The sequence below is a fragment of the Carcharodon carcharias genome, chromosome 2, assembly GCF_017639515.1.
Source record: "Carcharodon carcharias isolate sCarCar2 chromosome 2, sCarCar2.pri, whole genome shotgun sequence".
NCBI lineage: Eukaryota > Metazoa > Chordata > Chondrichthyes > Lamniformes > Lamnidae > Carcharodon > Carcharodon carcharias.
In genome coordinates, this window is record NC_054468.1 from 117,101,808 (window position 1) to 117,216,388 (window position 114,581).

The window sequence follows — 114,581 nt, forward strand, 5'->3', positions numbered from 1 at the left end:
CAGTGCATGCCATCTACAAGTTGCACTGCAGCAACTTGCCCAGTTTCCTTTGACAGCATCTTCCAAACCTGCTACCTCCACCACCTAGAAGGACAAGGGCAGCACCTGCAAGTTCCCTCCATGTCTCACACCATCTAGACTTGAAATTATATTGCCATTCATTCACTACCACTGGGTCAAAATCCTGGAACTCCCTCCCTAACAGCACTGTGGGTGTACCTACACCACACGGGCTGCAGCGGTTCAAGAAGGCAGTTCAACACCACTTTCTCGTGCATTTAGGGGTGGGCAATAAATGTCGGCCCTAGCCAGTGACACTCACATCCCATGAACAAATAAAAGAATAATCATGACAGGCCAAATGGTCTCGTCTTGTTCCCAGCTTTATGCTCTTAAGCAGCCACATCTGGAAGTATAATTCTGGTTCCCGAGAGTAACTGAGAAACACATACCAAATAAGGTAAATACAAGAACTGTTTTTTTTTGTTCTTCAACATGCGTACTTTCCAAATGCCTAATCTATTAGACACTGTAGAATGTTATTGAGGCACACCTGTAGTAGTGACTACTTACATAGTACTGGCGCCACTGAAAAAGTAGGAGAAAGGACATTTTATCTGGCATTTTATTTTAATTTCTTAACAGACATACAACTTCCCTTTGACTACAATTCTTTGCACGCCCAAATCTTTCCTGCATTGCTGAATTTACAAACAGACATATACACACAGGTGGTTACATTTTGAAAGAGGAAGGGAGAGAAAGGGAGAATCTTTTTTCCCAAAAAATTTATTAAAGGATATAAAACATCAGCATTATAATTTGTAATCATCAATTAAGAGCACCTTTGCAAGCTCTTCATTTAGCCCTGGCAGTTTACATATAGTGGAATTAATACAGTGCAACATCAATTCTCTTAAGATTAAAACTTGCTCAAGATCGAGTTACATATCCGAAACTATTTACCTTTTGTTGTAAACTCAATGTACAATAACACATCTAAACTCAACTGTAAAATATCCAAATTTACACACTAAAAACTTAACCCACAGTCAGTGAAGTCAGATTCCTTTCTCTCCTCATCACAATCTGGGTTTCCATGGCTGTAAGTCAAATTTCAGCACTATTAAACATTTCAATAAAGAAAAAATTGCAAAATCATTGGTTTTCTGATGGTATTAAAAACCTTTAGTCCTTTGTAGTTTTCTATCACATATTTAATATAGAACTGCATTTCAAAACAATCTTCAAGTTGCCAATCTGATGTTATAAGTTTGATACTGCTTCAAATGCAGCTTTGAGGCACATCTTTTAACTCAATCCTGAAATTTAGGGAGAAGGATGTCACCAGGTTTGGTGACAAGCCATGACATTACTTTTTTAAATCTGTATGAGGGAATGGAAAAAATAAGCCAACTGGAACAGTGCCACGTAATAGCAATAATTTGAGAAATGTTTCACTTTATGAATAGATATTGCAATTTAATTTCCTGAAAATGTATAATCTATTTTCAACATTATACTTTATCACTTACTCGCCATCACGATTGTCCCAAATCCACAAATAAAGACTACCCTGGGGTTAATACATCAGATACATTCAAACCTCAACAGTCCAACTCTTAGGGACTGATTCATTGGCTGAGGTTCTAATCTCTCCTACTGAATATTGTAGAATATTTCAGAACAACAGTAAAAGATTATAAATAGGAGATTCATTAATCACAATGTTATAAAGAAGCTCCACTGTAGAGCACAGCAACGTCTCATACAGCAAATAGGATGGATGCTGAAATATGAATTGGCATTGCAAGCTAGTCAGGTCCAGCACATCAGGTGCTCCTGTTCAAAAGAAGCTGCCCAAGTGCAAAAGCAGCAGAATCAAGTGTCTGCGCACACCAGTGTTTGGTGAAGATTATAATTAAAGAAAAATGTGAAAGAATGACTGTTTTACAAGATATCATGATGCAGTCAATTTGAACTTCAGTGTATACCTAATGACTGTTAATTGTATGCAATTTAAAAATAAAAACAAAAACATTGAGGACCTACACCCATTGCACAGTCCTGTTAAATGTGCAGTTTTACTATTTATGTCTTAAGTATATAATTTTCACCTACATTACACGCCACCATATTTTCAGCCAAAATTGCCAATAAATTCAGGAACATGTCCTGCGTGATAGTACTAATAGCACAAGGTTAACAGTTTCACTTTTAGATCACTGAATGCTAAGCTTAATGTGTTACAGCACACTGCTGTGCACATAATCACATCTATTATAGTTCCCCCTGCAAATGTAAAATGAACATATCTGATCAAACCTCAAATTGACTAGCAGCTCCAAAGTTGGTATTTGTGATGTTAACTAAATTATTAGTTACTTTATGAAGTGAAACCAGTAATATTGAAGTTAGACACCCAATGGCTACTAAATATAGTGCCTAATGTAGTATATAGATATATCTGAATCTTTCAGATGGCAAACGTGAAATGTTATGCATCGAATGAAACTCAAGTCAATTGAGAAGGGTTCTTTCACATTAAGTATTTTAGGGAAGCTTTTTTTTGTCTAACATACAATCGCGACAAACAGGATTAACACTCTAGAGAAGTCAACTGTAATCATCTTCATTTTAAGCAGAGATACTATGCTCAGAATAAAGCAGCACTTACCAGCATAATTAGGATACATAAAGTACAAAGTGCAATTATTATTGTATCAAAAAAGATAAAACTCTCAATATCCTTTACATAATTAAAATATATGAAATACATTATAGCTGGGTAGTCTGAGGCTGTGGTGTGGTGCCAGTTAAAGAAGTCAAGCGTATTCAGGTCACAGGGTTTCGAAGCCTGCAAACACCACCTTCTATTGCTAGCGACTGTCCAGCCACAGCTCCTGGTGGAAGCCTTGAAATGTGAGTCTGTAAATAAACATATTAATAATTTTAGTATTCCAGATGAACACTGCTGTACAATAGGTTGTTTGGCATGAAGTGGAATTAAACAATACCTCAATTGCACTCTCGGAATCTAAAAAATATTCAGTGCCATTGATAAATGCCATCGAAACCATTTGCGCTTGCAAAAAACTCTACATCTGCATCCAGTATGCACTTCCTCAGAATTCCAGCATCCCTCTATAGGCTGGAGGAAAAGTAACGAGAGATGTAAAGGAACACTTTTGAGTTATTAAAGGCTACAATAACATGAATTGGTTGGGTGGCCACACATGTTCCTGGCAGAAGTGTTGATAAACTACCAAATCTATCCTTCTCAGCCTCTCTTACCCAAAGAGGCGGGGGAAAATTCCGTTATCGCTGGTGCTAAAAACAGAAATATTATTAGTCTTACTATTGAATGGGACACAGCATAATGATACTTAATACAAGCTAAATCTGAAATCCTCCCAATGCCACAGAACAGGGCTAACTCATTGAATCTCAGCTTATAATATTCAAATGGATATTATATATATCCAGAAGTTTGGGTGTTGCTTTTCCTCCAGTGTTAGGTTCTTCTTGTTATAAAGTTTAAAGAAAAACTTGCATTTATATCGCACCTTTTAAGGCATCAGGACTTTTCCAAAGTGCATTTTAAGTGTAATCACTGTTGCAATGTAGTGGAACAAGGTAGCCAATTTATGCACAGTAAGGTCCCACAAACAATTGTAGTAATGACCGGATAATCTGTTTAATTATCTTGGTTGATGGATAAATATTGGCCAGAACGCCGCTGCTCTTCTTCAAATAGTGCCATGGATCTTTTACATCAGTCTGAGGGGCCTCGTTTTAATGTCTCATCCAAAAGACGTTTCTAAAACAGGGCAGCACTCCCTCCATACTGCACTAAAGCATCGGACCAGGTTGTGTGTTCAATTCCTGGAGTAGGATTGAACCAACAACCATCTGGCTTGGAAGACAGTCTGCTACAACTGAACCAAGGCTGAAACGTCAGTGCAGAGAGATGCACAGAACCAGCTTTTTCAAGGACCATGTGTTTTTGCCTAACATAGATCACAGTGTGGCAGGAAATGTTACTGGTAAAAATGACACCATATGAATATCAAAAAACCTGTGTTGGAGTCTTATACAATAAATCAGTGAAGATACGTAAGCAGCATGACAAGGGTATTGGAAAAGTTAATAAGATTTTAGGTTGTATGATTAGAAGAATACATTATAAAACTAATTATTATTAGGTTGTACAAAGCCTTGACACTGACATTGCATTAGGGAGTATTGTGGCTGTTGTTTTCACTACACACAGGAGGTACAAAGAACGGCAATTAAAATGATATCCAGTCTTAAGGCTCTCTTATCAAGATAAGTAAAGGTACTGGGTTACTCTTATTAGAGAAATACAACTATGAATTAGCCAAGACTAAGATTTTAAAATGAAAGTAGAATTAGATTCTGTCCCATTGAATTTCATAATTGAGATGGATAGAGTTAGGAAGACCTAGGGGGTTTGCATATAAAATACACAAACAAAGGAGTTAGGTTAGATTCTTGGAATGAAGCATTTTTCAGATTCATTGCACTTTGGAACTGTTTACTAAAGCATGTAGTGAGTACGGATTCCTCACAGTCCTGGAGAAGATGGCTAGACAAATTTTTGAGAGCGCACATTTCCTGTTAAAGCGGTTGTCACAGAGAAGCTGGAAATAAGAGGATTTCAGAGTTACCGCAGCCTGATGGGGTTCTGTTTGATTATTTTAGACAGTCAGAGAGGAACTGCCACGAGTTTTCCCTTCAGTTGGCTTCTGGTTTTTTTGCACTTTTCCCAGAAAATTGTGCAAGGCATGAGTAAATGGAGTTTGTGGCTGCACTGTGTGGATGGGCAGTGCTTAATGAACCATATGCTCCAATCTCACCCTTTTGTATATTAATAATCCCTTGCCACTGGAGGTTTCTACAGGAGGGTATTTAAAATGTTTTCTAGAATTCTGGGACATTTTGCGTTTGTGAGAGTGTACTGCAATTTTTCGGTGTACTTCAAAAGGCTCATAAATTGCCCAGTCATAAATATTAACAATCTTCAATTATGTCTCACAGTAATTATAGCAAAGGATTACTTACAGTAAACCTGATCAGTTTATTGCAATGGAAAAGTTTTGATCAGTTAAGAGTAGTGCTGAAAAGGCAAGCTTTGAAGATCAAAAAATGCTATTATGAAACAATGGCTTTACACTGTTGCACAAATCACAAAAATATAACAAAGTGGGTGACTTTGCAGTTCTAAAACAAACACAGGGGACAAATAACAACTTTTTATTTAAGGAATAGGAAATGACTAGCATGTGTGTGTGTGTGTGTGTGGAAAGAAGGGTTTGACCAAGTTAGTACTTGATCTGGCTTGAGGGAATGTCAAGAGCCAAATCACTGGCATGTGAAACCCTTATACACTTGGAGCTCATTCTTGCATTTGGTCAGCAGATTGCAAACAGAAGTGCATAAAATACTGACTTAGATTTGAAAGAACATTTGGATTGGCAGCACAGACAAAGGGAATAATAAAAATTGCAAATGGATATTTTGTAATGTACATTTACCAATTTTAGAATACTCTATCATCACAGTGGTGATATGATTTCGTTAGTGAACAAATCAGAGTAAAATATATCATTTTCATTGTACTACAAGAATTCCTACATAATGGCAAAGATTTCTCTTTAGCGGTTTACTTGAAGGATTTTTGTAGCTACAACCTCAACACAACAACAATGGTGGCAAGCTGAGAGCTGTAGACATTACAGCTGAAGAAACATGACCAAATAAGGATTAATGACATAACTGTAAGCAGATGCCTGACCTGATTTATTATTTCAAAATGCCCGCATCTGCAGATAGACCAAAACACCCAGTCCAGGAAACAACAGCGTCACTGTTAAGTTAAGATCTAATAAATATGACAATTGATCAGAAGAACAAGGGACTAACTGGAAGATCTTACAGATCTGTCACTTATTCATGAAAGGGGAGGGAACAAAATACACAACAATGTGCATTTATATATAATCTTTAACATAGAAAATGTTCCATGGTGACTTTACAGGGGAAGAAAGAAAATAAATAAAATAGACTAAAAAGGGATAATAGGTTGAACATTAAGTCAGGGTGCAAGAGTTAACTGAAAACATGCTCTGTAAAATGGGAACTTTCTTTTAAAAAAAGAGGGAGGGAGCATCAGAAAAATAACCAGAAGGACACCCTAAAGGATCAAGATAATATTTCATACGAAAGGGACTTGGAGTGAGAAATTAAAAAGTATGAAGCAAACTTAGATGGAACCTGATGACTATGTCCAGGTTTGAGGGCTGTCCTCTGGCGCAATACACAGAAAATTAGGCTCTTTTAAAGCAAGAGCAAAAGTACAAGATGGAAAAGCGGGTACTCATGAAATATCTCATTTCCAGAGAATTTATTCTATCTAAATAAGGAATATTACTGGAGGATGCAGTACTCTGCTCAAGCATGTACCGAAAATATTATATATGAACAACAAATTCAGCATGTAAATTAGATTATTGTACAGTGCCAAATGCACTGAGAAAATAAATATTGTGTGAAACACATCACCCTTCAAAGAGTTTATATTTTACTATAATTTCCAGTGTTTAACTAGTAAAAGAACAGAAGGGCAAAAATTGGAAGAACAGAATCTGCACCTGTAGAGATCAGGTCAACAGCTTTGCTTTGTTCCTACACCAGGTTGAAGTCTATTATTTTCCAATACTGGCAACAATATTTCCAGCCATTTCCACACGCCATAAAAAAGCCGCTTTCATCACCACTGATCAAGACAACAGATGTTGGCAAAAAAAACTTCCAAAAACCAACACAAAGACAGGTCAGAGTACGCAGAGCAGCTGACTGGAAAATAAAATATGGCAAAAGTGTAAAATAATTTTAAAATGAAGGGATGAACAAAATTCTGCTTTTAATCAGATCATATTCTTCTAATGACCTCTTTTGAACATGTAACAAGAGTTAGCTAAATTGGTTTCAAATTTCTTCATTGCGACTATTTTCAATTTGAGCTTTTACAAATATATTTAAGAATAAACACAACTTATTTCTCTCCTGTTAAGAAAAAACAACTGTACATCAAGGCAATAATTGATCAAATGTAGCAACAAGGAGTCCTAGCACAACTGGAGTCAATAGGAATCGGGGAAAACTCTCCACTGGTTGGGGTCAAACTAGCACAGGCTATGGAGGTTGGAGGCCAATAATCTCAGTCCTAGGACATTGTTGCAGATGTTTCTCAGGGTAGTGTCCGAGGCCTAACCTCAGATGCTACATTAATGACCTCCCTTTTATCAGAAGTGGGGATATTCGCTGATGACTGCGCAATGCTCAGCACCATTTGCAACTCCTCAGATATCGGTACAATCTGTGCTAATGTGCAGCAAGGCGTGGACAACATTCAGGCTTGGGCAGATAAATGGCACCATCTGTGCCACACAAGTGGCAGGCAATTCCATCTCCAACAAAAGAGAATATAACCATCTCCACTTGACACTCAATGGCATTACCATTTATGAATCCTCCATAATCAACATCCTGGAGGGTACCACTGACCAGAAACTGAACTGGACCAACCATGTAAATATTGGCTTAACATCTGCCATAGGGAAAATGTTAGAAGCTATTACCAAAGATGCTATAACAGGGCACTTACATGAATTCAAAGTGATCAGGCAGATTCAAAATGATTTTGAGAAAGGGGAATCATGTTTAACCAATTTATTGAAGAAGCAACAAGTGCTGTGGATAAAGGGGATCTGATCGATGTACTGTACTTAGGTTTTCAGAAGGCATTTGTTAAGGTGCTGCATCAAAGATTATTGCGGAAAATAAAAGTTCATGGTGTAGCAGGTAACATTTGGCACGGACAGAAGTGTGGCTAGCTAACAGGAACAGAGTAGGCATAAATGGGTCATTTTCTGCTGGTAGGATGTGACAAGTGTTGTGCCACAGGATCAGTGCTGGGGCCTCGACTCTACAATCTATATGAATGATTTGGATGAAGGAACCAATGGTATGATTGCTAAATTTGATGATGACACTTTGACAGGCAGGAAAGTAAGTTGTGAAGAGGACACAAGGAGGCTACGAAAGGATATAGATAGGTTAGGTGAGTGGACAAAGGTCAGGCAAATGGAGTATAATGTTGGAAAATGTGAGGTTTTCCATTTTGGAAAAAAAAAGCATATTATCTAAATGGTGAGAGATTGCAGAGCTCTGAGATGCAGGAAGATCTGGGTGCCCTAGTGTATGAATCGCAAAACATTAGTATGCAGGTGCAGCAAGTAATTAACAAAGCTAATAGAACATTATCATTTATTGCAAGGGTAATTGAATACAAGAGTATAGAGGTTATGCTTCAGTTATACAGGGCATTGGTGAAACCATATCTGGAGTACTGTGTACGGTTTTGGTCTCCTTATTTAAGGAAAGATATAAATGCTTTGGAAGCAGTTCAGAGAAGGTTTACTAGATTAATACCTATTATGGGCAGGTTGTCTTAGAGAAGGCTGGACAGGCTAGGTTGTGCCCGCTGGAGATTAGAAGAGTAAGAGGCGACTTGATTCAAACATATAAGGTCATGAAGGGACTTGACGGGGTGGATGTGGAAAGGATGTTTCCTCTTGTGGGAGAATCTAGAACTAGTGGCCAGTGTTTAAAAATAAGGAGTCACCCATTTAAGACAGATGAGGAAAATTTTCTCTCAGAGGATTGAGACACTTTGGAATTCTCTTCCTCAAAAGGTGGTTGAGGCAGAGTCTTTGAATATGTCTGAGGCAGAAGTAGGTGGATTCTTGATAAGCATGGGGCTGAAAGGGCAGGAATGTGAAATTGAGGTTAAAATTAGATCAGCCATGATCTTATTGAATGGCAGAGCAGGCTCAGGAGACCGAGTGGCATACCCTTGCTCTTAAACCGTATGTTTGTATTTACTTATGTACTGTGGTTATAAGTGCAGGTCAGAGGCTGGGAATTCTGAGGCAAGTAACTTATTGTCCAACTCCCCAAAGCCTGTCCACCATTTACAAGGCACAAGTCAGAGTGTGATGGAATACTCTCTACTTGCCTCAGTGAGTGAGGCTCCAACAACACTCAAGAAACTCAACACCATCAGGACAAAGCAGCCTGCTTGATCACAGCCCATCTGCCAACTTAAACATTCACTCCCTTCACCATTTCTGCACAATGGCAGCAGTGTGTATTATATACAAGCTGCCCCACACCCAAAGCTCCCTCGACAGCACCTTCCAAACCCACAACCTCTACCAACTTGAAGGACAAGTACAGCAGAAGCCTGGAACCTGCAAGTTCTCCTCCAAGCCACATATCCTGACTTGGAACTATATCGCCATTCCTTCACTGTCACAGGATCAAAATCCTGAAGCTCCCTTCCCAGCAGCACCGTGGGTATACCTGCACCAGGTGGAATGCAGTAGCTCAACAAGGTGGTTCACCACCATCTTCTCAACGGCAATAAATGCTGGCCTTGCTGGTGACGCCCGCATTCTATGAAAGAATAAAAACAAACAAATTGCAGTACCAACCTTTAGGATCATCCACAAGCCACTAATATTTGTAGATGAGTAGCTGCAACTCCTTTTTTATGTCAATGATTTTTAAAAATTCATTCATGGAATGTGCGTGTTGCTGGCTAAGCCAGCACTGATTGCCCATCCTTAACTGCCCTTGAGGTGATGGTGAGCTGCCTTAGGGAGGGAGTTCCAGGATTTTGACCCTGTGACAGTGAAGGAACTGTGATCCATTTCCAAGTCAGGATGGTGAGTGGCTTGGAGGGGAGCTCCTGGTGGTGGTGTTCCCATATGTCTGCTGCCCTTGTCCTTCAAGTTGGTAGAGGTCGTGGGTTTGGATGGTGCTGTCCAAGGAGCCTTGGTGAGTCCTGACTGTCCAAAAAATTTAATGATTTCAAAAATTACTTCAGAGCAAAAAGTTTTATATTAGACAAACAAAATGCTTCATAAATGTAGTGCATTCTAACAATAACAGAAATATAATGTACGGTAAGCTCATGTCATGAAGTAAATTTCTAATATTTGGCAGAACCCAGCAGAATGTATAGTACCTAACTCTTTGAAAACATTGGGCAGATTCTGGTGTTCATGGAGGATAATAAGCAAGGTAGAATCGATTTACTCTACTGATACACGATTCTTTGTTGTGTCAACTATTAGCATCCCAATCAGCTACAAGCTAGTCCGAAGTGGTCCAACAACTTTAATGTGAATCTCTCCAAAATGTTGAATGTTTAAAATGAACTCAGATCTGATCCCCCAACCTTGATCATGATAAATCCTTAAATTCCAATAGATAGGTAGGGGTCTGGAACTCACTGCCTGAAAGGGAGAGAGGCAGAAACCCACATTGTATTTAATGGACTTGGTCTGCAGCCTTACAGATTGCATGTATATCCTTGAGCTGAAGGTGGAATTAGGTTGGATAGCGCTTTTCTGGCCACCTTCTGTGCTATAAATTCTATGATATTTGCGAACTGGTATATCTCAGAAAGGAAAAACTGACACGGCATCATTCCAGGAAATGGGCTATAGAAAATCACCAGTTTGTAATACAAGTGGTTCTGGGCATCACACATTAGGAAGGATTTACTGTCGTTGGACGGAGTGCAGCATAGATTTATTAGAATACCTGGACTCCAATGATAAAATTATGGGGAGGGATTACACAAACAGTTAGGGTGGATAAAGAAATTATTTTTGCTGCTTAGGGAGTATAAGACTAGGAGGTAAAGTTTAAAAATTAGATCCAGACCATTGAGGAGTGAAATTAGGAAAACACCTCTAAACACAAAGGGTAGTAGAAATTTGGAACTCTCTTGCAAACAGCAATGGATGCTAGATCAATTGTTAATTTTAGATGAGATTGATAGATTTCTGTTAACCAAAGATATTAAGGGATAAGGGGCAAAGGCTGATATATAGAATTAGGTCACAGATCAGCCATGTTCTCATTGAAAGGAAGAACCAACTGGGAGGGACTAAATGGCCTCCTCCTGTCCCTAAGCATCATGAACACCATGACTACTACACAGGGTCATTTGAGATAATACAAAGCAAGCTGGCTCAACCAAAACTGAAATTCAAAAATTTTTTTTTATTCATTCATGGGATGTGGGCATCGCTGGTTAGGCCAGCATTTATTGCCCACCCATAATTGCCCTTGAGAAGAAGGTGGTGAGCTGCCTTCTTGAACTGATGCAGGCCTTGTGGTGTAGGTACACCCACAGTGTCATTAGGGAGGGAGTTCCAGGATTTTGACCCAGCGACAGTGAAGGGACAAGTCAAGTTGGTGAGTGGCTTAGAGGGGAACTTTCAGGTGGTGGTGCTCCCATTTGTCTGCTGACCTTGTCCCTCTAGATGGTAGCAGTCGTGGGTTTGGAAGGCGTGTCTAAGGAGGCTTAGTGACTTCCTGCAGTGCATCTTGATTGTACACACTGCTGCCACTGTGCATCGGTGGTGGAGGGAGTGAATATTGATGGATGGGGTGCCAATCAAGCGGGCTCCTTTGTCCTGGATGGTGTCAAGCCTTTGAGTGTTGTTGGAGCTGCACTCATCCAGGCAAGTAGAGAGTATTCCATCACACTCCTGACTTGTGCCTTGTAGACAAGTTCTGAGGAGTCAGGAGGTGAGTTACTCGCCACAGCATTCCTAGCCACTGAGCTCCTGTTGCAGCCATGGTATTTATATGGCTAGTCCAGTTCAGTTTCTGGTCAATGGTAACCCCCCAGGATGTTGATAGTGGGGGGGTTCAGTGACGATAATGCCATTGAACGTCAAGGGGTGATGGTTAGATTCTCTCTTGTTGCAGATAGTCATTGCTTGGCACTTGTGTGGCAAATGTTACTTGCCACGTCAGCCCAAGCCTGGATATTGCCCAAGTCTTGCCGCATTTGGACATGGCCCACTTTAGTCTCTGAGTCATCGCAAATGGTGCTGAACATTGCACAATCAGCAGCAAACATCCCCACTTCTGACCTTATGATGGAAGGAAAGTCATTGATGAAGCAGCTGAAGATGATTGAGCCTAGGACACTACCCTGAGGAGCTCTTGCAGTGATGTCCTGGAACTGAGATGACTGACCTCCAACAAACACAACCATCTTCCTTTGTGCTAGGTATGACTCCAACCGTCGGAGAGTTTTCCCCCGGGTTCCCACTGACTCCAGTTTTGCTGGGGCTTTCTGATGCCATACTCAGTCAAATGTTGCCTTGATGTCAAGGGAAGTTACTCTCACCTCACCTTTGGAGCTCAGTTATTTTGTCCATGTTTGAACCAAGGCTGTAATGAGGTCAGGGGCTGATTGGCCCTGGTGGAACCCAAATTGAGGATCAGTGAGCAGGTTATTGCTATGCACTATTGATGACCCCTTCCATCATTTTACTGATGATCGAGAGTAGACTGATGGGACAGTAACTGGCCAGGTTGCCAGTGTTGTAGCTGTACTGGAACAGCTTGGCTAGGGGTGCGGCAAAGTCTTCAGTCCTATTGCCGGAATATTGTCAGGGCCCATAGTCTTTACGGTATCCACTGCCTTCAGCCGTTTCTTGATATCACATGGAGTGAATCGAATTGGCTGAAAACTGGCATTTGCGATGCTGGGGACCTCCGGAGGACACCGAGATGGATCATTCATTTGGCACTTCTAGCTGAAGATTGTTGCAAATGCTTCAACCTTATCTTTTGCACTGATGGGCTGGGCTCCTCCATCATTGAGGATAGGGATATTTGTGGAGTCTCCTCCTCCAGTGAGTTGTTTAATTGTCCACCACCATTCACAACTGGGTGTGGCAGGAATGCAGAGCTTAGATCTGATTTGTTGGCTGTGGAATTGCTTAGCTCTGTCTATCACTTGCTGCTTATGCTGTTTGGCACGTAGCTTCAACTCACCAGGTTGAAATCTCATTTTTAGGTATACCTAGTGCTGCTCCTGGCATGCCCTCCTGCGCTCTTCATTGAACCTGGCTTAGTGCTAGATATGCTAGGCCATGAAGGTACATGTACATGAAGGAACTCCTTGTTGGTTCCCTCACCACCTGCTGCAGACCCAGTCTAGCAACTATGTCCTTTAGGACTAGGCCAGCTCGGTCTGTTGTGGTGCCACTGAGCCACTCTAGGTAATGGACATTGAAGTCCCCCACCCAGAGTACATCCTGTGCCCTTACTACCCTCACTGCTTCCTCCAAGTGGTGTTCAACATAGAGGAGTACTGACTTATCAGCTGGATGGTAATCCACAAGAAGTTTCCTTTCCATGTAGGCCAGACCAGGTAGGACAGCAGATTTTCCTCCCTAAATGGCATTAGTGAACCAGATGGGTCTTTATGGCAATCAACAATGGTTTCATGGCTATCATCAGACTTTTGATTCCAGATTTTTATTGAATATAAATTTCACCATCTGCCATGGTAGGATTCAAACCTGGGTCCCCAGAGCATTACCCTGGGTCTCTGGATTACTAGTCCAGTGACAATGCACTATGCCACCACCTCCCCATGGTTTTGCTCTGATAACCAACCAAAACTAATCATACAGCACAGCAAGGCTTGCTGGAGCAACAACATGCAGCATTGCAGAATGCCAGAAGGTATGTCTATCCCACAATTCCCAACATTACAAAATTTTTCATCTTCTCCACCCTACTTTGGGAAGTAGCAAACTAGATGCAAATCAACATTCATTTTCTAGATCCATACATGAAAAATAGTCAGTTGGGTAACGTACTGGCTACTAGCATACTTGAAACTGCGCAACACCAAAAAACAATGTTTTGCAATGATTCAAAGTCTGTAACAAAATGCAAGGGTCAAGTCTTATTATTTGGAAACCAGCTTTGGCATGCCTGCATGATGTCATACAAACTTCCATCCCTCTGATAAGGCTGGCAAGAAAATTTAAGTAACTCAGATTTCTTAAAGCTATTAAAACAGTATCAAGATTGCAGCAGCTGCCAAGGTAATACCTTTCTTATGCCAAACTCTGGTGTTGCAATCCAAAATCATCTGAATTGGCTACCCATGAACCAAGAGAATATCTACCAATTATAGGGTTGGGCACTTGCACTTACCTATGCTAACAGGATAAGCTTCATCTGTTCTTGGTGGAATGTTACAGTCCAAGAATAAAAATGCCGTTAATGCTAGGACTACTCTCCTGTTTCCTACCCAATGCTTTTCCTCCTACCAACCTGCACCACAATTTTGTTACCAGGGCAACAATGTTGGAATAAAGTGAACACCCAAAACACTGCTTTTTCTGTGCAATGTTTATGAATTTGCCTCATTTGGACAGCAGCAATGAAGGGTGTATGTAGAGACAGCCAAAATTTAGATGGCTATTTTATAGTACCACTGAAAACTTAAGCCTGGATTTAGCCCAGCAGTTGATAATGGTGATATTGCAGATGGTTCAAAATTGATCGAGTTCAAGTTCACTTTCACGTAGGTTAGATTAACATGACTCAGTGAGGGGGCATTTCAGTGTTGCTTACTTCAAAACTGAAATCAAGTTTACATAATCTACCAACAACCACAAAACTAAATTTAATTTAAAAAATTCTTCAATTACTTGAAATGCTTTAACAGTGCATGAAGTTGCAGCTTTTTGGCTGCCATTTTCATACCTCTGTGCTCTCACAGCAAGTTCTAAGTATTACCCCTAAATAGTTATCTGGTCCCCTGGGGTACTAATTGACACCTTTGTTGTTCAGGACGAGTTTATAATCTGCAATCACATGGTCTACCCAAAATGTTCTTCAAGGAAAATTACTTGTGAAATCTCCTGCCTTTCTAAACAACTCATCTATTGTATGTGAAGTACAAAGATTAAAAAAAAGGCAGGGGAATACACGATGAACGGTAGGACCCTGGGAAGTGCTGAGGGTCAGAGGGACCTTGGTGTGCATGTCCACCGATCCCTTAAGGTGGCGGGACAAGTAAATAAGGTGGTTAAGAAGGCATATGGGATACTTGCCTTTATTAGCTGAGGCATAGAATATAAGAGCAGGGAGGTTATGCTGGAACTGTATAAAATGCTGGTTAGGCCACAGCTAGGGTATTGCGTGCAGTTCTGGAATCTGCATTATAGGAAGGGTGTGATTGCACTAGAGAGAGTGCAGAGGAGATTTACCAGGATGTTGCCTGGGCTGGAGAGTTTTAGTTATGAGGAGAGATTGGGGTTATTTTCCCTGGAGCAGAGGAGATTGAGGGGAGACATGATTGAGGCATATAAAATTATGCGGGGCATAAATAGGGTAGACAGGAAGGAGCTTTTCCCTTTGATGGAGGGATCAATAACCAGGGGGCATAGATTTAAGGTGAGGGGCAGGAGGTTTAGAGAGGATGTGAGGAAGAACTTTTTCACCCAGAGGGTGGTGGGAATCTGGAAGTCACTGCCCGAAAGGGTGGTAGACGCAGAAACCCTCATAACATTTACAAAGTATTTGGGTGTGCACTTGTGATGCCGTGGCATACAAGGCTATGGGCCTAGTGCTGGAAAATGGGATTAAAATAGGTACTTGTTTGATTGGCGCAGACTCGATGGGCCGAAGGGCCTTTTTCTGTGCTGTAGACCTCTATGACTATAAGTAGAAATTCTAAGAATTTTAAGTGGAATGCTTAACTATATTTTGTTATTTTCATAGAATGAGTTTACAGATTGGTATTTCTATGTTAATATTGCAAATCGCATCGATTTTATAATTTTAAGTAAAGGATGAATGGTAGTGAAGTTGGTTTTTTTAAAGAATATGTGAAAAAAGTAAGAATAAATATGAAAAGAGATAAAAATGATGTTCAACTGGTAAGTATAACAGAGGTAATTTCAAAGTGAATGAATAAAGCAGCAACATTTCTATTTTGCAAACATAACTAGATGAAAGTCTAGTGAGAGTAAATATTTTCAGCATAGATAAATGAATTAGGTTTTAAACTCCATTTGAAGCAAACAGAGACAAAAACAAGGGAAAAGAAATCTATTTGAAAAGACAGCATGAAATCTTCGTTGCTCAGCCAAAATAAATACCCAATGATAAATGGTGGCAGACTACTTCCACCATTAAATAAGCTCTAAGTTATTGAACAGGAAGTCTGAATAAAAACATTCTAACATTTATTGACTGAACTGCTGTAGCTTTGGGTCAATTAGAGAAAGCAGATATTCTAGGAATAACTTGGATTAGGTCAGAATTTTACCAACAACAAAAACAGCCAATGAAAGGGCCAAAAATAAAACTAGAAACAATCTTCTCAAAACACCAACATGTCATACCATGGGTTAAGCTGGTTTACCCCCAATAAGCCAGTGGTTATTAAACCTAATTTAAAATGGCAAATACTAACATGCCAGCTTTGCTGACAGATTATTTTTTGATCAAACTTGTCAACTATTTCCCCCCCACCCTTCTCCATCCTGAGTATTTGTAGTTGCTCGCTGAAAAACATTTGTGGCCACTGACTCAAAGTGGGGGTGGTGAAGAGGGATTAGTCTCGTAAAGGAAGGTCAAAAGCGTAATTTAAAATTGAAGTGAGAAGAGCAGCTGCGTCTGTCAGGCCTTCAACAATACCAGCTGCAGAATTTGCGGGCAATATGGAAACAATGTACACCAGATGTCAAAGAATGGAAGAGAAGCTGCTCAGCAAGCAGCCAACTTACCATGCCTTTAATGTCCCAGTGTCACCTCTGTTACTGAGCCACATTTCACACAGAATAAAACTGTTAAGTTCTAATATAAATCAAGGCTCTAACGTTTTGAGAACCACCCTGCATGTTTAGAGACTCAACACAAAAAGTCTTCACTTTGCTGCTTTGAAGTGCTTAGAAGAAAGAAATGTGAAGGAGGTTAGAAATTTTTCTTGAAAGCCTCAAACGAGTACCGCCATCAAAAAGAGGTTTGGAGATCTGAACGATTTATGATTTAGCAATAGAAAATAATCTTATGGGGATGTTCTACACATCAAAGCTACTGCAAAATATACTTTTCTGTGAAACCCACATGGATTTTAAGTCAGCAAACAAATGATCTGCAATGACTGGAAAAAACATTCACCTCATAGCTGTGTGTAATCTTTTAAAAAAATATATTTTGCAATGGCATCTGTAAAATGCACAATTGTAAAAAAGGCAGACTGCCTCAATAAAATTAAAAATTAACATTAGAAAGAAGACATTTACTAAAAAGGGCTATAGCTTTAAATTACTAGGGTGGATTTAGGCTTACCTTAGCCTTGCCATCTTGAGTTGACATGTACCCAACACACATACTCTCAGTGGTATGACTCCATAAAAACTCAACTGCATAGGAGCAATTTTAAAACAAGGTCAGCAAAATTAATTGCACTTACAGGAACAGGTCACTCAGTAACAAAGGATAGCTACAAATATTAACACTTAATTAACATTGCAATAGTAATTTCATGTTTCAGTGACATGCAATTATAAAACAAATCCTTTCAATGTTTCTTCCAATCCAAATTTCACAAAGTATTCACTTTTTTTGATCATAAAAAAATCAAATCTCATGCAAAAGTTTTTATTGGCCTATATTTAATTAAAGCCAGATATTTTTGTAATCTTTCCAAACTTTGAATCTTCTAATGGTTTGTCGTATTCACTATTCAAACAAAAAAATAGCCCTTGCACAAATTTTCTGAAAATTTTTTTTTCATTTAAGAATGTTAGCCAATTCTGGTCTCTTGCACCTGTCCAAATTTAATTACTCCACCATTGGCAACCATGCCTTCAGCTACCTAGGCCCCAAGATCCGGAATTTCCTCCCTAAACCTCACCACCTGACTACTCTTTTCCTTCTTTAAGATGCTCCTTAAAACCTACATCTGTTTTTGATTTTGCTTTTGATCACTTGTCTTAAAATCTCCTTATGTGGCTCAGTGTCAAATTTTGTTTGATATCACTCCTGTGAGGTGCCTTACAATGTTTTACAATGTTAAAGGTGCTTTATCAATGCGGGTTGTATTAATGTATTTATTTTTGCATAGTACATTCTTTTGCATCCAAACGGATCGCATTAGTTTTCACATGTATGAGGATGGCACCCAGCTCTATCTCACCATCTTTCTCAATTCCTCCACTGTTGCTAAATTATCAGGCTGCTTTTCTGACATCCTGTGCTGGATGAACAGAAATTCCCTCTATGTAAGTATCGACAAGATTGAAGCCATTGTTTGTGATCCCCACTCTAAACTTTGTTTCCTAGGTCCCGACTCCATTCATCTCCCTAGCAACTGTCTGAGAGTAATGCAAACTTTTCAAAAGCTTGGTGTCATATCCGATCCTGAGATGAACTTCTGAACTTGCATTTGTGCCATCATTAAGGCCGCCGATTTCCGCCTCGTCAACTTTGCCCATCTAGGCTCATCTGCTGCTAAAATCCTCATTCATATCTTCATTATCTCTAGACTTGACTATTCCAATACATTCTTAGCTGGTCTCCTACATTCTATCCTCGAAACGTGAGGTCATCCAAAATTCTGCTGCTCACATCTTAACTAGCACCAAGTTCCATTCCCCAATCACCCCTGTGCTCACTGACCTACATTGGCTCTTGGATCAAGCAACATCTTGATTTTAAAATTCTCACCTGTGTTTTCAAATCCTGCCATGACCTCACCTCTCCCTACTTCTGCGATATTCTCCAGCCCCACAGCCTCAGATAGCTGCGCTCCTCTAATTCTGGCCTCTTGTGCACTCCCAATTATAATTGCTCCACCATTGGTGGCCATGCCTTCAGCTGCCTAAGCCCCAAAGCTCTGGAATTCCCTCCTTACACCTCTCTGGCTCTTTACCTGGCTTCCCTCCAAGACACTTCTTAAAACCTATCACTTTGATCAAGCTTTTGGTCACCTGACTAGAGATTTCATGTGGCTCAGTGTCATAATTTGTTTTATAATACTACTGTGAAATACCTTGGGATGTTTTATTCCATTAAAGGCGCTATATAAATAGGAGTTGTTATTATTATGCTAACTTTCTGGTGCCATATTTAAAAGGTTTTAAAAAATTAGGCTCAAGAATATCTGGAAAAAAATATAGAAGCCACTAATTAAAAATTAAGTCAAGGTAGCTCAGCAAACAAGGTTAGAAAACTTGCTGCAATTTTATTTTTATCCATTGGATGAAATCACCTGCAACAAGGTGATTGCCAACTTATGGTAAGACACTTCACCTGGCTAGCATTTCACTCGCCAGTAGCAGCATTGCCCTGCTGCCAGCCATCAACATGGCCTGGGAGTACCTTCTTCAATTCCATTTTCCACCCCTGCTGAGGGTCAGAGGCCACACCATCAGAGGGAGTGGGTGCCATAATGGTTATGGCACTGGCTAATGCTCTGGAGATAAGGGTTCAAATCCCACTGTGCAATTGATGGAATTTAAATTCAATTAAAATAATCTGGAATTCAAAGTTAGTCTAAGTAATGGCAACTATTGATTGTCATATCACAGAAACTTTACAGTGCAAAAGGTGGCCATTTAGCCCATCAAGTCAATGCTGACTCTCTGAAAGAGCATTCTACCTAGTCCCACCCCCGTGCCTTATCCCCATAACCTTGTACATTCTTTCTTTTCAGATAGTAATCTAATTCCCTTTTGAATACCTTAATCAAGCCTGCCTCCACCAGCCTCTCAGGAAGTTCGTTGCAGATTCCAACCACGCTCTGGGTGAAAAAATTTTTCCTCACCTCAGTTTTACTCCTTTTGCCAATTATTTTGAATTGGTGCCCTCTAGTTCTTGATGCTCTCGAGTGGGAACAGTTTCTCACTATTGGCCCTGTCCATACCCCTTAGGATCTTGAGTACCTCTATCAAGTCTCCTCTCAGCCTTCTTTTCTCCAAGAAACAGTTCCAACCTCTTCAATCCATCCACAGCTTCAGTTCTTTATCCTTGAAATCATTCTTGTGAATCTCCTCTATACTCTCTCCAATGCCTTCAAGTATGGTGCCCAGAACTGGAGCAGTACTCCAGATGAGGCCTAACTAGTATCTTATACAAATTCAACATGACCTCCTTACTCTTGTGCTCAATGACCCTATTAATAAAGCCTAAGATACTATATGCTTTCTTAACTGCTCTCTCAACATGCCCTGCCATCTTCAATGCCTTATGTACATAAACACTGAGGTCCCTCTGTTCTTGCACCTCCTTTAGAGTTTCTCCCTTTATTTTATAATGCCTCTCCATATTTTTCCTACCAAAACGAATCACTTCACACTTGTCTGCATTGAACTTCAACTGCCATTTTCCTGCCCAATCCACCAATAGGTCTATGTCCTTTTGACATTCAAGACTATCCTCATCACAGTTGACAATGTTTCCAATCTTCATATCATCTGCAAATTTTGGAATTATGCCCTGAACATCACAATCTAGGTCATTAATATGTATCAGGAAGAGAAAGGATCCCAACACTGACTCCTGGGCAGCTCCACTACAAACCTTCCTCCAATCTAAAAAAAAACAACCATTTATCACTGCTCTCTGCTTCCTGTCACAGCCAATTTCTTATCCAAGTGTTTATGTTCCCTTTTATTCCATGAGCTAGAATTTTGCTCACAAGTCTCTCATGTGGCACTGTATCAAATGCCTTTTGGAAATCCATATACAACATATTAACAGCATTGCCCTTATCAACCTTCTCTGTTACCTCCTCAAAAAACTCCAGCAAGTTAATTAAATCCATGCTGGCTTTCCTTAATTATCCTGCACTTGTCTAAGTGACTACTGATTTTGTCCCAAACAATAGTCTCTAGAAGTTTCCCTAGCACTAAAGTTAAACTGACTATTCTGTAGTAGCTGGCTTTATCCTTGCACACCTTTTTGAACAAGGGTGTAAACATTCGCAATTCTCCAGTCCTCTGGCACCATCCATGTCTAAGGCAGACTGGAAGACTATCACTAGTGCCTCTGCAATTACCACTCTCACTTCCCTCAGCATCTTTGGATGCATCTCATGCGGGCCTGGCACCTAATTTATTTTAAGTAAAGATGGCTTTTCAACACCGCCTCCTGCTGAATTATAATTTCTTCTAGTTACCAGTTACCTCCTCTCTCATCTTGGCCTGAATGCATCTGTCTTTACAAAGGAAGATGATGCTAAAGTACTCATTTAATACCTCTGCTATTTCTCCTGCCTCCATGTGCAAGTCCCCTTTTTTATCCCTAATTGGCCCTACTCTTTCTTACACCACCTCTTTATTATTTATATGCTTATTGAAGACCTCGGGACTCCCTTTCATGTCAGCTGACAGTCAATCCAATATAAACTCATCTGGCTCACTAATGCCCTTTAGGGAAGGAAATCTGCCATCCTTAACTGGTCTGGCCTACACATGTCTCCAGATCCACAGCAACGTGGTTGACTCTTAAATGCTCTCTGGCCAACAAATGCTGGGCTTGCCAGCAAAACCCACATCCCATGAACGAGTAATAAAAAAAAAATGTTCTTGCAGGGACAACCCCAGTAGCAGAACCTGCTGCCTTTTCCTCAGCTGTATGCAATCTCATAAGGCAGAAGGAATGGACCAAGGTCCAGCTAAAAGGAGGAAGGAGACTCAACACACCATGGATCAGTTCTCACAACATATGAGTCCTAATGCCACAGGAGGTTCAGGCTCTCATAGCAAGTCCCTTCTGCCATCCACAGTCTCCTGGAAGAAGATTCTTTTCCAGTGTAGCAGGTGGGCATGCATTGTCAATGGTGGACATGACCTGTCACCGGAAGGAATCACCCCGCTCCCTTGGTCTCTGCCTCTCACCAAGTTGTGCACTCTGTTCTGCAAGGAGACAAAGCAGAGAGGTGTGAGTGTTCATGATGGCTTGTGTGCAGGTGTGAGGGAGCAATAGGCAGAGGGAGAGTTTGAGCGTTGGCTGTTTGGATAGGGATGTGAGGTGCCTGCAGGGAGAAGAATAAGTGAAGCTGCAATGTGCTGTCCTAAAGAGTGCCTTGCAGCCGAATGCTGGGCAAATCAGTGCCTTAGCACATGAAAGTGTTGTACCTCTCACATGTCATGTCCTCCTGAGGTCAGGGATCCTCTTGATGCACTGACCCCAAGTTGGAGAGATCACACTCCTGCTGTTGACTTTCTTGGTCACTTCCATCCATGCCTACTTGGGTAGAGAGATTGTCATCGGGAGAGCTCACCTCACTGCAGCACCTCAAATCCTGCAGCAGTACCTCCAGGTAAGAGCGAGACACCCGGGTGAGGCGGGGGGTGATGGGGGTTGCAGTCTTCCCAGGTCGCCTTTCCATTCCTACGGTAAACTTTTCTGATCCATGGACCCTATAATTAGAAATCCTTCCTTTGACAGAATTGTTGTGCCATCCTGCCTTCCTCCCTAAGAAATTGGGGAGTCTAGAGGTGGGATGGCATTTGGTTTGCTCTGATAAAGAGCAACTGCCGGGTGTGCTGTGCAGGTTCCAAACTGAAAAATGGTCCCGCTGTTGCAGCAGGGACTAAGGTGGTAAGATTCCGATCATATTGCTTACCTAGGAGTGCTTGAGTATTCAATGATGACTCAGATTCTAATGAACATCTGCAACAACGGAGAACTATGACTCCCCCCAGGACAGAGTCTTCGCGAGCAAGGAATGGTGAGCCTATGAATAAGCCAGAAAGAAGTTACTGTACTTTTACTAACAGAAACCTGCAGATTATTCCAACTTTAAATTTTGACTGCTTCAAAACTTTGCCTTCAACCTTCAACTTAACCTTCAAGATAATTAACACATGAGCTATTTTGCACAACTAAAGGCTGATATCCTACACAAAGGCCAGGTTAGACTCAGGTAAAACCCAATTAAACTGCAGAATGTCAGCTTAGATATCATATTTTTGGTGGATAATGGGAAACTGTTCCCTTCTTTAAAAAAATCCAGGAAAGGTCAGTTTTAGAAATGCAATCTTAGCAACACAGCTATGTTCACAATCTCAGCTGTATCTGTTGAGCACTTGCACAACAAAAATAAGACAAAAAAAAATCAGAGGTACAGTAATCCTGCAGGAGTTCCTCAGGGTAGTGTCCTAGGCCCAACCATCAATGACCTTCCTTCCATCATAAGGTCAGAAGTAGGGATGTTCACTGATGACTGCACAATGTTCAGCACCATTCGCAACTTCTCAGATACTAAAGCAGTCCATGTCCAAATGCAGTAAGACTTGAACAATATCCAGGCTTGGGCTGACAAGTGGCAAGTAACATTCGCGCCACACAAGTGTCAGACAATGACCATCTCCAACAAAAGCGAATCCAACCATCGCCCCTTGATGTTCAATGGCATTACCATCACTGAATTCCCCACTATCAACATTCTGGGGATTACCATTGACCAGAAACTGAACTGGACTAGCCACATAAATACTGTAGCTACAAGAGCAGGTCAGAGACTAGGAATCATGCGATGGGTAACTCACCTCTTGATTCCCCAAAGCCTGTCCACCATCTACAAGGCACAAGTCAGGAGTGTAATGGAATACTCCCCATTTGCCTGGATGAGTGCAGCTCCCACAACACTCAAGAAACTGAACACCATCCAGGGCAAAGCAGTCTGTTTGACTGGCATCCCAGCCACAATCATTCACTCCCTCCAGCACTGACACACAGTAGCAGCAGTGTGAACCATCTACAAGATGCACTACAGGAATTCACCAAGGCTCCTCAGACAGCACCTTCCAAACCCACGACCACTACCACCTAGAAGGGCAAGGGCAGCAGATAATTGGGAACATCACCACCTAGAGGTTTCCCTCCAAGTCACTCACCATCTTGACTTGGAAAAATATCACTATTCCTTCACTGCCACTGGGTCAAAATCCTGGAACTCCCTTCCTAACAGCACTGTGGGTGTAACTACACCACATGGACTGCAGGGGTTCAAGAAGGCAGTTCACCACCATCTTCTCAAGGGCAACAAGGGATGGGCAATAATTGCTGGCCTAGCCAATGAAGCCCACAGCCCGGAACGAATAAAAAAAAAATCCATGGGCTGCTTTTGTGCACTTTCTTACCGTTATCTCGGTTACATTGATGAAGTAGATGGTTGGGGTCATGAGAACATAAGAAATAGCAGTAGGGGTATTGGGTGCAGCCTCTCAAATTGTTTGGCAACTAGTGTCTGAATTTACCTTCAAATTATTTAGTGGCAACAAAAACATTAATTTATCTAAAAAGGACTAGCAGGATACACAACCATGTACAACATGTGGCTAAATGATCGACAGTTCACCTCCTAAGACAACAAAGTCTTAGTAATATGTTCCAGTGCCATTGCAGATCTGCCTACATTGCTGGACTGTGCTGTGTGCCATCCTATCTCACAAACAATTGGGCATAGTGAAATCTAATTCCAAAAAGAAAAATTATATATATTTTATTTATATATTATATATATATTATGAAAATCAAAGTTATTTCTCAGAATAGTATTTTCAAAAAATACTAATTATGATTAATGATTATACTTTGCTTTTATTAATTAAGTTGATGTGTAAAAACATTTTTGTCATAAACTGAATGGGTGACTACAAGTAACTGGCTGAAAAGGGATTATGGAGATTGACATTGTGAATGAGCTGAATTAATAACAGTTATTAACCTAGGGTGCTTCAGCGCACTTGTCATTTCAACTCTGTGTTACTAGAAGAGCTGAATTATCAGAATAGTTACTTTTCCCAGCCAGTTCCCTTTACCTCATCAGTATTGGCCAATTAAATGTTTCCCACCCCCATAAACATTACAAATACCATTTATAAATTTACTTTTAAATTCAGTTTGTTAAAAGGGACGCTGTTGATGAAACTCTCTCTTGAAACTTTATCTCGTCTTTTTTACTTTTATTTATTTACATTTGTTTTTCTTTTATCCAGCCTTATTTATCATTTTCTTATGGAGCAACACCATCACAGCTACCAGTCTATAAACATCCGAGGCCATGGCAGGGTTACTCTCCACAGAATTTCTTAAATAACTTTAAAAATACATGGTAACCTACTGAAGATATTCAATTCATACCACTGTGGTTATAGATTCAAATCCAAGTACCAAGTACTAGGTAACATTTCATTCCACCACCCACAATATGCAACAATTTTAGTCATTTCTCAGCCAGGCAACTGGGTGGGAAACTTTGTGGAGATGTCATGTCCTATGTTAAGTGGATCGCCCAGTCCTGTCCAATTAGAAAATAGCATTGGAGTTCAAAGAGAAATCAACAGGCTATCTGTTGACTAAAAGGTTGGCTGAAAATATTTATCATAAAGTCATACAGCACAAAGGGGGCTATTTGGTCCATCATGCCTGTGCTAGCTCTTTGGTAGAACTATCCAAATCAATCCCATTCCCTTGCTCTTTCTCAGTAGCCCTGGAATTATTTTCCCCTTCCATGTGTTAAATGAAAATAAAAATGAAAAATCAAGACCAATAAAAGTAGAAGCGATTGCATTCTGAAATAGTATTTTACAGCAAATATAGACAAAAAATTCACATGGAAATCTAAATAACAATTTGTTTTTATATAGCATCTTTAACATATGTTCCAAGGATATTTCACAGGAGAGGGAAACAAATTTTGACACAGAGCTACAGAAGGGGATAGTAGGACAGTTGACCAAGAGCTTAGTCAAAGAGTTGAATTTTAAGGAGATTCTGGGAAGAGAGGTAAAGTGGGGAGATTTAAAGAGGGAATTCCAGGGCTTAGGGCCCTGACAGGTGAAGGCACAGCTACCAATCATGTAGTTATTAAAAATTGGAGATGTCCGAGAGCCCAGGATTGAAGCAGCACAGATATCTCAGAGGTCTGTACGAAATTATAGAGATAGGGATGGGAGAGGCCATGGACAGATATGAATCTTAAAATCCAGGCCCTGCTTAACTGGGCGTAAGTGTAGGTCAAGAACACAGGGGTGATGAGTGAAGGAGACTTGGTACAAGTATGAACATGGACAGCAGAGTTTTGAGTGACCGCATGTTTAAAGAAGGGTAGAAATTGGGAGGCTGGCAGCAGTCCATTACAACAGTCAAGTCTAGAGGTAGCAAAAGCATGGCTGAGGGTTTCAGTGGCAGAAGAGCTGAGGCAGGGGTGGAGTTGGGTAACGTAACAGAGGTGAAATTAGCTGGTCTGAAGAGGAAGACGTATGGCTGGAAGCTCATCTTGTAATGATAAAGGGATCAAGGGTTGGCTTTTGAGGAGAGGAATGATAATTGCAGATTTGGAGGAGTGGGGACAGTACCTGAGGAGTTAACAATATCAGTTAACATGAGGGCTAGGAAGGAAAGTTGGGTGATCAGCAGTTTATTGGAAATAGTATCTAGGGAGCAGGAAGCAGGTATAATGAGCAAGAGAGCATGAAGGGGAATAGCAGAGAAACTAGAGGAAGATACAAGTTAAGAGTTTGAGCAGGTAGGGCAAGTTGGGGAGGAATCCTTAGAGGAGTGAGTTAGTGGGGAGGCAAGTTATCCAGAACAGTGAAAAAGAAACCTAACAGTTTTCACAGTGATTTATACAAAGAATTCAATCAGGGTAGTAAAGTTAGAGACATCCCATTACTTTAAATCGGTCAACATCCAGGAAGACAAAGCTTCAGGAAAAGTGTATCTTCAAAGATTTTTTCCCACCTAATTGCATTCCCATATCCCTCAATGGGATTACATTCCCACATCCCTCAAGAGTCATATGGACTCAAAATGTTAACTTTGTTTATCTCTCCACAGATGCTGCCATACCTGCTGAGTTTTTCCAGCATTTTCTGTTTTTATTTCAGATTTCCAGCTCTGCAGTATTCTGTTTTTATTCAAGTATACACTTGTTGGTCAACTCCATGGTTTAAATTAACCAATTGCAAAACCAATATGGCAGCTGGAGGATTGGATAATGAAGTATTTTGGAATACTGTCCTTAATATCTCCAGGATCTCAGATGCTTCAAGTTCTAATTTGCATGCTATCTCCCCTTCATCTACTTTTTTAGTAATCATGCCACAAGTGAAGGCTTGGATTTTCCCGATATTGTTAATAAAATGGCTGGGCAGAACGGTCACCTCTCCATGATTCTGCTGGCCCCCAACTGAGGGCTCCCAGCACCTTCTGCCTTTTCTGTAATAGGAAGGCCCTATCTGTTTGTAATGGCCAAATTATAGAGTATCCAGAAAACTACTACAGCTCATGGAAGTTCTTCCTGGGCTATAGTGCAGGGCTCCCCTTGATCTGTCTAGGCACTGGAAATAAGACCCAGGAATTCAGATGGTCTATTGTACAATAATTCAGATAGCGTTTGAGGTCTCATTGAACAGGTTTTCAGCTATGCTTATATTCTGAAAATGGCAGCTAATTGGTCATGTTGTTGTGGCTGAACAGTGCAGTTATCCTGGAAGAAATGCATCAAAGCTGCTCCCTGGGTAGCATGTAAAATGAGGTGGCTAATGTCCCTCACTGTACATTCTGGCAATTAAATCCCTACCTGTTCCTAACTGACTTGAGCTTTTAGGTGGAGCTTTTAAAGTTACATGGGTGTCACCAATGGCACCGTGCACTTACAGGAATGCAACTGCTCAGACAAAGTTGATGGTTCTTTCTCTGTTTTGCTGGATCCACGTGAAAACGAAATAACCCAAGACATGCCTGAACAGAGCACGTAAATAATGTCATCTGGAAGTATCTAGAAGCATTAAAATTAAGGGCAACGGTCACCTACACTGCCAAAGTTGAAGGAAGCTCCATGTCAAGTTCAGCAGTTGGCATACCCATCACAATGATGATCAGCAATGCCGCCTTCTCATATATTGTGGCTGAACACGGAAGGTAGCTGTTCGCTCTAGACCTTGCCAATGACCAAGCGCATCGTCTCAATTCATACCAATGTTTGCCCTTTATGCTCATCTTTCAAGACTATCCCAAACACAAACATGATAGAGTTTCCAACTTTCACAGAAGTTAACATGGAAGAGTAAATGTTGGAAAGTGGTGCCTATGGAAATGAGAAACTGTTGAAAAAGGAAACATATTCCACACTGGATGTGATTTTTTGGGTCAAAATCAATGGAAGAGGGAAGAGTAGAGGACACTGCCAAGAGGATAACAGTTTGGTTAATCTGTAAAGCACTAGCCATTTTTGTTTTGCTACCCACTAGGGAAAGGATTCTTGTCCTGCAGAAATGCTTTTTGTTCTACTCACTATTTAAGTTTGTTCCTGCCGTTAATTCATTCCGAAGTTTGATTGTGAAGTATGAAATTGGACGGCAATCCTTTTCTTGATAATAGGTTTATTTACAGAATGCATCATTACATGTCTGCTTCCAATCTAACCCCAGTGATCCCAGAAGTCTCTCTTTATAAGTGCTCTAGGTACTTAATTAAACAATTCCCTTCACCTGTGCATCTTAAACAAAATGGTTAACATACTATTTACACTTGCAACACGATAAATCTTTTGACTCATCTGCCTCAAATCATGAAAACCTGTGTACAGTTCCATCTTTCCCAAAATACTTGGAATAGTTTGAGCAAAGAACTACTCTTTCCCCCCTTACTTGGCCCACCGCTTCCCCTTTAAGTGTTCGTGATGTCTTTAATTTTGTTTCAGGAACTTGAGTGTTGCCTAAACATCGGTCTGATTTTGCACAGCACTGATAATCAGCCCCAAGCAAATTCACAATGGCATTCATCCATCATACCCGTGAAACACAGCTGTCCACAGTCAAACACACAAACTAAAGCAGAACAGCATAGCAGACATAAATCTGTGATTAATTTCTGATCATTCCAGACCACCAGAAAAATAAAATTAATTTCCAAAAAATGTGCATTATATAAGTTAGCTTTCATATTTGTTCCAAAGCTTTGTCCTTTGATTTTGATCCTGAAATGGTCTTACATTCAATGCAGGACAAATGGTATATGCTACAAAAGTCTCTAGGTTTGGTATGGGAATTAGGTTTGGAAGAACACATAAAAAAGAAGGCAATAGAGAAGGCTAGGGAAGAAAGATAAAAGACAAATTTAGGAATCCACAGAAGGAGAACTACACCTCAAATAATAAACAAACAATTGTCTACTTGAGTGATTTTAATTCTAAATAAATTCAAGATTAGATTATTTAACCTATTGTTTAAAAAAAGTACAATTCTGTTCATTACCGTACTTATGCAATGCAAACCTCTAGTGTGCCTCTACTGCAGCAGTTTACTATTAGGAGGCCCATATCATATTTAATGAGGTAGATTTAGGAAATATATAAAGAAAAGAACTTTGAAAACAAAACACACTTATAACAAAGTATGCAATGAAACAGGGTTTTGAAAGTATTTTGCACCTGATTTTCAAAATATTTTCTCAAAACAACCAACCCTTAATTTTACTGAAATAAAAATATTTACTCCCAACACTGACCCCCCCCACCCAAATTTAGCAATCCCTCTGTTGCACGCTGCTTTTAAGCTACACAAGTGATAAACATCTGCCATCAGTTCGTCTGTCACCTGCTGCTTAAAGAGCTCCGAATGTCTATGCCAGGCATTCCCAATTTGGCCAGAGGCCCACAGCTCCCGCAGGGATTCAGATCTAAATTGTAAACAGGATGCTGGCTGCCGACGGCAAGAGCTACAATCAGTTGAGAGTAGGACAAATGTAACTAAGCTGCTTTCTCGCCTGCTGGCTACATCCACTGTCCTGCCAAGCTATTCTTTCAGGTCCGCTAACAGCCTGTTCAATTGCTGGATGGCATCCCTTTGCTGGAAGACAGAAAAAAGTGACTGTGCACACTGTGCAGCTTTGATCTCCCCAGCACTTATGAAGAGTGACAAGTAAAAATGCATCTGCATTTTATGAAATATTCCACTGGCATGTAAGCCTTCAGATCTTGACCATGAAACAAAGCCTGTACACAGAAAGGCAGTTATAAAATGTAGGACATTTGAACTATTTCTGTGGGGCAAATTTTATTGGGTTTGGCTTTTCAAAATAGGCAGCTGCAATAAGCACTGATGCTTTGCTGTTCTACCTCCATTATATCAAAATATATTCTTGTAAACACAACCTAAAATTTTATTATTTAGTACTATATCACAATAAATCCCCCTGCACAGTATAGGTATCGTATATTGTGAGAGCTAGAATTCTAAGCAATTTTTGAGCACCTAAAAGGTTATAGCTTAAGGATACCAGTTGCATTTGAAAAATTTAGCATCTAGAAGTCACTAAATTATGCTAATAAGTTACTATTTTAGTTTTGTCCACAAGAATTTTTCATCTTAATTAATAATCCCCTAATTCTGGTTGGAGGATTGGGGTATGACTTGGATGGTCTCTGGACTATAGCACACAATTTAATTAAAGCCATGCAAAGATGAAAAATTATCCATAATTTGTTCTGTTTGGCATCTAAGAATGCCTGATGAACTAAAATGAAAATAAAATATGATTGGTACAATAGGAGGCACTTTTCTGAACTTAATTTTAAATGGATTACTTTTGCGAAAAAGCAAAGTCATTTCAATGCAATAACATTTTGTTCAAATCAGTTCACTTGAACATATCAGAAGAAATTGAAATTGTAGATTATTTAGCCCACTTGCTTTTGTCTTATTGCCATGAATAAGTGACTTACTTTTGGGACAGGGATCAGTATTCTACCTGAGCTTGGATACCAATCTTAGCTACCTGAAGTGTTACAATAAACCATCACCATCACCATCCTTGGGTATGTCCTGTCCCACCGGCAGGACAAACGCAGAAGAGATAGTGACACAGTGCTATACAGTCAGGAGGGAGTTGCCCTGGGAGTCCTCAACATCGATTCCAGATTCCATGAAGTCTCATGGCACCAGGTCAAACGTGGGCAAGGAAACTTTCTGCTGATGACCATGTAGCATCCCCTCTCAGCTGCTGAATCAGTACTCCTCCATGTTGAACACTACTTGGAAGAAGCACTCAAGGGTGGCAAGGATGCAAAACGTACTCTGGGTGGGGGACCTCAAATGTCCAGCACCAAGAGTGGCTCGGTAGCATCACGACTGACCGAGCTGGCCGAGTCCTAAAGCTGCTGGACTGGGTCTGTGGCAGGTGGTGAGCGAACCAACAAGAGGAAAAAACATTCTTGAACTCATCCTCACCAAGCTGCCTGCTGCAGATGCATCTGTCTATGACAGTATCAGGAGAAGTAACAATTGCACAGTCCTGATGTAGACAAAGTCCCATCTTCACACAGAGGGTATCCTCCATCGTGTTGTGTGGCACTACCACCTTGCTAAATGGGGTAGATTTTGAACAGATCTAACAACTCAAGACTGGGCAACCATGAGGTGCTATGGACCATCTGCAGCAGCAGAATTACACTCAACCACAATCTGTAACCTCATGGCCTAGCATATCCTCCACTCTACTAGTACCACCAAGCCAGGGAATCAACACTGGTTCAATGAAGAGTGCATGTGGGCATGCCAGAAGCAGCACCAGGCATACCTAAAAACAAGGTGTCAACCTGCTGAAGCTACAACACAGGGCTACTTATGTGCCAAACAGCATAAACAGCAAGTGATAGACAGAGCTAAGCAATTCCATAACCAACAGATCAGATCCAAGCTCTGTACTCCTGCCATATCCAGTCATGAATGGCGGTGGACGATTAAACAACTCACTGGAGGAGGAGGACGCTCCACAATTATCCCCATCCTCAATGATGGGGGTGCCCAGCACACCGGTGCAAAAGATAGGGTTGAAGCATTTGCAACAATCTTCAGCCAGAGGTGCCAAGTGGATGATCCATCTCAGCCTCCTCCAGAGGTCCCCAGCATCACAGATGTCAGTCTTCAGCCAATTCGATTCACTCCACATGATATCAAGAAATTGCTGAAGGCACTGGATACTGCAAAGGCTATGGGCCCTGATGATATTCCAGCAACAATACTTCTGCTCTAGAACCTGCTGCGTCCCTAGCCTAGCTGGTCCAGTACAGCTACAACACTGGCATCTACCCATCAATGTGGAAAATTGCCCAGGTATGTCCTGCACACAAAAAGTAGGACAGAGTATTGGTATCATTCAACCAAGGAAAAACTTTGAGAATGCTGTGCCCAGAACTAAACATGTAGGTTAGAGGGTCCCAAGTTCCAATCTACACATCCAATGAGATAATTGAACTCAGAAAGGTAACATTTGGGTATGCTACAATTGCTCTGAGTGCTCTGGCAAAAGTGTGGGGTGGGGGGTTAGGGGTAAGGGCACCCAGGAGTTAAAACTCTAGATTTCTTTAAAATCTAGATAAAAAGTGAATTATCCTTCTGCTCACTCCTATAACCTATCAGTGGCATTACAGCCAACACCACAGCACGCTGCATATAAACTCTTCGATTTGAAAGTTTCTGATAACCTCCTGTTTCATACTTGTTATCTATTCAACACCAGACATTTTAAGGCACTTGGCTATCCAGTTATTCAGTGATTTCTTAGCTAAACCAATGTGGAACTTGTCAAAGTCCTCCAAAAAATCCATTGCACTGCATTACGCTGTAACACTGGGCGAGTTAAGTATGATCTTCCCTCCAGGATTAATGTAGGTTATACACTATCAAGATTTTACCCATTATAATCACTTGACATTCATTTCAAATATTTTCACTGCAATCACTAAACTCATCAGTCTATGATTTTCAAGCAAGTATCAACCCTTTCTAAAGTCAAGGAGATAGTTAGCTACTTTCTAATCTTAAGAAATTTGTCCCAAGTTTAAAATTAAATATCTTCGCCTTTAAAAGTCTTTCTCATTTTAAGAGCATCTAACCTTTCTATTATCATTACATTATTTGTGTGCTATCCAGCTTTTCTGCCATTCCTGGCAACAGGACGTCTAACCTACGACTTTGTCCTGGATTTCCAACTTCCCTTTATATTTATGAAATGGGCCAATAACTTCATAGTTTTCCAATCACTCTTCCAATGAATTAAATTGCTCATCTCTTTGAAATCTACTCTTTTAAAATCAAGTATTTCTGTTCCAGGTGGTTGTCCCCTACTCTGTTGGACATTCCCTCATTTTTATTTCTTGGCTTGGAGATGCTAACAGTCAAATCTAAGTAACCACAAGACAATAGAAATATAAATAACGCAGTAGCTTTAAACCTTGCCAGGTTAGAAATGGGAAAAATCCTAGGAGGGAACTTGTACACAAAACTGAACTTCTTTGAAAAAATAAGTAAAACAATATCTTTGCTACATAATTTCAAGTTCTTCATTGCTTCAACCTGTACATACAAACAGATATGCACAAAATTGTGTAAGAAGACAGCGTAAACCTCAAGGCCATCATGAGCAGCTGAAGAACCGAAGTAGCCATCATCCTGAATGTTTCAACGCAAGGCAGAAATAGTTAGCGAAAGCATGCATAATGCTTTAAATCACTTGCCTGGAGAAATCATTACACATTTACCCAAGAGCAGAGTTAGCATCAACTTTCCCTGCAGGTTTTACTATGAAATGCAAGGCCAATCTGTTCTTTACTGTGCTTTTCCATCAGGCTATTACTCAGCCAAATTCAAACAACTAACCTCAACATGCAACTGGTTTACTTAGTCTTGTTCCCAAAATAAAAGTGTCAGAGCCTTATGTCCAATCTGCATAAGAGGAAAATGTTTTTTGCAGACCAGCTAAGCAGTGATACTTCTTTCAGAGGCTTAGGGGTAAAAGCATCGTCAGATTACCCTCAAAGCATATCATCATGCAAACCTCAAGACTGATGAAGGGTCACTGACCTGTAACATTGACCTTGTTTCTCTCTCCACAGATACTGCCTGACCTGTTGAGTATTTCTAGCATTTTCAGTTTTTTTAATTTCAATTACACTAAGCTTCTGTGTACTGTGTACATCAATGTCCTGAATATAGGAATTGGTGTCCAAGATGCGAAGAGAATAGCACATAATCCTGAGGATTAAAGTAAATTCCAAGGGATATTGATGAGACAGTGAATTAGGCAAAAACGTGACAGACAGAATTCCAGGTCAATAAATAGGAGGTAGTATGTTTTGCATTATACTTCAAACAGGGGAAGGCTAGGAGATGCAAGGCAGAAGGAGTTGGGGCTTCAGATTCACAAGTCCTTAAAAGCAAAACCTTAAGGCCACAAAAATAAAAGTTAACGAAAAACAGTTTTATAGCAAGAGGTACAGAATATATAAGTCAAGCTTTAATGATGAATCTATATAAAACAGTTTTAACATCACAATTAGGAGTACTTTGTGCAACAGTGGGTGGAAGTGGGGTGGAGAGAAAGAGGAATGGAGAGAGGGGGAAGGGAATTGGAAAGAGGAAGAGGAGGAGAGGGAGATCTCTATTGGGCTAGAAGGAAGGAAAGAAACAGGAACTTACGAACAAACTTCTTTTGCATAGTCTCCAAAAGAGCCTGATGGGCATCTTCTGCCTGTAGGGCCACTGAACATTCCCTGGCCAACATAGTTCGTACAAGGTGTTCGCCACAACCTAGAAGAGAGAAATTTTTAAAAATACAATTTTGAAAAAAGATCACAAGTGGAAAGATAGCTATATGAATAGAAACAGATCGCAATGACAACATTCTTTCAATACTATTTAAGATTAACCAAAGAGTGCATAAGCAAACACTTCTTTTGCAAAAAAAAATTTGTTTGAAGTAAAGTAGGTTTTAGAAAGCCACTTTAGTGTTTTAGTTTTCTGTCAGAACTCTGTTCAAACCACAATGGAATTATTCGGCAAAAAAAATAAAGCCAATCTGACGGATGGTTCTTGAACCAGAACCACAACAAAGCTTAAGAGTATCACCACATATGCATTTGTCTTAAAACAATGAGATGATTTTGGGGTGCAAAACATGGACAAAAAACACAAAACGTAAGCTTAAGCATTTGTTGTGTCACAGGAAAATTTTTTTTTTATATAGATCTTTCGATGGGCATGTCTTTCATGTTGGAAAATTGGAAACAGGTGCATGTAAAAGAACACACATACATTTGTTGCATTAAGATACACACGTTTTCAATTTCTAAACATGAAAGAACCTCATGTTAGAGGGCAAAAAAAATCAATTTCTGTTCTGTCTGCCATATGAAGAAGACTTTACAGGCAATGACATTCACATTTTAAAAAAAACAAGCAGCTTTGGTCATCTTTCATAGCAATGTGACACAAAATATTTTCAATGGAAACAACTCTGTTCAACATACTATATAGCAGAAGGTCTTTTTGCACTAAATGTCATCCTGACAACAAGGGGTAAAACAATGCATTCTAGATTTCTAAGATCATTTGAGAATGTTGAAATATGTATTAATGGTAGTACGGTGGAACAGCACATGGTCTAACCATGTGCTCTGCTATTTAGCAGCCCAGCAACTGGCAAAAGAAACAAAAGCAAGTTGAGAATTTTTTTTAATACAGAAGTAGCAAATTATGATTTGGAAAGCACTGCCAAAATGATGGTGGAAGCAGATTCAGTAATAACTTTCAAAAGGGACTTCGAGAAAACTTTTGTAGGGCAATTATGGGAAAGGGCGAGGACTAATTGGATGGCTCTTCCAAATAACTTGCAAAGGAACAATGAGTCGAATGACCTCCTTCATTGCTGTATCATTCTAATGATTCTAGGCATGGTAATCTGGACATGGCATGCCCATGGTCTTTTTATTTTGCATTGGATTTGCTTAGCAATTATATTCTAATACTCCATTTATTTTTACTATGGGTTCACCACATTGATCACAATTGATCACAATAGAGATTCATCTTATAGCAGTTATGAGGGCAATTTTTACTTGCTAATGTACCAGGAGAGGTTAGGGGAGTGGGGTTACAGAAAACCCAGAAATTTGGTTTTCCCTACAAGCTGCGGAGTTTTAGCTCCACAGTGGATTACATTCAGCCCAAACAGGTTCTCAAGCAGGCTTGACTTCCAGTCAGGCACTGGAAGAGGCCACAGATCCAGGCAGTTCCAAATCCCAACCCTGGGTGGGTGGGGTAAAAGGTGTGTGATGTTGCAGAAGCTCGTGGGGCTGGAAGGAAGGTCTCCTGCTCATCCTGGCCCACAAGTGCTGCGAAAGCACTTGCCTGCACCCTCAGTAGTTTGTGTTTAATCAAGGCCCAGGAAACCTAGCCGGCCACAGTCAAACATACAAAGCACATTAAACAGAAGGATTCCGGCTTCATCAACAGATTTAGAATGTCAACCCATTTCTTGGGAGTAGCTTGGCTTTTCACCCTTAGTCCCACTTCAGTAAAACCCAGAAGCTGGCAGTTTGGAGCTGGCATCTCAATGAGCTTGGAATTGTTTTCCATTTAACCCTTTAACTGTACCTAATTCAACTGCTCACCCAAGTTAAAATTCTCCTCCCCTTGTCTTTCACCCAGTCAAAAGTTTAGGTGTGATACTTGACCCCAAGATGAGCATTAGATCACATACCCTACGCTATCACTAACATCATCCGTCTCTGCCCCTGCCTCAGGTCATCAGCTACCAAAGCCCTCATTCATACTTTGGTCACCACTGCACTTGACTAGTCCAACATACTCCTGGCTGATTTCTCACTTTCTACCCTCAGTAAATTTGAGGTCATCCAAAACTCTGCTCATGTCCTGACTTGCACCAAGTCCTGTTCACTCATCATCCTTGTGCCCTATATTGGCTCCTGCTCAAACAGCACCTTGGATGGAATTTTAAGCCAGCGGGATTTTACAGTCCCACCGAAGTCAATGGACTTGTGACTAGCTCGCTGCATTTCATAGCCCCGCTCCTGTTGCAACGGGGCTGTAAAATTCCACCCCTTGATTTTAAAATTCTCTTCCTCGAATTCAAAGCCATGGCTTTGCCATTCCCTATTTCTAATCTTGGTCAGGTCTACAAACCTCAGTTCTCTGCACTCCTCCAATTCTGGCCTTGAGCATTCCTGATTTTAGTTGTTTCACTATTCAGTTGTCAGACCTTCAGCTGCCATGGCCCTCAGCTCTGGAATTCCCTAATAAACTTCTTTGTCTCTCTTTTCTCCTGTAAGAACCTCCTTAAAATGTTGTTTGATTATTCTGCTGTTAAGAGCCTTGTGACATTTTAATATGCCAAAGTCGCTATATAACTACAAGTAGTTGTTGTTCATGCAAGCTCCAGGATAAGAGAACACTAATTCAAAATTACACTGAAAAGTGGAAGAATATGCAGTTAAGATATAGTCACTTTTGGTAGAGGATAGTGAGTACTCGGGACAGACTTCCCAGGTATTCAGTGCAATCAAAAATGTTACAATTTCAAACATAGCCCAGCTCAGTCACATCCTTACTCTCATTGGCTAAAAATCATACCCAAGCCTTTGTGATCTTCAGGCTTGTGCTTTTCACCAGCCACCTGAGTTCTACTTCATTCAGTACTCCACTGTCCACATCTGAACACATACTAAGTCTCATTCAATTATCACCCTTAACCATACCAACCTCCAATGTCAATTAGCAAAAGTTTTGCTCCCATTTATAAATTCATCTGTAACTTCTTTCAGCCGCATTCCTCCAGCTCACAGTCTACTTTTCTAATTCTAATCTATTGAACATTACTCTTTTCCACCCATTCCATCATTCGTAGAGCATTCAACCATCTCATGCTTATAAACTGAAATTTTCCTAAACACGTTCACTAGCTACTACTCTCTCTATCTTGAAAAACATGTTTAAAGTCTACTTTTCACTGCTTCTTTGGTTACCTCCTCTAACTACTCCAGCTTGGGTCCACGCAGCTTCCAATTTTGGAAGTATTTTCATGATAACAAAGACATCATCGAAGGACAAGTGTTGATTTAGATAATGGGTGGAAAGAGGTTTAAAAAAACTGATATTCTATTATTCATTATTTACTTGGAGGAGCATATATTAATAAAAATACTTAGAAAGAAAAAATGTCTGCACACATAGCGAATACCTGATGTACTCACAGCTGTAGAATACACATTAGGGCCACTTGTATTTTCTGCCCAGCAACCACAGCCATATACAGCCGCCTGTAAACAAACACAGGCAAGAGTGTTGAAAACGTATTTCAGTGAACTTCAACAGAAAGAGAAATTGTGCCTAAAATATTCATTTTCTTTATAGTTATTTTACAGTAAAATCTTTATTATCCAGCACGTGGGGAGAATGGGTGGTGCTGGTTAACAGAGAGTTCCATTTACCAACGGAATACAGTGCAATACCTGTAGCATGAACTAATACTCAGGAAGTATAAAGAACTGTATTCTCTTTACTTCTAATTTTCAATAGTACATTAAAACATAAATTAAAGTTATACAGTATATAGGTATAGGCTCTGGATAACTTCATAATTGCTTCTGGTTGGTAAAGTGATGATTCATATTAGAGGAACGTCAGAAATTCCAATTTCTAGAGAATTCCAGTGGGTAGAGTGCCGGAAAACAAAGTTTACTGTGCATGTTACCCATTCAATATATAATTAAGATCTACCTTTTAATTAATATTTTCACAATACACCTAAAGCTTTGGCAGTGATCAATGACTAGTTTTAGACCCTATGTTCGACTGTATTCTTATTCATTCTTCTAACTTTTGATCTTTTTGCTCTTTAGTGTATTGCCAGAAAACCCAACAGGTTGCCATTTCCTCCAAATGGAGGCAAGACTCTAGATGCTAGAATTTTTGCATTTCATTGGTCCGCATACAACACTGTTATAGTTTAGACTTTCTCCCAACATAGCAAGAAGTCAGTTTCCATAAGAAGATCAAGTCTTCCATGAACCAAGACCTGTGCTCTCATCCATGCCATGAATGAGACAGCGTGTTATCTGGGCATCGATAAACCTTAACTATCCACATCAGACTTGATGGAATACCCACTATTTTGTCCCATTTACTCCAAAAAGCAGTAAATACATAAAACTCTTAGCCTTTCCACCCAGGCTTATATGGGTAGCTTTATTTGCAACATAACAGATAGGAGACGTAAAGCACAGTCAGATAGTAAGTATAATTAGACCTGCACAATTACACAGTTTCAAAACCAGAAGAGAGCCTTGAATCCTTCAAATTATTTTCAGTTGCTTCTGACTGAAGTTCTGTGGAAGGTGAGCTTGCAAATACCTCAAGTCCTCTCAAGCAGTTGAAACTAGAGGCAATGGGAAACCTGTCTTTACATTAATTTTAAAAGATGTCCACTTAATGATCAATGTTCCTTTGCAATGGTCAAGCAATGATGTTAACCATTTTTAACACTTGTGTAGGTTAAGAGGTGAACTGCAGGCCCCTGCCATGTATCAGTTTGTTTTCTTTAAATATCTGACAGCAACTAAAATAGTGACTGCCTGTTTGGCATAGGCCCTGGCCATAAAGATGGCAACCCAAGTGTCCGCTTATGGTTTTTTAGAAAAGGCATAAACTGGAGCTTAGGCATAAAATAACCATTGTCCATTAAAGATACAATAATTGGATTAGCTTGAGATAAAAGGTTACCAAGAGCTAATTAGGAACATGATGTCTGCAGTATTTCTGGTATGGATAGAATGAGCTTCCTTTAAAGGCAGGTTGAACTCAATTTTTAAAACACATTTACTATCACATCAGAAATATATAGAAATCTCATTGTTACATGGTTGTATTTTCCCTGAATGCAACACATGCCAATTCAATGAAGTGTGAGTGAATAAGCGCCCAAGTAAGAATTAATAGCCTAAAATAATTATCAAAAAATTAGATTTTCAATGTACAATATTTCCACAAGACATGATAGATGTCTATGATGCACATTTGTTTATTGCTGTTGGCATTCAGCAGCAAGTGATTTTATTTCTTGACTGAGACCAGAGGAAAGACTATATTTAGGATGTTAATACAAATATCTTGCAAACGAAAGAAGCATATTTACTTGGCCAACTCTCCCAGGATGCTTCATTGCCAAGCCTCCACTGGAAACAGCAGCAGCAACATTTCCTTCATGGTCCACAACTACTGCCCCAACAGTATCAAGTGAAGCTGTGACGTTAGTCTAAAAAAAGAAACAAAGACCAGAATAAGTATATACTTAGAATCGCAAGAAGACAAAACAACATGCTATAAATCCCCCCAAAAAACTTAAATTTATCAAGTCATTCAGAAACATCCTTAAGCACCTCATAATGCCTTGCAGCCAACTGCTTTTGAACTTGCTGGTGCTGTAAAGTAGCCAAATGCAGAAGCCAATTTCTACACTCCCAGGCACAACAAACAGTAATGTGACGAATGGCCAGATAACCTATTTTAGTGCTGTTGAGTGAAGGATAGATGCTAGCCGGATCATCGTAACAACCTTGTTTTTCTTTGAATAGTACCAAAGGATATTTTGCATCCATCTGAGGTGGAAGATGAGATCTCGTTTTAGCTTCTCCCCTGAAAAATGGTGCCTTCCATCAGTGTGGCGCTCCCTTAGTATTGCACTGAAGTGCCGGCCTAAATTCTCTGGAGTGGGACTTGAACATGTCATTTTCTTTCATAAAGTGCAACCATTGAGCCAAGTGGTTACAGATGTAGTAGAAATTACTGAATACAGTTCAAGTACATTAGGCCAGTTTTTGAGGGAGGGGAATGATTTTTTTTTAATAATCAGTCAAGTGAAGGATATCACTGCTCAGAAATTGATACTTTTCCCATTGGAATTAGTAGGAATATTTTGATCTTGATTTCACAACCCAATATCGTTTTGTGTTCTAAAATATATAAATCTGTGGATATCCAGGGACATATCCAATTTTCTTTTCATTATTGTTTTAATGTCAAAGTTAGTTCTTGTTTATTTTTACAAGATGCTTTAAAATGATTATATAGGTAAGTCATCTGCAATTCTGTCATTAAATTCCTAAACTCTTTAATACCTCAGCTTTCCCTGTGCATTTCTAGTAAAATATTCGAATTCTACTACTATAGTAGTGATTAATTCAGCAATGGTCGTCTTTATGTACATGCATACAGTGTTACTCCATATGCTAACAGGACACTAAAAATAAGGCACAGTAGAATTTCTTGGCAAAAACAGTGAATGTATAGAGCTACAGTCATAAAACTAAATGGAGAGCAATGAAATAAATGAGAAATGAGACTAGCCTTACTGGACTTTACCTCAGGGAGACCAGCAAACAAAAGGGGAAATCATTTTACAGTTATACAAAGGTCTGATTACTATTTATGATACTGTATTTAGTTCTGTGTGCCACACCTCAAATGATATACTGGCCTTGGGGAGATTCAGTGCAGATTCATTATAGTGATACTGAAGCTAAAAGGGTTAAATTATGAGAAACAGGTTCCATAGACTAGGCTTGTATTCCCTCCAGTATGAAAGATTGGAGGGAGGGGGGGTCTAATTGAGGTATTTAAAGATGATTAAGAGGAGTTGATAGGGAAGATAGAGAAATTATTTCCTCTAGGGAGTCCTGAACAAGGGGGCATGAACTTAAAATTAGATCTAAGCTGTTTAAGGGTGATGTCAGGAAACACTTCTCCACATGAAGGGTAGTAGGAATCTGGAACTCACTTCCCTCAAAAGTAGTTGAGGCTGGGTCAATTGAAAAAAAAAACAACTAAGACTAATAGATTTTTGTTAGGCAAGGATATTTAGAGTTATGGAGTTCAAATGGGTGGATGGAACAAAGATACAGATCAGCCACAATCTAACTGAATGGCATAATAGGCTTGAGGGGTTGAATGACCTAGTCACATTTGCTATGTTCCTACAATAATGGCGTTAGCCTTTCTTATTTGATGTCCAAGAGTGATTTTACAAATTTTTAAAATACTTTGAGGACCTGACAGTTATATCTTTCTAAGTGAACTGCAAACGATTTTACTTTTCCGTCTTCATTCAGAAAAGGAGAAGCAATACAACTTCATTCTTGATTGGTTTACTCCCAAGTTTTTCTTTGTCCAAAGTGAAATGAATTTTTCCCAATTTTTAACTGGATAACCTATTTGCTAGAAAAGCTTTTCCACAAATTTGAAAACAGGATTCTGGGTGGCTTTGACCTACATAGCTATCTAAATGTCATCAGAATAATCATACAAAATGCTTACTGTACAAATAAGAGTTGGCCAATGAAAAGTAGAATACTCTGAATCCGGAAGATGTTAATTTACCAAATTAATAGTGAATAATATAAGAACATCTAATAAGTTGAGAAAGAACCTCAACAGAAGCTCAAATTCTTGTGTGCCACAGTAATTTGGTGAACTATATCACTGCAACACACAATATAGTAAATGTCAGGCTTTCCTAAAATAAAACTTCTTCTCTTTCTCCCTCCACCCAAAACCCAGCCATAATTAATTTTGAGCCCAAGTATGTAAAATTAGCACAAGGTATTTGAGGAAATTGCTGGAAGGGAAAAAAGATTGTAATTATTGTATCAACTGTGCCACTCAAATATCCCCACCTACTGGCTAGTAAAAGAATAACAATGGCAGCGACCAGTCCTGACTACTGGATATCATGAAGAGCACTGCATTCAAAGGTGGACCAATTACTTTAGGAAATGTTTTTATCAACTTGTTCCACATCTCGTGAACATGCCAAGCAGACTACAAATAGTCTGTTTACATCACCATTTCTTACTATGCTGATGATAAACTGCTACGAAAAGACAGACAGCTGTAAATCTGAGAAACCCGAGAGCACCTCAAATCATAAATGAAAGGAAGCATCTAGTTGTTAGTAGCTACTAAGCATTTATGAGAAATACCAGCCTCATGACTATAATAAAGGTGGTAGGGCCATAGTTTTAAATTGCATCTCTTGGATTCATACAGAAATTGGCTCCTGTTTTTATCAGACCGAATGATTTTGTTGCAGCAAACAGCACTCCCTGGTTCCTCAATGGAAAGAAAATTAGCAACAAAATAATGGAATTCAGAAGAAAAACTCACTACATCAACAAAGGCTCAACTTAAATAAATCTATTGTTCTTTATTACAAATGTACACGTATTCCTATTTTCAGCTACCTCTATGAGAGGAGGGACAACAAATATGTACTCAGGGTTCCAAGTAGGGAATGTTGCATTGGCAATTAGACCCAACCACTTCCTAAAAGCCACTAGCGTTCCTACATTTCCCCGACCAACCTCCTCCTCCTCTTAGTAGGGGATAGTATTTAAGGTAAGACAAGGAATAGCATCTGGTCATGTGCCCAAAAATACCATATCATCCATACACCAGAAAATATCCTCCACAGTACACTGGGAAGCAACATGTACAGTTTAAGTTCAACCAGATGAGGTTTTGAATCAATAACTCACAACTCTAGTACAGCCAGATAGTACTATAAGGATTCTGGGACAAATATCTTCTACTTTAGCTATATTTATTAAAAACGTGTAATTGCTAAAATTCCCCAAAAATTTATGTTTCAGTTCCCTACTTCAAGTAAGCTTCATTATAAGAAGTCTAGTGTCTGGCAATGAACAACCATTGACTAAAGATACATAGTAGTAACCTCTTTCACCTTTACTTCATGATGTAAATAAAGTCACAAGATGGAGCTAGATGTACTGGACAATGGTCAGCAATAAAGCTCAATTATGTAAAAACATCGCCCAATTTTCTCCTCCTATCATTCCATTATGCCTATGCAAGAACCTCAGACCAAATAGAGACCATGCTGCTTCTTCAAGAGGTTCATATTACTTCAAATACATGCCCTTTAGAGAGTTGAGCCAAAGCAAGCAAAAGCCAATGCCAGGATAAACCTCAACTCTGAAGGAGATTTATTTTATTGTTAAATCAAATCCAAAACATCAAATCCAACACTTCACAAGTTTCCCCTCATAAAAGTAGATTGACACAGGTCTGGTTACCAACTGTGCACCATGGCTATGGAAGACATTGTCACTTTAGAAATCATGCACCTTCAACCAGTTGCAGTCTCCTTGTATTTCCTTTGACATCTTTAGCCAAAATATTACATTGCAAAGCTATGACCCATTGGAAGCCTTTAGTTACTAGGAAAAAAAACACTCATTCCTGTAGTTAGTACAAATGCCTTCAACTCCACCAGCTGAATATTAAATTAACACTTCAGGATTTGAGCACAAACATCAAAGCTGACATTCCAGTGCAGTTCTAAGAGAGTGCTGTTCTGTTTTTTTTTTCCTTTATTCTTTCATGAACAAAGAAAAGTACAGCACAGGAACAGGCCCTTCGGCCCTCCAAGCCTGCGCCGATCATATTGCCTGCCGAACTAAAACATATTGCACTTCCGGGATCCGTATCCCTCTATTCCCATCCTATTCATGTATTTGTCTAGCTGCCTCTTAAACACCACTATCGTACCTGCTTCCATCACCTCCTCTGGCAGTGAATTCCAGACCTTCACTACCCTCTGTGTAAAAAACTTGCCCCACACATCTCCTCTAAAGTTTTCTCCTCTCACCTTAAATCTATGTCCCCTAGTAATTGACTCTTCCACCCTGGGAAAAAGCTTCTGACTATCTACTCCGTCCATGCCACTCATAATTTTGTAAACTTCTATCAAGTCGCCCCTCAATCTCCGTCCCTCTAGTGAGAACAATCCAAGTTTCTCCAATCTCTCCTCATAGCTAAAAGCCTCCAGACCAGGCAGCATCCTGGTAAACCTCCTCTGCACCCTCTCCAACGCCTCCATATCCTTCTGGTAATGTGGTGACCAGAATTGCACACAATATTCCAAGTGTGGCCTAACCAAGGTTCTATACAGCTGCAGCATGACTTCCCAGCTTTTATACTCAATATCACTGCCGATGAAGGCAAGCTTGCCATATGCCTTCCTGACTACCTTATCCACCTGCATTGCCACTTTCAGTGACCTGTGGATCTGTACACCCAGATCCCTCTGCCCATCGATGCACCTAAAGGTTCTGCTATTTACTGTATAATTCCTACATGTATTAGACCTTCCAAAATGCATTACCTCGCTTTTGTCCGGATTAAATTCCATCTGCCATTTCTCCGCCCAAGTCTCCAACCCATCTATATCCCGTTGTATGCTTTGACAATCCTCTTCACTATCTGCAACTCCTCCAACCTTAGTGTCATCTGCAAACTTACTAATCAGCCCAGTTACATCTTCCTTCAAATCATTTATGTATACTACAAACAGCAAAGGTCCCAGCACTGATCCCTGTGGAGCACCACTAGTCACACCTTTCCATTCAGAAAAGCACCCTTCCACTGCTACCGTCTGTCTTCTATGATCAAGCCAATTCCGTATCCATCTTGCCAGCTCACCTCTGATCCCGTGCGACTTTACCTTCTGTACCAGTCTGCCATGAGGGACCTTGTCATAGGCCTTACTGAAATCCATGTAGATAACATCCACTGCCCTTCCATCGTCAATCATCTTTGTCACTTCCTCGAAAAACTCGATCAAGTTAGTGAGACACGACCTCCCCTTCACAAAACCATGCTGCCTCTCACTAATACGCTCATTTGCTTCCAAATGGTAGTAAACTCTGTCACGAAGAATCTTCTCCAATAATTTCCCTACCACTGACGTAAGGCTCACCGGCCTGTAATTTCCTGGATTATCCCTGCTACCCTTCTTAAACAATGGAACAACATTGGCCATTCTCCAGTACTCAGTAGCCAGTGAGGATACAAAGATTTCTGTCAAAGCCCCAGCAATCTCCTCCCTTGCCTCCCTCAGTACTCTGGGGTAGATCCCATTTGGCCCTGGGGAGTTATCCACCTTAATATTCTTCAAGACATCTAACACCTCCTCTTTTTTGATCCCAACATGATCCAGGCTATCTACACTCTCTCTTCCCTAGTCAAATCGACCGCTAAGTCCTTCTCTTTGGTGAATACTGATGAGAAGTACTCATTTAGTATCTCTCCTATTTCTGCTGGCTCCACACACACATTCCCACCTCTGTCCCTGAGTGGGCCTACCCTTTCCCTGGCTACCTTCTTGCTTTTTACATATGAATAAAAGGCCTTGGGTGGCAAGGCTGGCATTTGTTGCCCATCCCTAATTATCCTTGAACTGAAATGATTAGGCCGGTGGGTCTGGAGTCACAGGTAGGCCAGACTGGGTTTTTACGACAATTGATGATAGTTTCACGGTCAATTCCAGATTTTTAAATTAATTAATTGAATTTAAACTCCACCAGCTGCCATGGTGGGATTTGAACACATGTCCTCAGAACATTAGTCTGGGCCTCTGGATTACCAATTCAGTGACATTACCACTATGTCACCACTTCCCCATGAAGATTGGACTATTGGACTGCTGAAGGTGTCACACGTTAAACCGAGGCCCCACCTGCCTGCTCAAGTGGATATAAAAGATCCCAAGGCACTATTTCAAAGAACAGCAGGGGAATTATCCCCGTTGTTCGGGCCAATATTCAATCCCTTAATCAACATCACAAAAACAGATTATCTGTTCATCATCACATGGCTTTTTGTGGGAGTTTGCTGTGCACAAATTGGCTGCTGTGTTTCCTACATTACAGCAGTGGCTACATTTCAAAAGTATTTCATTGGCTGTAAAGAATTTTGATACGTCCGATGATTATGAAAAGCGCTATTAAATTTACATAGAGTATTGTAATCATATTTCACCCTAAGTTCCTTCTTATTGTTTCCAAAGCACCCCATTTGGTCAGCACCCCACCAATAGCTGAAACATCTACTCCCTCCACCACTAGTATGCCACGGCTGCTGAGTGTACTACCTTCAGGATACACTACAATACCTCACAAGGCTTTTTTAGCGGCAGAATTTTACATTCCCCCACCAGTTGGTTTGTCGGCAGGGGGTGGCCATAAAATTTTGTGAATGGCCTTCCCACTGGGTTCCCACCCACCCCGATCTCTGCAATTTTACACTGGGTTAGATGATGCCTAAGCTGGCCAGCTGGCCCTTGTCCCAAATGAGGCCCTTAAGTGGTCAATTATTGACCACTTAAGGGCCGTTTCCTGCCCAGCCTCAGTTTTCAGGCTGGGAGGAGGAGTTCAGGGGCAGGGGGAAGCCTGAAAAGAAACCCTACTCGGGCCTCGGGCAGGAAGGACACCTCTACCAGCAGCCTCATTTTAGCATCGGGCCCTACACCCCTCAAGGGCTGGCCCCCTCCAGGGGCTTTCCCATTTCTTCTCCAACATCCCTAAACCCCTCTGCTCAGCTCAGCAGGTTTCACCTATCCTCCCCAACCTTAGGCCCCAAAACATAACTGGCCCTGGGCTGCCGGAACTCAGATACCGGCAACTGTTTGCAGTGGACTGCAGCGGTTCAAGGTGGCAGCTCACTACCACCTTCTCAAGGGCAATTAGGGATGAGCAGTAAATGCTGGCCTAGCCACCAACGCCCAAATCCCATAAATGAATATTTAAAAAGTCATGGCCACAGTCGCTTCTGGAGCTGCCAGGCAATCAGATTGGCCAGCAGCTCTGTGAGGCGGGATTTTCTCCTGACTGAAGGGCAGGAGTCCTGCCTTCAGCCAATTAACGCTTGTTGGAGAATTAAATGGCTGTGGAGCAGCCAGTATCGGCAACGAAGTGCTTGCCACTGATTCTTCAGATGGTGGGAAGAGAAATTTTGCCATCCGAAAAATCCAGGTCCCTGCATCTCCAAAAACAGTGACCTCCATCACACGGAAGGGCAAACACAGCAGGTGCATTCAATCACTAGTACCTCATGTCCCTGACTTGAACACATATTGCCATTCCTTCACTGGGACTGGGTCAAAATCCTAGAACTCACTAGCTAACAGTGATGTAGGAGTACCTTCACCACATAGACTGCAAAAAATTCAAGAAGTCAGCTCACCACCACCTTCCCAAGAACAATTAGAGATGGGCAATAAGTGCCAGCCTGCTGAGCGACAGACACATCCAGAATATGAAGGCAAGAATGAAACAATTTCAGAATTATTAACATAATGGTTAAGAAAAAGGTTGAAAGATCTTAGAACAACTGACATGGTTCAAGAATGGAAATTTCCTGTAAAGGACAGCCATCCTTAGATATTTTCTCTATATGGAATTAGTTTGAATTAATAATATGGCAAATTCTCAGTCCAGAATAAACCACTAATGCTCTGACAGGAATCAAAACATCTGGACAAAAGGGAGAAAAAGGCGAGCAATGTGATTTTTCATTCATCAGATTATCCTATGTGGTTGTAGTCAGGTGTCAGAATCTTTTGTACCCATTGGTTCTTGTGGGCTTAAGCATTATTCACTCAAAACAATTGCTGTGGTACCCCTAACCCTCAACACAGGTGGCCAGTCAGCGCATCTCTTCTTGCTCAACATTTAAATAAGACAGCACTAAGAAACTGAATAAACAGGTATTTCCTGCATAACATAGGACCTTTACAGGATTTTCTAAAAGCATTGCTTCTCTCTCTGGAAAGAGGACTTCTAAACACTTTGACCTCTAAACAGTCTTAGTTCATGCTGCCATGCTGACATTCCTAAGCTGGTAGGCTGACATCTTGTGCACCCCCTTATCTATGCAATTGATTAGAAAGGACCAGGATATGACCCTCAGTGTGGTGCAAACTAAAAAGCTGACCTTGAGCAGGGTAGTGTACTGGGTTGGTGGGGGGTTGTCACCACCCTGAAGTTTGAGTACCTGTCCTGTGTCCATTATTTGAATAGGCGATTGACATTGGGTAAACTACTAGCACCCCCAAAAAGGGTATATATATTGGTCGTATACTGGTGAGGTCTTGATGAGAGATCCTGGTGAGGTCCATGTGAGGTAATCCTGAGGTTGCAGTACTCGTCGGTAGCTGCCTGCTTCAGAATGGATGAAGAGGAGGAAGATGATATCAACACACTGTGCCAACCGTTTGTCCGCCCTCTGGGATCAGCAAATTGCTCTCAATTGTTACGGGTCGTATACTTTTTTCTGTCTAATTAGTTAATGTATCTTATCTAAACTGTTGTTTCTTAATACGCTCTTAAAATTACTTATGAGTAGTCGACTGCCTATTTAGGTATCTGTGGCCCCAAACCCTGAAATCTTACAGCACTCAAATCTCAAAGCTTTTCCATCAGAAAAAAAAGACGGTTCCACTTGCTCTATGAAATCATTGCTGAAAAATGCAAGCTAAAATTCAGATAAAATAACAAATCAGTTAATTGCCAGATGCTCAGATTATCCATCTTCATCTGTCCAGGCTCCAGCAAATTTAACATTATAGTCTAGTTCCTGGCCCAGGAGAAGCCTGCAAAGGAAATTAAGTTTTACTCTGCACAGAAAAAGCCAGCTGTTAGGCAAGAACATAGAAAGGGATCCATACAAAGATCAACTGTAATATAGCAATTAGGAGTCATATGCATGCTTTTGTTCCCTTGGCTTCATATCTCAGAATGTCAAGTACTTTGTTGCTACTATACTCCATGCTGGCCTAATTCCTGGTGTAACTTATTTTGTATAATGCTCTCCATAAAAGCTGAGATTGCATGTATGAATGAAGATCAACTGTGATTAGGAAAGATCTTATCAAAAGGAAATAACACTTCCCAACGTACAAAGCTGCTACCCAGCCTATTAATTTCTTTATCCAGCTTGGTTTGAGGTTGCTCTATTATTTTGTGTTTGCCATGTTTCAGTGCAAACACTTGACCTTGTAGAGCATTAATTTATTTGAGAAATTGTCTCTACCAAAATTTTCACATACATCTAGATATTGTAGTCATTAAGTATGTGGACAGTGGATAAATTAACAATCTCAGAAGTGTCATCTTTTACCTAGTTTAGAACATTTTGTTTTCCATTATATTTTCTGCTTTCAAACATACCACTCACCATATGCAGCCAAGAAAATAGACTGAAAGCAATTTCCCCCCAATTATCTACTTGTACTATTTGAAACAGTTGCTTAGTAGCCATTAACATTGCCTACCAAAACAAAAATAAAAATACCTGGAAAAACTCAGCAGGTCTGGCAGCATCTGCGGAGAGGAACACATTTAACGTTTCGAGTCTGTATGACTCTTCAACAGAACTAAGTAAAAATAGAAAAGAGGTGAAATATAAGCTGGTTTAAGGGAGGGGGGTAGAGCTGGATAGAGGGCCAATGATAGGTGGAGATAGCTAAAAGATGTCATAGACAAAAGGACAAAGAGGTGTTGAAGGTGGTGACATTATCTAAGGAACGTGCTAATTAAGGGTAGAAAGCAGGACAATCAAGGTACAGATAGCCCTAGTGGGGGTGGGGTGAAGGGAAGGGATTGAAATAGGCTAAAAGGTAGAGATAAAACAATGGATGGAAATACATTTAAAAATAATGGAAATAGGTGGGAAAAGAAAAATCTATGTAATTATTGGAAAAAAAAATGGAGATCGGAAAGGGGGGGGGGATGGAGGAGAGAGTTCATGATCTAAAATTGTTGAACTCAATATTCAGTCCAGAAGGCTGTAAAGTGCCTAGTCGGAAGATGAGGTGCTGTTCCTCATCTTCCGACTAGGCACTTTACAGCCTTCCAGACTGAATATTAGTTCAACAATTTTAGATCATGAACTCTCTCCTCCATCCCCATCCCCTTTCTGGTCACCCCCTTTTTTCCCAATAATTTATATAGATTTTTCTTTTCCCACTTATTTCCATTATTTTCAAATGTATTTCCATCCATTGTTTTATCTCTACTTTTTAGCCTATTTCGATCCCTTCCCTTCACCCCACCCCACCCCCACTAGGGCTATCTGTACCTTGCTTGTCCTGCTTTCTACCCTTAATTAGCACATTCCTTAGATAATATAACCACCTCTTTGTCCTTTTGTCTATGACATCTTTTGGCTATCTCCACCTATCACTGGCCCTCTATCCAGCTCTACCCACCACCCCCCACCAAACCAGCTTATATTTCACCTCTTTTCTATTTTTACTTAGTTCTGTTGAAGAGTCATATGGACTCGAAACGTTAAATGTGTTCCTCTCCGCAGATGCTGCCAGACCTGCTGAGTTTTTCCAGGTATTTTTATTTTTGTTTTGGATTTCCAATATCCGCAGTTTTTTGCTTATAATATTGCCTGCCAGTTTTCTTTCCCAGAATTTGCACACAGAAGTGCAGTTCAGATTGGCAACTCCTCAGTGCAGAATATGATGATGGTAAGCTCATGCCCCACCAGCTCGTGACATAAGTAAGTTAGCACTTTAGAACAGCGCAAACATGCCAAAGTAGTTTCTTCAAAGTAGAGCATCTGTTGTACAGATAAACATAGTTCAACTGCAATACACTGTGCCAAAAAAATTACAGGGCTATGGGGAAAGAACAGGGGAGAGAGTCTTTTGAACTGTCCTTTCAAAGAGCCAGTACAGTCAAGATGGGCTGAATGGCACCCTTTTGTACTGTATAATAAATTACCTAGATTCGGAGACATAATTATTAGCACAGATTTTTAAGTGAGTCAAACTTGAAATTTGAACATCTAGTCACATCTATTATATCTAGAAATTCTGGGTTTTATTTGCAGGTGATCTTGTATCAACAAAACAGCAGCAAGCCACAAATGTAACTGAAGGGCATGTGCCCATTATGAAGTTTAAAAAAACATCAAAAATGGGCAGGCAGCAACAGTGATCAACTAAAAAAGCCAATCAATCAATCAAAATCATTGCAAACATTTTTTGATGACATCTGTCCATTATTTTGCTTTCATTGTTAGGAGATGACATAAGGCATAACTACACTTACAAAAAGATGATTAGCATTATTTGTAACAGCACTGCTTCAACTGCCAGCAACAATGTTTTCTGTTACAGTGATCATGATGGGTCTGGGGAGCTGCCTCAAATTCATGCAAGTTTGTGCGGCCATCGTTATTAGCCAAAAAGACTCAAGCCAGCAGAAAAATGCCACTGCATGCATCAATCTCAACAACTTCTGGATTTTTTTAAAATTGAAAAACATTGCTCAATCACAATGCACTCTGGCAGAGTCTATTTACCAAATTCCACTCCCCCCTGCTTCAAGGAAACTATATAATAGATATCTTATACTTAAAAAAAATCAAATTCTAGATATATCATAAGTTCTCCAAAGTTATTGAGGGAACTTCAAAAGCAAATATGTTTATGCTATATAGTACTTATGTTCCAAAATTACCAACAGTAAATGTAGTAAAAGGGCTGTAGACAGACAGAGCTGAAGAGAAAGCCAGTGAATTGTAGATGATCAGAAGCAAGACTTGATATTTTGCAGTGCTTTTAACATTTTACAGTGGCTTAATTTTTAAACTTGCATTTGTGATTGTTGTTTCTGGTCATAGTTGTTTCTAAGATTACAGGATTGTATCATGATTCACATTTGGAAAGAGTTTCACAATAAAGTTTGGAAATGAAATGGTGATTTTGGTTAACATGAGGCATAAATGAAGAGAAGATCCAACTTAGTTTAAGTTTTATACAATTTTAATGTATTTTTGATCATCACTATAAAAATTCATGCCTAAAAGAGGTGAACAGTAAAGAGCTGAGAAAAAGAGCTGAGAATATTGCCAACACATATATAGGATGTGAAGGAATAAATCTATCTACCTGCAGACGGTATGGATGACATTATTTATTTTCATATTAAAAAAAAAAGTCCAAAACAATTAATTCACACTCTCTGGGAAGGTCTCATGGAATATTTCAACAGAGACACCCTCCCCATCCTCAATCCCACTCTGAGCAAACCAGTGATACAGAGCAGTGATTCACCCATCAATAAATGCCATGGGAAATAAACTGGTCTTGTAGCTATAAAAAAAGTTTTGAAAATTTCAAAAAGATCATAACCAGTAGTTCCATACACAAGGCTCACAAAAGAGATGGGAACAAGCTAAGTGTGAATTTTCAGGTGGTTTTAATTATTCCAACCCTCTTCTGATTCTGGAGGCACTGAGTCATGTTGCTGCATGGGTGAACTTGGATAACAAATGGAATTTGACTATACAACAGCTGAGACAACACAAGCAAGCCTGATCCAGTAACTGTACATACACAATTGCCAACAGAGGCCACTGGACATCAATTATAAGCAGCAATACTAGCTGATCTGTCCACTCCCTAGCTTCAGGATGGTAGAATTTATTTCAGTATTTTTACTACTGTTCTGTTATCAATCAACCCTTCATTGAACAAAAGGAATTTTCTGACTGCTATGGCTCAGTAGCACAGTGAAATTATCCATTGCTCATCAAGAAAATACTCAAGTGTTTTATATAAATAGCAAAAGCTTTTCAAAAGCAGCAAAATGTTCAAATCTTGGATTTCCCACTGGTAGTAATATATTCTTCAGGCACAGATACTGGAGTCTTATTGAGCAGGTGGTACATTTCAAAATTATTTCCAAAACACAGTTCTTCACATCAGCCACAAGTGATCCCTATTTGGCTACAAAATCAACACTGATAGATTACCACCAAAAGAACAGTGCACTGTAGTTATAATTCACACCTACTAGAATCATGTCAAAGTATGAACTAAACAGAATTGTAAACTTAGCGGAGCCAGACAAAAATGAGTCTCATTCCAGTACAATTCTGAAGTTTGGAAATGTAAACCAAATTAAGCTATAAGGTACCCGCATTTTAGAAATAACTAGGGTTAGGACAGAGTCTGCGTTTCCTTATTAAACTGTGAAATAGAAGCTGAAGCCTAGCTGTCTGCAAGTTCCAAGCAGGTGCTTTGATCTGTAGCTGGCCAGGGTATAGAGCTTGGTTCTAGCTCCTAATCAAATTATGGGTCCTTTGAAGGATAATGGGTAGATTCCAAACTATAACAATCAGACTGGAATAGCTTCAATTTCCAGCAAATATCAAAGTACAAGTTTGCAGATGCATGCAATATACCCTAAATGGCTGGATTATCAATGGCACTTTGTTCTGAGAGGTTCAAAATATGCATAGTTCAAACAATCAGCAAATTGTGGTTGACAGCTGACATGTTCATTAGCATGGAATCCAAACATCTATCAGTGCCTTTGAACTGGATAGACTGACATGTCTTGAGAGTTCTTCGGTCCAGAATATATACTCTAGAGGTTTTCCAAAATCTTTAGCTCACTTCCATTTCTGGAATTGGCATTCAGACTTGGCAAATCATTCACATTGACCATGTATAGCACTGCAATGCAGTTTTGCACAAGACTGTCACCCAAAAGGTTGATCATTTTAATGTCTTGTGGACTGTATCTATTTTGTTATTTTCAAAGTATTGCTACCATCAGTAATTTCCTACTTCCAACATGGCATAGCATGGTCAAGGTGCCACATGATCCTCCCCACATATAGTATACACAAAGGTGAAGGGTTCAGTACATAGGAAATGCAGTCAAACTATAAACAATTTTAAAAATTCATCTCTCCCATAAGCATTAAGCAAAAGCACAGGAACAAAGTCCAAACCCTAGCGGAACTTCACCCCATTGAAAGGATTAGGCCCAAGTGCATTAGAGATGTTAGAGATTTCTAAGTTAAAAATTGGAATTCACAGCTAGGTTTTCCTATACTTCTGAGAGCTTTTTGTGAATTGAGATCATAAATGTTATGTTTTAAAAACACAGTCAGTGGTTCTAAAAGCTATGGGGCTTAAATTAGTTCTTTTGTAGTATTTGCCAGTTCATGAATGGTAACTTTGGAAAGGAATTGAAAGTTTACTTTTTTTTTGCACTGGTTACTTGTTGCTGATTTGGGTAGCTGAATGATCCAACTGACTAAATTCATCAGCATTAACAAATTTACAAATAATGGATATTTGAACCATTACAACAATTTTCTGCCCTGCCATTCTCTACTCATTTCAAAGTGTAAAACTGTAGACTTATGCTAGAGGTAACCCTTTGAATTGCAAGCATAGAAATGAAAAATGTGGGGGGACAGTTGTACTATCTTAGACAAATATGAATCATCATCAGTAGTCAGTAAATGTGTTAAAATTACTTATTAACTATCATCATGAGGTTAATGCCATCCTGGATAAATATCTTCAAAAATAATTTCAAAATGATGCACAAAGGTGAATCAGTAAACTACTTACAATGCTACTTACAAATTATATCAGCACATTCTTTGCACTTTACCTGAGTCATGCAAAAGCATTGCACCCAAAGTGTGAAGAAAATTTATTGGTGGATTGTGAGTTTATATCCATTCTCCCCAGTGTTCCAGAGTTCCCAATCTCAGTTATATTACTATAGGGAATGCTAATCAGAGGCCAAGCAATACATGCCTCGAAAGAAAAAGAGGGAAAGCCACCTGGGCCAATTTTGCATCCCTAAAATAGCTAGTTCAAAACAATGGGCAGAATTTTATGTTCCCTATGTTTATAGGTTGGGGGCCTACAAAATTCTCTGGGTGGCCTTCCCCAGCCCTCACCCTGCCTGCAATTTTATGTGAGGTTGGCAAGGTTGAGGGTGCCTGCCCACCCTCACCCCAATTGAGGCCCTTAAGTGACTTAAGGGCAGGAATCCTCATCTTCCAAAAAATCCTGTCCAACATTTCAGAAGCTTGGGAGGGATCTCCATTTTTATATCTAACTGTGGTATTTTTTTGTCACTTATAAAGATCCACTATAGTTTTACATGATGTGTTTTAAGATTACTTTGAAAATTACACTTTTCTGTTCTTATTCTTAGGGTTAAAAAAAAGCACTAACGTTTTCAGACACTTCTCTTCTCTTCTTTGTCTGAATCATTTCTGTTTCCACCTTCTCTGCAAGCTCCAGCTTTCGTCTGTTTTTCCTAAATGCAGATAAGCTGAACTCTAAATAGGATTTAAAAAAAAACTATTGATGAAATATGCCAATAACTGTTACTCACAAAAGCCACTTTCATCTGATAAATGGAAGAGAAGTTTTGTACTTTTGGTTGAGGTATTAGTAATAATGAACCAGCCAAAGAAAAGCATAAAAGATTCAAAGTGGGTATGAAAGGAGTTCACAAAGATTTAGCAGTGTTTCTCTCTCACAACATTGTTTAGTCAGTAAACTCAGTATGTGATGTGAGACTGAGTAGTACATAGCAGAGAAAGATAGTAGTGCTTAAATAGACAAACTCAGCTAGGACAGTAGCGTAAGGAAAGGGAAGAAAGAGAAAATAAAATCTGATTCTCTTTCATATACATGGTTAGGGTTCCTGCTTCTGATAATTATCCAGCCTGTCCTGCACACAGCCAGGTTTTCTTTTAAAAACAAAACGAGCGGGGTGTAAAAAACTGTTGATTCATTATCACCCATTTTAAACTCCCCAAGTCCAAATTCACACCCTGAAGCTTTTTGCTCCACATTTTTTTTCTGTAGAGGCTATATTAGTGTTCTATACAAAACCCAAAAATAACAATTTCTAAACTTATTATTAAGCTATGTTTAAATCTAGGAATAGAGTTCTGCCCGACCCTGTTGTAAAGGAGGGTCACAATGCCATCACTTCCATTTGGCATTGCGCCGAATTTAAATTCAGTACAGTGTCAAACATAGCTCACAAAGCTCTTAAGGAATTTAAAGGACCCAAGCATTTCTTCAAACCTGCCTGATTAAAATATATAGAGAACGCAAAATCTGCAATTCACATTTCCAACATTTAAACTGTTGGAAACAGGCAGAGGAATGGAATCAACGTGCAAAGTTCTATCAGAATATTGGTGCAAGCACAATGCTTCAAATTACCTCCTTCCTGTGCTTTAAAATTCTACAATTCTATTCTAATCCATTACATAGTTGTTAAGTCTCTGAAAAATACATATGCAGTTTGTTTGCAAATTTTAAAAACATCTCCTTCTCACTATTTGGTGACTTATTGTATACACAAAGTAGTATAATAGTTTAATTGTAACCAAATGGACTCTTTCCTTAGGTTCTCAACAATGTTATTCCTCTCCAGTGCCATCATAGTTTCTTCAATCAATACTGCCATTCCCTTCCTTTTTAACCATCCCTATCTTTTCTCAATACATTGTAGCCATGAACAATAAGTTCCCAATCTTCCGCTTCTTTAAGGGAGGTCTCTGTTATTGCTGCTTTATTATAGTCCCATGTGACAACTTGTGCCTGAGGCTCACCAACTCTATTCACCTTTCTTGTGCATTTATGCACATCCACTCTAAACCCATCTTATAATGCTATTTCTGAACTATTCTTTACTCCAGTGTCAACTGTCTCTCCTAGTTCTCTGTGCACCATGTTTTCCTCTCTCAATCTTTCCATTCCCCTCCCAAATTAGCTTAAATCAGCCCCCCAGTGCCAGATAACCTTCCCACAAAGATACTGATCCCAGCTTTGTCGAGGTGCTATCTAACCACTTTGGACAGGTCTCTCCTGCTCTGGAGCTGGTCCGAGTGGCCCAGGAATCTGAAGCCCTCTCTCTTGCAAAATTTCTTAGCCATGCATTAACTTGTTTTATCCTACAAACCCGATGCACACTAATGTGTAGTAATGGGAATGATCTTGCAGGTCCTGTACTTTGGCTTCCTCCCTAGTTCCTGAAATTCTTACTGCAGGTCCTGAACCTTTTTCATGCCCATGTCACCGGTTCCCACATGGAGCACAACTATTGGCTGTCACCAACCGCTCTCAAAATGTTCTTCACTGCCCGAAGATCCTTTACCCAGGCATCAGGAAGGCAACACACCGTGAAGTCTTATTACAGAAATGCCCATCTCTCCCTGACTATCAAATCCCCCATGACCACTGCATTTCCACACTCTGCTGTGGCCTCCTGTGTAGTCATTAGTCCCACAAATTGCACTGTGTAGGCCAGGCATCATTTTGCTACCTTATACTGTACAAGCATGAAACAATCAAGATAGGTGTCACAACACTATTCCAGGTATTGCAGACCATTCAATCATTCAACAGCAATAAAAAGCAATGGATTCAATGTAGAAAGTTCTCATTGCACAGCTTCAATGCCCTAATATCTCCCAAAGCCAGGTTACCTTTAAGACCCTTAAAGCAAAACACTTTTCTTTCCAAGAAATAAACTTCTTGAAAAGCTTGTCATTAACTTTAGCGTGCAAAAATTGAACAGATCTCGATAGCAAGTATAAATGCCAGTTTCTTTGTAAGTACATAAGAATTCTACATTTTGAAAAATAATTCTGGCAATTTTCAAAAGGATAGAAAAGCAAAGCTGAAAACTCCTTACTTGTTGCCATTATGTCAGGAGGACATGGTACAATTCCATGGTCTACTGCCCATTTGTAAGCACCTTCTCCTACTAAAAAACTAAAACAAAGGAGAAAATAATTGCTTTCATTTCAATAAAACAACATTAATATAAAATACATATACAATATATGGATAATCAAAGAATAATGATGTTAATTGTATAAATTAAGTTTGTGTCTACAGGTGTTGGGCAATCATTGAGTAATAACTTGAGCACATATATATCAGTGAATAGGTCCAGGCAGCAGGCAGTTGAGAGGGGTGGGGGGGGGGGTCGCTCGACCCGACCGCCTGCCTCTCTTCTGTGGTTACGACCATGCCAGGGCGTCCCTGGAGAGGGAGCACGCTGCATCCACCAGTACGCTCAAGGCCTTCTATGATTGGCGAGCACCACAGGGGCTGGAGTGCATCATCGACAGCTGGAATATTATTTTAATTTGATAAATTTTCTTTCACAATTTTGGTTTTTGTTACAATAATATGGAAGTATCCCTTTAATGGGTTTGTCATTTGTTTATACTCTTGAAATGAACGATAAAGAGAGACATTATTGACACTGGTGGTGGGTTGTAGAATTAAGAGCATTTGTAATGTCTCACTTTGAGAAGAAATCTAAAACTGAGTAAAGATTGATTTCTGGTCTTCTCCTTCACCAACAGGTTGTAAGGAGTTTAACAAAGGGTTGGAGAAGGTATCACAAACAGATAAGGCATCCAGAGGTTCTTTACAAAACAATAATAGTGGGCATACATCAAATCATGGAAGAGATGATTAAGGTGGGTCTCAAGGAAGCTTAGTACAAACACAGGACAATTTAGGTAAGGAGTTCCAATGGTAAAGCAATGGGAAGTGGGAATACACAGGAGGCCAGGGACTGAAGCTTATGGGCAGAGATTTCTGGCTGGGAGTGTTTGCAGAGAAAGGGAGGTGCAAGATTTGAAAATATAAACAGGTCAACAAAGACAGAAGCTGTGGGTGAACTTAATCCAAAACACAATGCAAGCAACTGGATTTTAGACAAGTTGGAGGTTTGTGGAAAATAGAGCAAGGAGAGCATTGGAATAATTTTGTCTGGATGTGGCAAAAGCATGAATAAAGGTTTAGGCAATGCACGGATAGTTATGTTGCAGAGGTAGAATTAAACAGATTTGGTGATGGAGAAGTGGTTATGGGGTTAAGAGTTGGGAAGTTGGGAATCCTCAGCACACATGCACAAGAGGAATCTTTGCTAGTTCTTGAGCTAGGCAACAGTTTGCACAATAGCACCCGACATGGGGCAAGCCAAATCTGTGATTGATTTTTAGCAAGGTCAATTGTGTACCAGATATGCTCAAGTTTGCACGATTCTGACCTGAAAATGTGAAGATGGGGAATCACTGGAGTGAGGGGTTGTGATTGATTTGCTGGGAACAAAGGGCATCAAAACTGCATGCAAGCACAATGAGGGTCTACAACAGTTGAGATGTTGTGATGAATGAAAGGCTAGGGGAGGAAGTGGGGATTGGTGCAGGAGCTTGTGGAAAAATGAGTTTTTGCTGGAGAAAAATTGTGAGGATTGCGTGATTGAGAGTTTAGGAAAATGATCTTATTAAAAGGCAGCTTTTCTCCCTTCTAATCCATACTGATGTTCATCAAGCTATTACAATAAAGCTGCTGCTCTGGACTACTCATTGGGATAAATTTCATTATTTTACCTCCTACTGATATTAGGCTAATGGGTCTGTAATTATCTGTGCCATCCTAACAGAAGTAGACCACTTAGCCCCTCGAGCCTATTCTACCATTCAATTGAATTGTGGCAGATCTATATCTCAACTCCATTTACCAACCTTCGTGATATCTCTTAATAAATTTACCGAACAAAAATTTAGGTCTCAGTTTTGAAATTTTCAGTTGACCTAACCTCAATATCCTTTTGGGCAGGGCAAAGTAGAGTTTCACATTTCTACTACACATTGCATTTTCTTTCTGATTTCACCCCTTACAGCCAAGCTATAGTTTTAAGATTTTGTAGCCTTGCTGCAGCCTTTTGTCAGCCTTGCTAACAGTTCCACCAGAGGAAATGTATTTCTATTTATCCTATCAAATCCTTTAAATCATCTTACACCTCAATTAGATCATCCCTTATATTTCCTTGATTATAGGAGACTAAGTCTATTCTATGTAACCAGTTCTCAATTTAACTTTTAGCCCCAGTATCCTTCTGGTGACTATTCATGCATCCATCTGTCATATGTGTCTCCTTTCAAAAAGCAGGTACTATGTTCAAGACAGAGTTTTGTGATTCAAAGTTAAAGTTTGATGGCTTAAGCCCTCCCCTTTACTATCATCCTCTTCAGAGGAGAAAAGGTAAGTCGACAATGAAATCAGTAAACTATCCACTGATCTTGGAAAGTCAGTTGAATCAAAATTGCAAAAATGGATCAGATACCAAGATTGCCCTGGCTTCTCCTGCTGATGAGATCGAGACTGGCACTTCTAGGTCAGCTCCACTTAAGCCAAGGACATAGCCAGTAAGAGTGGCAACTTAACAAGCTGTAAAAACAAACAAAAAAAATTCTCAATAGCTGAAAATATAGCATTGAAGGGACTCTACAAGAAATTCTGAGAGGAAAGCAGTCTCTCAATTCCTCTTGCATAGAGAGTTCTGGTGTTGGAGAACATAGTAGTCAGAACACCTTTCATCTATTACATCTAGTTTCAAGTTGGGTTTGCACATAAAGTTCAGCCTAAGACTTGCAGCAGAGGTTTGAGCACTGCAGACTAAGCCCTCTCTGTCCCTTCTAGTCAAGTTAGTTTTACAGCAACAATCCAGGTAGTACAGATTAGTAACTGACATTAGAGGAAGTTTTTTCTGAATCTTGAGCAACTTTGACATCTTCTCTCCTGGCAAGTGAGCAGGTGCTCCCTTCCTGAACTGCTAATGGAAGCTTTTTTTTGCCTATACTTGAGTTCCCTCTTCCTTTTATATCGGAGGTGTCTCTCGAGATAGAAACAGAAACATTGGCCTCTCCTCAGCTGTAGAAATCATTGCAGCCAGAATCTTCCAACAAACAGGTCAGTCAAGGTCAATATGATGGAAGACAGGTAAATGCTTGGTGTGCCAGGCATAGAAAAATTTTGAAGAATATTGTGATACCCAGAGCTGATGTCAATCAGAAACAGAAAAGTTTTAATCAGAAATGAATCTAACAATGCATCAAATATTCACCATAGCACAATCCACTTTTCTTAAAAATGACTAATCTTCAGTGCTATTGTTCAATGTTTGAGATTAGCATAGATTTTATAAATCTATAAATAATCACACATATTGCTCCAGTGATATTACATATTTTAAACTGTCTTTTCTGTAAGCTTGTAACTGACATGAAGACGGCCAGTTTCTGGACCTATGTTGTTCTTTTAAGGTTCACTGTAATTTAGAAGTCCATCAGTTAAAATGGGTGCTTTATTCAATTAATACAAATTATATAGTTTTACCATTTTCAAACAAAGTCAAGATAATGCACCAAATATGTAATTTTTCAACACGGACAAATCAGCTAGCACTCAGAATGCCAACTTTCACCAACCTGTGAGTTTGCTCTCTCAGTTAAAATCTGCTCTTAATTTGAAAATGAAATCCTGCTACCATGTTTATTCATCAACAGCTAGTCTACAATAAAAACACAATATTTGCCTGCCAGGCAGTTCTTTGCAACAGAACAAAGCAGCTGAAATAAGATGTGGTTATTTGCGAGCGGTATGTAATACAAAAGCAGCCTCATGCAAGCAAAAATTGCCTTTTTTAACAAACTGAGCCTTAGGTCAGCTCACAGTATGCAGAATAAAAGGAAAATTTGCATTATACAGACACACATAATTTTGAACAGGAAGAACCTGGTGTTACAAAGTGTTAGAATGACAGTTGATTAAGTTGAATGCATTTTTCTTATCCCTGCATTCTTATGCTTCTATCAAAATCCTTCTCATCTGACAGACAAGCTTTGAATAAGAGGGACAATGTCCTTTTTGTCTACCAGCTGTTAATGGCCCTAGATATCAAGTGCACTTCAGTTGGTGAGGTGGGGTGGTTGGAGGGGGAAAGAAAGAAATGGGTAGAGCTTCCACTCTAGACACAAATAGAGAAAATGTACCCTAACTGTGCCGATTATATTACACTTCAAATTTCTGTTAAAATTAATTTGCATCATCACATAGGTAAAATGTTCCATGAACAGTGTACTTGTACGGAACAATGGTAAATAATTGTGCTTTCTACTCCATTAAAAAACATTCAATGATGTAATTAAGAATGGTAACATGGTTGAGCTTTAGTTATACAACTGAAAATCGGTTCATCACCAAAAATAACCATTTTTAATAAGGGTGTCCTGTCTGCTGGAATACTCAGCAGATCGGGGAGCATCTGGAGAGAGAGTTTTTCAGGTCAATGACCTTTATTTAGAAGGACTACCCTAGAATCTGAGCACAAAACTAATGAAATGTCCCCTCCAGCAGTCGTAGTTCCTACATGTGGCAAGAACTCTCACAATTCAGGACAAGTTCCCTATTACAGGAGGGAACACTTAACCAGAAACTGAAAACTTCTCCCTAATGAATCATTAAATGCTCTGAGATTGGGGATAAAGAAACACTCACTGCGACAGAAGTGGTAAAAGATGATTCAGTCCTTCAGTTCTAATCTGGAATTAAAATTCTAATGATGCCCACGAAACCATTGCCAATTGTTGTAAAAACCCATCTGGTTCACTAATGTCTTTAGGGAAGGAAACCTGCTGTCCTTACGTGGTCTGGCCTACGTGTGACTCCAGACCCACAGGAATGTGGTTGACTCTTGCATGCCCTCTGAACAAGGGCAATTAGGGGTTGGGCAATAAATGCTGGCCTAGCCAGCGATGCTCCCATCCCATGAATGAAAAAAAATCCCTACCCTAAACACCTCATCTGTTCTCACCACTAGATGCTGCCTGACCTGCTGAGAATTTTCAGCATCTACAGTATTTTGCTTTGCAATTTAGCCCATCCATGAGAAATCACATGTAACTATCACATAATAAAAACAAAGGATAATAGAAATAAAAGATTAGTCAACGACTGTGAAGAGAAAAAACAGATTAATGTGTCAGATATGACATCTGATTGAACTTGATGTCACACAACTCATTTAATTGAATAAGAAGGTTTTGTAAAGTTTCCCACTTCCTTCTAACAAAAAAGATAAATGAAGCAAATGCCCGACTACATCCTAGAACAAAGGGAACTTTGATCTATTACACAGAAATTATAACAGGGAAACAGGCCATTAAGCCCAGTCTGTGTTGATGCACATCTTGCAGTGCAATGTGCCCACTCTGCTCCCACATTCCTGTATATGCCATTTATCTAACCATTTTTTCAACATTGACCTAGGTTTTTTGAATCAAAAATCCCAGAAATGTATTTCACGGCCTCTTAACACTCTGCTTAAAAAGTTTCTCCTCTTTATGCAAATCTCTCGCATCTATGTCACCTCAATCAAGACTCCTCAATCACTGGAAAGTCAGATTCTTCTCTACTCTTCCATAATTTTAAACACATCTGTTAAATTAACATATTCTCTCCTCAGTTCTATTGAAACAGCCTCATTTTTAAATTCTGGCATATTTGCATTTCCTTGTAGCAAATAACATCTTAGTGAATCTGTATTATACTATCACTAATGCCTCAATATTTCTCCTGCAGTGTGCAGCCTGAAACTCCCAACTCTGGTCATATCGTGGTTTTTCTGGAGACGTACCATAACATCTCCATTTTTATATTCTCTACTACTTGCTATAAAATCCAATATTCCATTCGTTCTTTTTAAATGGCATTACCCACTTGAAGCTGCTTTTAATATTGTGAATTTGAACACTCAAATTCCCCACCTTCCAAATCAGTTTTTCCTCAAATGTATATTATTTGCGCAGAGCCCTTTCTTTGGAATTACCCTCCCCATAAGTAGTGTAAAGTCCCATAATCTGGATGGTCACAGGTCTGCGGCCTATCCTCTTTTATCCAGGGCTTAACCATGAGTTCTCAAAAATGAAAATTCTCAGCACTGACTTCATTTAATAGAGTAGGGGAAAAAATGTTTACCAATCTATGGCAATGCTCCAAAATGTGTTGTCTAGTGAAAACCACTACAAGCACAAAATTAACCAAACTGGAGTAAAACCACAATATAGAAATCAGCATAGTAAGCACTATAACAAAGGACAGAAAGTGAAGAGCAAGCTCAAGGTTGCAATGTAATCTTTGATGACACATTTTAACTGTAAAAGATTAAGCCTCACTGACTCAGTTTTCCACTGAAATATTTGATTAGATTATTACCTCATAACAAATCACTAATATTTGTTATTCTGCATATTCCTATTTCTCCCATGAGAAGTTATGGCCAACAGGGTTTTAGAATAAATGGGCAAGAGCACAGGACCTCAATATAAACTCAAGACAAGAATTAGCAGAGCATATTTATTGGCAGACATTTCTGAGCAATGCAAGCATTTCACTATATTCTGACTACAATTAAGTGCTCTCTGTATTAAGTTCAACTTAACACTTACAGTAAAAAGATGCCATCGTACCACGTCAGATGCCAGCACCAGCGGAGATGAAAACTAAACATCACTAGTACTGACTCCCAATATGTCACTGAAGTAGGCAGTGATAAAACAAAACCTTTCTTTCAGATGGGCTTACTTAGGTCCCATCTATAGATGGAAAACGTAACATGGGATTCTGGAATTTTAAGACATATCCCATTATTTAAAACAAGGGGACTGTGTAAACCAAAACTATGATCACTGAGTATTTGGTGACAACTCAAAAGAAGAGATAATTATTTTAGTTTGCCTTCAAATCTAAAGAAATTATTTTCCTTATAGGAAGCCTTGAAAACTGGAAGCAGAGGTTGCAGAAGTGGTCCTATGCTATAATAGCCTTATTTCCAACACTGCTCCATCAGGGAAGGCACTACTCGGAATTATCCCTATAAAAATTGTAAATACAGCAATCAGTTTTTTAATGTTTGGCACAACGACTAATTACTCACATAAGACATGTTTTACCACAAAACATGAATGGTGTACTACAGGAAGACAAACAAGCTTAACAATGCTTTTTACAGAAATCTGCTGACAATCAACAGGCATTTATTTAGCATCCTTAGCAAGGTTAAGCATCACATGCCATTTTAAAAAGGGATGAAACTCAATTGCGAGGTGGGTTAGGGAAAATGACAGAAGACAAGTAGATTCTACAAAGGCTTGTGAAAGCGGGAAGAGATGTGGCATGGCAGAATGGTTCCAGAAGTGAGTATTAGGAATCTACACAGATTCAATGATATTCGGAAAGGTAGCTACTGCTGTCAGCACCAAACCTTCACTAGATGGGTTCATAAAGAAGCTATTAACTGTCAATTGCGTTCAAAGGTATTTCTATTGCATAGTCGTAGCTTCTGTACTGCTTGTATTTATTCGGTATTTCTTGCCCAATTTCAATGATGCAACAAAAATGTTGGCATTACTTTAAAAAAAAAACACTAAACAAATATATGGATCAGGATGATACAAGTTAAAGATTAAATAAAGATTAAACAGTTGAATCCATGCAAGATTCCCAATTTGCAATATCTTATCGCATATCCACTCCTTTTGTCCAAATAGCTTAATTTTATTTCAGCTATACAAAAATTTGCATGCTGTCTTAAATTTAATAGAAATCATCATCCAGTTCATACAATTTTGTAGGTTGCACTGAAGAGTTATTCCCTCTTTGGAGGGCCATAGACTCATTTGCAGGGGATTGGGGCTGGGGGAAGATTGTGGGTACCAGGTTCACGGTATCGGGGGATCCAGTGGAATAGCATCAACTTCTGGATGTGGGGACTTCAGCATGCAGGAAACTGGTTCATTTCTTTCGTTGATACAACCTGAACAGTATGACAACTTCCACAGATTTTTTTTTTTTTGCCCAGGGATTGAAGAGAAAGAGGCATTAGGAAGTGCTAGACTTTTCTGCATCATATATTGCTTATGCCTTCAAGTAGCGGGGTTCCTTGCCCTTGGCAATAAGCAGAATAAACTTGGAGTTGACTCTAGCAGGACAGGAAGGCAGCTACAGCTTTGGTGGCCTAAAAGCACTGACCCAGAAGAACTGGAAGCTGAAGTATACTGAGAATGTGTGGAGTGTGACCATCTGGCTACAGGCCTGCAAGCACTTAGCTAACTAAAGTTGGTGGAAATTATGGCATGCATGAGGTGCAGAATTCAGTTAGCCCTCCCTTGGTCCTGTATTTTGTGATTTGCTGGGGTTGGTGACATACAAGCATATGAATTAGGAGGAATAGACCATTCAGCCCCTCGAACCTGCTCCACAATTTGATAAGATCATGGCTGATCTGATTGTGGCCTCAACTCTACTTTCCTGCCTACCCCCTATACCTTTTGACTCCCTTGTCAATCAAGAATCTATCTAACTCAGCCTTAAAAATATTCAATGTCGCTGCCTCCACTGCTCTCTGGGGAAGAGAATTCCAGAGACTGACGATCTTCACAAAAAATTTCTCCTAATTTCCATCCTAAATGGGAGACCCTTTGTTTTGAAACTGTGTCCCCTAGTTCCAGTCTCTCCACAAGGGGAAACATCCTCACAGCATCCACCCAGTCAGTTCCCCTCTCATTCTTCAAAACACTAAAGGATACAGGGCCTGACCAGTCCAACCTTTCCTCATAAGATAACCCCTTCATCCCAGGAATCAGTGAAATGAACCTTCTCTGAACTGTTTCTAATGCAATTATATCCTTTCTTAAGAATGAATGAATAATATGTTCCTAGGGTTTACACAATATTCTGCTCCCAGCAAGTTGTCAGAAATCCTAAGTAGACAATGACAACATGATTACAGGGAGTTCTCTAATGCAGATAGCCATTTCTAACAGGATGAATTGATGTTGGAGTTAGAATGAAGCAAAGGCAGTACTGGATTTAAGCACAGCAGCTAAGGAGGTGGCATATAGAGTCTGTTGAAAGGTCATTATTTGGCTCTCATGCAGCAGCTTACCAATATGAGAGATGTCTTTTCATGTCATGTCTTAGAGCCACTTGTATAAGGAGTCTCTACAAAGTCACAACAGCAAGAGGGTTGAAATGTCTTGGGATGCCTTCAAGTCTGGAAGCTGCCAGGGTAATAATGTACCTAAAAAGTTTTGAGTTCTAGCTGGTCTTTCCTGGGGTCCCAAAAAGGAGAACAGTATATTATATACTTGGTAAGGCAGCATATGACTCAATTCCCAGTCATAGGTTGAGGGGAAACTTCATTTCAAACTTAATTTTTCTGCAGCTTAAAAAGATAGTCATTGGACCTCAAATGAAAACAGGAGCTCACTTATCTATTCAATAATAACTGCCGTTGAGAATTTTATTGTTCCAGAATCCAACTACCAACAAGTAAACTCTATATTCTGTTTTAATCCAATCAGCATGGCAGTCATCTCAAGTGATACAGTTTTGCAATATTCTGTAAGTCTCGGAATGCTTTTCATTTTGCTGACCAATCTTGAGTAGCAACCTCCCACGGCCCTGACCACCCCACACACCACGCACCCCCCCACCATTTCCAAAAACCACACCCCCGCCCTCCCCATTTCCAAAAATCTACTTCTTCAACTCCACCTGCATCAACATTCCTAAATCTTAGTTTGTAGAAGTGTGTTTATCCTGTTCTGATAGTCCTAGGACTTAATTATTCACTAGTCCATCTGAAGTGACATAGTTCACTAGTAATCTGAAACACAGTTGAGATATTTATCATGATCTCAATGTGTGCTGGGCAGCAGTACATAAAGTAGGGAAAACAACATTAATATCAAATATTAAACATGAAGTGTAGAGTGAAATATTTGTTTATTTACCTGAGACTATTAAACAAAGAAAAAAAAAAGAGGGAGACAATGGATTGGGATAGGGTCTTCCTTGCCAGTTTTATTGGTGGCGGTTTGCTCATGCTTGCTACTTGCTGAATGATGTTCAATCACGTTTTGTTAGCGTTGCATGGCACAAATATCATCATTCAAGTAAAAATATGGCGGAAGCACTATAGGTGCAAGATGTTTATACTTGTGATTTGTTCACACAAAAAGACATAATGTGAATATCTTGCTGACCAACATTGTTCATGTTGAGGTGTTGCCTGACCAGGAGGCATTCTCATCCTTGTTTTCAAACCCCTCCATAGCCTCACCCTCCTATCTCTGTAACCTCCTTCAGCCCTACAAACTTCCAGGATCTCTAAACTTCAATTCTGACCTTTTGTGCATCCCCTGTTTTCATTCTTAAATTACCTGCAGCCATGTCTTCAGCAGTTAGCCCCCAGGTTCTGAAATGCTCACCCTAACCCTTTCTGCCTCTCTAACTCTCTCCTCCTTCAAGACACTCCTTAGAATCTCCCTCACTAACCAAGCTTTTGGTCAATTGTTCTAATATCTCCTTATGTGGCTCCGTGCCAAATTTTGTTCGATAACCCCCTACAATAAAGCTTCTTGGAATGTTTTACTAGAAAAAGATGCAATATCATTCTACATGTTTTGCGATGTCAGTTAAATAATAACTACTGATTTCTGATCTTAGAGCAACACTCATATAGATAGAAACAAGAGTAACTTCCATTTATATCATGCGTTATCATCTGCATTCACATCTGTTGTGAGAAAAGTCCATCACCCCAACTGATCTCCTATATACTTGGAGGATGGACTGGAATGGGAAGGAACACAGATCCAAAAAGTGGTTATTTCTTTATTAGCGGCAATATACTGCAATTAATTTCCTTCCTCATTACAGTTCTAGAAAATAATGTTTCTTAGCACAGGAAGCAAGAAAATATTAAGAGTTCTGTTCACACAGGTGTACATACATGAATTGCATAAACCATTGAGGAAAAATGCTTTTTTGGAAATATGCTAGTTATAAATACATGAAATGTTGTGGTTATGCACAACTTCAGAAACTATGATGCATTACAAACCCAAGGCACAATAACAGGAAAAAAAAATTACCAAGGAGGAATTCTGCCAGCAGAGAGCTTCCCCTTCTGTGCTTCACTTAACAGTTTATTTGCAACTAAGATTGGATTCTTGATCCCTAAAAGTAAAATTGGATAATGTTTAATACACACCACCTCACAAAATGTTGAACATAGTATTTAATAAGTCTCAGACAGATTAATACATTTTCTTTTTTTCTTGCTATACTTCATTGCACTACAAAAGCTTTAATTGGCTGCTAGGTGCTTTGTGACATACTGGGTTTGTGAAAGGCACTACATAAGTGCAAGTCTTCCTTCTTTCCACCTTCCTTCCTTGCTGTGTCCTTTGGTCTTCCCCACTTCACAAATCCCCTTTGAAATGCAATGAAATGATAGGATATTAACTACTAGTGTCATTAATTCTGTTGCGCAATAGTGCATGCTACTAGAAACCAACTTTCGCACTGAACGATCTTAAAAAAAAAAACTTCCTTAGGATTAACATTCATTTAATGGCTATCTCTGTTTTTGCACATATTCAACAAGCCTCAAAACAACAAGTGTTTTCTTGCTTACTGCAGGTATTTGCAAAAGGACAAACCAAGTTATGTACAGGATAATGTACAAAACACATCATGGTTCTTTGTACAGGAATACACAGCGCAATGGGACAGCAAAAGTCTTATACCCCAAAATTACTTAGGTTAAAAATCTAAGCTACACTTTAGGGGAGGTGGCAAATAGAACATATATACATACATATGAACATATGAATTAGAAGCAGGAGTAAGTCATTCAGCACCTCGAGCCTGCTCCGCCATTTGATAAGATCATATCTGATCTGATTGCAGCTTCAACACCACTTTCCTGCCTACCCTCAAATCCGTTAGCCAAGAATCAATCTAATTGAGCCTTAAAAATATTCAAAGGCCCTGTCTCCACTGGTCTCTGGGGAAGGAAGTCACTTGCCCACAATTCCAGAAAAAGAAATCTCAACTGCTTCTGTATCAAATGCCCAAGAGGCATAAAGGTGTTGGTCTCAAAGGGTTCTGCTGGTTTGGCCATGAGATTTACAATCTAAATGATCCTGCACACACTCCTAAAAGGGAAAATAACCTTTATTATAAAAATGCAAGACATGGCAATCTCATTGAAGGGTCAAGGTGTCAATGTTCAAAAAAGTGAAGACCGCAAGGTTTTTAAACCAGTTAACTGAATCTCAAAAATAACTTCCTCAAAGTGATGTCCATTCATCCTTTCAATATACACTGTGGAGCTTGTACAGATCTACTCCATCCCGAACATGTTCTTTCAATGGCTGTATCCTACACGTAGGTGACCAACAGCAAAGGTATAGATAGCATATTTAGAGTGTATCAGATAATTTATTAAAATCAGGTTTTTGTTCAAATTACGAGTACTAATTGAGAATGAGTATGGTGAACTTGGATCCCGAAAAGTTCCAATGTGCATACAGTTCAGTTATGGGGACATAGCTTTAAAGTTAAATTTGTCAAAAAGGGAAAATTAAAAATTAGGCAACTTTTAATTTGTTAATAGGACAATAGATCTGTGGGGCAAATAACCAGCGGCATGACAGTACAGAAAACAACTGCAGATTTAGAAAGACTGGGTGAATCTATTAGAAATGAGATTTTAGGGCTATGAAATCTGTAATCAGTAAGCAGCATGAGGGGATGTTTGGGAAAGAATTTTTGTACAGTCTCTTGCATAAAATATTATTCCATTTTTAATGTATAGATGTAATGGCATGAGTGCACTAGATTGAAGGAGTTAATGAGGTAGTTAACAGACGCTCAACTGGTATAAATGTGATCTTAAATTCAGCAGCACATAACTTCAATTTCATATTTATTAATTTCAAATTTGGTTCTTTGCTCCACAGACAATATAAAATGAAGCTTGGAGCAGGGTCTCACTCGGTGGTGTAAAGTTATAAAAATCATACTGCAAATTATACTTCCAACCCCAATAAAAAAAAAGCACAAATGGCTACCAGCTGTGACATCTTATATTTCTAACATTCACAAAATATGGCCAGCATGATTGACTCATAACTTAGTCAGTCAGTCATTTGTTATATGGTTCGGTTCACTTGTGGCAGAAAATCAAGATACAACTTGCAGCCATGTACTCTTGATTTAGATGCATACAAAAAAATCTGAACAGAGCGTCATCCAAGTTTAATACTATTCTTGTCATGTGCTATTGTAAGAAGTTTGTCACCATGTTTGAGCATGACAATCAACACCTTCTTTGGGAGTGGAGAAAATGTAAGAAGTTCATTCGCTATTTAATTTTTAACTCATAGGTGAAATCCTTCCGCACAATTTGTCTTAGTTTTTGTGAAGCTGTTTATTATTCATCTGGGCACAGCAGTTCCTCCTCACTTAAGCTGAATGGGTAACCAGGGTATCTTCTCTAGGAACCGTGGGTTACTTAAATCAATTTAGAACTCGGATTATCCATGAAAAGCCCAGTCTGAAAAACAACTTTACATCAGTAAGTGTAATGTTAGGAAGAGAAAAAGCCCACAGGGATACAAACATACGAAATAGGAGAAGTAGGCTATTTGGCCCCTCGAGCCTGCTCCGCCATTCAATAAGATCATGGCTAATCTTCTTGTGTTTTGAATTCCACATTCCCAGCTACCACAGACAACCTTAGATTCTTGTTAGGGAATCAATCTGCCACCACCTTAAAAATATTCAATGACCTCGTCTTCACCCCCTTGAGGCAAAGCTGCACAACTCTCAAAATTTCTCATCTGTGCTAAAAGGGCTACCCCTAATTTTAAAACAGTGGCCCCTAGTTCTGAACTCACCCACAAGAGAAAACTCCTTTCCATGTCCACCTTGTTGAGACTGCTTAGGATCTTATATACTTCAATCAAGTCACCCTTCACCCTAAACTCTTGTCATTGTCTGGACAGCTGGTTTGTGTTGCAGAGCGACACCAAGAGCACAGGTTCAATTCCCGTGCTGGCTAAGATCATCCATGAAGGCCCTGGCTGAGGTGTGGAGACCCTCAGGTTAAACTCGCCACCAGTTAGCTCTCTCTAATATGAGAGCAGCCTATGGTCCTCTGGCATTATAGCAGCTTTCATTGCATTCATCTCACCGGTGTTTACTCGAGGGCAAGGCATCACTGGTGTCAGCAATGAGCTGAGAGCAGGCAAAGTGTTCTGTGGAAGGCACCTCGTTCACATGCTTTGCTGGATCATATCACATTCATTCTTGGTTGTGTAAGATTGAGGTGGAGATGTTCACTTTATTCATCTGCATTCTTGAAAGCTGAAGGTGCAGCATTGGAGAGACGCCGAAATGCCTGGAGAGGGGGAATAGTTCCAGGAACTCCAAGTACCCGTGTTATTCGGCAAAATTTTCAATCTACAAGCCCATACTCAGCTCATGCATGCTCCTTTCTGCCTTGCGCATTGCCGATTGAGTGTACATCTGCTAAGCTCAGCAATAAGTGTGAGCACCTTCCCATCTCAATGTATTGGAGATCTGCCCATCGTAGCAACATTATTGTCCTGCTGCTTGAAGCTACATCAAGTGTTTGTTTCCCACCTTGCAGTTGTCCGCATTGTGCTCACAAGGTTCTCATTACGATGTAGGGATACAGCACTGGTCCATACTTTCTGCTTAGCGCCCTCTCACCTAAACACCCACCGAGGTTAGTGATGATAAATCCAAATGGCAATGTGTTGTGGTCAATGGAGCTTTGAGCATGCTCTCGAAGCGCTTATGTTAGCTTGATGGGAAGACAATATTGAGGACAGCAAAGGTCTAGGAGTGATGATTTAATAGAGCTGATATATGCTCTTTATTATCAACGAAGCATCACTTTGAGGGCTCCATGGTGAGTTTGCATTTGAGTTCACAAGGACCAGGGCTGGCCATTAGGGGAGACTTGTGTGTTCAAGAGAAGGCATTTTGATGTCTTGAGGGCAAGCATGGGAACATGGTCATCCTGAGGTCCTCAACCTCCATTGAAAGGTCTGGTTAAATACAGACTTGCATCCCTGAGGGTGCCAGATATCAATGTGATAGAGAAGGTGACAGAGGACTGAGTGATCTCAAAACGGATTAACATCTGCAGAACGTCCTTGGCTGTCTTGGCACAAGTGTCGCCCATCAGTATCACCATTGAGGTTGCACAATGCATTGAGCTTCTGCCGGAGGTGGATCTCCTTGAGGAGCTTTGTCAGACCAAAGGCACACTGCTACAAGCCCACCGAGTATGGTAGAACATCTCATGCATCATGTAGACTGCCATACAAACTGAGATCCTGGAGAGAGGCAGCACCTTCTGATGCCTGTAGGCCCTTGTCTAGTTGGCATCACATTTCAACAAGAACACACTCCCGAGGCTTCAACATCCTTCATAGGATCAGGGCAATGGTGAACCTAATGTGTAACTACTCACTCTCAGATTGACACGGATGGTTGAAATGAGAGGGATAGCAATGCTGGTGTTCATGTTGGCTCATGATGGGGAGCACTTGTCCAAAAAGAAACTCAGTACTACTCATCATCCTCCTCATGGAATCTAGTGGACTATGAAGGCATCACGTGCACGCCTGCCTCGTCTGGCCCATGCTATGGCCTCTTCCCCTGCAGCCTCATCTTCAATGACCTCATCCCTTTCAACATCCTCATCAGGAAGACATATAGCTCCTCCATGTCAGCATCTGGCAATTCCTCCCCATTTTGCAGTGCCAGGTTGTGCAGGGCGCAACAAGCCATGATGATCTGTGAGGTCCTCTGGGGAGTGTACTGAGTGCTCTGCCAGACTGTCAAGGCATCAGAATCGCATCTTCAAGATGCCAATGCGCTGCTCTACCGACGTTCGGTCTGAGCATTGTTGTACCTTCTCGCTGGTGGATTTTGTGGCTGCTGCACGGGCGTCATCAGCCACGTACTTTGCAGGTCCCCTTTGTCACAGATAAGCCAACCCTGGATCCTGCATGGTGTCTCAAAAATGTCTGGGATTTGCAATCTACTCAAGATGTAGGAGTCTTGGCAGCTTCCCAGGTGTCTTGTACAAACACACATGGTTTGTTTCTTGTGGTCGCAGACCAGCTGCACATTGAGCAAGTGGAACCCTCTCCTGTTGGCATATTGGACCTGTTGCCAGGGAGCTTTTATAGCCACAAGAGTGCAGTCAATGGCACCCTTCGCCTGTGGGAATCCAGAAATAGCAGCAAAGCCCAGTGCTCTGGCGTCCTGGCTAGCTTGATCTCTAGCAGTGCACGTATATTGTGGGCCTTGGCAAAAAGGGCACCTGTTACCTCCTGTATGCACTTGAGTGGAAGCTTGAGAAACGCTGCAGAGATCCCCAGTGGAGCCCTGGAAAGAGCCACTCGCATAGGTTAAGAATGGCAGTGACTTTCAGAGCTATTGGCAATGGATGTCCTCCCAGTCGCCATGGCATAAACAAAGACACGTGTGCTCTGTAGACCCTCGGTCTTGGGAGCCGCCTATGCGCAACGTTTCTGTGAGCCTCATCCTCTGTCTGGAGGGGGCTCTGCTGTCCCTTGCTCATCAGGGTGAAGCTCCTCCCTTTGGTGAGCCATCACAATCTTCTCTGCCTTCTCCCCTGCCAATTATACAGACAACAATAAATGCAGCTTCCATTATCTTGAAGGTTTCCTCTCTGAAGAATCAATGAGAAGACATGAATGAGCACCAGCCTCCAACGGTTCTATTTCTGTCAATCACTTATGAACAACTGCGGGTTTGAGGGCTTGGTGCCAATATCTGTACCTATTCTCCATCAAATCTTGGCCAGCATGTTGCTCATTTCAAGGATCGCACTATGCTTCCCCCTCCTTCACACGAGCGACTACAATGAAATTGCTCTGTCCGGACTCTAGGATGTGCTGCTTATAAGACTACACTCGTTGGAATACAGATGAGGGCAAATGTTTAGTGAGGAAGTGAGATTATTTTGGCACGGCGGAGGGTGGGGGGCTGAGGATTTCTCTATGTGAACCTGCCAGTGACTCCTGCTTTTAGCAGGCATCGCTCACTTGCTCTTGACTTCGTCATCGCTCTGGGGAATTTCTACACTTGGAACAAGGGGTTATTACAAGGAAATTGATTAGTGGCAGGATTCAGGAGTCCCAAATGAATGAGTTTTATTACTTAACTCTCCTGATTCCCTGCATTGTCATTGAAAGGCTCCTAACATTTCTCAGCTGTGCATCTCTCATTTGGTTATAAATGGTTCAGCTAGGGGTCTCTTTAAATCAGTCCCAGTGCAGTGCAGCACTCCTTCGAGGCTCCAAGAGCCCTCCCCACCAGAGTTATTTCTCTTCCACTATGCCATCGTTTCACATTTCAAGATAGTGGTGCTGAGGTTTTACCAACTTGGGCCCTCCCTGAGAGACTTTGGAAACCCTACCCATTGTCCTGATAGAATAATGTTCAGGTTTCCCTTTCTCCAAGAGCTCTTGGTTCTCTCCCTATAATCTTTAATCCCATTGTGATGGTGATAGATATCCACCATGACCCCCTGAATCATTTGAGATGGATGTGCCTATGGACCATGTGGACCTTACCACACAGAGAACCCCCACCACCCCCCAAGACCTTAAAGTGCCCCTACACTACCTTCCTCCCACCCATCTTGAAGCCTAATTGCACAGTGACATCTAGAGACCATGCCCCCACCCAGACCTTCAAATGCCTCTACACTCCCTTTTCCCCGTCCAAAGTCTGCCGCTGCCTCCCCTGATTGAGAGTGTGCCACCTGCAGCCCACTATAATGCCAGAGACTCCCTGGACTGCTGCATGTGATGTTACGACCACAACTTGTGCGCATGATGGGCATGACTGACATTGGGCTGACATGCCCTCCCCCTCCCTGGACTGAGACAAGGATAGTCTTTGCAAGCTCAGCAATGTAAAGTGAAGTGTTTCTTCACTCTGCGATCGTCCCATTCTGGCCACAATTCACTTACATCCTTCGGTAAGAGACTCTCTCTCAATGTGGCCCAGAGGACGCTTCTGAGCGGAACCTTCCTGTCTCCCCCGACACCCCAGTCGAGCCCTTGCCCTGCAGCCCCTTCCTTTGCCTCTGTCTGGTCTTCCCTCACACTCCCCCACTCAGTCAAGCCCTTACCCTGCAGCACATTACAACCTATCTTCACCTTACTGCTGATCTAGGTATGTACGGCCTTGCCTCTGAAAGCGACAAGGTGCTGCCTGTGAAGCCTTTTGCAGAGTCCAAGGTGCCACGCGCTGCAAGGTAGGCAAACAAACCTCGAAGTGAAGAGCGAAGTGCAGGTCACCAGGTGCACTTCACTTATATGCAGTTGTGAAACACATCGATCTAATTAGAAGCCGGTGTGGCCTATTGATCCACTGTGGGGAGGTGACTTTGGTGAGCATCTTTATAGTGAGTATTTATGACATTCAAATGTATTTAAAATGGCATGGTGTGGCAGGAAACACACGCCACCATGGAGGTCTGCAGTGGACAATCAACTTGATTTCACACCGATGGCAAACTGATCTTTTTGCTCCTGTGATATTTTCTGCTCCCGCCCATTGTTCTTTTAAAATGAAGAGGAAAAAGTAGAAGAGTCACCAAGTCGAAATGGGATGTATCCTAGGTTACCAAGGGAAGCAAGGACGGAAATTACACAGGCTCTGGCCACAATCTTCCAATCCTCTTCAGACATGTAGGTGAAATCAGAGGATTGTTCAAAATAAAAAAAGGCGGTGGGGGGGATAGAAATAGAGAGAAAGAGAGAAATAGAGAGAGAGAAATAGAGAACAACAAACCCAGCAATTATAAGCTAGTTGCCCAAAGTGGGCAGTGGAGAAACTTCTTTTTTTAAAAAAAGACAATAATATGGAACAAAATTAATTGGCAGTTGAAAATGGGGCTAATAAATGAAAGTCAGCACAGATTTAGAGGGCAAATTGTGTTTGATTAACTTTATTGAGTTCTTTAATGAACTAACATACAGTTGAGGGGGGGAGCAGTGGCACCATCGATACGAAATTGGCTCAGGGACAGAAAGCAGGGATTGTGGTGAGTGGTTGTTTTTCAGACTGGAGCGGAGTGTAGAATGGTGCTCCCCAGGATTTTGCATTAGGAACATTTCTCTTTTTGATGTATATTCATGACCTGGACTTTGGTTATAGAGGACATAATTTCAAAGTTTGCAGATTATACGAAACTTGGAAATATAGCAAGTTGTGAAGAGGACACAAACAGACATTTGGCATATGAAATTTAACTCAGAAGTGTGATATATTTTATTCTGAAGGCTGAGGAGGTGCAGTAAAACAACGGTACAATTTTAAGGGAATACAGGGACAGAGACATGGGGGCGTGTACACAAATTTTTGAAGGTGGCAGGACAAATGGAGAAGGCCATTAAAAAAGCATATGGGATCCTTTGCTTTATTAAAGGCATGGAGTACAAACACAAGGAAGTTATGCTAAACTTTTATAAGGTACTGGTTGGGTCACACCTAGAGCAGAGTTTAATTCTGGGCACCATGCTTTAAGAAGGATGTCAAGGCCTTAGAGAGGTACCAGGATTAAGGGACATCAGTTGTATGGAGAGACTAGAAAAGCTAGCATTGTTCTCCTTTGAACAGAGAGAAGGTTAAGAGATCTGAAAAGAGGTATTGAAAATCATGAAGGGTTTTGATAGAGTAGATAGAGAGAAACTGTTTCCAGTGGTAGATGGATTGGTAACCACTGGACTAAAGAGTTGTGATTGATAAAAGAACTACAGACAATATAAGGAAACAATTTTTTAACGCAGCAAGTTGTTGCGATTTGGAATACAGTACCTGAAAAGGATGGTGGAAGCAGGTTCAGTGGTGACTTTCAAAAGAGAATTGCTTGAATAAATGATGGTAAAAGATTTGCAGGGGCTACATGGAAACAGCAGTGGACTGTTACTCATCAGATAGCTCTACTAAATAGTCAGCACAAGCACTTTTAGTTCCTTTACCTACTTGACTAAAATTATTGAACCTCATTTATACTAAAAAAGTACATACCCCTGAGCGCTCCAACAGCTCCAAAGTTCAAGGACTTTCCATCCATTGTACTGGCATCACATTCTATATCCCCTGATAGATTAAGATTGGATCCCATTCCTGCATTAGTGAAAGGAGAGTCCTAAAATGGAAAATTGTTGGAAATTAAGTAATACATTCTTTGTATCTTACACAGAAATTATGCTCATTTTTTCCCTGTTCTACACACTTTGAGCCCTGAAATTCAGATGGTCTGAATCCAAATTTAAAGGAAAGGAGATAGCTGCAACCAACATTTTCCAAAGATATTATTACTGGCTATTTTCCATAAGACACCAACTTTGACAGATTAGCTAGCAATACAGTATATAAACAGAAGTTCTTTAATGAATACATGCTCATAATAAAGTATGCCAACACTGGGGAATGGAATATTTCTCCTGCTCTTTATCTAGTGCAGTTCTGTTAGTTCACTTCTGTCTCCTAACAGCTAGGTAAAGTCTGGATCTTCCTCACTGGAAGGGGCTTTAAAAAAAAAAATGAATAGTGACTTTCAAAATACCATATGTAAAGAACACTCTGAGCATCTTAGATTACCTGGCTTATAGTTTTTCTTCATTCTTAGAAGGAACTTACTTGTCTTATAAAATTAAATAGAAGACTATCCAAACAATGGAGGCCAGGCAATATTAGCCTTTCAAGACTTGTTGGGAGGCAGAGGTGTAGTGGTATTGTCACTGGACTAATAATCCAGAGATCCAGGGTAATGCTCTGGGGACCCAGGTTCGAATCCCACCACGGCAATAAAAAAAAAGTGGAATTATAAGTCTAATGATGAGCACGAAACCATTGTCAATTGTCATAAAAACCCGCATCATCCAGTCACTAGGTCGGGCCTGGTGTGGCCTTCAGACCAGGGTTGACTCTTAAATGCCCTCTGAAATGGGGCCATTCAGTTCTCAATTAGGGATGGGCAATAAATGCTGAAATAGCCAGTGACACCCCCATCCCATGAAAGAATATGAAAAAAAAAAATTCTTCTGCAAGCTCATAGATTTTTGTGCTCTTTAGTGCAGATATTTTGCTATTGGGGGATGGTTTGTGCATCCACTTAGACCGTGGAAGAGGCTGGAGAGTCAACCAGGTTCCAAAATACGTGGGCACTCCGCTCTCGATTTTTCAATGTTGTTGTCCAGCTGAGCAATTATCATCTTCCTTCCTTCTTTTAATGTTGGAGAGGGGAGGGAAAAAGGGAATGGAAAGGTTCAACAGTACTGAGGTGGTGCCAAGGAGAAGCAAAGTAAATTATCAAATGAGGGATGAAGCCTTTGTCAGACACATCATCCAGTCACTGTCAGATAATACCACATAGGACCAAGTTATTTGCAATGCCTGTCAAGTGTTTCCAGATTCAACATCCATCCTCTCCAACTTAAAGAGCAAAAATTATGTTTTTTTATAAAGGACTTCATCAAAAGCATCTTGGCTAAATAAAATATGCTTTTATTCTGAGGATTAGCAAGATACCCATATACATTTCTTTACATGTAAAAAAACGTAGTTTCAGTTCAGCAGAGATGCAGGCATGCCTGTGAAAGCTGCTGTTTGGGGAGAGGGTGGCAAGGTAGTAATGTCACTGTTCCAGTATTCCAGAGTTCCAAGTTTAGGAGTTCAAATCCCATCACAGCAGCTGATAGGATCTGAATTCAATTAATAAATCTGGAATTGAAAGCAAGTCTCAGTAATGGTGAACATGAACAGTCACTGATTGTTGTAAAAACCCTAAGATAAAAGCAAAATACTGCAGATGCTGGAAATCTGAAACAGAAACAAAAATAGCTGGAAGAACTCAGCAGGTCTGACAGCATCTGCCGAGGGGAATACAATTACAGAGTGGTTGTTAGACTGGGTGACCTCCCTGTCGCTTACCATTTCAACACACCACCCTGCTCTCATGCCCACATGTCCGTCCTTGGCCTGCTGCAATGTTCTAGTGAAGCTCAACACAAACTGGAGGAACAGCACCTCATCTTCCAACTAGGCACTCTACAGCCTTCTGGGCTTAACGTTGAGTTCAACAACTTCAGATTGTGAACTCTCTCCCCCATCCCCGCTCCCTTTCTGATCCCCCCTTTTCCAATAATTTTTAAAATATATTTTTCTTTTCCCACCTATTTTTAAATTTATTTCGATCTATCGTTTAGTCACCACCTTTTAGCCTATTTCGATCCCTTGCCCCCACCCCACCCCCACAAGGGCCATCTGTCACTTGCTTGTCCTTTCTACCCTTAATGTCACCATTAGCACATTCCTTAGATAATATCACCACTGTCAACACCCCTTTGTCCTTTTGTCTATGACATCTTTGGCAATCTCTTCTTTGCCTCCACCTATCACTGGCCCCCTATTGAGCTCTCCTGTCCCACCCCCTTCAACCAGCTTATATTTCACTACATTTCTATATTTCCTTAGTTCTGATGAAGAGTCATATGGACTTGAAACGTTAACTGTATTCCTCTCTGCAGATGTTGTCAGACCTGCTGAGTTTTACCAGCTATTTCTGTTTTTGTTGTAAAAACCCATCTGGTTCACTAATGTCCTTTAAAGGAAAGAAATCTGCCATCCTTACCTGGACTCCAAGCCCACAGCAACGTGGTGGACTCAACTGCTCTCAGAAATGGCTTAGCAAGCCACTGAGTTCAAGCACAATTAGGGATGGGCAAAAAATGCTGGCCTTGCTATTGACACCCACATCCCATGAAAGAATAAAAGGAAAAAAAAAGGTAAAGACTTTTGGGGTCAAGCAGAAAAAGATGACAGCACACTTTGTCATGTCATTTTCAGCAGAAGAAAATAAAGGAATCTCAGAAAATAAATTCAATGTGATGACAGTTAAGCAAGACAGTAAAGCAAAACATTAACGAATCGAAAAAGGAGCCAAAAGACAAACTTTGATTGCTCTTCATATTTTGTTAAACTACAGGCCAATAGATTTCAACTTGGCTACTTCAAATACCTTATTTTTCTCTTATTTGGTCTGGGTTTTTGTGCTCTTTAAAGGCAGGATATGAAGGATATAACACATTCCAGTTTAAAGGCCAAATGTCAGCATCAAGCATTCAGTTCGGGCATATAGTTAGATGCAGAAAATAGCTCTTTTGCACTTTTGCATTTGTGGTAGTACAACAGTCTCAATTTTTCCATTTCCTATAAGTCATTATGTGTGCTTTCCAAGTGAGGTTGCGAATTGGTGCTGAATTTGGGCAGTTTTGTGCTGTGGGCCATGACCATGAGAAACAAGACCAAACTCACAAAATCAAATTCCTGTGCCAGAGGATAGAGAAATTTCACTACATCAGTCACCGCATGATCTAATGTTAATTGATGTTGGATTCCAACTCACCATGCTACTTGATGTCCCCTCCTTATTACATTTTGAATCCCAATCCAAGAAACTAGGACTAATGAAATTACAAGAAAAAAACTGCAAACAATGACAATAAATACCTTAAAGATCTTAATTGTGTTTTAGATGAAAAAAAAGTATTGTTTTGGGTGCAGACAACTCCTCCGAACTATTAAAAGTAACTCCACCTGAAATTTTGAATTTTCTAACGTAAATACGCTTGGAATATTTTCAGCATTTTCTGTCTTGTTTTAAATTTAAACACTAATGGTATACAAGCTATGTCTAAACTATTTATAAGGATTATGATTGTATTTACTGAGCTAAATGGGACAGAAATATAGATAAGCTACAAAGTAAGCAATCATATAAAGGGTTCTAACCAACCTACTGTACCACCTTGAAATTTAAAATGCAGAGGATGCTAAGAACTTTGAACTTCTATTCATACAAGTTATGAAACAATTTGCTGCCCACATTCTTACCTCTAGCTCAATAAGGGCTGCTGTAACTACATCGACAGCTAACGCCCCAGCTTGCAGTTTCTCGATTGCCTGGAAGACAAACAGGTTTCTGATTGAAACGCCTTTACCATAAAATTAACTTGAACTGACAAAAATTATTTTTTAATACTTCGACTAAGTTTCAAGCCTTTCGTGAAAATGTTTTAATTGACCAATTCACAAACAAAATGTAAGCTAAAATATCAGCAAGAGCAGATTCTCAATATATCAAAAGATTGCAGCATTAGCCAACAAGTAGCAAATATTCCTACCTTTTGGCAAGCTTTCTTACAAACTTGTTTATACTCCTTGGCCTTGGATTCAGAATGATAGCCTGCCCCTAAAATAATCAAGTTTTAAATAATTAATTGAGAATATAGCACATTGCATTTTTGGGACTGCATAAAGCAATTTTAATTAATCACATCATCCTCTTTGTATAGTCATACATCAAATTGTAAATACAAACTTGTTGGGCATCTTTTCAAAGAAGAGGTGCTTCCTTAAAGTTCAGTGAACAAAGGCTTTGCTGAAGTACTAACCCCCACAGACCAAATAACCCCAAGCTTGAGACGCAGTCTGTCCTGCATTAGCTTTTGATTAAAAATTTATTCATGGGACGTGGGCTTTGCTGGCTGGGCCAGCATTTATTGCCCATCCCTAGTTGCCCTTGAGAAGGTGGTGGGTGAGCTGCCTTTTTGAACCGCTGTAGTCCACGTAGTGTCGGTACACTCTCAGTGTTGTTAGAAAGGGAGTTCCAGGATTTTGACCCAGTGAAGGAACAGTGATGTATTTCCAAGTCAGGATGGTGAGTGACTTGGAGGGGAACTTCCAGGTGGTGGTGTTACCATCTGTCTCTTGCCCTTGTCCTTCGAGATAGTAGTGGTCATGGGTTTGGAAGGTGCTGTCTAAGCAGCCTTGGTAAATTCCTGCAAGTGCATTATGTAGATGGTACATACTGCTGCTATTGTGCATTGGTAGTGGAGGGAATAGAGAGGAATGTAGAAGAAGTGGGGGAGTTGCACTGCTGGTTAAGGGGAATATCACAGCTGTACAACAGGAGGACATCTCATTGGGCTCATGCAGCGAGGCAATATGGGTACAGCTCCGGAATAGGAAGGGTGCAGTCACAACATCGGGGGTTTACTATAAGCCGCCCAACTGCCGGCAAGAGATTGAGGAACAGTTATGTAGGCAGATTTTGGAAAGATGTAAAAGAAATAGGGTTGTTATGGTGGGTGATTTTAACTTTCCCTATATTGACTGGGAATCACTTAGTGCTAGGGGTTTGGATGGTGCAGAATTTGTAAGGTGCATCCAGGAGGGCTTCCTGAGACAATATGTAGATAGTCCAACTAGGGAAGGGGCAATACTGGACCTGGTATTAGGGAATGAACCCGGCCAGGTGGTCGAAGTTTCAGTAGGAGTGCATTTCGGGAAAAATGACCATAATTTAGTAAGTTTCATGGTACTGATGGATAAGGATAACAGGAGTCCTTGGGTTAAGGTGCTTAATTGGGGGAAGGCTAATTATAACAATATTAGGCAGGAACCGAGGAATCTAGACTGGAGGCGAATGTTTGAGGGCAAATCAACAACTGACATGTCGGGGGCTTCAAACGTCAGTTGATAAGGATTCAGGATCAGCATGTTCCTGCTAGAATGATGGATAAGCATGGCAAGTTTCAGGAACCTTGGATAACGAAGGATATTGTGAGATTAGTCAAAAAGAAAAGGGAAGCGTTCATAGGGGCTAGAAGGCTGGGAACAGATGAAGCCTGTGGAGAATACAAAGAAAGTAGGAAGAAACTTAAGCAAGGAGTCTGGAGGGCTAAAAGGTGTCATGAAAAGTCATTGGAAACCAGGATTAAGGAAAATCCCAAGGCCTTTTATACATATGTAAAAAGCAAGCGGGTAGCCAGGGAAAGGGTAGGCCCACTCAGGGACAGAGGTGGGAATCTGTTTGTGGAGCCAGAAGAAATGGGTGAGATACTAAATGAATACTTCTCATCAGTATTCACCAAAGAGAGGGACTTAGCAGTCGATTTGACTAGGGAAGAGTGTGTGGATAGCCTGGATCATGTTGGGATCAAAAAAGAGGTGTTAGGCGTCTTGAAGAATATTAAGGTGGATAAGTCCCCAGGGCCAAATGGGATCTATCCCAGAGTACTGAGGGAGGCAAGGGAGGAGATTGCTGGGGCTTTGACAGAAATCTTTGTATCCTCACTGGCTACGGGTGAGGTCACAGAGGACTGGAGAATGGCCAATGTTGTTCCATTGTTTAAGAAGGGTAGCAGGGATAATCCAGGAAATTACAGGCTGGTGAGCCTTACGTCAATGGTAGGGAAATTATTGGAGAAGATTCTTCGTGACAGGATTTACTACCATTTGGAAGCAAATGAACATATTGGCGAGAGGCAGCATGGTTTTGTGAAGGGGAGGTCGTGTCTCACTAACTTGATCGAGTTTTTCGAGGAAGTGACAAAGATGATTGACGATGAAGGGCAGTGGATGTTATCTACATGGATTTCAGTAAGGCCTTTGACAAGGTCCCTCATGGCAAGCTGGTGCAGAAGGTAAAGTCGCACGGGATCAGAGGTGAGCTGGCAGGATGGATACAGAATTGACTTGGTCATAGAAGACAGAGGGTAGCAGTGGAAGGGTGCTTTTCTGAATGGAGAACTATGACTAGAGGAGTTCTGCAGGGATCAGTGCTGGGACATTTGCTGTTTTTGGTATACATAAATGATTTGGAGGAAAATGTAACTGGGCTAATTATAAAGTTTGCAGACGACACTAAGGTTGGAGGAGTTGCAGATGGTGAAGAGGATTGTCAAATGATACAAGATGGGTTGGAGACTTGGGCGGAGAAATGGCAGATGGAATTTAATCCGGACAAATGCGAGGTAATGCATTTTGGAAGGTCTAATACATGTAGGAATTATACAGTAAATAGCAGAACCCTTAAGTGCATCGATGGGCAGAAGGATCTGGGCATACAGGTCCACAGGTCACTGAAAGTGGCAACACAGGTGGATAAGGTAGTCAGGAAGGCATATGGCATGCTTGCCTTCATTGGCAAGGGTATTAAGTATAAAAGCTGGGGAGTCATGCTGCAGCTGTATAGAACCTTGGTTAGGCCACACTTGGAATATTGTGTGCAATTCTGGTCACATTACCAGAAAGATATGGAGGCGTTGGAGAGGGTGCAGAGGAGGTCTACCAGGATGCTGCCTGGTCTGGAGGTTAGTAGCTACGAGGAGAGGTTGGAGAAACTCGGATTGTTCTCACTAGAGGGGCGGAGATTGAGGGGCGACTTGATAGAAGTTTACAAAATTATGAGTGGCATGGACGAAGTAAATAGTCAGAAGCTTTTTCCCAGGGTGGAAGAGTCAATTACTAGGGGACATAGATTTAAGGTGAGAGAAGAAAATTATAAAGGAGATGTGCGGGCCAAGTTGTTGTTTTTTTTTTTACGCAAAGGGTAGTGAGTGTCTGGAATTCGCTACCAGAGGAGGTGGTGGAAGCAGGTACAATAGTGGTGTTTAAGAGGCAGCTTGACAAATACATGAATAGGATGGGAATAGAGGGATACGGACCCCAGAAGTGCAAAATGTTTTAGTTGACGGGCAATATGATTGGCGCAGGCTTGGAGGGCCGAAGGGACTGTTCCTGTGCTGTACTTTTCTTTGTTCTTTGTTTGTGGATGTGGTGTCAATCAAGTGGGTTGCTATGTCCTGGATGGTGTCAAGCTGCTTGAGTGTTGTGGGAGCTGCACTCATCCAGGCAAGTGGGGAGTATTCCATCACACTCCTATCTTATGCCTTGTAGATGGAGGACAGGCTTTGGAGAGTCAGGTGGTAAGTTATTTGTCACACGATTCCTAGCCTCCGACCCACTCTTACAGCCACAGTACTTATATGGCTAGTCCAGTTCAGTTTCTGGTCAATGGTAACCCCCAGGATGTTGATAGTGGGGGAGTCAGTGATGGTAATGAACATCAAGGAACGATGGTTAGATCCTCTGTTGTTGATGGTGGTCATTGCCTGGCACAAATGTTACTTGTGACTTGCAGCAAGACCTGGACAATATCCAGGCATGGGCTGACATTTGGACATGGACTGTTTCAGTGTCTGAGCAATCACGAATGGTGCAATCATCAGCAAACATCACCACTTCTGACCTTATGATGGAAGGAAGGTCATTGATGAAATAGCTAAAGATGGTTGGGCCTAGGACACTACCCTGAGGAACTCCTCCAGTAATGTAAAAAAAAATATAAAAACAAAAAAACTGCGGATGCTGGAAGTCCAAAACAAAAGCAGAATTACCTGGAAAAACTCAGCAGGTCTGGCAGCATCAGCGGAGAAGAGTTGACGTTGAGTCCTCATGACCCTTCAACAGAACTAGGTGAATCCAAGGAAGGGGTGAAATATAAGCTGGTTTAAGGTGGGAGGAGAGAAGTGGAGGGGGGTGCTGTGGTTGTAGGGACAAACAAGCAGTGATAGAAGCAGATAATCAAAAGATGTCACAGACAACAGAACAAAAGAACACAGAGGTGTTGAAGTTGGTGATATTATCTAAACGAATGTGCTAATTAAGAATGGACGGTAGGGCACTCAAGGTATAGCTCTAGTGGGGGTGGGGGGTGCATAAAAGATTTAAAAATGTTTAAAAATAATGGAAATAGGTGGGAAAAGAAAAATCTATATAATTTATTGGAAAAAAACAAAAGGAAGGGGGAAGAAACAGAAAGGGGGTGGGGATGGAGGAGGGAGCTCAAGACCTAAAATTGTTGAATTCGATATTCAGTCCAGAAGGCTGTAAAGTGCCTAGTCAGAAGATGAGGTGCTGTTCCTCCAGGTTGCGTTGGGCTTCACTGGAACAATGCGGCAAGCCAAGGCCAGACATGTGGGCAAGAGAGCAGGGTGGAGTGTTAAAATGGCAAGCAACAGGGAGGTTTGGGTCATTCTTGCGGACAGACCGCAGATGTTCTGCAAAGCAGTCACCCAGTTTACATTTGGTCTCTCCAATGTAGAGGAGACCACATTGGGAGCAACGAATGCAATAGACTAAGTTGGGGGAAATGCAAGTGAAAGGCTGCTTCACTTGAAAGGAGTGTTTAGGCCCTTGGACGGTGAGGAGAGAGGAAGTGAAGGGGCAGGTGTTACATCTTTCGCGTGGGCATGGGGTGGTGCCATAGAAGGGGGTTGAGGAGTAGGGGGTGATGGAGGAGTGGACGAGGGTGTCCCGGAGGGAACGATCCCTATGGAATGCTGCCAGGGTGGGGTGAAGGGAAGATGTGTTTGGTGGTGGCATCATGCTGGAGTTGGTGGAAATGGCGGAGGATGATCCTTTGAATGCGGAGCTGATGGGGTGAGAAGTGAGGACAAGGGGGACCCTATCACGTTTCTGGCAGGGAGGAGAAGGCGTGAGGGCGAATGCGCGGGAGATGGGCCAGACACGGTTGAGGGCCCTATCAACGACCGTGGGTGGAAAACCTTGGTTAAGGAAGAAGGAGGATATGTCAGTGGAACTGTTTTTGAAGGTAGCATCATCGGAACAGATGCGACAGAGGCGAAGGAACCGAGAGAATGGGATGGAGTCCTCACAGGAAGCGGGGTGTGAGGAGCTGTAGTCGAGGTAGCTGTGGGAGTCGGTAGGTTTGTAATGGATATTGGTGGACAGTCTATCACCAGAGATTGAGACAGAGAGGTCAAGGAAGGGAAGGGAAGTGTCAGAGATGGACCACGTGAAAATGATGAAGGGGTGGAGATTGGAAGCAAAATGAATAAATTTTTCCAAGTCCCATAGAGAGCATGAAGCGGCACCGAAGTAATCATCGATGTACCAGAGAAAGAGTTGTGGAAGGGGGCCGGAGTAGGACTGGAACAAGGAATGTTCCACATACCCCATAAAGAGACAGGCGTAGCTGGGGCCCATGCAGATACCCATAGCCACACCTTTTATTTGGAGGAAGTGAGAGGAGTTGAAGGAGAAATTGTTCAGTGTGAGAACAAGTTCAGCCAGACGGAGGAGACTAGTGGTGGATGGGAATTGTTTGGGCCTCTGTTCGAGGAAGAAGCTAAGGGCCCTCAGACCATCCTGGTGGGGGATGGAGGTGTAGAGGGATTGGACGTCCATAGTGAAGAGGAAACGGTTGGGGCTAGGGAACTGGAAATTGTTGATGTGACGTAAGGTGTCAGAGGAATCACGGATGTAGGTGGGAAGGGACTGGACAAGGGGAGAGAGAAGGGAGTCAAGATAACGAGAAATGAGTTCTGTGGGGCAGGAGCAAGCTGACCCGATTGGTCTACCAGGACAGCTCTGTTTGTGGATTTTGGGTAGGAGGTAGAAGCGGGCCGTCCGAGGTTGGGCGACTATCAGGTTGGAAGGTGTGGGAGGAAGATCTCCAGAGGAGATGAGGTCAGTGACAGTCCTGGAAACAATGGCTTGATGTTCAGTGGTGGGGTCATGGTCCAGGGAGAGGTAGGAGGAAGTGTCTGCGAGTTGACGCTCAGCCTCCGCAAGGTAGAGGTCAGTGCGCCAGACAACAACAGCACCACCCTTGTCAGCGGGTTTGATGACAATGTCAGGGTTGGACCTGAGAGAATGGAGTGCAGTAAGTTCAGAGAGAGATTAGAATGGGTGAGAGGAGCAGAGAAATTGAGACGACTAATGTCGCGCCAACAGTTCTCAATGAAAAGATCAAGAGAAGGTAAGAATCCAGAGGGAGGGGTCCAAGTGGAGGGAGAATATTGGAGGTGGGTGAAAGGATCCGTTGAACAGGGAGAGGACTCCTGCCCAAAGAAGTGAGCCCGGAGACGGACGACAGAAGAAGAGTTCAGCATCGTGCCGAGCCCGAAATTCATTGAGGTGAGGGCGTAAGGGTATGAAACTAAGTCCTTTGCTGAGCACTGAACATTCAGCATCGGAGAGGGGAAGGTCAGGGAGTATAGTGAATACACGGCTGGGGCTGGGATTGGAAGATGGGGTGGGGACGGAGGGACAGGCAGGGGTGGAGGGTCCTAGATGGGTGTTGGTGTCGATGAGTTGTTGGAGCTTGCGTTCCTTAGCACTTGAGAGAAAGAGAAAAAGTTTCTTGTTGAGGCGTTGGATGAGACGAAGAATAAAATGAAACTGGGGGCACGCGCAGCTTTGATAAAGGGTATGGCGGTGCTGCTGGAGGGAGAGGTCAAGTGTGCTCACATGGCGGTGCGTGGCACTGAGTGTGGATCTCAGAATGTGACGGGAACAGCAGTCCGAGAAACGTTTTATGTCCCGGAGATACCTGTAATCCTGGGCGGGTTTGAAACATGAGGGGTGGAATTTCAGTTGAAATCCACGTGGGGTAAGTCCGAGACGGAGACAGTCACTGAGAAAGGAGATATGGCTGTGAAAGCGGATTTTAGTAAACACCTTGTCAATCACCAGGAGAGAAATGGAAAGCAACAAAGGTGAGCAAGGCAAAAGAGAGATACGGAAATCTTGTTGCAGAGACGAACAAAACTTCTTCAAGGAAGGCATTTCTTGAAGAGCAGTGGCGGTCAATTAAACACGAGATAAAAACAAAAAAACTGCAGATGCTGGGAATCCAAAACAAAAACAGAGGAGAGGAGTTGACGTTTCGAGTCCTCATGACCCTTCAACAGAACTAGGTGAATCCAAGGAAGGGGTGAAATATAAGCTGGTTTAAGGTGTGTGTGTGTGTGGGGGGGGGGGGGGGGGGGGGGGGGGGGGGGGGGGGGGGGGGGGGGAGGGGGGGGGAGAGAGAGAGAGAGAGAGAGAGAGAAGTGGAGGGGGGTGGTGTGGTTGTAGGGACAATCAAGCAGTGATAGAAGCAGATAATCAAAAGATGTCACAGACAACAGAACAAAAGAACACATAGGTGTTGAAGTTGGTGATATTATCTAAACGAATGTGCTAATTAAGAATGGATGGTAGGGCACTCAAGGTACAGCTCTAGTGGGGGTGGGGGGAGCATAAAAGATTTAAAAATATTTTAAAATAATGGAAATAAGTGGGAAAAGAAAAACCTATATAATTTATTGGAAAAAACAAAAGGAAGGGGGAAGAAACAGAAAGGGGGTGGGGATGGAGGAGGGAGCTCAAGACCTAAAGTTGTTGAATTCAATATTCAGTCCAGAAGGCTGTAAAGTCCTCCAGTAATGTCCTGGAGCTGAGATGACTGACCTCCAACAACCACAACCATCTTACTTTCTGCTAGGTATGACTCCAACCTGTGGAGAATTCTCCCCGATTCCCATTGACTCCAGTTTTGCTACGGCTTCTTGATGCTACGCTCTGTCAAATGCGGCCTTGATGTCAAAGGCAGTCACTCACACCTCATCTCGGGAGTTCAGCTCTTTTGTCCATGTTTGAACCAAGGCTGCAGTGAGGTCAGGAGCTGAGTGGCCCTGGCGGAACCCAAACTGGGCGTCAGTGGGTAGGTTATTGCTACTCAAGTGCCATTTGATAGCACTATTGATGACCCCTTCCACTACTTAACTGATGGGGCAGTAATTGGCCGGGTTGGATTTGTCCTGCTTTGTGTACAGCACATACCAGGGCAATTTTCCACAAAGCCGGGCAGATGCCAGTGTTGTAGCTATACTGGACAGCTTGGCTAGGGGTGCGGCAAGTTCTGGAGCACAAGTCTTCAGTACTATTGCTGGAATGTTGTCAGGGCCCATAGTTTTTGCAGTATCCAGTTCCTTCAGCCATTTCTTGATATCACGTGGAGTGAATCGAATTGGTTGAAGACTGGCATCTGTGATGCTCAGGACTACTCAGCACTCGGGCTGAAGATTGTTGCAAATGCTTCAGCCTTATCTTTTGCACTAATGTGCTGGGCTCCTCCATCACTGGGGATGGGGATATTTGTGGAACCACCTACTCCTCCAGCGAATTGTTTAATTGTCCACCACGATTCATGACTGGATGTGGCAGGACCGCAGACCTTAGATCTGATCCGTTGGTTGTGGGATCGCTTAGCTCTTATCACTTGCATGCCAAATAGCATAAGCAGCAAGTCGTTCTGTGTTATAGCTTTACCAGGTTGACACCTCATTTTTAGGTATGCCTGGTGCTGCTCCTGGCATGCCCTCCTGCACTCTTCATTGAACCAGGGTTGAAGCCCTGGCTTGATGGTAACGGTAAAGTGGAGGATTTGCCAGGCCATGAGGTTACAGATTGTGTTAGAGTACAATTCTGCTGATGGCTCACAGCGCCTCATCGCTGCCCAGTCTTGAGCTGCTAAATCTGTTCAAATGAGTTGATTGGAACCAAGGGGGCAACTGGGGTGATACCATCCCGGGGTTACAAAGATTATAGAAACATCCAGAGTTCTTGCTCCCTGTTATTATCTTTTATCATAAAAAGTGTTCATGCATAGACATAGATGAGATCAGGAATAGTCTAGGCTGTAATGCTGCCTTCTCTCAGTATGTAGGTTCACTTATGCAAAGTGTGGAAGACAGCCAGTTCCCATGGAACCACACCTCAGTAGCATCTTCAGGATAGGTAGAGAGAAAGTTTTTGTTTAAAAGAAGTAACATTCATTCTATGTACAGCAGTGACATCTCGTGGCACAAAAGCACCTTGAAATAGCTAGCTTAGTCAATTCTATTGGTAGTTTTTCCCCCCCCATAAGAAAGCTTTCAGAACTTCATGTGAAAGCTGAAAGGTAGAGATTAATAAAATAGAATTTAAGACATATCAAATGAAGGATATCAAATGTATTTCAGCGTAAAGGCTACAGGCAAGTTACTCAAACACCAATATTTAGCAGTTGGATTTCCTTCACCCACTCCCCAAGACACAAACACACACCTTCCAGCAAGTTCCTCTGCAACAGCAGATACACAAGTCAACATTATGTCAAATTTCATTAATTGGCGGCAATCTAGTGGCAGTGTACCAACAGACTGCATTGTTTTTTAAAATGGTGAGACACAAGTTCACACTAACCCAGCAAGCTGTCAAAAATTAGGAAACAAAACAAAAATAGAAAATAAATGCATGTGAGCCAAGGTGAATTTTGTGTACCTTCCACATTGCAATCAGAAAGCAACATTAATAGCACACAGAAGCACTGAACTAGAACTGGTTCATGCTGCACCAAGATAGCAGAACAAACACTATGTGCAGGATTTTCATTCCCAGGTCCCAGTCACACTGTCCAGATTCTGGTGGCAAGACCAGAGGGAGATTTTGACGGGGTGGGGGAGGGACAATTAAATGAGGCTTTGCTGGCCCTCCAGTCTGTTACCAGGCGGTCACCTCCATCCATCAAATGGGCTTTGACCTCAGTGGAGGGCCTACCTTCCTTCTGGAAAATTCCAGATGGCATCTCATTAGTGCCCTCAATAGGCACTATAATTGACCTAATGGGCCACCCACTTTTGTAGTGTTTTTTTCAATCAATGATGATGCATGTTCATTTCACAAGATCAGTTTGATGCTATAATGCATAACTTAATTCAAGTCATGATCAGACAAGTGTGCTGAATTTAACAATACATCCATTCATCTAACAAACAGCTGGCATTCCAACCATAGACGAATCACAGTTGCTCAAATTAGAATTCTGTACATAAAGAGAATGTGCACAATATTGACATTATACCATTTGACATCAAAAGCTCACTTATTAAGTCTATAGGCTAAACTTACAAGTATAATTTAAATGCATTAAAGAATGCTAACTAGGAGAAGCAAGTATCTTCAGTGGAAGATCCTTTATTCACAGATCTGCACAACACCAGTCAAAACCTTCGGAGGGTGCTGAATGGTGCAGTGCCTACAAAACACCATTTTGGGCACAAATACCATAGGCTGTATACTCAGTCAGCTAAATGAGACGCTTCCTTATATGTATGTACAGGAGTAAAGGTTGCAGCCCCCTCCCTAAATTTGAAATGGTTGCTCAACATTTAGCTACATTTCAGCCAAACTCTACTCATCTGCAATCACCTGGTACAGAGGGACATGGGCAGATCAGTGCACTCCTAAGCAGGTCTGCTTCTGGGCATAGCCATTCAAAAAAACTCAAAAGCATAGGGTGAGTTGCTCCAACTGTTTCCCAATCCTTCACGGCTTTTAATGTGCACACCAGGATGATGTTAGAGAGACCATACAGTGTCAATTGATACACTGCTAACCTTCTGTGACTGGTGGGCACCACAAGATATTGCATGCATTATTAAACTGGAAAATCAGGTCATGATATAACTACACATATTTCAGCTTTGAATACACTCTATATTATTAGTGCCCTCCTCTTGGATACAGCACAGTTAGAATAACTACAAAGTCCATAAGACGTAGGAATAGAAGCAGGCCATTCGGCTCATCAAGTCTGCTCAGCCATTCAATGAGATCATGGCTGATCTGCTAATCCTCAACTCCACTTTCCTGCCTTTTCCCAAGTGTGAAATGCTCTGTATTAATGAGGTGTATATAGACTGTGTTTTTCTAGTCTCTGTGATATTGGGTACAACTCAATGCCATCCAACTGGTCTATTTGAAGACAGGAAAAAACACCAGAGGCACAAGGAATCTACTTTACCACAATGGTCTCAGCTTTGCTCTTTGAAATCAAGGACTTGACGCCAGAAAGCTAGATGTCAGAATTCTAACGGACTTCCAGTTTCAGAGTCATCACGGCCATAATGCTGGTGATGACAGACCTGGAATATATTTACTCAGCTGACCATGAAGTGAAATTATTCTACAATCCCATCACAAACTCGGGAATTTTAAAGAACCAGGATTCAGGATGCTTTAGTTACTTGTCTCACTTTTCACTACACACTTACATAATCCCACTGATGATTCAGTTTTACCCAGGGACAAAAATATCTGCTATCATAAATTGCTATTTAAACTATAAGTATGTATATACAAACCTGATGCATTTCTCCCCACCTCCTCTTTGAATTCCAGAAGGAACATCTACCAACAGGATAGCTCCTAAACCATTTTTCTGACCTAGGCTTTTTGCCCATAAATGCATGACTGTTAGCAACTGTAGGTTTCCACAATGATTCATCCCAATCTTCCTGACTAAATCTAGCATTAATCTTTTGAGGCAAGGTGAGCATAGAGAAGGAGAAAACTTGACATTGACAACAGACATACAGGAAATTACACAAAAAAGTCAGTCAGCATAAAGTATACTAAGTTTGGGAGGTAATCACCAATGAGAACATGAACATGGGCATGAACAGAATCAAATAGATCTCAAACCCTGACTGTGGTTATTTTGGAACAATTTTAAAAAGGAATTGTTGCTGACAATGTAAGCTAATGTAAAGTTAACCTAACTTGTGTCAGGTGGATAGGATGTATTTTATATCTCCTCCTCCTTCGAGCTCATTGCTCAAAGGCTGGTCCTTGACGATTATTCGCTGCTCCACGGCAGAGAACCATTTTTTTTAAAACTATGGATACAGTGAGGAGGCATGGGCCCCCAAGTCTACCTCAGCCAGAACATGGGTCAAATCCCATGCTGTTGACGTTAAGCTGATCCACACACTAGCCATCTTGCCACTGCACCGCCCCCCCAGCAAATATTTCATTTTAAAAAATTTACTTATGGGATGTGGGCATTGCTGGCTAGGCCAGCATTTATTGCCCATTCCTTATTGCCCTTGAGGAGGTGGTGTTGAGCTGCCTTCTTGAACAGCTGCAATCCATGTGGTGTAGGTACACCCACAAAGAAAACACAGGAGGAATTGAGTCTAGAGATGATCAAATTATAACTGAGGGCTGCACAGCAGTCAGGGCGAGGTAGGGTGGAGGGGAGAAATGCTGTAGATTTGAAAGTAAGGGTCCTTCACACTGATCAGAACAAGATGTTTCAAGGTCAGCTCTAAGACCTTAGAGCAGGCCAGCAAAGGTTTTGATCTAAATAAATGACTAGCAAAGTCAGTGGCAACAGAATACAGTTATCACAGAGGCAAATCATACAAATCTTACCGAGAATTTGGTGCACCTAGGCTCAAGTAGAACCTCAAGCTCTTATAGCAGCACAGACACAACAAATGCTCTTATAAGATTTGCCTGTTTAGTGGAGAGAGTGGGGTATAATAGTGAAAGGAGTTAAATATCGACACAAATTATACACTACCATGTGGGCCATGCATTTTGAAATCCCAGGCAATTTAACTGCACAACTTTTTCTACCCTGTCCTACTTACAGTTAAACCAGACAAGAAAAACATATCCTCAGCTGGAACTCCCGGGAGAGCAAAAAGGCACATTATCCTGCATTCGAACAGAGACTACACTTCAGAGTACGTCATTGGCTGTAATGCACTTTGAACTGTCCAGTAGTTGTGAAAAATGCTATTCAAATGCAAATCTTTCTTTTACTGTATGGATCACTCCTGCTTCCTCTTTAGAAATAGACCAGTAGGGTAGCACCAAGATATACCAAATGTGACCAAAATTATTAATAAATAATTTTATAAGAATAATTTAACATTTCTATGTACTATATAAATGCTTCACCCAGAGGGCAAAACAATAAATATGGTGTAAAATAAATATTTTTATACTCTAACCTCATTTATAAAATAATATCCTGTCCTGCCTGCTGGTTTGCAGAAATATTTTTATTCCCCCCGTCAAAGCTGACAAAATACTTTTTTCTATAATCAAATACTCAAATTTTAAAAAGTGAGTTTAATAGAATGGGACACATTATTCCTCTTTATGGTAACAGTTTAATATCAATCCACTGATTTTTAGGTAACTTGAGAGTTATTTAATGCCCATTTAAGGATAATGGGATTCTCAGTAAGGAATTTGCTGCACTAAGGCTATATTCACATTCTCAGCAAATGGTGATAACTTATGTTAAAATACAAGGCACATATTACTAGAATTTCTTTTTTTGAACCCTTTTAATATGATGTCAAATTCAACTTAAACCTTGTGATGTCATCATGTGAATGGAAATCTAGGCTTTTGAAAGGAAATTCTGCTAGAGATAAAACTGAAAGTTTCCAGAATATCTGAAATATACCACCATTGGCAATTAACACTACACAGATGTGCTGAGGAAACTAAAAAGACGTGTAGTAGAAGAACGATATAGATAGATACAACCAAGACAAACTAGAAGAACAAGTTGGGGGCGGGGGGGGGCGAAGGCTCGTAAAGAAGAAGAAAAATGAGAGAAAGGCTAACTAAAGAGAAAATGAAAGGTAGAGAATTAGTGTGTGTGGGGATGACAGTTACAGAAAGTAACCTCTTTATCCAAGAGCAACGCTGCGGGAGGTCGACTCATATTTACAAACAACAAGAAAACGCCGTCAATCAGGTTGACTTGCAATTTGCGCGATTTGCAGATTCGCCACAATTACAGGCTAGTCTTGCTAAATACGTTTAGGAACTACCTTTTCTCAAGCCACACTTGCCCAATTTGAGAGTCACCTTGCAGGCTTGACATTGGGTCCTGGGATCGGGGGCGGGGGGGGAGGGGTGGGGATTGCTGCTCACCTGCGTGCACCAACACAAACCCCACGCTCTTCTCCTCGGAGGTCGCTTCCCTTCCGCTCCTCTCCATCGGCGCAGTTCCTTCAGCGGTGCCGGGGGGCTGCGGGTCGCCGGGTCCGAGGCTCCCTGTGGCCTCCATGGTCACAGCCAGGCAGCATGGCAACCCTCCCCTGCCATCGGATCAGACAAACTGGGTGAAGGGGAAGGGAGAAACGGAACTACGTTAAAAGCAGCGCCGGCCGAGACGGACGCAAAGTCCGTCTGACGAGCGCCGAGATTTGAAGGCCCGGATTTGTAGTGGCGCGCGCACGCGTCACTCCCCCCACAGCAGTTTAACGGCCGCGCGTTCCACTCGCCCCGCCCGCCGCGCGCGGCCAGCGACAGTTGGCAGCGCCACTCCTCCCCTTGCCTCCACTACCTTCAACTTCCGGGTCAGCCCATTCCCGCCTCTTGAGTACAACGTGCCCTGGTGTGAAGAAGCTCCATTAGAAGATGGCGGCCAACCCAGGCCAGGCGGGTGACATTGAAGAGCCAGCAATGGATAATTAATGGTGAGCTGTTGGAAGGAGAGAATCGGCTTTAATGACTATGTTATTGTTCGTGGTTCATAATAACATTTTAGTGGAATTATCAGTTCTGGGAAGATTAAAGTGCAACTAGAAACTGATATAAATGCAACTAAAGCAGTTGGAAGACTATTACACTTAAAAGATTTGGGCCATTTTGACTTAAGGCGTTAACAGCTGGAAAGTTAAGATCATAAAACAGCAAGTGGGCTTACTTAGCTGGAGACTTGGAGACCCGCATGGACCCCAGCTATGCCTGTCTCTTTATGGGGTATGTGGAACATTCCTTGTTCCAGTCCTACTTTGGCCCCCTTCCACAACTCTTTCTCCAGTACATCGATGATTACTTCAGTGCTGCTTCATGCTCTCGTCAGGACTTGGAAAAATTTATTAACTTTGCTTCCAATCTCCACCCCTCCATTTTCACATGGTCCATCTCTGACAGTTCCCTTCCCTTCCTTGACCTCTCTGTCTCAATCTCTGGTGATAGACTGTCCACCAATATCCATTACAAGCCTACCGACTCCCACAGCTACCTCGACTACAGCTCCTCACACCCCACTTCCTGTAAGGACTCCATCCCATTCTCTCAGTTCCTTCACCTCCATCGCATCTGTTCTGATGATGCTATCTTCAAAAACAGTTCCTCAACATGTCCTCCTTCTTCCTTAACCGAGGTTTTCCACCCATGGTCGTTGTCAGGGCCCTCAACCGTTTCCAGCCCATCTCCCGCACATCTGCCCTCACGCCTTCTCTTCCCTCCCAGAAACATGATAGGATCCCCCTTGTCCTCACTTATCACCCCACCAGCCTCCGCCATTTCCGCCAACTCCAGCATGATGCCACCACCAAACACATCTTCTCTTCACCCTCCCTGGTGGCATTCCGTAGGGATCGTTCCCTCCGGGGCACCCTCGTCCACTCCTCCATTACCCCCTACTCCTCAACCCCCACCTATGGTACCTCCCCATGCCCACGCAAAAGATGTAACACCTGCCCCTTCACTTCCTCTCTCCTCACCGTCCAAGGGCCCAAACACTCCTTTCAAGTGAAGCATTTCACTTGCATTTCCCCCAACTTAGTCTACTGCATTAGTTGCTCCCAATGTGGTCTCCTCTACATTGGAGAGACCAAATGTAAACTGGGCGACCACTTTGCAGAACACCTGCGGTCTGTCCGCAAGAATGACCCAAAGCTCCCTGTCACTTGCCATTTTAACACTCCACCCTGCTCTCTTGCCCACAGGTCTGTCCTTGGCTTGCTGCATTGTTCCAGTGAAGCCCAACAGAAACTGGAGGAACAGCACCTCATCTTCCGACTAGGCACTTTACAGCCTTCCGGACTGAATATTGAATTCAACAACTTTAGGTCTTGAGCTCTCTCCTCTATCCCCACCCCCTTTCCATTTCTTCCCCCTTCCTTTTGTTTTTTCCAATAATTTATATAGATTTTTCTTTTCCCACCTATTTCCATTATTAAATCTTTTATGACCCCCCACCCCCACTAGAGCTATACCTTGAGTGCCCTACCATCCATTCTTAATTAGCACATTTGTTTAGATAATATCACCAACTTCAACACCTCTGTGTTCTTTTGTCTGTGACATCTTTTGATTATCTGCTCCTATCACTGCTTGCTTGTCCCTACAACCACCCCACCTCCCCTCCACTTCTCCCCCACCCCAGCACCTTAAACCAGCTTATATTTCACCCCCCTCCTTGTAAAAAAAAATCAGTTCTGTTGAAGGGTCATGAGGATTCGAAACGTCAACCCTTTTCTTCTCCACCGATGCTGACAGACCTGCTGACTTTTTCCAGGTAATTCTGTTTTTGACTTGAAGACAAGATGTCTACCCTGCTTGCAAAGAAACGCAGACCAGAGGGTACTTTTGGGAATAAAGCTACAATTAATTTGTAAGTGTTCAGTGAGCCCTGGAAGGTTATATTGTCATTGAGATGGGTGGAGCTTACGGAAGTTTTAGAGTTTCAATGTATCTCTGTGTTTGCTAGGGGAGTGAGTGTTCTGCAGCAGGGAAAAGGCCATACCAAAAAAGGTGCTGATGTTAGCAGGCTCTAGGCAGCCAAAGTGTTGCTGTTATTTGGCTCTGTGCAGTTGGGGCTTAGGAGAAGTCCAGTGGAGCTGTGAAGCTGGAAAAAAGTCACTGGCTCCATGCTGGAAAGGCTTAAGGCCCAGAAGAACACCTGGGAGCCATTTGTAGCTTGGTGTAACTGTGGAGATTGGAGCTTGATGAAACCCAGGGGCACTGTCAGCCCATATAAGCTAACCAGCTATTAAAGAGATGTAATGTGCCAATAAGTGGAGTGCAGACTTGGAAACCCAGGGGAATGCGGTCCTGGGAGACTGCACCCTTGGAGGTGTGCAATCATTGAAGCAGTCCGAGTTGGAGCAGCTTTGAGGGAATTCAGAGGCCTGATCTCTGAAAGTGAAAAGTTTGGGGTCTCTCATGAGGGAGGTGGTATTTCAATGAGATTGGTTGACTCTCAATGTTTACTGACATCTGGATGGGTTGCTGAGAAATCTGTGGGATGTGTCTTGGTCGCATTTGCTATTTATTGTACAGTGTGATGTGTTTGACCACAATTTACTTGTTAATTCACAGGTACTTCATATTAACCCTGTATGTTAGGCCAGGATTTTCCGGTCGTTGGGTGGGGCTCGGCAGGGGCAAGCAGGAGCAGCCGCGAATCAGGCCGCGACCGCCATTTCATTCTGGCTGGCCGTAAACAGCCAGCCAGCCAGTGTGAGTCACATGCTGCAGTGCTCAGTGCTGCCTGTGTGGGGGGTGGTGAGGAGGGCGGATGCAGAAGTTCGCGCATGCGCGTGGGTGTGTGCAGTAAAAGTTCCCTGAGGCACAAAGTTGAAGCTTTTTGAACATAAAAAAATAACAATTTCAAAAATGTTAATAACATGTCCCCTCATGTGACTCTGTCATATGAGCAGGGACATGTTACAAATTAGTTTGAAAATTTTTTTTTAAATCACTGAACGAAACCTCATCCTGCCCGTGGATGAGGTTTCACAAAAAATTCAAAGGCTGCTTGGCCTTTTCGCCTGCCCACCAAGTGTAAGGTTAGATGAGCAGCGAAAAGTTTCATTTATTCGAGCTTTAATGGTGTTAATAGGCCTGTTAATTGTTGGTGGGCCCACTGACTGAAATATTGCATGAGTGCGCGATGATATTGGGTCGCTAGCTCGATGTCATCGCACGTTATTTTACGCTTGTTCGGGTTGGGCCTCACCCACCCGACAAGCCCAATATTCTGCCCTTAGAATATAAGTTAGATTTTGTAAATTGTTTTATCTTTTTGACCTTGTATAGTGAAGTATATTTTTATTTGTTCAAAACCAATGGAATCTTGAGGCATTATTCTCTTAGCAAGTGTCTTGATCTTCAAATTTTGTCTACCTTAAACAAAACGTCATTGGTCTCTAACTGGATGTTACCAAAAACTTGGGGGTTTGGTGTAGGATCATAACAAAATTTTGATGTGAATCTTAAAGACTTAGATTGCAAACAACACCAATAACTTGCATTTATATGGCACCTATAACCTCATAAAACATCCCCGAAATACTTTTGTGAGGGCGTTATCAAACAAAAAACCCAGCCACCTAAGGAAATATTAGGGTAGATCACCAAAAGCATAGTCAAAAATGTAGGCTTTTAAGGAGCTGAGAAAGATTATTTTCTATTCATTCCTGGCACCCAAGTGTCACTGGCAAGGCCAGCATCCATTGCTCATCCTCATGATGAGGTAGTGGTGAGCCAATTTCTTGAACCATTGCAGTTCATGTGCTGTAGATATACCCACAATGCTATTAGGGAGGGAGTCCAGAGCTTAGGGCCAGAGAGCTGAAGGGACAGCCGCCAATGTTGGAGTGATTATAATTGGGGATACTCGAGAGGCCAGAATTAGAGCAGGGAAGCTATCTCGGAAGGTTATTGAGTTAGGGGAGATTACAGAGATGGAAAGGCATGGGGTGTGGATTTGTACTCTTTCAAAGTGATGTCACAGTTCTGTTTTTAACTAGAAGCATTAAAAAAAATCATGAAACATAAAAATTGCACTGCATTCTGATATGGGCACCACTCCTCAGGAAGGGCATATTGGCCTTGGAGGGAATGCAGCACAGATTCACAGATAGCAGGCTGAAATGGTTAAATTAGAGTATGTGTTGCATTGATTAGGCTTGAATTCCCCTGATTATAGAAGATTAGGGGGTGATCTAATTGCGATGTTTCAGAGGATCAAAGGAGTTGGCAGGGTAGATAGAGATAAATTATTTCCTCTAATGGCAGAAGGTTATGGAACCAAGGTTGGTAAAGATACAGATCAGCCACGATCTAATTGAATGGTGAAACAGGCTCAAGGGGCTGAAGGGACTACGCTTTTCCTCTGTATTTAATATGGACAAGCGCTTCTTCTCAAAAGCCTTTGGGAAGAGCAAGAGCTTAAGAAATGGTAGCAGGAGTAGTCCATACAGTCCCTCGAACCTGCTGCACTATTTAGTGAGATCATGGCTGATCATCTATCTCAACTCCATTTTCTCGCCCCATCTCTATATCCTTTAGATCCCTCAGTGACCAAAAATCTATCAATCTCCATTTTGAATATGCTCAGCAACTGAGCATCTACAACCCTCTGGGACAGAGACTTCCAAAGATTCACAACACTCTGAGTGAAGAAATTTCTCCTAAATGGCTGAACCCTTATCCTGATACTATGACCCCTAGTTCTAGATACTCCATCCAGGGAAAACAGCCTGTCAGCTTCTAAGCCGTCAAGCCTGCTAGGAAGTTTATATATCACAGTGTGATGACCTCTCAATCTTCTAATCTTCCACAGCAATGATGCTGAGAAAAATCTAAGACCTTCTTAATCTGTGAACCCTGATGAGTGGGTGTGGCCATCTCGGAAACAGATGGCTTCTGTGTTGCCACACGCCATAAATTTCCAATCTGACGTCTTTATTCTCTTATCTTCAACTGTGATGACTGACGCATGTGCTAGGAAAAGCCTGCATTTTATTTTGTGTAATGTCCCTTTAAGAATAAAATGTGCTCGGAAGTATTTTGAAAAAAGTGGTTAATTGATTTCCTGATTATGACATCATTAGGTTACAAGAAATGCCCATGTAATTGCCATGGGGATAAACAGCTAAGAAGCAATGGGTAAATAGAAAGCTAATTGCAGTGAGAATGTTCAGCCTGTTTTTCTGTTTGGCAGTTTGGAAGACTGGGAATTGGTGCAAAAAGGAGACAAGCTAGACTCTTTCTGATTGGAACATTTTTCTTTTTAGCAGTTTTAGAACAGAGCCTGGTGTTGAAGCAGGTCTCTAGGAATAGAGCAGAGACTGTGTTACTGTGTGTGTTATACACAGAAAGGACAGAACACTGAATACAGGGTGACCTAGGGATTGTAGATTGGAAAATACACATTGCTGTTGTTGAAGTGGTGCCAGAGCCCACTCGACTATTTAAAGGGATGGGAGAAGGATGTCTCTGGAAATTCAGTGGCATAGGATTCTCATGACCTGAGTCAGAGAATGTTTATAGACATGCGCCTTGTCAGTGGCAACTGGTAATACGACTCAAGGGCTGAAATGATTAGATGGGAAGTGAGAGATCCTGTAAAACAAAGGCCAAATTTGAAAGACTGTGAGATTGCACGTGGTCTCACATTTGTGTAGGAAGTAATGCGAGTGCTTGTAACTATGTGAGGCACATAATTGTTGTATCGATTATATATAATGACGTTTACCTCTTTATTTGAAATATCCTTCATCTCTTAATTTTTGAGTTACATTGATTTTTGCTACAGTAAAAGTTTTTAAAAATGAAATCTTATCCAGCGGTTTCCTGTCTGTTGGCATCATGGGCATTCCTTTCTTATTAAAGTTATCGGTCACTATGGGGAACATAACGCTACCCCATCTTGACAAAAGAATAGAAGGATCCCCCTGAGAAATCTATGTTTCCAATGCCGAGTTGATTAAAAAGTCCTGGCAGGCACTTTCATTGAATAATTAAAATTGATACACAGGCAAAGTGAGTCAGCCTTAAGTTGTAGTTATTGAAACGGCTTCATGAAGCAGTGTGTTTCACTGATACTGCACTCAGTTAATGGCCTGGATCTTGCAGTAGGAATAACTGAAGTCCAAAGTCTAAGGCCCATCTGCTATAGTATACTGAGGAGCTGAAGACTGTGGGGCTCTAAAGGGGCTGTATGGTTGACATGAAATGCTTATTGTAAATATCCAGATGTGGATCAGACAAGGGAATTTCAACAGTGAAACTTTAGCGGCCCTTAGCACAGAACAACTGAAAGCTATAGCTAGGGAGGTACTGTTAAAATTACCCAGTAAAGTGAAGAAAAGTGAACTGATCCAATTGTTGGTAGAACATTTGGATCTCACGTTACCAGTAGAGCATTTAGATGTAGATCTCGACCATTACCCCGAATCCCCTCTCCTAGCTCAACTCGAGCTGGAAAAGCTCAGAATACAGCTAGAATTTAAGGAGGGGGAAGAAGAGAGAGAGGGGTGGGGGGTGGTGGGGAAGAAAGAGGGAGAGCGAGGAAGCAGGAAAGAGAAGAATTCCAGCTCTGAAAATTGGAAATGGAGCTAGCAGCTCAAAGGGAGAGAGAGCCAGACAGTTGGAAGCTGCAAGGGAAAATCTCTCTCTAACTGGTAGCACCCCCTATCTCTGTATCCCTGAACAGCTCTCTCACTCTCTGATGCCCTCAAGTATGCTAGGTTCATTCCCAAATTCGAAGGGAATGATGTGAAGTAATTTTTTGCCACTTTTGGAAAATAGCAGGACAGCTAAAATGGCAATTGGAGATCTGGACATGTTTAATTCAAGTGCAGCTGTCAGGAAAAGCCCAATGCCGCCTCTATACTGCCTCCCGAAGTTTCCTGAATTATGAGCAGACCAAGGCTGCCATCCCGGACTTAGTCCCGGAGGCATATCACCAGCAATTCTGGAATGCTCATAAGAAACTCACACAAACCTACATTGAGTTCGAACAGCTGAAGCAAATTGCATTTGACTGATGGGTAAGATCCCTAAGAATCCCATGCACCTATGAGGAGGGGCTGCTTGTGTTGGTATTGTTGGAGGAATTCAAAGATTGCTTACCCTCCAAAATGCAAATAGATTTGGAGGAGCAGATGCAGCCATCACAGCAGACTGATATGATCTTACTCATAGGCTTGGCAACTCAGGCAGACCTTTTCTGAACCATTCCCATAAGCAGGGTGATCTAGATAGAAAAGGACCCCACCCAGAAAAGAAAACACAAGGGAGGGTGCGAGAAGCCCTTCTGCAGCCTGAAAGAGAGAACTCCCAGAGACCGGTGTATTCCTACTGTGATAAAAAAGGCCATTCCAGGCCTGAATGCTGGAGATCACGAGGGAAGACTGTTGGTCTAATGAAGCTCCATATGAGTAGTCCCCTGAAGGATGTCCCAGCGGGTAGTGCAGCAGAGCAGACAGAGACTCTCGCTGCAGGAATATATCCCTTGGAGGGCATGGCACTATGTGTGTCTGAGCCGGACAAACTACCAGAGACCTTCTGGAGTTTTGTCTTTTTAGGAACAGTGTTCCCCTACCTGTCCCAAAAAGTAAGCAAGTCTATTGTACTGCTCCGGGACATAGGGGCCTCTCAATCCTAATGTTAGAGAGAAACCTAAACACCACCACCGCCACCCCCCACCCCCCAAACTCCCCACCCAACACCACTGTGTTCTCCTTGAAGGATCAGTGGAGTGGGAGGAGGATCTGTGTTTGCACCCCTTTTGAAGGTCCAACTAGAGTGTGACCTTGTTTCAGGCATGTCACAGTAGGCATTGTTCATGAACCACCAGCAGCAGCAATCAATTTCCTCCTTGGAAACAATTTGGTTGGCAGCAAGTTGCTAGCCAACGAAAGAAAAGAGGCCCAAATCAGCCAGCAGAAATCTGCAGAAGAGCTGAAAACTGGAGAAGAACCAGAATAGTGAGATAGCACCCATAAACATTGAGTGAGGGCTGCTCGAAGGTAGCAAGGATGAAGCCCGGCCAGTAAAGTTAAACGAGGTCCAGGAAAGACCAATAGAATTTAAAATAGACTCACAGAATATCCCAGAATTAAACAGGGACTAGAGAAGTCCCAGTGCAGGCAAAGAGGTAAAGAGGGAGATGCCCCATACAATCGAAGAGCCTGAAGGAAGCCAAGTTATTAAACCAGGAAAAGAAAAGGTTAAGGAATGGCCAGATGTACAGCTGGCAGAAATCTTCTGTTGGTATTAAACAGGGACAAAGGGAGTTCCCAAACCAATGAGCAGACAGGGAGTGAGATGTCTCCCTCAGTTGAAAAGCCACAAGGGAGTGTCTCTGGAACCATACTACCACTTGAGAATAAAAGTGTTCCAGGGGACATGGAATCAGTTAGGAGAATGCCCCCTCCAAAGCCAAAGGCCTCAGTTAGGAAGCCAATGATTGGTTTAGCGGATAACTTTATGGCAAATTTAAACGGGGACTAGGACAGTTCCCAGATTGGCCCAGAAAGAGTGAGGGTAGTGCCTCACTTAGTTGAAAAGCCATCAGGAGGTACAGCGAGAGCTGACCATCTGCTAGAGGGCAGTAAATATGTATGCATTCATTCTCTCATTCACACTCGGCATGTCAGACACACAGCTAGCAGGGGCAATGGCAGTTCCCTGCTGCTCTGGGCTATCTGCGGGGGAATGCTGGGTATCTCATTCTGTGAGATACAAAAGACATGGAGTCTACTACCCAACTGACCAGATTGGATCCCATACTCCCCCGCCTTAATGCTGAATCACAAAGCATCCTAACAGGGTCTCCCACTGCATTTAAGGCGATCTGTAACAACCCGCCAGGTTACAGCACTCCCACTAGGTTACAGCACTGTAGCCCTACCTGATATGAATGCAGATGAGGCCCCTTCTAGAAGGCCGTCTTCCTACCATCTGGACCCAGAAAGGCTGGCCTAAGTTCAGGAGCAACTACTCGCCTGTTGCCGTGCCAACCTAAAACACCTAGCATCCGTAATTGGAATACCCCAGCTGTGCTAGCGCCCAAGCTGCACTCTGAACCTGAAGCCTCTAAAGAGACCAAAATCCCTTTAAAACACTCTAATCCCGATAATCAGCCTAGCATAGTCCCTCTGTTTGAACAGCTGAACCCACAGGTTACCAAGGAGGAGCTAAGCTGGACAAGAGCGCAGGCCTATGATCAAAAGACCTGGCACTCACAGAGTGAGATACCCAGCATTCCCCTGCAGATAGCCCAGAGCAGCAGGGAACTGCCATTGACCCTGCTAGCTGTGTGTCTGACATTCTAGTGTGAATGAGAGAATCAATGCATATATATTTACTGCCTATTCTTCCTTCATAAGACCACATAAAAAGAATGAAATAGAATTATATTTTTTCCCCCCAAGGCTACGAGGACTATTAGGACTAAGTAGACTCCATGTCTTTTGTATCTCACAGAATGAGATACCCAGCATTCCCCCGCAGATAGCCCAGAGCAGCAGGGAACTGCCATTGCCCCTGCTAGCTGTGTGTCTGACATGCCGAGTGTGAATGAGAGAATGAATGCATACATATTTACTGCCCTCTAGCAGATGGCCACACACTATGTTTTATAAAATGTATATAGAATTCCTCATGGCTAATTTCTAAAATTTTTAAAACTGGACAAGGACCTTAAAATGGCTGAAGCTATGTCTCTCTGTGGCCCTGAACAAAAATTGAAAGAAAACTATGCAGAGGCCATCTGCTTTTCATAAGCCATGTCTGGCTAACCGGAGCCTATTCATCTATTAGGACAAAGGACCCTGCAGCCTTCCTTTCAAGACTTAATGGTTGTAATATTTAACAATCTCAGGGACCCGGCAAAGAGATTACACCCTTTTCAAAGCCAGAGTGGAGAGGTGGGAGTCATCTGACATGATCTTCTAGCTGACGGAACCAGTTATATTGCCTTGCTGTACTGCAAGCTCAGTCTGCCATCTTACCATCTACAAGCAGCAGCAGAGAAAAGGGGCTCTGTGTAGATTGAATACCTGGCCCCATCTACGCTGTTTCTACTGGAACTTCTGTACCATTGTCTACAAGACTGATTCACCTCTGCATGCCTATCTCCCTGTGTGAAGGCAACTCCACTGGAAAGGTTGATTCTACAGCATTGGGTTTCAACCTGCAGACCTCCGTGAAGAGATACCTCATTGGCCTTTGATTCTGCACTCTGGACTCACGTGGAACAATAATTATTTTCTCCGTGGTCTTTGCCCTGTAAAAGTTTCTTTTCTGTATCCCTTTTTTACTGTATGAGTGCAAAGGAGGAAAAGCTGCTAACCTCCTCCTCTCCTCCTGCATTTGAGTGTGTGTAAGTAACCCTTTGAGTTCTTCTGATCTCGAGTTTGCTGTAGGGTTATTACTAAAAATTGGATCACACCAACATTGAGGGGTTGGGAAATACACCACCACTTATAAAGGGGAAAACGAATGAAAAAACATCTGTTTATGGATGAGTGGTGAGAGGAGAAATCAGGACCGTTTAAATTAATCCCCCCTCCTGTCTGTAACAAAAGCTACATGCCGTATGGAAAGAACTTGAGGAATATTGTGCTTTCTGTAATGTCCAATTGGCAGTGTACTTTTACAAATTTTATGAATAAATTTTACTTTTAGAAAAAGAAACTGAGAGGCCCTCATGGTTATTAATTGGACAGCAACTTCTGGTATCCCCACATGCTTAATTAAATGTGAAAATTCAGAATTTATCACCAGAAATACTCCACATATCCACAGCATGCACTGTAACAGTCCTTCCTGAGAGACTTGACACTGAAATCATTGTAATGGTGTGAGGTTCAGATATTGTCCCATTAAGGTCTCAGTAATGACATCAGAAAAAATTAGAGCTTGTATGTTCAGGAGTAAGTAAATTTTTAACAGATTGATAATTTGAGCCCAACAAACTCAATGGCTTGGAAAAGGTAATTTTACAAATAGGGAAACTCATTCCTCCAAAAGTTGTAAGGTGTTGGAGCTTTTCAAAAAATTAAGATAAATGTTTTACTTTACTTTTTCTGTCTGTGTCTTTTATTTGTCTCTTAATTCCATCTTGCCTTCACTTTCTGTACATGATTTAAATCTAATTTATATGTCCTGCTTTATACATCCTAGTTTGAATTCTGTGCTTCTCAATGAGGATTTTTCAATCTGGAGATCCCCTATAGAGGGTGCTGCGCTGGCCCAGACAGCAATGCAAAACAAGTCTGGGCTCTAAAGTATGATGAAAACATGTCATTGAGATGAATGGCAAGCATTGATTCCTCACCGCTGACTGCAAAATCCTGGCCAGTATTAGTGGAAACATTTTGGGATGGGTTCAAGATGAAAAGTAGGAAAAACTGGAGGGGGAATTAGCCAAGCCCACGTGATCCCATCTGTTGTGGCGAGAAAGCCTATTGGCAGGTGTGAGTAGAGAATGGTGCATTTTAACATTACAATTCAAGTCCTGTTTTTAAGCAGTGGCTTTCAGGCAGTAGCCATCACCACCTCACTTTTAGTTTTGTGACCGCAAGACAGGGAGCAAATCAAAGGAAAATCCAGTCCTTCGCTCATGGAAACTTTTGTCATCATTAGTTACATAAGGAAAAGGGATTGGGGAAAAAAAACCTAAACTCTTCATAGATAACAGTCTTTCAAAGACAGATTGTCCAGGAGCAGTGAGAGCGAAGCCAATGTTGACCACAGCGGCTGAAGCAATGATATGGGGAATGTATATAGGGCACAGAAAAGTCATGTAGTGGGTTGACAAAAATGCTTTGAAGGGAGACATTCTGGAAACAACCCACCAGATATTCTGGTTTTATTTCATTATCAATAGTTTGCCGAGGATAACAAATTATAAAATAACTTTTCCAGATGTTTTGTGACCAAGATGATTCCTATTTTAAAAAAAATATGGAAGGACATCCAACTTGCTTTAAAAGAGCATGTTTTATGTAAAAACAAAACACCCTGAGGTAACTCAAGTTCAAAATTAGAAAGAGAAATGGGCACTGAACCACAGAGAGATCAGGAAGGATGATTGAAATTTTGGATAGAAGGATTGATTTTAAGAGAGAGCATGTGGAGAACTGAAGCAATTTAGAGAGGGAATTCTGAAGAGCAGGAATAAGGCAGTTGAAGGATGTGCCTGAGGCAAATGGAGAGGCAGAACCTTAAAAGGTAAGAGTGAGAGTTGAATGAATCAGTGTGGGTGTGCAAGGTTGGAGGAGGTTGCAGTGATAGGTTGGCAGAGGGAGGGACTTGAAGATGAACATGAATAAAAATTAGGGGAACAACGAACCATTGACATTGATTGGGGATTGGCACTTAGTGTGGAACTGAGATACAGATTGTTACATTTTGTATATGTTAAGAGATGGAGAGTTTTAAAGTGTGGGGATGAGAGGCCAGAAAGAATGATATTGGAGTAATCAGATTTAGAGGTGACAAAAGCATGGGTAATGGTTTCAGTAGAGGTAGGGATGGAGGCAATCCAGACTGTGTAGATAGAAATACAAGCTCCTCTGGAGATCTTCCACCCACAGCTTCCAACCTGATCATCGCCCAACCTCGGACGACCCGCTTCTACCTCCTACCCAAAATCCACAAACAGAACTGTCCCGGTAGACCGATTGTGTCAGCCTGTTCCTGTCCCATGGAACTCATTTCTTGTTATCTTGACTCCCTTCTCTCTCCCCTTGTCCAGTCCCTTCCCACCTACATCCGTGATTACTCTGACACCTTATGTCACATCAACAATTTCCAGTTCCCTAGCCCCAACCGCTTCCTCTTCACCATGGACGTCCAATCCCTCAACACCTCCATCCCCCACCAGTACGGTCTGAGGGCCCTTAGCTTCTTCCTCGAACAGAGGCCCGAACAATCCCCATCCACCACTACTCTCCTCCATCTGGCTGAACTTGTTCTCACACTGAACAATTTCTCCTTTAACTCCTCTCACTTCCTCCAAATAAAAGGTGTGGCTATGGGTACCTGCATGAGCCCCAGCTATGCCTGTCTCTTTATGGGGTATTTGGAACATTCCTTGTTCCAGTCCTACACTGGCCCCCTCCCACAACTCTTTCTCTGGTACATCGATGATTACTTTGGTGCTGCTTCATGCTCTCGTCGGGACCTGGAAAAATTTTATTAATTTTGCTTCCAATCTCCACCCCTCCATCATCTTCACATGGTCCATCTCTGACACTTCCCTTCCCTTGCTTGACCTCGCTGTCTCAATTTCTGGTGATAGACGTCCACCAATATCCATTACAAGCCTACCGATTCCCACAGCTACCTTGACTACAGCTCCTCACACCCCTCTTCCTGTAAGGACTCCATCCCATTCTCTCGGTTCCTTCGCCTCCGTCGCATCTGTTCTGATGATGCTATCTTCAAAAACAGTTCCTCTGACATGTCCTCCTTCTTCCTTAACCGAGGTTTTCCACCCATGGTCGTTGACAGGGCCCCCAACTGTCTCTGGCCCTTCTCCTGCGCATCTGCCCTCACGCCTTCTCCTCCCTCCCAGAAACATGATAGGGTCCCCCTTGCCCTCACTTATCACCCCACCAGCCTCCGCATTCAAAGGATCATCCTCCGCCAACTCCAGCATGATGCCACCACCAAACACATCTTCCCTTCACCCCCCCCCGGCGGCATTCCGTAGGGATCGTTCCCTCCGGGACACCCTGGTCCACTCCTCCATCACCCCCTACTCCTCAACCCCTACCTATGGCACCTCCCCATGCCCACACAAAAGATGCAACACCTGCCCCTTCACTTCCTCTCTCCTCATTGTCCAAGGGCCCAAACACTCCTTTCAAGTGAAGCAGCATTTCACTTGCATTTCCCCTAACTTAGTCTACTGCATTTGTTGCTCCCAATGCGGTCTCCTCTACAATGGAGAGACCAAACGTAAACTGGGCGACCGCTTTGCAGAACACCTGCGGTCTGTCCGCAAGAATGACCCAAACCTCCCTGTCGCTTGCCATTTTAACACTCCACCCTGCTCTCTTGCCCACATGCCACATGTCTGTCCTTGGCTTGCTGCATTGTTCCAGTGAAGCCCAACGCAAACTGGAGGAACAGCACCTCATCTTCCGACTAGGCACTTTACAGCCTTCCGGACTGAATATTAAATTCAACAACTTTAGGTCTTGAGCTCTGTCCTCCACCCCCTTTCCGTTTCTTCCCCCTTTCTTTTTTTTCCAATAATTTAATATAGATTTTTCTTTTCCCACCTATTTCCATTATTTTTAAATCTTTTATGCCCTGCTAGTCTTTCCAACCCACCCCTACTAGAGCTGTACCTTGAGTGCCCTGCCATCCATTCTTAATTAGCACATTCATTTAGTTAATATCACCACCTTCAACACTTTTGTTCCTTTGTCTGTGACATCTTTTGATTATCTGCTCTTTTCACTACTTGCTTGTCCCTACAACCACACCACCCCCACTTCTCTCCCCCCACCTTAAACCAGCTTATATTTCACCCCTCTCCTAATATTCACTCAGCTCTGTTGAAGGATCATGGGGACTCGAAACGTCAACCCTTTTCTTCTCCGCTGATTCTGCCAGACCTGCTGAGTTTTTCCAGGTAATTCTGTTTTTGTTTTGGAAATACAAGCATCTTGCTGATATACAGGATGTGGTCTTATTAGGCTTAGCTCAGTGTGGAACAGCACAGTTTCTCAGTTGAGTTTGTGCTAAGAGTCAGAAACAATGGCTTCAATCTACCTAACGTTTAGTTGAAAGGGGTGGTGACACATCAATGACTTGAAGTTGGACAGTCTGCCAGGAAGTGATTATGGGGAGGTTGAGGGCTGGGTGACATCAGCCAAAGCTGAAATTCATGGATATATTTATCAAAGCAGAATGAGTTCAGCAAATAATGGATTTTTAAAAAATCAAAGCAGAGGCTGTATTCAGTAGCATAATACCTCATCTCATTCCACCTCTCGTCTGTCCTTTAAAATAATCATTGTTTATCTTCCTTCAAGCCTGACCAGAGACACCACATCTTGAGATATATCCTCCCTCATCCTCTGCAGAGCGAGTCCTCATCCTTGAAGATTTTAATCTCCATGTCAACCTGCTTAATTCGTATAAAAAATCCTATTAACATTCAGTCATCCCCTTGATATTGTCATTTCACATGGTCTTTCTACTCCCATGGTCTTTCTCACTAGTAGACCATCCTTGACCACTTCTTTATTCCACAGTACTCCTACTCCCTTACAACCCAACTTTGTTGTGCATTCACCTCCAAAGAAAACTCTCCCACAAGTTACTGTCAAACTCCCAAATGCCTAGCCTTTGTGATTTCATTCAGCACAATACTTCAGCAACTGTCATCTGTGCACTCCCCCCACCCCCACCTCCCCATGTTTGATGCCCTTGTCCCCAGTAATACCGTTACTCTCCCATTCAGATCATCTCCCCTAGTGCAGCCTCCATCTTTTTGTTCTCTTAAGTTCAAGGTGTGCAGACATTATTATATTTGGTGCACAACTGAACTAGTCAGCAATTACACACCATGGATGAATAAAGAAATAAGGGCAGCACTGAAACTAAAGAAAAGGCATTCACTAGGTACATGGACAACAAAACAGCAAATGACAAAAGGAAATATGAAAAGAAAGAAACTATTAAGAAGATGAAGAGATATTAATTAATTTACTTTTGCAATATCAAAAATGATATTCTATAGACAAATATTAGGAAAAATCATGATTGGGATAGGGCTGCTAAGGAATACATGCAATGAACTCGTAATAACAGAAAACACGGCAAAAATATTAAATAATTACTTTGCCACATTATATACCACAGGACTGACTAACATGGACTGATGTAACAAGAGATCAAAAAAGATATGTAAGATAGCATGGGTTTGTGGAGATAATTAATAAATAATCAAACTTAGATGGATAAAACCCGAGTTCAGATGGATTGCATAAACACATTAAAAGAAGTTAGGGAAGAGAAAGCAGAGACACATTTAGGTATATAAGACCAGTGAAAGGGGCACTCAGTAGAGCACATACCTCCACCATGTTTACTTAACTCAACTTCATTACAATTATGCAAGTCTTACTTGAGGCTGATGCTCTGTAACAACAAAGCTGAAAAAATAAATCTTTTTATTAAGAGCTTCCATCTCACTGAAGAGACTAACAAACAGGCAAAAACGATACCTCTGCCCATTTTCAGTGGCAGAGGTTAAAAAAAATCATTGGATAAAAGAACAGCGTCATAGGACTGGCAGACAGCTAATGTGATTTCTACATTTTAAAATAGAGAAATGAGCCACATTACAAGCTCAACTGATTATTTTAAAATTGGTTGCTAGTGTAGCTATTAGCGCACTCAGGACTGTTCAGCAAGTGCTGCTCAATCACAGAATCACATGTAGCAGTAGACATTTTGTTTTGGGTTTTGCAAGCTTGGGCTGATTGAGTACAGTCTGCACTCTGCCCATTACGAACAACCAAAGAAATGCACTTACACTTCTAGAAGTGACATACGTTAATAAAGTCCTGCTGTTTGCGACTTCCTGGTTGGCATTTTCACTTACCTGCGCTTTGAACTTTGTATACAGCATCAAATGAGCAGTATTCACTCATCCGTAGTTTCTTCTCCCTCTCCCTTTTCTCCCCCCCGGAGACAACAGCCATAACAGAGCAGAGACCGGATGGTTGCAATTGAAGTCCAGCCCGAATGAAGGGATTAACATGCAAATGTACAAATCTCACTGCAATAGTGGCAGTATTCATTTTGAAATCTTCATGAATGTATTGTTCAGAGATTCCCCCTGTCTGTTGGATACAGACAATTTAGAGTACAGTAACTGCCCAAACCAATGGTCACCTCACATGGCTGGAACCTATCTAATTCAGCCTCATGGAAAAGTATGTTCATTGTTCGCGATTTCGCAGTTGGCGAGGTTTCGCGGGAACATAACCATGCGAACAGTGAGACTTTACTGTATGCAGGGACCCATTCTCTGCAAACAAAAGGAATATGTTCAAACCTTGCACCTTTTTTTTGAAGTACCCAGGAGCTTGGGGAACCTATAGCTCCCGTTGTTTTCTCCATGGCAATGCCTTGGCCAGAGTCAACTTGCGAACTAATCAGCATCCTTTTCTCCTGTAGTATAAATTGTTGCAATTGTTTGAAATTTGGCACTCGTGTTTGTCCTATGAATGCAAGACGAAAAGCTTCAGCAACATACCTTTTTCAGC

At 41.5% G+C, this 114,581-nt stretch overlaps 1 protein-coding gene across 9 annotated transcripts; it reads right to left on the reverse strand.

Annotated features, from left to right (window-relative positions):
• Positions 1-611: 611 nt before the first annotated feature.
• tasp1 (taspase, threonine aspartase, 1) lies at positions 612-96,996 on the reverse strand. 9 transcript variants are annotated; one of them, XM_041178262.1, is made up of 14 exons: positions 96,685-96,995; positions 82,449-82,516; positions 82,159-82,227; positions 78,289-78,409; positions 69,264-69,348; positions 58,157-58,236; positions 55,672-55,778; positions 39,943-40,062; positions 37,990-38,068; positions 34,431-34,541; positions 22,568-22,678; positions 17,284-17,357; positions 3,018-3,151; positions 2,786-2,928 (listed from the first exon to the last, which is right to left on the reverse strand). In XM_041178262.1, exons 1-13 carry the CDS (start codon positions 96,818-96,820, stop codon positions 3,038-3,040), a joined length of 1,275 nt encoding a protein of 424 aa, XP_041034196.1. In that variant the 5' UTR covers positions 96,821-96,995; the 3' UTR covers positions 2,786-2,928; positions 3,018-3,037. The 9 variants fall into 9 exon arrangements, 8 of the variants coding, with proteins under 8 accessions (XP_041034213.1, XP_041034204.1, XP_041034231.1 ...); XM_041178270.1 differs by lacking the exon at positions 3,018-3,151 and having other exon boundaries at positions 2,693-2,928; XM_041178286.1 differs by lacking the exon at positions 22,568-22,678 and having other exon boundaries at positions 96,685-96,994.
• Positions 96,997-114,581: the final 17,585 nt, after the last annotated feature.

Excerpts from the sequence above, each read along its gene's own strand:
- tasp1 (XM_041178262.1), bottom strand. The coding sequence starts at position 96,820 with ATGGAGGCCACAGGGAGCCTCGGACCCGGCGACCCGCAGCCCCCCGGC. Across the intron at positions 58,237-69,263 it reads GCTGGCAGAATTCCTCCTTG|TTTTTTAGTAGGAGAAGGTG; the intron begins GTAATTTTTTTT and ends CCTTTGTTTTAG. Across the intron at positions 38,069-39,942 it reads ATCCTGGGAGAGTTGGCCAA|GCGGCTGTATATGGCTGTGG; the intron begins GTAAATATGCTT and ends GTTTGTTTACAG.